The sequence below is a fragment of the Dermacentor albipictus genome, chromosome 6, assembly GCF_038994185.2.
Source record: "Dermacentor albipictus isolate Rhodes 1998 colony chromosome 6, USDA_Dalb.pri_finalv2, whole genome shotgun sequence".
In the NCBI taxonomy this organism is placed as follows: Eukaryota; Metazoa; Arthropoda; class Arachnida; order Ixodida; family Ixodidae; genus Dermacentor; species Dermacentor albipictus.
The window spans coordinates 125,663,450-125,807,628 of record NC_091826.1 but is presented as its reverse complement, the minus strand read 5'-3'; the positions used below and the strand labels follow the sequence as shown (position 1 = coordinate 125,807,628).

General features: G+C 46.2%; 2 protein-coding genes and 1 long non-coding RNA gene across 5 annotated transcripts; all 3 read right to left on the bottom strand.

The window, feature by feature from the left end:
• Positions 1–1,670: 1,670 nt before the first annotated feature.
• LOC135899496 (uncharacterized) lies at positions 1,671–3,757 on the bottom strand. The gene is made up of 3 exons (XM_065428775.2): positions 3,430–3,757; positions 2,431–2,989; positions 1,671–2,075 (listed from the first exon to the last, which is right to left on the bottom strand). The coding sequence occupies exons 1-3, from the start codon at positions 3,755–3,757 to the stop codon at positions 1,718–1,720; spliced, it is 1,245 nt and encodes a 414-aa protein (XP_065284847.2). The 3' UTR covers positions 1,671–1,717.
• A 29,170-nt stretch (positions 3,758–32,927) lies between these two features.
• Positions 32,928–129,829, bottom strand: LOC135899462 (uncharacterized). Of its 3 annotated transcripts, none has more exons than XM_065428721.2 (6): positions 129,596–129,829; positions 129,104–129,406; positions 73,289–73,473; positions 47,898–48,057; positions 42,129–42,449; positions 32,995–35,025 (listed from the first exon to the last, which is right to left on the bottom strand). In XM_065428721.2, the coding sequence occupies exons 2-6, from the start codon at positions 129,342–129,344 to the stop codon at positions 33,317–33,319; spliced, it is 2,616 nt and encodes an 871-aa protein (XP_065284793.1). In that variant the 5' UTR covers positions 129,345–129,406; positions 129,596–129,829; the 3' UTR covers positions 32,995–33,316. The 3 variants fall into 3 exon arrangements, with proteins under 3 accessions (XP_065284796.1, XP_065284793.1, XP_065284794.1); XM_065428722.2 differs by having other exon boundaries at positions 129,605–129,829; XM_065428724.2 differs by lacking the exons at positions 73,289–73,473; positions 129,596–129,829 and having other exon boundaries at positions 32,928–35,025; positions 129,104–129,236.
• On the bottom strand, positions 104,634–123,817 carry LOC135899461 (uncharacterized). Its single transcript, XR_010563620.2, has 4 exons — positions 123,570–123,817; positions 121,972–122,013; positions 118,667–118,871; positions 104,634–110,198 (listed from the first exon to the last, which is right to left on the bottom strand). It is a non-coding gene; the product is annotated as an uncharacterized lncRNA (long non-coding RNA).
• Positions 129,830–144,179: the final 14,350 nt, after the last annotated feature.

Below are 144,179 nucleotides of genomic sequence, written 5' to 3'. Positions count from 1 at the left end.
AACCCGTTTTTCACATCCAGATTCTGGCGGGGTAAAGCTGCAGCTTTAACGGGCCAGGAGAAAAGTGTCTGGCAACCAGTACACTTCTCTCCTGCTCGAGGACAGCCGCATTGCAGTAAACAGTCCGTTTGCTGGCGCCTGGTTTGAGTGGTTCGTTGCTCCTGGTGTCGTTCAAGAATGAACTTGTGCGATGACGCCGCCTTTTATTTCATCCACATGGTGCAAGAGTTTCCCATTTTGTGGGACCTCAGTCGTGCAGATTATGCGGACACGGTAAAAAAACAATCAATCTGGGAGCACATCGTGGAACAGATGAAGGAGAATTGGCCAACCTACGGTCCGTACAGTGTCGGTAAGTGCTTTGACGTATTCCAGCGCCTGAAAAAGCGATGCGATATTACATGAGACAGTAGGTTGCATCTTGCGTGACTGACATTGTAAACAATGCAGGTGCCTTATTTTGCAGTGGTGCTATTGGTCTATTATAGGCCGTTCTAAGGGAGAGGTACGTCGGACAGACGTTATCGCCTGTGGCGCTCGTATTTAGTCATGCCGGATTGTACCTTTCTCGGGCTTTTCGGCCCTCTACCTCTAATATAACATCATTGATTTTCTCAGGGGAGCAGTAGGGGTCGCTGTAGAGACCAGGTCTGCTCTCGAACGGTATCTTCACTAGTGTCAGGCTTTTCGAATACTGCTCTCCGTGACTTATGCATGCTGCTACGTGAGTGTTACTGATTACCCGAATTTCTCGCAGAGGCGCTGAAGAGGTTCTTGGACAATAAGAGAAGAACATACCGGTTGGAGCGAAAAAAAATGGAGAACACTAAGAGCGGCCAACCCGCCAGCGACGTTTACGCAGGCCGATGGAAATTTTTCAAGGCATTGAAATTTCTCGATGCGGTGAAAGTTAAAGTACGCCGCTCAGTAATGGGCCAAGCTCTGCAAGAGGTGGCTGAGCCAGAAATGGTATGTTTGAAAAGGCAACCGGTTACTAATCTCTTGAAATATTAAATTTTATTTCAAGATGCATCTTGTACCCAGAAGGGACATTCAGTTGTGTTCAATAATGTTCTGCACGTTTTGTAGCCGTATTCGGATGCCTCCAATATAACGCGTTATCAGAGCGAATTTGGTCCTCCCAAGCGTTAATGTAATTGAAGTAAAACGTTGTTATTTTGTTTCTGCTGCAGGCAAGAAATTTCGTTCTTTTACGATTTATTTGATTCAGAACCCCTTTGTTGCAGCCTCCTGTGTCACAGGACACTGATAAGACACCAGACGCGGCCGCAGTGGACGAGGCTGCCTCGGTGGATGAGGCTGCCACAGCTGATGACGCTGTCCTCGGTGAAGGCTGCACCACGGAGAGAGAGATTGAACCGCACACCGACCTCTCCGCAGCACCAAGTACATCCTTAAGTGAAGCACCGACCAGAAAAAGACGGCGGAATTGTAATCCGCGCGAAGACATGTGGTCGCAGCGGCAAAAGGTCCTCGAAAAAATAGCCGTAAACATGCAGCCAACACAACCTGCGATCACTAACGATGCGTGTGAGCATTTCGGGAAGCTTGTCGCTGCGACTATGCGGGCGATACCCAAAACAAGGCAGCTGTCGTGCCAAGTGGAAATGCTGCAGGTGACGGAAAGGCACATGGAAGCTTAATAACACACAGAAAAAATAAAATTTTCATTCCATTTCAGTGTTGACATCTGTATTCAATTTCGAGGTTTTCTGTAGATGCTCACATCCAAGTGGGCAAACTGCCGCTGCCATGGCACGGCGCCCGTGTCATTGAAGAACGAACACAGCTTATCACGCACTGCAGCACCAACAGCACCAATTCTACCACGCGACGCTGCTTGGCCGGACAGGAGTGACCCAGCAGGGTTTGGTTCGACTTTTAAGTCTGGCACGCTGATGACATCGTTTCTTAAAAAATTGTGCAGCACACATGCCGCATTCACGATGGCAGTCACCCTCTCTGGAGATGCATTGATGACTGTGTGGAAACACCCGAAGCGGTTTGCCAGTATCCCAAAAGCGTTTTTGACGACACGGCGAGCCCTTGACAGCCTGAAAAGTAAAGGAGATGTTAATCCAGATCATGGATTGCATGGCAGAGGAATAGTAAATATGCTACACCACCTGCCTAACACAAAGCCCAACTAACGACTCTAGAAATTAAGCCTTCACTGAATATTAGTAGTCACTAATTTAGACAATAAGTTGCTTACATCGTAAGCGCTTGCATGCAATGAAATGAAACAGTGGAGTTGCTTTATGCCAACATTGGCACATCCCAATGCAGAATGTAGCATGCGCAGTATGAACTAATCAACTTTGGAGACCTTAGTAGATGCGAAAATGCATTGTTAAAGTTCAAGCTTTCATCTGATATCTGCTGCCTTATGTGCAATATGCATCTTACCTGTAATTAAAGATCTTCTTATCTTCTGTCAGATTTGTGCCCCCAAAAGGTTTCATTAAATTCCGTCCCATAGGAAATGCGTCGTCTGCAACGAACACAGGTGGAAAGAGCACATCAGGTGAGCTGGACACCTTCACAAGTTCTGGCAGGCCTGCACTTCTGTTTCCTACGTCTCTCTGTAGGGGTGTCGTTTGCCAGACCGCAGCGTCTCCTTCTGAGCCTGGTGCACCGACATCAGTGTACAAAAACCGGTAATTTGCGTCGACGACAGCGAAGAGAATTATACTGAAGCTTTTCTTGTAGTTCCTGTAAATAGTTCCCGAATTTGGTGGCTTCTTTATGAGTACGTGCTTGCCATCCATGGCCCCAATGCAGTTCGGGAAGTTCCACTTGTTATGAAAGCCTTCCATCACGTATTTCCATTCCTCCTCTGTGCGGGGTGTTCTTATAAAGTTGCTTCCCAGTTCCTCGTAAATGGCAGTACATGTTTCATGTATAATGTCATTCACACTTGAATGACCGAGCCTAAACTGTCGGCTCAGGGAATAGTGACTCTCTCCTGTAATTAAAAAAAAAGAAATCTCAGTGAACCGCTCGCGAGCACACAACAAAAAAAGTAGGAAGTGTACAACAAATACATCTGATATCTGGCTGTTTCAGAGCAGTAAATGAATACAGTATCAGCGAAAATCAATCGCGCTCGCTGGTGTAGTTGAGTGTAAACAGATCAATATTATCTCATGCATGTTTATGCAAAAAGTTGGTGCGGACAGCACGGCCGTACAAAACTTGTGTTTACTCGTGATACCCCTTCCACGCGAACCCTCTGGATCTGCATTGGATATTACGGGTGCGATTGAGCTCGTACGCTACCACATGAGCGCGCTTGAACACACTTGTGTAGCGAAGCGGCCTTCGATCAGCACCAAGCTCACTTTTCAACCGGTATACATTTACCACGGCGCTCTCCGTAATAACTTGGAAATGTGTGACACTTACCTGAAGCAAGGTACCGCAGTGTCACCTGCAGCCGTGTTTCCGCCGATATAGAACGGCGCATAACGGTATCCTCCCTTCGTATGCGGGGCCCCACGCGTGACAGCAGTTGCAGAAACTGCTCTCTGCTAACACGAAGTAGCCTCCGGTATTCGTCGAGGTCAGTCTTCAGGAGCTCTTCGTAGAGCAGGTTCTGGATCCCCAATTCTTTCCTTCCTATCCAGTCTTTCCGCCAACAACGCCGTTTTCGTGGAAGCAAATCAAAGTCCTCGTCAATCTCTGACAGAACAACAGCCATCGCGGCCAAACGTCGCTTTTTGCCGGCCTCCATTTTGTCGAATACTCTCACAATACGCGGAAGAAACTCTCAGACCAGACTGCTGCTAGCCAGCGCAGAGGCTGCGGTCGAGAGTAATCCGGCTCTGTGGCGCTGTCGTCTGAGAGGGCCTCGTCCGCCGTGTGGATGCGCTTGCATCCGGACGGTCCGTGGCATAGTCGTTCGCGTCCGCTTAAAATCCGGATTCGGTCCTTCGTCTGGATGCACCATTAGTGAGCGATCTACTGCACACAATCGCACGAGCTAGGGGACTGGCGCCGCGTACGCGCCACCTAGCAGATACCGCGCACAAAGAAGCGCCGCCGGTTCTCGCTCAAACGATCGCTGTACAAACACTCACACACGCGCACCGCAGTAAACCCTCAACGAGCCGCCACATTTTCAGGGCGCGGTTAGGCGGCGAAGCTTAGCTCACCTCGCACTGCACGTAACTATTAGGGTAGTGGCTTGCGCTTCGGGGAACATGTCGAATGCTCACATCCACCCTATTAAAGACGCGGCACAGTCCCTCATCATGTAAAATTCTAATGTTTAAGTACACTCGCTTGACCCTGAACACTCAAGTCACCTAGATTACGACAAAGCTCGAAGAAACACAGTGATCGTGCAAAATGGTTCTAGACGGCCAACTGTCGCGCCATGTTGTACTGAGACCTTCAATAAGTCATATCAGCGCGTCTCCTCACTTAGAACATATGCACACTCATAGAACGTGTAATAATCGTTCATAGTCACTTACCGTGGAGTCTTGAGGGTTGAAAGCAGTGTGAAACATCAACCACGGTAGCAGAATGTGCAGCCGCTGACAAATGGCTGCTCGTTCGCAGCTTTCGACGCGCGCGCGCGAGCGCTCCGAAGGCTTGTGTTTTTCCGCGCGTAGTTCCGACTTTCGGCGACCTCTGCAGCACCAAGGCGCGGCCACTCCGAACAGAAAAACAGCGCCGACACACATTGCGCGGGATATTTCGAATCTGACTGCAGAAATAATCCTACTGAAATTGTCGCTGCGGCTGCCTGCCTTGTTGGTCACGGCTGAGTTATTCTTTTCTCTATTTGGCTCGTCTCAGATATGGGTGTATTTCAACACTCCCACTTTCCCGTACGCCACCGTTATTCCTTGAAAACCCCCATTTTACAACCGCAATGGCCCTTCAAATGGGGCCGGGGGTATAATAATGGTTCTAGCTTATTTAACTTCTTCTCGTGGCAGTACTCATTTTAGGCTAGAGGGGAAAAATGGCATATCAACTGTTAAAACGCCCATATGGGCTCATTTGTGTTTACAGTGTACGTGGTCGTGTCGAGAAGCCGTCCAAATTATCGGGCATCCGGAAAGTCGGTCGTTGGCTATACACTGGCAACTCCTCCAGCAACGACAGGGCGTCAAAGACGATCCATTCCGATTCCTGTCTGTTACTCGAGCCAGCATTACCGCGACTTTCGACCTTTTCAATGCAATCACAGCTACTTTTCCCTGGTAGAAGCACAAATTGCCTGAGTTTTCCCTGAGTTTTTCCAAACTACCCAAAATCCCTGAAAATTCCCGGTTTTCCCGGTTTTCCCGGTTTTCCCGTTTGGTGGACACATTGAGCAGACTTCCCGGGAGCTTTCACCCGTAGTCTATGACTGCTACCCCAGTGCCGTATCCCTGTACTGTACGCGCTTTTGTACATAACAGAGAATAAACCCCCATTCGTTGGTGCCACGGCTGGAGTCGTCTCTACGCCTTGCCAGTGAGTCAGAGAACCCGCCGCGGCGCCCCTTTGCGTGCGCTGCGGTGTGGGGACGAGCTACGTGTCTCCTTAGACCTTAGCTAGCCAGGTCCGGACACGTTAGCCCGAAGCCCCACATATCTGGCGCCCAACTAGGTTTCGGCATGGCATCGGAGCAGGCCCCTTTGCAGCCCCCGTCGCAGCCTGAGTCCTTGGTTGCGGACCTTCTGTCGTTTGAGGCAGCGGACAATGCTGTAAGCTTCAGGGATGCCCGTCGTGGCAGCCCCATGCTATCAGATGCCAAGTGCGACCCCATAGGGACGCCCATTGGTCAGTCCGTTCGCCTAGCGGCACCCTAAGTTCCAAGCAGCGAGAGCCCTTTAACTGCTCAGCTACTTCGCGTTCTGCCGAGATGGAGCCACCCTGCTCCGGCGGCGTTTGCGATCCGCTCTCCGACCCCAGTTGGCCTGGAGGGCAACCTTTTCGCAGCACCGTCGGCCGGCCTTCCATAGGCCCGCACATTTCTCCGTCGTTCGCCGCTCCCTTAGGGCCACGAGTGGGCACATCCCGGCAGGCACCCTGTGAGCCTCGCCCGGGCCAATCGCCGCTGCACAACGCAGCCGCGCAGTTGCTATCATCGCTGATGGGAATGGCGCAATCTCAGGCTAGTGTCAGGCCTCCCGTGGTGGACCCTAGGCCCCCTAGGCCTGCCCTGCCGAGCAACTTCAAGGTACGTATTTCGACGTACAGCGGTTACTCAGACCGCATGAGCGCAACGGAATATTTGGAGTCTCTGCCAATACCAGAAAGCGATGAGGCTGGAAGACAGCGTGATTATAGGCACCATACTGCCTGTCTCGCTGACCGCCCAAGCTGCGCGGTGGTACCGCGTAGTCGGATAGCGTGCTCGAAGCATGGAGGAGTTTAGGACGCTGTTCAGCCATGAGTTCCTGCCTACTGACTATGAGCGACGCATGCGGCGCGTGATGGAGCTTCGAACCAAACACAGGGGCGAATCTCTGCTCGCGTACGTGAGAGCCATGCAGGAGCTTTATCTCCTAGCATAGCACTCAGCGTCGAACTCTGAGAAGGTGGAGCGGGTGATTCGGCAAGCCCAATCAACCTTCGCCGCTTACCTTCGAAACGGCCGGTTCCACGACCTAGACGATTTCGCCGCTGAAGCGAAGCGTATTCAGGGTGACATTCTCGCCGCGCGGGCCTACCGCCCGCCGCCGTCAGCGTCGTTGTCCCTTGAACCCCGGTGCGCTTGGAACGGCGGCAACGTGCTTACGCCCGCCCCTTTCCCGCAAACCGACGCAACGGCAGCCCTCTTTGCCGAAACGGAGCGAGGCGCGTGGGAGCTTTCTGACCGCGCTTGCGACCAATACTGGTACGCCAGGCGGGCGTGCACAGTCGCCCAGCCCGACCGAGCACGAAACTGGGACAGCCGAAGCGGCCCGGCGGTGGAAACTGATATCAATGCCCACGCGGCGCAACAGAAACCACCGCAGGCGCGCAGCGCGCCGCCTGCAGCTCCGCCTGCACGCAGCGTCGTCTGCTACAAGTGCAATGAGACGGGTCACATTGCGAGGGACTGCACAAACCGCCGCGCTACAGAAGGGCAGAATCGTCCGACGGGAAACGGCGTGTGCCGTCGGTGACTCTGCCTTCGCCGACGGTGCCTGAAACAAGGGGCTCCTTAGCCCCGATGGCGCGTAGGGTCGCAATCGATGACTCGTCGCCAGCCCCCTTCCTTGCGCTCACAATCGTTGGTCGAAGGTTTGCAGCGCTACTGGAAAGCGGCGCCACAGCCTCACTGTTCGGGGAGGAAGTTTTGGCTCACTTACGCCGGCACTCTGTCCGGCTGCGAGCCTGCAGCACCGCCTTCCATCTCGCGAGCGGTGCCGCTGGGAGGAGCGTGTACGCCGGAGCGTGTACGCCGTCACAGATTCGTGTACCTCCCTGGTCTGTCCGTGTGATAGTAGGCCGAGAATTTCTGGCCCGCACTGGGATCGTGATAGACGTTGCGAAGAAACGATGCAGGCAGGGCCCTTGTGCGCCCCTGAAATTTTTTGCGCATTTCCCTGTCGCTTCGGTGGCACCTAGAGCCCCAGGCGCGACACCACGGCCGGAGGAGGGGCGAATCCCATTGACCCCCCAGACTCCGGCTGTCACAAAACCTACTGTACGCGGCCCCTCGTCGGCCAGCGAAGCGGGCAGAGCTCGTTGAGAGACTGATTCTCCCGAGGCGAGCGCAAAGCTAGCGGACAGGATTTCATGTAATCCTACGATCGCAAGCGCGCGCGGCGAAACGAACCGCTCGCTGCCGCCTTTGCCTGGCAGTTTGTCGGAACGTGAGAAGGCGCGGCTGTCATCGCTGCTGAACCAATTTCACGCGATGTTTACAGATCGCCTGGGACGCAGCTCTCTTGTGCGACACCGGATCGACACAGGCGACACGCTACCGTGGAAATGCAATCCTAGGCCCGTGAGTGTGGCCAAAAGGAAAGTTATCGACCTCGCAATCGGCGAAATGATCGAGACTGGCGTAATCCGCCAATCGAATAGTCCTTGGGGTTCTCCGGTACTGCTGGTCCCGAAAAAAGACGGCTCCTCTCGTCTTTGCGTGGAATACCGCCGACTCAATGAAGTCACTCGGAAGGATGCTTACCCTGTGCCGAGCATTGACGCAATCGTGGCGAGCCTACGTGGTGCACATTATTTTACCACTCTAGATACTAGCCGCGGTTACCTGCAAGTGCAGATGGAGCCAAGGGAGCGGAGAAAACCACTTTCACCCCACATAGAGGCTTGTACGAGTTCACTCGCATACCCTTTGGTTGCTCGGGTGCTGCAGCGTCTTTCCAGAGATTGATGGACAGAGTACTGGGAAGGGCAAAATGGCAATACGCCCTAGCCTACCTAGACGATATTGTCCTCTTCCCTCTCACCTTTGAGGAACACCTCCGCCAGTTGGAGGACATCCTCGGAAGGCTGCACGCCGCCGGGATCCCTCTGAACCCGAAGAAAGCTCAGATCGCAGAGACCCGTGTCTCACTGCTGGGTTTTACAATAGAGTGAGACCGTGTTTTGCCGAGCGAGGACAAGGTCCGAGCTATCCTCGAGTATCCAACGCCGGCGAACATACAGGCCCCCAGACGCTTTTTGGGCATGGTGAATTACTACCGCCAGTTTGTGCCCAAATGTGCCGCTCTACAGGCTCCCCTGACCTCGTTGTTGAGGAAGTCTGCAAGCTGGAGCTGGGGTCCGGAGCAAGATGTTGCCTTCAGAGCTCTCTCTAAAGCTCTTGTGGACACAGCTGAGCTGAAGCCGCCCGATCTGAACAGGGAGTTCGTAGTCCAAGCTGACGCGAGTGACCTGGGAATAGGTGCGGTGCTGCTCCAAGAACATGAGGACGTTCTTCGGCCAGTGGCCTTTGCCAGCCGGTCGTTGACGCCCGCAGAGCGTAACTATTCCGTGACCGAACGTGAGTGTCTAGCGATAGTGTTCGCTCTGCGTAAGTTCGATCACTTCGTCGACTGAATGCCTCTTGTTGTAACGGATCACTTGGCGTGCCCTGGCTGAAGCGCTTGCGCGAGCCCTCAGGCCACCTCGCGCGCTGGGTATTGACGTTACAGCGCTACAACTTTGTTGTTCGCTATCGGAAGAGGAGTGCAAACGTGGTGGCCGACGCCTTGTCGCGCTCCCCAGTTTTCGACCCGGACACTTTTTACCGGGACCCCTCCGCGACAAAGCTTCCGAACAAAGCCGGAGCCCTTGTCTCCAATGGCACGGAAGGAGCGAGTTCAGGCGGCTGTGCGGCCTATAAGCCACCATCATCGGACGAAAGCGCGTATCTGCTGGACCCTGTAGCGTCCATCGGTATCGCATTCAGCAGACAGGAGCTGCTGGAAGCTCAGCGGAACGACCCATTTTGTCAGCAAATCGCTGACGAGCTCGAAAAAGAGCACAGCTCCGAAAGGGAGGGAGGCGGCAACGCCGATGGACGCAAATTGACAGCTGGTATTGCTGTTGGCGCCGGGTGCGCCGCAGCTGATACTGCTGCAGGCACGTTGGATTCGTATCTCCTGGATGCTGATGGAGTGCTCCTGTGCTATCTCCCACCTGAAGAGGCTCCCCATGAGTCCAGTGGCGTAGCCAGAAATTTCGTTCGGGGGGGGCTACGCCACTGGCCCAATATATATATATATATATATATATATATATATATATATATATATATATGTAGCTGCACGTTTTTCCCTGCAGCAAATTTGAGGTTTGTGGCATTTAAAAGAAAACGTTTAATTCTATTCACTACTGGCTTCGAATTTTTAATTTAGGAGGTCAATTATTTATTAAAAATTGGCCAAAATTGAAAATTTTCGGCAAACGAAACTATCAAGTTTAAAACTCCGTGACTCAACAATGAAAAATGATATCACAATGCTGTGAATTGCATGTAATAGTACATCTACAGCGGACAAAATAAATATGTTACACATGAATCTCAAAAAAATTTAGTATTGTGGAAATACGGCTTTTGCAGAACCCTTGTACACAACGTAACCAATTAACGTAAGATACAAATTGACACTGCAAACTTGTCCGCTTTGACTGTTATAATAAATGCCGTTTACAGAAGCACAGTATCTGTTCTTCATGCATAGCTATTAGTTTGTAAACGCCGTGCTTCTATTTTTTCAAACTTTCGAATTTTCCAAAATATTTTAAACAAAATTCAGGCCCTAAATCGAAGTTCTGTTTCCAACAGACACTAGGATTTAACTTTCTCTCTCAAATGCAACCAATTTCAATAAAAGCGATTAGCAGGATTATATCAGAAAAGCGTTTCTGCGTTTTACAAGTATTCGAATAGGCCGCGTCGGATTGGGCCCGAGCTAAATCTTCCTCTTAAACAATTTATCGAGGGATCAAATACATGAATAATAACTGCATTGTCATTGCCAAAGATGCTGCAAACGAATTCTTGAAAGCTACGCTCTGTAAATACAAGTAAAATATGTATTTTTTTTCATAAAATATTATACTCGTATGTGCCAAAAATTGTGCCCAACATAACTGACGTCAATGCTTCCATGTTTTTTGTCTATTTATTAAGTAAAGAAAATATCACACGAACTTTAGAACTATATCAGTTCGAGACCAGGAAAGCAGTGCATGCCGCTGATATGAAAAATTAAAAGGCAATGAACTGAACAAGTTGAGGACAAATATCTTAATGAAACTTTGTCATTCAAGAACCGTGCTTACATTCTTGTATATATGCAATGGCCAGTGAAAAATCTCAATGACGCTGTCGTTTGTTCCATTGTATTACGCAGGAGTAGCTGTCCCTTGTCGTGTATCGTGAGTAATTGAACCGAAGTTATAGCCGCGACAGAGAGCACGTATAAAAAGCAGGAGTTCTGCAAGATGTATGAAGGCAAGTCAAATGAATGAGCCAACAATGGGGTACTTTATTTAAAAGTAGTCTTCATGAGAATTTAGACATTTGTCCTATTGACTGACGAGTTTCGTGATTCCCGTCTTACAAAACTCCTTGGGTTGCTGCTTCAAAAAGTCTGTATCTGGTTCCCTTGAGCTGTTTTTTCGGTTGCCCCAAAATGTAGAAGTCGCAAGGTGACAGGTCTGAGCTGTATGGCGGATGTTGCAGCGTTTCCCACTTGAACTTTGCCAGTTTTGTATTAACCACATAAGCGACGTGGGGACAGGCATTGTCGTGGAGCAAGATGACCCCATTCGTCAATTTTCCACGTTGTTCGTTCTTGATTGCAACACGCTGCCGTTTTGGCGTTTCCCAATTACGGAAACAATTGATAGCCTCTCAAGATTTAGCAAATTCTATCAGTAATGGACCCTGTCGATCGAAAAAAAAAAGTCAACAACACCTTTCCAGCGGAACTGATGGCCTTTACGTTCTTTGGGCGTGGTAAATTCGAATGTTTCCGCTGTAAGCTTTGCCGTCGTGTTTCAGGCTCGTAGTAGTGGCACCAAGGTTCGTACCCGATCACAGTTGCAAACAAGAAGTCACCATGCTCATTGTGATACCCGATCAGATGAGTCAAGGCAGCGCGAAACTTCTTCGTCTTCTCGCGATGGATAAAAATCTTGGGGATCCATTGCGCACCAAAGAGCCGATAGCCGAGAAGCTCATGAATTATGGCGTGAACCGAACCGTGACTGATGTTCGGATGGTCTGCCAGTTCATCGATGCTTATCCTCCGTTCTTGTTTCAGCAGCTCATGAACCTTTGAAATTGTGTGGGGGGTGATTGCACGATGGTTTTGGCCCGGTCTTGGAATGTCTTTGCAACGTCCTTTGAACCGTTTGCTCCAACGGTTCACAGTGGTCAATGAAATGCAGTGTTCAACGTACACGGCGGTCATATGGTGATTAATTTCTGTTTTGGAAACACCTTCAGCTGTCAAAAACTTCGCGACACCGAGTTGTTCAACTTTTGAAGTGTCCATTATGTGACGCAACCATATTCAACCCAGTGTATGAGAGCATTAAAGAACATTTATCTTCACACCTGCGTGTCACTTTTGTAAATGAGACATGCCGGTCTCCTACGCGCATGCCTCGCAGATAATGAACCGAACCATTATTGCGCGGTTAGGGTAGGCTCACTTTCATTTGACTCGCCCTCGTACATTAGAAATGCAAAGATACAATGGGATATGCAAATGCGAAAATACTGCTTGATAAAGGACAAAAAAGTGTCACTGGAAACAAAGTTCACTGTATGTATACACAAAACCTCGCAACAAGATATTTAAGTATACGTATAAGTCTCCAATGAGTCTATGTATGTAACTGTATAAGTTAACTGTATATAATGCGTCTAATAACTGTATAACTGTAATAACTGTATAATGCGTACATAATACTGTAATAAAGAAGTAACTGTATATAATGTGTCAAACAAGGCAAATAAACATGTTGCACAATCATAGATTCACAGAATCCTAGATTCCGCCCCCATTCCATCCACTTCCCCCGATGTATTGCGCGCGACGGAAGGCGGCGCGCTTGCTCCCCGCTTTTCTCCTTTGCGCACACAAGACTGAGCCACCATCGTCGGCTGACCCATTCCACCTCCCCTCCTACGCTTTCACTCGCACATACAGCATGCAGCGCGTGGTCACGATGTTATCACGCTTGGACTTTATACGAAACATGAGGGAGATGGCAGGAATGCGCCTGGAGTGTCCATGTAATTGCTTTCGCAATAATATAATAAACGTATCCGGCAACTGAAGCGTCCCGTCGCCCATTACTTTCTGCAAAAGAAGTATCAAAATCGAACTTTCACCATGCGACAATTCGCTGCGCCGCAACAATGTATTTTTTTTTTGTGAGGCGGAGGCCCCGAAAGGAAAAAGAAACGCATAGGAAAGTATCTTGGCCAGAATCTAATGCCTACTTCGGGCACCTATTGGGGCAACGGAAGGAATACCGAAGAAAACATGAGACGCTTGGTCCACTGAGAACCATACGCATACTGCTCAGTATCCTACAGGGGCGAAAGAAGACTTTCCGGAAAGGTTCCGCTCAAGGAATGCGGTGCAATCCTTCGACTCCCCACAGTGACGGCGGCGAGCGACCATTGTTTTTTTTTCTCGTCTGCTAGCCAGAAAACGTCCAAAACTTTGTCCGGTGAAAATCCACTCGGCCAGAGCAAACCGAACGCGCACCAAAGTGTACCGCACGGTGGTCGGGGCCATACGAGAAAAACGTATGCGCTCTGGTTGGCTCTGGCAGCCCGCGGTTAGGGTAGTGAGAACAAAAAAAAATTGAAGAGGCTCATTGTGTCCTCGCGAATAAAAGTCAAAGTAGAAAAAATAAATAAGAACGTATTTACTTTGGCTGGCTTGAGTGTCTTGACATGGATGTTCTGGCGTAGGTTAAAAAAAATGTTTATATTTTTTTATGTGACATGACGGCACAAATGAACCACCCCAGCGCTTCGTCTCATTGGACCTCGCTGCCTGTTTGTCAACTCGTCTGCTAGTGTGTTGATTTGGCTTGTCTCGTTGTATGTTATGATGTAAGACTTTAGAAAAGTCAATAGACATTTGGCGTCCAATGTTTATAACAACATTAAACCCACAAAGTTCCGCAATTGAAAATCTAAAGCACAACTTTGGAAATGTCAGTGCACCTTTCACATCGAGAGCTTATGAGATTTATACCCATAAAGTTTCGCAATTGATATCCATGCGCTCCACAGATTCCGTGGCCTCAGTGAGATGCCACGGCGAGCCCGCTCACCATCAAAGCGCCCTCGAAACTTTGTGCTCAGATGGGACTGCTTGGCGTTATGTGACTTCCGGTGTATGGGCGTTGCCACGAAATTCAGCCCGAGTTTGCAATCTTCGCGGTTAAATGTCTTTTCGAGCGTCAAAAAGACATTCTAGACAAAATCCAGAGTTATTTCCGGCGCCGGAGGTCACTTTGGTCGGCGGTTCATGGACAGCACGAAAAAATTTCGGGGGGGGCTGAAGCCCCATAAGCCCCCCCCCTGGCTACGCCCCTGCATGAGTCCTTTAAGGGGGTGATTACCCGCAGTCTACGGAGGGCCACTTCGAGCTATTTCCATGACTCGCGGTTGGCCGGACACGCGAGTGGCCGTAAGACTTTTCTTAAGTTGTACCGCTCCGCAACCTGGCCAGGCATGAAACGTGATGTACTTCATTATTCTCGCCCATGCCGCGTGTGTCAGAGTGTGAAGGCCCGTGGTGGCAAACCCCCCGGCATCATGCAGCCGATAGACAGCCAGCTACCCCGGCAAATCGCGGCCTGTGACGTTATGGGACCTTTCCCAAGAAGCCGGCAAGGTCACACATTCCTGCTGGCCGTCACAGATCATTTCACGAAGTGGGTGGAACTTTTTCCCCTTCGAAAGCTAACGGCACGCGCCATATTGAGTGGGCACGGTGGAGCGGCAGCCATGCAGTCGCTCAAAATCCCGATCTTGCTTTTTGTGCAGTTTATCACTCGGTCTGGCTCGTGGCTACAACCTTCGGGTCCAGCGATCACCGGCTGTCCATCACCAGCGTTGCTGACGGTCCCGATCTTCAATAATGCGTCCTCATGTCATCAGTTCTACTTTACCGGGCACATCCCTTCCATGGTCAGCGGGTGGACAACACTGCTGGCGACTGCAGCGACGCAGGAGGATATAAGAGCACTGGAAATCCTACGCCCCTTCAGTGGGCACGGTGGAGCGGCAGCCATGCAGTCGCTCAAAATCCCGATCTTGCTTTTTGTGCAGTTTATCGCTCGGTCTGGCTCGTGGCTACAACCTTCGGGTCCAGCGATCACCGGCTGTCCATCACCAGCGTTGCTGACGGTCCCGATCTTCAATAATGCGTCCTCATGTCATCAGTTCTACTTTACCGGGCACATACCTTCCATGGTCAGCGGGTGGACAACACTGCTGGCGACTGCAGCGACGCAGGAGGATATAAGAGCACTGGAAATCCTACGCCCCTTAAGTGGGCACGGTGGAGCGGCAGCCATGCAGTCGCTCAAAATCCCGATCTTGCTTTTTGTGCAGGTTAGTAAACCCCCCTCTCTCTATTGTAAGCGGACTAGCAACGTCTGCCTGCTGCTCCTACCGTGCCCAAGTGTGCTCTTTCAGTGCTTGTGCGAATGCGTATTTGTTACGAAGCTCTTAATGTGTTGCGGTGACGTTGAACTCAACCCTGGTCCTACTAACAAAGAAATACTTGATGCTATCACTAAACTTTCTGAAAACGTTGACCACCGTCACGTTGAGCTCAAGGCAGCTCTCGACGACTTAAAGACAAAGCAGGAGGTCTTAGTACAGACCGTCGCTAACCTATCAGTAAGATTATGCGCGGTTGAATCCTTTGTCGAATCATTCGACGGTTCGGCAGCTCTTAATGACGCACCACGTCTAATCACCGAAGCTGTCAGAATGGAAGGCCAGGCACTCAATTCTCGACTGGACGAGCTTGAAGATAGGTCCAGACGAGATAACCTATTGTTCTTCGGAATACCGGACTGCCCGACTGAGACATGGGCTCAGTCAGAAGGCCTTGTTCAAGACGTTTTGTCTCGTCACCTTAAAATACAAATTTCTGACTCGGAAGTTTCCCGAGCACACAGATTGGGATCCTACACAGATAAAAAGACTCGGCCAATTATCATCAAGTTTTCGTCGTCTAAAGTCAGGGATGCAGTCTGGGCGCAGAAATATAAGCTCAAGGGGACTGGTGTATCAGCCAGCGAAGATTATTGCAGAGCTACGCGAAACTCAAGGAGGAAGCTAACAGAATTTGCAAAGGTAGCCGGGAAGACGTACTCTCTTCGCATGAATAAACTGATCATGGACAAAAAAACGTACGTGTACTGCTCAGTAAGTGACAGCGTACGCGAAATTGCTTCAGCACGATCAGTGGATACGCAAGATAGCGCTAGTACTGTAACTGCACGTGCTGGCACTTCCAGTGCATCATAGCTATGCCCGCCCAGATCCTGCGCAAAAGACGCCTCTATTTTTCTTTCCAATATACGGAGTATTCTGAATAAACGCGTGGAATTGTCTTCCGCTATTGATTCCTGCTCTGCTGATATTGTTGGTCTAACGGAGACTTGGCTTTCTGCAAAAGTTAAAGATGAAGAAATTTTGGACTGTGAAAAGTGCTACAAATTTTACCGATGTGATCGTGATTACCGGTCTGGTGGTGGTGTTCTGCTGGCGGTTACTGATAGTCTTGCTTCCCATGTTATTCCAATTGTATCCTCGCTTGAGCTTGTGTGTGCGCGCGTGCTCATTGATTCTCGCGAAATAAATTTTTGTGTCTGTTATCGGCCACCAACTGCATCATTATCATTCTGTAATGAACTGCACGATGTTGTCAATCAGCTGTTCGTCAGATACCCAAAATCGCCCCTCTTCTTACTTGGCGACTTCAATTTTCCTGACATCAGATGGGAACGAGACTTGGTTTCCTTAAAACACAACTCAGCTGAAAGCAAATAATTTTTAACTTTTTGTCACGACTTCAACTTAACTCAGCTCGTTCACTTTCCCACTCGCATAACTTCCACTTCCGCTAATATTCTAGACTTAATACTTACCACTATACCCGACCTAGCTACCGGCTTAACTCATTCACCGGGAATTAGCGATCACTCGATAATTCACTTCACTCTACAGACAAAGATTTCTAAGAAAAAAAAAACTAGGGTCATCCAAGACTACGGCAAAGCAGACGTAACCGGAATGAATGCGGAATTTCAGGTCTTTGCTGATCAGTTTTTCGCCGGTTTTGAGCAGCGGTCGGTTGAGGACAACTGGTTGCTTTATAAAAACAAACTCTTGTCTCTTATTGATCGTTTTGTACCTAAAAGAAAAGTTTCATCATGTACTCGCTCACCATGGTTCAATAACATGTTAAAGCGCATGCGCAACAAAAAGAAGCGGATATTTCGACGCGCAAAATTCACAGCCAGAATAGACCACTGGTCCTGCTATCAAAAATTTAACAGAGAATACTGTACTGCGCTCTCAAAAGCCAAGAAGGATTTCTTTGATAAAACTCTTCCTTTGCTACTTCGTTCTAATCCCCGTAAATTTTGGAGCATTATTAGCGGTACTAAAAGGACACACATTCAGTTAATCCAATCTGATGTCCCAGTAATTCAAAGCGAGTGCTGCAATGTTCTGAACAATGTGTTTGCTACTCATTTTCATAAGAGCACTCCCACAGTATTACCGCATCTACCAAAAACCAACTTCTTCCCAATGGATTATATCGCTATTGATGCAGTTGGTGTCGAAAGGCTGATTGTCAACTTAAAAGTGTCTTCGTCGGCCGGTCCAGATTGTATTTCATCAAAAATGCTGAAGTGTACACAAGTTTATTCTGCACTGATATTGTCAAAGCTTTTTCAACATTCATTACAGATGTCTACACTACCCTCTGATTGGAAGATAGGGAAGGTGGTCCCAGTGCATAAATCTGGTGATGTACATTCTCCCAATAATTACCGCCCCATATCATTAACATCCATTCCAGTAAAAATCTTAGAGCATATAATATACTCGCACCTCATTGAATTCCTTGAGTCTAATTCCTTCTTCAGCATTTATCAGCATGGATTCCGTAAAGCAGTTTCGTGTGAAACGCAATTGTTATGTTTTACTAACGACTTGTTTATTAACGCGGATCATGACTTTGATACCGATTGCATATATTTAGACTTTGCTAGGGCATTTGACTCCGTTTCACACGATCTACTTATCTTCAAGCTTAATCAACTTAACATAGACCCCAATGTACTTGCATGGATTAAGGAATTTCTCTCTAACCGTAGTCAGTATGTGACGGCTAACGACTTCTCTTCACGTAATTCTGCCGTAACATCTGGTGTCCCGCAAGGGTCCGTTTTGGGCCCTCTGCTCTTCTTGATTTATATTAATGATCTTCCTACTTGCCTTTCTTCCTCAACTGTCCGACTGTTTGCAGATGACTGCGTGGTTTACCAGAAAATTACTAACCATGACGATTATCTCAATCTGCAAAGTGATCTAGATAGGGTATTTGAATGGTGCAGTCAATGGCTCATGACACTTAATACAACTAAATGTAAAAGTATGCAGGTTTCTCGCCACAGCACTAATCATTGTCCGCGTACTTACCACCTCAATAATATGTTATTACCATCTGTTGACAGCTATAAATACCTTGGTGTTCACATTTCTTCTAATCTATCGTGGAATACGCATGTAGAATATGTAACTAACAACGCCAATCGCATGCTTGGCTATCTGCGTCGAAACTTTTTTGATGCCCCATCGTCCCTGAAGTTAACACTTTACAAAACCTTGGTACGTTCTAAATTAGAGTACGCATGCGCCATATGGGATCCTACTCAGACTACACTCATTCAAACTCTTGAAGCCATTCAGAATCGCGGCGCACGTTTTATATTGTCGAATTATTCACGTCATTCCAGTGTCACATCCATGAAGAAAACCCTTAACTTGCCTGACCTTTCGTTGCGTCGAAAGTCATCTCGCCTCAGCCTTTTTCATAAAATATATTATTATAACAACGAGATGAAGGACGTTTTGTTTCATCCACCTCATTACATTTCTTCAAGGACCGATCATCGCTTCAAGGTGGGGCTACCTTCTTGTCGCACAAAATTGTGTAATGACTCTTTTGTTCCTAGAACAAGTGTCGCATGGAACCACCTTCCCTCCACAATCGCCAGCATTGCTGATGACCACCAGTTCAAGATCGCTTTACAAGACGCCTTGTAATACTTCTGTTTTTTTTGTTTGCTGCACGTCTTGCCATTTCTTTCCCACTCCTTTCTGTAGTGCCTTTGGGCCCTGAAAGTATTTTAAATAAATAAATAAATAAATAAATAAATAAATAAATAAATATGGGACAAGTTGCTCGAGGTATTCATCCGCTTTGACTTTCCGGCGGAGCTGATCATGGACGACGCGTCCTTTTTCACGGCCAAGGAGTTCGTCGATGTCTGTGCAGCCGTTGGCATAAAACACCGCAGAACAATGACTTATCACCCTCAGGGTAATCCCACCGAGCGGATGAACCGAAATGTGAAGCCCTTGCTCGCGGCCTTTGCCCGGCAACACAGGGACTGGGACGCCTGTCTCCGCGAGATACGTTTCTCTTTGCGCAGATCGGTGAACCGTTCGACTAGGTACACGCCCGCTTTCCTCAGCTTCGGGAGAGCTTCCAATCCCTATGGATCGCGTTCTGCGAACCGGGGGCGGGGCGAGCGCCGCTGCGTCAGGTCTCTCCGATTACGCGGTGCAAGTGCGCACTAGGATGAGCGAGGCCCTATCTCATGCCTCACCAACCTGGCGAAAGCACGCGCTGGACAAAAGGCACAATACGACCGGTCGCATGGAGGGGTACATTATCAACTAGGTGACCTCGTCTTCAGGCGCAATCATGTGCTGAGTGACGCAACAAAGGGCATCTCAGCTTCTCTGTCGGCCAAGTGGTCGGGCCCATACCGAGTGGAGACCAAATGTAACCTCTTGTGTATAAGCTGGTGGACTCAAACGGTAGACCATCCGGCGGTCCAGTGAACGTTTCCGACCTCAATCCTTTCGTTGCCAAAAGCAGCAACTGGGAAGAGGAAGAGACACAGCAAGCGCAACCGAGCAAGACGGCGGATCTCAGTGCGCGAACTCACCGGTATAACTTGCGAAAAGGCTCTTAGTCGCCGCTTCTCGCTGGTAGGCAGAGGGACCTTATTCCCCGCCGAGCTCGAAGGCGGAGATGTATGACTATAGCGTGAACGCACGCGTTGAAGCGGAAAAAAGGCCCTCATTAGCCGAATAAGACGCTTTTTCGTAGTGCGCAGCTTCTGCTGAGGGCTGTGGTAAACCAAAGTGATCCGCGAGTCCACCGGTGGGAGCTGTGAAAGCGGACCTAGCCGTTGCCTTACTGCTCGCACCCAGGGAACTTTATCCTCCAGTGGGGCTCGAGTGACATGAAAGGCATGGTTAGCGTTTGAGCGCTGGCCAGAGTTACGCATGAGGCTACCATAAGCCCAATATGCCCCTTTCCGTGAGCCTGCTCCTTCGCTCTGGCAGCCGCCTGCAAAGGTGAATGCGCCAGAACGATGCGTGATTGGCAAGCTGACGGACGCAGTGTGAGCTTGGTGTTATGTGTATTAACATTGTCGTCGGACTGTGAGATTTGCTGTTGTGTTGTTATTATCATAGGCGTGCGGATTAGTTGTGTGAAGTGTTAACTGTCAGGCTTGTGCTACACAGACGCTTACAATGGACCCGTTCCAACATGCCTCGAGGACGTCGACCGACTCGTCCAGGTCTCACGGGAGCCGTCGCCGCCGCCGCAGGCACCTCCAGTCGCAAGCCGTTCGGGAAGCCACTACGGTCGCACTCGCTCCTGAGACCACAGCATGACCCGTGGTCCAATCTAGCGCTTCTACCAGCTCCGCATCCTTCCAGGTGCGGTCGTTGCCTGTGTCTCCACAGCCAGGTTCCCGTTTGCCTTCACGCCGCCTTGTAGCTACTTGGGCCTTTCAATCCGGCTCTGAAGCGCCACTTTGCTTCGTGTCCACGAAACGGTGGAAGGAACAAGTAAGGTGGAGAACGACATGAACGGGCGAGAGATCCCACGCATCTTCCGCGGCCGCACGGTATCAGCCATGGTCGAGACCTCGGGCGGAGCAGTCATGGCCCCTGACCCTGCGGCAGTGTACTGCGGCGTGTGCGGTGTGCTGCGGCTGTGCCGGTCCCATGACTCCTGCGGGGTGCACAAGCTTCACGTGAGGGGGACAGAGGCAGCTGCCGGGGAGCCCGCGACGGATCCAGCCACACAGGTGCTGCAGAACACGGACCCGGGCGTCAACCCTGCCCTGCTGCGTTCCGTTGTCGGTGCTCTCGCCTGGGACCCTGTGTTCGTGGCGACCATCGCTGCAGCTGTCCAGCAGGTGACAGCGCTGGCGCCCCTCCTTAGCTCTGTCCTTTCGCCGGAAGCCTGAGGCACCGACCCTGCGGGTGAGAGCTACGACTTCGATATTTTCGCTTGAGAAAATAAAACAGGTCAGACGTCAGCTTCGCCATTTATTCTGGTCGGCATCCTCATTGGCCGGTCCGAGTCTTCCGGAGGGGGGGGGGGATGTGGGGACCCCTTTTGGACCCCTGTCTCCTGTTCACGCACGACTTGGGCCACTCGCCCATGCGATCACTGGGGACACACAGTTCCAAGCCTTATTTTGGATAGCGTACATGCCCCGCGGCCGCTGGCGCCAGCGCGACGCGGAGCCTGCTGCTAGCGCGCGCGCCTCACGCCACGCCGTGCGCCGCGCGTAAGAACAGTGCCTGAGGAGCGGGCCCCTCTCGCCCTTTCTTAGGCTTCTCTCTCCATCAGCATCGGAGGTGCGCGGGCGCTTTCGCCCGGACAGATTGACTTTCGGTGCTCTTGGCCGTCGGACGTGCGGACCCACTTGGTCCCGCACCCCTCTGAGCTTCTGTGTGGCGAACCTGCTCGGAAGGGCCAGCGTGGCGACGCAGACTTCCAGGGGGCTTTCACCCGTAGTCTGCGACTGCTACCCCAGTGCCGTATTCCTGTACTGCACGTACTTTTGTACATAACAGGGAATAAGCCCCCATTCGTTGGGGGCAGTGCTGGAGTTGTCTCTACGCCTTGCCGGTGAGTCAGCGAACCCGCCGCACCGCCCCTTTGCGAGCGCAGCAGAGTAGGGACGAGCTACGTGTCTCCTTAGACCTTAGCTAGCCGTGTCCGGGCACGTTAGCCTGAAGTCCCACAACGTTCATAAGGAAGTTATACAATGAAGCAGCGAAGAAAATACGTTTTAACAGATTTCTTGAACCTCGAGCTTGATATCGAGGTTTGCAATTGTTCCAGGATTGTAGGATTATCGTTTACTAACGTCGATATTTAAAAGTCTAATGCCTGTTTCCCATAGTTTGTTCGAGTAAGTGGTATAGAGATTGTGTCATGTCTGAAATTATACGGAGTTTGTTTGGTAGGGTTCGAAGGTCTGACTATACTGTATATGATCAGCTTGACGTAGACGGAACGCCTCGAGCGATAGTTCATGCAAAAACAGGTGGTCTATATGGAGTATGGTAAGCTTATCGGAAAACGGTCAAGTATGTGCAAGAACAGGTAGGTTACAAACTGCCCTTACGTCTCTTTTCTGCAGCCTATATAGTGACATAAGGTTAGTTTTGGTAGTGGTTCCCCAAACGAGAAGGGAATAGTGTAGACGAGAGTGTATTAGTGTGTGATATAGCTGTTTCTTTAAATTCATTGGAATAAGATGCTTTAACATGTTCATCATTCCAGTCGCTCTACGAATGTCGGCTCTAACGGTCTCTACATGAATGGACTAATACAGGTTTTCGTTATACCACAGGCCTAAAAATTTTACGCACTTCGTATTATCTATAATACAGCCCCCAAACTTAGACTCGTAGTGGCCCATCAGCTGCTTTCCTTTAGGTCTAAATATGACATACTTAGTTTTTTTCGCAGTTCAGTTCTATTCTATTTGAATATAGCCAACAGTTGAGGTACCCCATCCATCTATTGGCAGCGTTAAAGGCTTGTTGAATGTTATGATCAGAGAAGAAAACGCTGGTGTCATCTGCATACAAAGTTATGCACGGTGTGTTTGGGATGTTAAGAATATCATTATATAGGGAAGAAACAAAGTTGGGCCTAGGATCGAGCCCGGAGGAACACCGCAGTTTAAATCAAGAATTTGGGACTTAGAATCCTTTACGCAAACAAACTGCTTACGGGAGCTGAGATAGTTCTTAATTAAAGCATATGCTACACCTCTTATGCCATACCAGGGTGACTTTCGGAGCAAAATATCGTGATTAACAAAATCAAAAGCCTTTCGGAAATCCAAAAACACTCCAATAGTGTAAGTCTGCTTTTCAAAGTTCTTAATTAAGTGGTCTTTCGCATGCAAAAGTGCTTGCTCAGTAGACTTTTGTTTCTCAAACCCGAATTGTGCTGGTACTATTGCTTCGTTTTATGTCAAGTGCCCAAGTATGGTTTTACTTAAAATACGTTCAGGAATTTTAAAAAAAGATAGGAAGGACTGAGATGGGTCTGAAATTATTGAGGTTATCTAACGTACCCCCCTTATGCAGTGCCACTATTCTCGCAATTTTCATGAGCACGGGAAATTGACCAGTCGATAAGACGAGGTTGCAGATATGCGAAAGCGGGTGACATATTACTTGCACTGCACTCTTTATAGGCTTTGTGCTTATTTCGTGCGCTCCGCATGCGGAGTTATTTTTAGTGTGGATATGACGTCTGCTATCTCGGCTGGGCTTGTTGTGTGCAGGGATATAGTGGGCATATCAGAATATCTATTGTATGCTTCACATCGGCCTACAGGAGCATCGCTACACTGCGCAGCAGAAACCTGGAAATGCGAGTTAAATTTGTTGGCTAGGCGTTCCCCTGATGATGTTATCCGGTCGATAACTATTGACTGAGGACTGTTCGCTATGTTGCCCGTCATTAATTCTCGAAATGTTCTCCAAATCAGTGAAGAATTGTTTGCAGCCGCAGGAAACTTATTCTGATAGTATTCGCGTTTAACCTTCTTCATTTTAGAGTTTGTTTTATTCCAAAGCTGCCTGTAGGCTTGCAGAACGTGTGGATCTTTCAATGAATGTTTGAAATGACTTTTTACGGCATTCAACTTATTTATATAGTTCATAGGAGACCCAAGGCTTTCTAATTTTTCGGTGCGTTTTCCGCGTTTCTAGTGTGAAACAAGTGTCGTAAATTTCTTTAAAGACTGCTAAAACCTTGCTGTAAGCCTCGTCAACATTTTGTTCTCTCTCTATTACACTCCAATCGGTGTTAGCTACAAAATCCTGGAACATCATGATGTTATTGTCACTTATTTTTCTACTCGCTCTAGCTTCTTTCCCATTCTGCGAAACACTACGATGGTTAGAGCGCGGTATAACGCAAGAGATTGGTAAGTGGTCACTGATGCTGCTAGATAATATGCCTGAGACCATTTCAGCACTTAAATGGTTCGTTAATCACAAGTATAATAGTGTACTTGTTTCGACATTAATTCTTGTTGGCGCCTCGAATAAACTCCGACAGCCATAGAGTGAATAACATCTAGTAGATCATTTTTATGAGAGTTTTCAAGAAGGAGGTCAATATTAATGTGACCAATGAGTAACACCGGCACTTTCAACAACAAGCTGTGCTCCAGGATCTTTTCAGTAATTTGGAAAAAAAAAATATTCGCACTACCTGCAGGTGGACGGTACAGGACAGCAAGAAGCAGGCGGCCGTCATTTCATGGCTCCATGATCATGCCGCCGCCGTTTCCTTTTCGATGTGGAGCATGTCCACGTTCCACATGAATGATTTTTCAGCGTCGTTGAAAACGGAGCGACGCGGCTTTCGGCAGCGAGGAATGACGTTGTCCAAGGCTTGCACACAAACCTCGCGCAACGTTGCACATGTGTTTCTTGAAGCTTTTCAAGTTACTTCACGTGCCTCGGACACACCACAAAGCAAGTGATGCCTACTCCTTATCATCAAATGGGCGTCAGTGCCCACTGCTGCATCGCATTCACCGCGGCAGCAGCCCAGTGTCGGAGCGTAAACAAACACGAATCTCGGAGGCATCGTCGGAGGCCGTGACACTGGGTGCCGCCATGCTAGCGGAAGTGGCCTGTGGCGAGAGTCAATAGGCGCGCAGCTTTGATTTCCCGGCGTCCAGGGGGCATGTTTACATTTGCATGTAGGTACTGCGGGGCGTAGCGTTTCCCGCGGCGCTCGACGTTTCTGCGCAGGCGCCAGTAAGAGTGAGTGCCAAAGAGAAAATCTGGGGGCCTTTGCTCCTCGAATACATGACTCGGCCTAGGCACTACGGAGGAGGTTTCTTAGCACGTGTTGTAGGCATCCGTTTGTCCCGTAGACATGCCGGCATTGCGGAGGGCAGTCGAGTTTTTTTTTTTTACGCTCGACCGCTCGCTGCCCGCGCGGTGAGGTAGTGGGCACGGACTCCCTATTTGGTGGTCGCTGTCTCTGAAGGGGCAAGGTTCTGACTGATGTTGCATAAGTTATGGTCGCCTTTTTCGTCGCGACGATAGATTGCATTTTTTGCAAGCACTGCTCCAGGACAGCACATGCAACCGACAAACGGAGGCCTCAGGAGAGCACCTGAGGTCTTATTAATAAAGCAGGTGGCGCAGGATCTCCCGGGCACCGAAGGGGTAGCGGGGAATCAAAGCTGGAAGAAAGGCGACCCGTGAGTTCGGGCCGCGGAGGCCGAAGCATGCCAGGGAGCTTTAGCATAAAAAATTGGCTGTCCGCGATAGCGGGTAGCCGGTATACACCCTTGGCACGCGCAGGCCTCGGCGAGCCCCAACCCACGGACCAGTACAGGTTGCACTTGCGGAGACGACGGACATTTGCGCGCATGCCCGATTGAGAGTGGGTGCGAGAGAGGAAATGTGGGGACTTTTGCTCCTTGGAAATACGACCCTGCCTAGGAACTACGGAGGAGTTGCTTAGCGTGTGTTGTATGCGCTTATCCCTAGGCGTACCGGCAGAAGTCGCGGGGCTCGGTAGTGCTGAACTTAGCGTCGCAGTTTGGCGGCTCCACGCAAATATATTTATTCAACCGTGTTTTTTACTAAGTAAACCAACGTGTCATTATTTCGCGTTATTAGCGGCGCCTCCAGGACACCAAAGCGGAAACGGGAAAATCAAGGCTAGAACCCGTACTGGTCCGTGTGTTGGGGCTCGCAAAGGTCTACGCGTGCCAGGGGAGTATAAAATCGGCTGCGCGCTATCACACACAAACAATTTTTTATACGAATGCCCCCTGGCACGCTTCGGCCCCCTCGGGCCCAACTCATAGGCCGCCCCGCTTCTAGCTTTGATCCCCCCGCTACCGCTTGGGTGCCCTGAAGATCCTGAGCCGCCTGCTTTAATATAACCTCATGCACTCTCCTGAGGCCCCTGTTTCCCGGTTACATGTGCCCTCCTGGAGCAGTGCTTGTAAAAAATGCAATCTATTGTCGCGACTAAAAAAGCGACCCGCGACTTACACGACACCAGTCAGAACCTTGCCCCTTCAGAGACAGCGACCACCAAATAGGGAGTCCGTGCCCACTGCCTCACCGCGCAGGCAACCAGGGACGGAACGTAATCAAACGGGACCACGCTCCGCAACGCTGGCATGCCAAGGGGACAAACGCATACAACATGCGTTAAGAAACCTTCTCCGTTGTGCCTAGGAGGACTCACATATTCAAGAAGCAAAGGCCCCCAGATTTTCCCTCTCGCACGGGCTCTTACTTGCGCCTGCGCAGAAACGTCGAGCGCCGTCAAAAGCGCCACGACCCGCAGTACCTACTAGCTATTGGAAATACGCGCCCGGGCACGGCGGATTGTGCGCGCCGCTCTCCCACCATTTCCTCGGTGACCACGCGCCCGTATGAACCTGGCGCGCTTTTACCTCACTTTCCTACGGTGCGTGCGTGAGATTGAGCGGCGATCCACGGCTAAGCCTCGCACACTTTCACTCGCACATACAGCATACGGCTCGTGGCGACGACTTTATCGCCTTTTGAGCTTATAAGGAACCTCATGGTGACGGCGACGACATAAATGTCCCCGGAGTGGTAATATAATTGATATCGCAATAAAAACACGGGCGAGACGGGCAGTTACAGGGTTGCCAGGTCACTCCAACCACAGGTAGCCATATTGGCCTCCGCAATAGCCCACATGTAGCCAGAACCGAAAGTTTTGGGTAGTCCAAAAGTAGCCAACGAGCTTTGTCTTTTTTGGAAGTCATTTCTCAAGCATATTGAACTAATTTTCAGCAAGAATATCGACATATTAGTCTTTCCATGCATGACCACGCACGACCTCCGTGCGCATCATCACGGAGGCCATGCGGCACGAAAACAGATGCTGCGCAAGCGCAAGAAGTGCAGAAACGCAGACATGCAGGCAAATTCATGATAAGGCAAATGCGGTCTTCATTGCAAATGCAGCTTTATTTTTGCCAGAGCACCAAAAAATCACGAAAGGAACAAAAACGCTCACCGGGCACCGCGTAATAAACACGTTAAGTAATGGTATGCATTCAGGCATTCAGTATTATTGCAACTCATGATAATTTCGCTTAACACCACACAATGCACTAAACTGAAAACTACAAAAAAATTTCAAGGCAAAGTCTAACACAACAGATGGCGGTTGGTACAATACCTAGTACGATATATAGCCATAAAAAGTATGCTATGATTAGGCCTACGAGCTTATTGAGAAGTGGAACTGCTTGGTGCGTACAAAGTGTCAGAGCTGATAGGGGGCAAAAATTTTTGGCCTGGTTTGAAATCCTTGCAGCAGCCTCCGTTCCTGGCCAGGCCAATCTTCATGTGGAGGAGCGCTACCAATGTCTCGTTCGACATTCTATTTCGAAGATCGGTTTTGATGAGCGAGACCTGGCTGAGCACTCGTTCGACGGTGGCATTTGATACATATAATCATAGCAAAGACAGGAGGGGGGTTTGGACTTCTATAGGGAACTGATGGCTGTGGTGGCTGTGGGCCAGCGGAAGAGGATATCTTCTACGTTGGCGTTGGATCTGGGGCAATTTGGGCAGGAAGGGTCCCAGTGAGTTGCCGCGTAGGCGCCATGCGGCAGACAGAAAATTCGGCAATTCTCGGTTAGGTTCAGCCCGGTGTTGTCCTTCTGTTCTGGCGCCGAGGTCACCCGCGGCACACCGTCAGCGGGAGCTAAAAGCTTCTCATGGTTAGAACGTAGAACGCCGGAAGCTCACACGTGGAGACAGCAACAGTCTATGTCGGCTGGCGCGTGTGTGCGGATAGCGTTAGTTTGCGGATGGAGACGTATTTCCTGAGGCCAACTTTTTTAGGTCAAATTATCAAAAGACCGTGATGCTTGACTTTCGACATGCATGTGTTCTCTAACATATAATTTGCGAATTTTGATCTTGTAGCAGACGCACTCAATTTCTTTAACCAGCTAGTGTCTGCACACTGATTCCAGCCTGCTTTTGATCTGTGCTTAACTATTTTTACTATTTTTTTGCACGGGAAAAATATGCAGCCCAAAAATAGCCATATAGCCAAAAGGAAAATTCTTACGCCAACTCGGACCAAAAGTAGTCCAATTTGGCTATTACCAGCCCAATCTGGCAACGTTGGCAGTTCGTCGACCTTTGCAGTACAATTGCATTGGCATCCCTAACTCGCGCTTGTATTCGCCCGTGCTTCTGGTGGCCTCGTTGTGTATGGTTCGCGTTTACAATAACTATTTCACAATGGCACTTCATCAGTCGATTTTGCATAATACCCGCCGGCAAAATCGGCTGATGAAGTGTCATTGTGAAATAGTTAATTTAAACGCGTACCATACTCAACGAGGCCACCAGAAGCGCGGGCGAATACAAGTGCGAGTTGAGGACGCCAATGCAATTCTTTCAGAAGCACGCTCGGGAGCAGTAACAGACGACAACCCTCTGCTGCAAGAATGGCTAAAGCTCGCGGCTGCTATTTTTTTCTTAGTTCACGTGCCAGACTGCTTCTTTTGTTGTTACAGCTTTAGGTAAAGCACGGGCCTCTAGGAGAGTGGTGATGTACACGATGATGTCGCAGTTTGGGACAGCCCAGTCCACATACGTGCAGGTGCTTCCAGCAAGCAAGGGTAACGATGCCCAGTTGCGAAGCGGAGGTTCTTTAAATAGCCATTTCGTTCTTGGTCACTAAGGCAATATCTCTCGCCGTTGTCAATCAGGGGAACCTGGTAGCCTCAGCCTCCATCCGCGCCACATGCAGCGCAGCAGCAGAAGCAGCAGCAATCGCTCTCGCACTTCGCGACGCTGAGAGCAAGAGAAGGTCCGCCCGTGTCCTTACTGACTCACAAGCGGCTTGTCGTTTATACCTGAATGGAACACTCCCTATACAAGCCATTCGAATCCTGGGTCGCACACTAGAATGGGCCCACGGTATCGTCTGGTGCCCCGGGCACGAAGGCCTGCGGGGCAACGAAGAGGCGGACTGCGCAGCTCGAGGTCTCACTAGCCGAGTGGCAGACCACACCGTTCTTCAGCCCCCGACAGACTGACGAGCGACCCACGAGTTATTAATGACAGGTCAACAAATACTACAGGACCAACGGCTCGGCAGAACGCAATACGCTCCCCCACACAAAGCTCTCAATAAACTCCAGGCAAGGGACTGGCGCCGCCTGCAAACTAACACATACCCACACTTGTCTCATCTACACGCAATCTACCCAGACAGTTATACGTCCCGAACATGTCCCTGGTGTAGCAACCACACAGCGACACATGCGCACATAACACACGAATGCACCGACCTTCCGGGCGATGCAATTTCGCCACGAGTCACAACACACACACTCGCTACGTGGTCTTGGGAGGCGAGACTCTCCGAACTGGACCTGGGAAGCCAACTGGCGACCCTCGACCAGGCCCGGCGAGCCGCGATCGCCAGTGGAGCCCTGTCAGAGGGAACCACCCAGGAATAAACCGCGCAACGGTTTCTGCAATAATGAAGTTCCTCCTCCTCCTCGACCGCTTATTTTTTGTTTAGTTCTTGTCGCATGACTGTTTCTGTGCGTGAATAGCCAGCAAGCATATCTCAATCGAGTCCATATGGCGCGATGCCAGGACACATTGCAGTGATCTTGCTGCCACTGAAAAACGTGTTCCCACACGCATCGGTGCGCCATGCAGTGCGGATGCCGCTCCAGGCTTCGCGGTGGTGCATGCTAGAGGACCCCTGTTCTTAGCGAGGCGTAAAAGAGAACACCCGCTTCAGTGCACGGCTCGTACGCTTTCGGCGGAAGCAATACGTTGTGTGGCTTTGTTGATTCAGTACTAACGCATTACCGTCCAAAGTCATCGTGAGGTGGTTTCTCTCGAATATTTTTTTCTGTTATCTCACATCATTTTGTTTCGGTGTTGCTACTTCAAGATTTGGTTTTTATACGACCTTCTTGTTGCAGTACTTTCTCGTACCCACTAAACCGCCGCATTTTCACAACGACCTCTAGTTGGAAATTGGCGTTCGTCCCTGCCTTCGTGGATTCGTTGTTTCCTTTTCCTGCCATACACCATTTTCAGATAACGGCCTATCATTCAGCCCAGTCCGCGACCCCTCCAAGTGATGACGCATATATATATATATATGCGAATGCCACACGCTGTGGGAATCTGTTTAAGTGATGCTATCATTGGTGTTTGCGAGGAACGCTCTCCTCGTTCTGTGATTATTTCATAAAACAGAGTAAAAGACAAAGTCGGACCAAATTTTCGTGAACGATTTAGTGTTTATGCGCATGCGTATTCTCAATATGCATTTCCCTCCTCCTACTCATCTCCAGTCCCGCTTACGCAATCGCAAGCACATGGTAGCTGATTAGGCTCTCCGGTTTTCTTCCCTCGGTTCACACTTTGATTCTATCTCTCTGTTACGTTCCAACACCATGGACACGTCCGACAGAAACACACCTAACCGAACTCGCCCTGCGCTAAGCTTATTTCCAAGAACTTCATTTCACTCGCAAATGGCACGGCATGGTTCCGCTGCAGTCTCAACACCGCCTGCATACGTCACTTAGCTACTCGTTAACAAGCACGTGTGCCTTCGCTTTTTAAGCTATTCGCTGCGTATCTACTCTTCCAGGAGAATCTTTCCAGAAAAATCGAAAGTAATGTGCAGTACAAGCAATACCATGTACAGGGGTCGGAAGAAGGCATTCCAAGAAAGTGAAGTGGATGGACATTTCTCGTGAATCACTGAGGATCATTACTTTGAAGAGCAGGAAACTAGCGCAACCACTATATTTATACATATATATATCACAGTGATAAAGCCGAGGGCTGCTCTGTGACCGTTTAGGCAGCTTCGAAGACGAGCAGGTGATGTAGGCGCGTTCGTGGGTGCGGAATTCAACTTATGTAGAGAACGACGGCGTATCAATTGGAGCAATTTTTTATGCGAAGCATATTACGAGAGCTCAACTCAGCTCCTCAGGCGCGGCGGTGTCGCCTTGAATACCACGTGACACCGTGACGTCACGACAGAGGAGAAGTGGCTTTGGCTCAACTCTTGCAAGATGGGCTGGGTGGGAATCGAACCAGGGTCTCCGGAGTGTGAGACGGAGACGCTACCACTGAGCCACGAGTACGATGCTTCAAAGCGGTACAAAAGCGCCTCTAGTGAATGCGGTGTTGCCTTAGAAACGAGCTGTTTCTAACGCTCAGGCGTGCGTCGCTTGCTCAGGCGCACATTTCGTTGCCGCGCCGAACGCTGCGTTGCTCGACGCTCACCGCGTCCAATGCGGGGCGCGTAGTCGCTGCGCCGTAGCCCATTGTAATGGCGGGTCGACGGGAACGCTGTCGCGTTCCATTCTTGAAGGCGAAGCAGAGTAACGCATGAGTTGTTTCTTCGTCTAGCCGAACCAAATATAGCCAAGCAACAGCAGTTCACCAGGCTAAACAGTGGTTCAACAACTAAAATAAAGGCTAGTATGCTTCGCATCCTGGGCTTAACCTTACCTAAGCCACAGTCATATTTTTTTTACTTACCCATGTGTCAGTTGCTACACTGCACGAAGCGACGAACAAAAGCGCGACGCACGTGCAATACATAGATGGCAAGATATACCAGACGCAACACCTGATAAAAGCTACAGAAATTCTGAGAATCGTCTACTAATGCGTAAGCCTTGTTTGCCTCGGCTGTGACTTCGTTGTTGCTTAGTTTTGCTTGCTTGCTTTTCCTAGATTATGCGCGTCTACCCGTGGTCTTTCTTGTCGCAAACAATGCTTACATAAGCTTTAGTAGACAGTTGTCAGATTTTCTCGCCGCATCCGACCCCTTCACTGTAATCGCATCAATTGAGCCGGAATGCCAGCCACGAGCGCCTCGGCAAACGAGAGCGAACGAAAGGGAAAGCCAGTGCCACAGCAGCGTGTGAGGCCTTGCGTGAGGGGACAGCGTATCGCCCGCGATGCCATATCACACTCGCTGTCGCTCTCGCAAGCTTGTAACATTATATGCGCCTTCTTTGTCAATGAAAGCTCTCGCCCGCGTCCTGACGGCGCCTCGGTAAGGCCAAATAAACGCACAGCAAGCGTCTCGATGGCCTCGCGTGCCCACGAAGTGTTCGTAACTCGAAGGACGCACAGCATCGTTCAGTTGGACATTTGACCACCCCAAAACCCCAAAATCTCAAGTTGGCACACATACAAATTTCAAGTAGGACCACCCCAAAATTTAGGTTGCCCCGCATGCAAACTTCAAGTTGGCCCACCCTCAAATTGAGGTTGGCCCACAGTCAGATTTCAACTTGGCGCATCCCCAAATTTAGGTTGGCCCACCCACAAATTTCAACTTGGCCGCCGCAGAAGTTGAGTGGGCCCACTCACAAATTCATGCTGGGCTACCCTCAAACTTCATGTTGACCCACCCCCAAATGTTAAGTTTACCCAATCTCAGATTTGAGGTTGACTCACCCCCAAATTTCAGTTGCACACATCTATTATGCTTCACCATGCCTTTTTTAAGGGTCCTTACATGTTTATATGCGTATTGGCTGTTTATTTTATTTTCACTTTAAATTTTTGTATTGCTTAAAAGCTACCGATCATTGCATTCTTACTATCATAAGGAATTAATGTTTTAACTGCAAATTACGTACTTCTGTAAAGATACAAAGCATTACACTTCTTGCGTGACAGAGCTGGGGAGCTCGCCAATGGATGCTTACGCATTAAAAATTGCTGATATCTTCGTAACATCATGCACGTGTAAACGGTGCTGCTTATTGAAGCCACATACTGTGACATTACGACATTGGGTACGCGTAAAACAATAATAAAGTAGTTTGCGCGTCCTCTCGGGACGGAAAGTCGTTTTAGTTCCTACTAGGATCACAGACCAAATATTTCTTATAAGTCTTAGTTGCACATCATCTAGTGATCCACAAAAACAGGGTCGTTCACAGGAAATAACGTCCTTCGCATGTGAAAATGAATTATTATTGAAAACAACATTTTGAAAAACGAACATGTCTAAATTAAGAAGGGGCGTCACCATGCGCACTAATTTCATTTCACAACACGTGCGACGCAGAACATTTTCGGCACGAATTGAGAGCTCTCGAAAACATCTGAGACTGCAGTAATAGCCTTGAAGCACAGGTAAGAAGTGTAAACCCACGCGAATTAAATGATGTCGCATGGCTGTTGCCTCATACTTGAATTCACTGGACACTCGAACGCCTTGGAAAACTCCGGGATATTCGCCAGTGGCAGGAGGCACCGTGCTTCGGGTGACAGTCCACCAGGCCCGGTCTTCGAGTTGCACGCAAGGAGGCAGAAGCGCCTGAAGAACGTTCTCTGGGCTGTCCGCCACTCTGCAAAGCTCATGACACCAGCACGGAAGACGTTGTCCTTGAGGATCTCGAATGCCAGCGTAGCACCACGCACCCACAAGAAGACTTCTCTGGCGACAGATTGCGACGTGTAGTTCAGAGGAGACGTCAGCACGGTGTCGGCGATCGGCTTGATGCACTCGGAAAACTTGTTCAGCTGCATGTGCTTTCCCAGGCCATAGGATCCCTCGAAAAAGTGTAGGAACTGAGCCCGCGACAGTTCAATGGCGACGAGAGCGCCCAGCATGCTCAGATCGAATTCACTGGGCACTTGCATGGAGGAGTAGCAGAACGGCACTCTCGACACAGCAGCAGGCACAACGACGGCTACGAGTGCTCTCGAGTAGGCAACTCTGCCAGCGAAGAGCAGAGAGTCCTGCAGGTCAGTAAACAAGGGTCTGGGATTGCGCAGCAATCGCTTCTGCGCCTGCTGTTTCTCTCGCATGAAATCTTCGGGAAAGCTTGCCGCTACGCCGCTCCATGTGTGCCCACCGTAGGAAGAAGCTGTTGCATTCTTGTTGTACATAAGAAGTTCTACCTTACTGAGCACACCGAGGTAACTCGTCCTCGAAGCCTCGTCTATCCACCTCAGCGCCCGGTTGTGCGATGCCCGTCGGACCATCTGGCGAAAGGTGACCTTGGTACGTTCGCACGTCTGTGCTGCGGAAGTGACTTCAAGGAACATGCGTGCCCACGAGTGACCAAACACTTCTGCGCCGGCAAAGAAGCACGTCGTAGCCCTCTCGACAGCAAGTCCCTGGTGTCTGGGGAACTGGAAGCGTGCTAGCTCTGCCAGGACCTGAAGGTAGGCGTAGACACGCCCGTCATAGCCAAAGGAATGAACGGTAGCGATGACGCTCTCGATTCTGCCAAATTGGCTGGTCATTATTGCAGATTGCGTGCCAACACGATAGCGAGGTAGCAGAAAATAATTGATGCACCTCAACCACCTCTCCGTGTCGAGAAAGTTGCTAAGAGTGCTCAGTCTTGTGACCGGAAGCATGACGGCAGGCTCACTCTCGTCCCCGGGTGTCAAAGCCCCGCTCAGCTTGAGCATTTTGAACACGGAAGTACGGTAGGGTGTACCAGCCAAAGCAATATCAAGCAGAAACCGCAACTGCTCGCTAACGCGTCGCAGGTCACCTCCTGGATGAAGTTTCTGCTGGAGACTTTGAGCTGCGGAGAGTACCAGGCGTATCTTGTCTGCGCTTTTGACGAGGCCAAGCTTGAAGAGCACGTGCACGCCCCAGCCGAGAGAAAGCTGGATCGTGCGTTCCAAGAGCTGCGAGAAATTTTTCATGTCCAAGATAGCTGTGTGTTCTTTCAAGGGTTCCAAGATAGCAGAAGGAGACGGCGCCGATTGTGACCCGAGGAAATGATAACAGGCGCTGTAGAACTGCCGAAACGCTTCGGGAATGGCTACCACCGACTTCCCACCGCTGTGCAAAAGCATGTCTCTGGTGATGTTTAGGGACCTCCTTGTGGCACTGGTGACCATGTCTGAAAGGGCGTCATCGTGAACTTAGCTACATATCAGTGAGATGCTACTTATATGCTGCAATTATGTGGTACAAAATGCCACTAGCGACAGTGGACAGCGGTGGTGTCCAAGAATGTGCAACAAAGCTTGCATGTACTGAGGTATATTTCTGCTTTTCCTTTTGCACATATAAAATCAGATTTAATTGTTCTGGTAAATCGGTCAGCAACAGTTAAAAGCAAAATGATGGGTTGGGCAATGGATGAGGTAAAGTACCCGTTGAAGTCAAACCGTGCCTGCAGTGATTACCCACTCGATTATATTATTGTGGCAAACACGTGCTTCAAACTGGCCTCATCATGCCTGTAATGTGATTCACAGTACCAAAAAAGACGCCAACAATACTGAAGGAACATTTTCCGTTATGAGACTGTCATCTACAACAACCTGGCACTAGTCGATTCCGGCGTTCCTAATAGCATAGTCTAGTGCATGAATATTGATCGCAATAAGCAATGTGAATTTTTATCATATAGCATAAAGTACGATAAAAATTCAAACAGCGCATAAACGACGGGACCAGAATGAGGAGGAGACAAACACGGCGCCGTGTTTGTCTCCTCCTCATTCTGGTCCCGTCGTTTATGCGCTGTTTGAATTTTTATTGTTACCATGCAACACCAACTCGCCCAATCCGCTGCCCTTCTATAAAGTACGATCTCTCAGAGTTCAAATTATGCCGCATCAGCTGTAGCACGAAGCAGACTACCACGAAGTTCCGACCAATCAGTACTTACTATGATAAGGCACATCAAGTGTTCAGGAAGGAAGGCTTATTTTATAGAGCACATGCGCTAGCGTTTCCAGAGAGATATTATATATCTATGGCGCGGATGTGAGTAAAAACCGCACCATTTAAAAAAAAAGCATTATAACTTCACATGCTGCCTTTTGAAATACTATATAGTTCCTTCAGGTATTCTGCTACACATCACACCTGTTACATCGAGTCATATTCCGCATGAGAATGCTACCTTCGGCGCTATAACGTAAAACTATTCCAAACTTTTCTATTCCAATTCTGCTATCAGCCCACCGCGACTGGTCAAAAACGTTTTTGGACCACCCCCGCTTCACCTGTCTGTCATGCGACGTCACGAAAACCGAGACAGCTCCCCATCTGATATGACGTGTACACACTGTTTATGGATAACTTGACCGAACAAAACAAAAATGGTTATTTCTGATTCGACGCCTTTTTGCCATTAGCCCTCGGCTATTGGTCATAGGTTTTCGGGCTGCACCCACTTCACCTGCCTCTCACGCGACGTCACAAAACCGCAAAAACTTACTGCGTCAAAGTGACGCGTACGCGATAAAGAGGCATTATTATGCCGAGCAAAACTGAATTTTCTTCTGAAGGACCGCAGGCTGCCCCATTCCGAAAGGAATAAAAGATGGCTGCAGCCGATCCCTCAGGTACTGGCTACTCGCCCCTGCCGGAGAGCATGGGTTTATTTCCGTGTAATAAAACTTTTTGCGTGGCCATGGAACATTTCCGAGAACTTTCGGCACGTTTACGACCTCGTTCTGCTAGCTCTTCTTTGCTGAGGATGTGTTTTAGCGTCATTCTTAAGCTTCCGTTGCATGCCACCGCGATTGTCGACGAACCACCGCAAGCTGAGTAAGAGAAAGCGGACGAATCGCAGATGCTGGCAGCACCTTCTCCATCCGGTTACCGATATTCAGTGCAGTGGCTTGGCCCCATCAAATCCCTCTACACTTGAGCATGCTCCTCTCCTCTTGTGAGCCAATTACGTAAGGCAAGCCGCTCAGTGCAGGCAATGTTATTCGTTTTTCAAGCAAACAAAAGTGGCCTGCTATGAACTAGTTGTGCATTTGATTGAATTGTTCAGACAACCCTGCGGGTGACCGCCCGATGCGTACGGCGGCGGTTACGCAAATTTGACGTCAGGAGATTGAAATAGAAACCTATTGGAATAGTTTTACGTTACACGGCCCCTTATTTAAACTACAAAATTTCTGAAGTCACCTGGGCGCCTGCCTTTTCTAGAAATATACAAAATGACAGCAAGGTAAAAGCGGGAGCCAACGTTTGACAGGTGGACTTGTCTTTTTCAAGGTGACATGTGCTTACCTCGGCACAGGGTATATAGGTAGGGTGCTTTTTAAGTGGTGAGGGGTTAAGGCTGGTGGCTGAGGCAATGACCGAAGGTGTGTTAGCGGCGAGGGTGTAGAATTGAGAATAAACGCGTGCTGTGCACATGGCTAGTGCCACCGCCGCGTGTCAGACGGCGTGTCAACGGCCATGTGCATAGCACTCCTCTATTATCTGCTTCGTTGGAGGTCAATGGCCTATCGCCTCTCTGAAAGAGATAAAAGAAGGAGTGGCAGAAAACAATGCTCGTGAAAAAAAAAGATACTGAAATGGAACAAATATGTAAATCAAAAAAGAAAAGAAAGGAAGGAAAAAAGCGCTTAGTAACCAAAGGAAAGTAACTAAGTGCTGTTGTCCGTAGCTTGAAATTCAGCATAGCGAATAGATTCTAAAGTTGCCTTTTGTTTATGCCTATTGGCTGCAATATCTTGAACTTATGAATGAGGCATGATTCTCTGTACCATTTTTCTCTTTCCGAACAAAATTTTGGCTAAGATGTAGAGTTTAAGTTCATCAAACTGATTACCTGGTTGGTTAAAATGCTCGGCGACGGCTCTGCGAAGCTCTTTCACTGTATTAGCGCGTTGTCCGTTTAACCTGATGTTCACTGATTGTCCCGTTTGACCGATATATTTTCTTACGGAAGGAACATTCAAGCATATATATATTACATTTTAACTGTTAAGAGTAAAGCTAGTTCTCACTTCGTGTGTATGGCTATTTGCGGTGATGTTTATTTTATTGCCAATTTCAAGGTGTCTGCAGGTTTCACATCATTTATTAGAGGGGAATTATGTTGGCTGGCTTTTGCGTGCACTAACATGTCTTTAAAGTTTCTGGTGCGACAATAGGCATAACTATTGCCGCAGCTATTGTATAACGGAACTTTGGTAAAAAGGACTAATCATGAAATCTGAATATCGCTTCACGATGCCCAAGAACCAAAAAGCGGGCCGCTCTTGTTACTTATTACATAAGGTTCCCGTTGAACAAATATTTACAGCAGAAACGTCAGGTCGGCCTATAGCGTCTAATAACAACACACCGACCGATACACTATCGAAATTCTTAAATCACCACGTGTCAAACATCCCCACTACCCTCCTATCGTTTCCTCAAGACACGCCGCACATCCTTCGAATTATCTACGGCATCAACGCCAGCGAAATCCTTTCCGGCCGCGCTACTCTAGCGAATTTGGATGTTTTTGCACTTTACACTAAGATACCTATGAGTGAACGAACTGAAGCCGTGTCCAAATCTCTGGCAGTCAATCCCCAAGCGCACGCTTCTGAAGTTTCCCAGTCACTCCTTATATACTTCTCACGTTGGACTATATCGAATTTGATTCTATTCACTACCTACAAACTGTAGGCACTAGCATGGGAGCACCAGTCACTCCCACGTATGCGAACATTTTCATTGGGCAGCTTGAAGCAGGCTTCTTGAAGTCCTACACTTTAATACCCGACACGTATCTGCGTTACGTTGACAGCATATTTATCATAGTGGAACAACGCACAAGTGCGTTAACCAACCTCATTAGCCATTTAAATCGCTTTCACCCGAATAATAAATGTAGTGCTCACCACCCTCCTAGTCAATCCAATTTCTTGGAGAAGACGGTCTACATGGAAAACGGAAAACTGAGAACGACACTTTACCGGGAGCTTACGGATAGCCAGCAATTCAGACTACAACAGTCATCACCCACGACAATGCAAAGCAAGAATTTTTTGTCGGACAAATAAAACGAACAAGCAGAAGCTGAAGCGAAGGTGACGATTATATCCACTACCTAAATGACCTTAAAGCAACGCTAACAGAAACTATTCACAAGTTCCTCTCGACAGAGCTCATAACGTCGCGTCAATATTGGAGAGGCTGTCAGGTTTAGCTTAAAAAACAGCCTACACGAGAATCTGACAGACCGCGAGCCTTTATAACGATATATTCTAATGCCCTCCCTAACATAAACATCCTACAAAAATACCACCTAATGTTATCAAGTAACGAGCTCTTGAGAAAAGCGTTCCCGTGTGTACTCAGGACTATCTATCGCCTCAACGGAAACAACAAAGACATGTTAGTGCACGCAAAAGTCAGCCAACATCATTTCCCTTAGTAAATGAATGTTGTCGCCCCAGGTGCAAAACCTGCAGGCAGCTTCAAAGTTACATTAAAATTAAAAGCACCACAAATAGTTATACACACGAAGTGAAAGCTAGCTTTACTTGTACAAGTTGGGATGCAATTCATATGCTTGAACATTCCTTCGGTAAGAAGAAATATACCGGTGAAATGGTACAATCAATGAACGTCAGGTTAAACAGACCTCGCACTGACTGACGCACTGAAAGAGCTTCGCAGAGCTGTCGCCGAGCATTTCAACCAACCAGGTCATAATTTTTATGAACATAAACTCTGCATATTAGTCAGAATTCCGTTCTGAAGGAGAAAAAAATGTACAGAGAATCAAGCCTCCTCAATAAGTTAAAACGTTGCAACCAATAGGCATAACCGTTTCAAAGGGAGCTTTAGAATCTCAAGTAGAACTCTTGCTTGGCCTAGTTGGTTCATGCTGAATTAGTAAAGGCAAGGCGCAGAAGACCAGGACCAAAGAGGAACACAAACGACAGGAGCGGCGCCACTGCCGGTCTTGGTGTTTTTGTTTTTCTTTAGTCCTGGACTTCTGCGATTTGCCTTTACTAATGTAACATTAGAATCTGTTCGCTATGCTAAATTTGAAGCTGCAGGCAACAGCAGTTATTTTTATTGGTTGCTTAGTGCTTTTTTTCCTTCATTTGTTTTCTTTTCTTATTTATATATTTGTTCAATTTCACTATTATTTTTTTTTCAGGAGCATCGTTTTCTGCAGCTCCTCCTATCTCTTTCAGAGAAGCGATAGGCCACTGACCTCGTACGAATCAGATAATAGAGGGGTGCTATGCACACGGCCATTGACACGCCGACTGACAACAGCTGTGTCACCGGCAGTGTGCATATCACCCGTTTATTCTCAATTCTACAACCTTGCCGCTAACGCGCGTTCAGTCGTTGCCCAACCCACACGCATTGCATGCCCCCTCTCCCCTTTAGATGGACCCTACCTGTATATCCTGTGCCGAGGTAAGCAGACGTCGCCTTGAATACGACAAGTCCAGCGGTCGAAACGTTGGCTCCCACTTTTACCTTGCTGTCATTTTGTTCATAATCTTAAATTAACATCTACTGCCTTGATTTTCTAGAAACGACACTTATTCCGTGCTCTACAATGGTCTCATGTAGGCAAATACAGTTTCCAGATTTTGAGCTGTGGGAAGTATTGTGTTTAGCCCGTCGTCAGCGCCCTTGTCTTGTCGTCTTTCTTGTGTCTGCCGTTTTGCGCTAAACAAAGTGTTCATGAGGTATTGTGCCCAAGAAGGAAAAGTGAACCCTTGAAGCGTAACCTGGGGACAGTTATGTCACCAGAAATACAGTCTCAAACAGAGTACCAGGCGTATCTGATTCTGTCACGTACGCTGATATAAATCGCATTTGTTTTAAGCTGCCACACAATTGTCTGTGCTGTAAGTTAGTCAAGTTTGCTTGTAGTTTCCAGCATTTCTTTTAGCGTCGTGGCGATTCCGAGAGAGCTACGTGCAAGGCTCATTGCGTGAGCCCAAGGGAATGTCAGTGTTCGGAATAATCTTTGCGGCAAGGTACCACAAGCAGCAACAAAGCTGACCGCAGCCTGGTCGCTCTGATTTCTAGAACATGGACAAGAATGTCTCCTTCAAGACTTAGGCATGTCGGATTGACTTGAATTCAGCTTGTTTGAGATAGAAGTAATTATGGACAGTTCACTGTTCGGGATCCCCAAAAAGTTACAGTTCCGGTTCAAAGGAAGCATCGATTGCGCTGGCAAATTATTAGACAGCTATACAATGTAAGGATTCTAGGTTTATCGGCCCTATAAACTTTCGAAGTATTCGCTTACTAACTAAATAAAAAGCATGATGTCATGCGCCAACAACAGCAAAATATCTCGCTTAAAGACAGCGGAAACTCGCTGCCAGAACGCTAGAGTGAGGAAGCGTGGGAGTACCAGCAAGCGGATTAATGCTCCTGCTGCCTCTCGCTTGAACGCGAACTAAGCCACGAAAACACAGCGCACACGATGCTATCAGCACTAGGCACATGCGCTCTGCCCCCATCGCAGATCGCTTTCAAGATAGGGCCCGCGCGGTGGCGCCATAGGCAGCAGCCATCGGCATAGAAAAGTTTCCCAGTGCGATGTTACTGAAAAAAAAAACATCTTTTTACGTAGGACACCTGACTTTTTTCGACAATATGGGAAGTTTGCCACGTTTGGCAACCATGTCCTGCGGAGCTGCTTTCTCCGCCCCTCTTGCAGTCCCTCTTAGTTACATTAAGTCATGGCGTTTAGAACAGCGCAAATGAAGAAGACAAGGAAAAGCGAAACACACGGCAAACTTGTAATTGGAAATTAATGTTGCCTGTCTCAAAATACGGGCACGGAAAGGATGCAATAGACGGCTGGGTAGGCTAATACCCAAACATAGAATAAGGCGGAACAGGACAATGCGGCACATCGGCACGGCGGAAACCGTCCTTGAAAGAGGAATTCAGACTTCGTGTCATTGTTTACATTGGGCTGTAACTTTCCTAACTCTGTGTTTTGCCGCACAAAAAAACAAACTAATTAGAGTTATCTCGCCGCTATATCACCCACGAAATAAGAACGAAGGCTTTCTTTTCGACTTGTACAATTTGGGGGAAAAAATAAAGGCTGCCTCGGTTTTCGGGCATGTAGGTTGTCTGGTAATATTGCTAAAGGATCTCGTTAAGGCAGATCAAACAGTCTGGATATGAGAGAGCCGCGCGCCTTGTGCCGCTGGGACTGGCACGATCCAGCTTGGAGTTAGGCGCATTGCTCGCCACCTGAGTCGTGCTCGAGCATCCACTTCTTGCAGACGTGTCGGTGGAAATCGGCGCACGGCTCGGTCGCCTGGTCCATCAGGGCTTCGAGGCTCTCCCTCGCGCTCCTGCACTGCTGCGAGAAGTCGCAGGAAGGCGCAGGCCTTGCCGCGTAGTGCACGCTGCGCCTGCTCAGGGCCAGGTACACGAGCGTGGTGAACCACAGCATGGCGAACACACCCGCCACGCCCAGCAGCTGGTAGAGGTGGTCTCCGCCGCTGCGTGCCGCCCGCGTAAAATGAGACAGCGTGAGCGCCGTGATCTCATGCACAGTGGCGGAGCCGACTGCGAGGGTGCGGGGCAAATACACAGTGCAGTTAAATTTTATAGCTTGCTTTGGTCTCTAACGCAAAGTTTAGTGGCACTCTATCTAAGCGAGTAGTAGCGCAACGTGAGAGGCGCAAGGGAGCTACGGGATGGGGGAGAGAGTGAAATCGCCACGAGGGCGAAAGCGCAGATGCGACTGCGCATCTGGGATGGGGCTAGGTTATCACGTCATGCAATCAGAAAATGAGATAAAAACGTAGTGCTGGTACAATAAATAGCGTTACTGGGTTCGATGGCCGTACAGATCTATAAGTTGCACAGATATCCATTATTACGACTCGAACGCGCGGTGTGACGTTCAATATCATGAATAATTTGTCCATTCACTTTCTCATAATGGTGGCTGGTACAGAGCGCGTGGACATTGCTAAAGAGCAACAAGGGTAAAACGAACAAGAAGCATCCTTTCTCTCCTTATCTATGTATGTGTGTGTGTGCGTGTGACTGTGTGTATGTGCGCATATATATATATATATATATATATATATATATATATATATATATATATATATATACATATATATATATATATATATATATATATGTTGCGCAGGCTCGACTGCGCAACATTTGGACGACACACACAGAAGAGAAACACACACCACAGAGCGTTACTTGCAACTATCGTTTTATTCCCTTGTCAATGGAATAAATACTGAAAGATACTCGGCGGGAGGGGGGGGGGTACCTGCAAAAACAACAAGATTTTTACAAACATGGCCATCCACCAATGCCAAGCCAGCTTTGTCATGTGATCATTTTTGACATCGCAAGAAAGAAACCGCGATACAAAATTACAGATTAGCGTGTGAGGAAATATATTTCCTTTGGACTAAAGGAGAGTGATGGCATGCTCATGTACATACTTCCCACACGTGCTATCTCAGCTGCTTCGATTATTTCTCGTGCCATTTGGCTGCCATCTTTGCTCACAATCTTGCATTTCTTCCAAGTTGTCCGGCGACTGCTTTTGAAACGTTGTAGTCATGCTCCTTTTATCTGTGATTCAAACATCGTCCAGTCTATCCGATATAGTTTCGGCCTCACTGAAGTGAAATTGAATATACCACTCCCTTAGTGCAGTCGACGAACTTTTTTCGATGTTGTGTTTCACGGCCTCGTTTCTGTAGCGCTCTGTTGTGTGTGTTTCTCTTGTGTGTGTGTCGTCCAAATGTTGCGCATTCGAGCCGCTAATATGCTATACCAACACGCCAAGTCCTAAACCTTGGCAATGCACAAGCGTATATACAGCATTTTACATGTGAAAGGTTATAGTGGCAAACACGCAGACTGGTACACAAGTAACAGCTCCAGGAGGCAGTCTACCACTTCGTCTTGCTCTCGCCTATATGGTCCTGTTCAAATGTACCATAATATAACCCCCGGGATCTAGAGCGCTGTCCCGAGGCATGTTAGAATGATAACTAAATGAACAGCATGGATTTTTACGGAACATGTCCACGATGTCAGTTCATAGGTGGGATGTGGACTGGGTGTGTTAAACCACGGCTATTTTCTCATTTAAGTCAATTAACCTTCGCAATACCCGGTAAGACCTGGTACAATGTGACAGCAGATTTTGGAATAGGGCGACTTGGCGACTTGAAGACTACAGACGAACGAGATATCCAGTAGGGAGCTGAAGGTTTCAGTGTCGACTGTCGTAGCGAGCTTTCGTGAGGCGTGAGCCGCCTAAAGTTGATCATACAACCGTTGCTCGTATTCTGTGGAGTGTCGCGACACCCAAGGTACTAGAGTTTCAAAAGGCAAAGTGAGATGGCGACGAAACAAAAAGGTAGAAAGGTGAAAAACCGTCGGTATCATGACGTGACGAACTGTACGCAAATGTCACGTAGGGCAAAGTGCTGTCCCAGTCGCGATGATCTGCTGAAGCGTACATAGACAAGCTATCTGTAGGGGTGCGATTCACTTATTTACTCAGTTCGTTCGCTTGTGGGTGATATGCGGTTGTGAGCTTGTGTTCGGTGGAGCAGGAACGAAGTATGTCTTCGACAACTTGTGACATTAAATAGCGGCCATGATCTCTCAGCAGTGGCTTTGGCACGTCGTTGTGAAGAATCACGACCGGAAGTAAGAAGTCTGCTAAATACGTAGCAGAGCTGCTATACGCAGGGCCCGCGTAATAACATAATGTGTCACATAGCCTGTTGCAATGGCTATCCATTTGTTCTCCTTCATAGATGTGGCGAAGCGGCCAAGAAGGTCCACGCCGATATGGGAGGAAGGCTCCATGAAAACATTGCCTGGACTAAGGTGGTGAGCAGGTTTCCCACATGGTTCTTTCGCCGCTGGTAGAGGTCACAAGAGGGAATGTAGCGTCACACAAAGCGGTGTAGGCCTGGCCAGAAGATGCAACGTCGCACAATTTTGCAGGGGCGGGAGGTGCCGAGGTGTCCGGCAGTGGGTGCTTTGTCAATCTCGGCCAGAACAGTAGACCGGAGGCGACGAGGGACAATGAGTAGTAAATCTGGTTTATCAGAGTTTATGTTGCGTCGATATTGAATGCCATCGTGAAGCACGTACATTCTCATTGAGCGATCTGATTGGCCAGAAGTCAAACTCTCGATGATAGACCATATAGAATCGTCCTTTTGGCGCTCAGTTAATGATGTCGCAAAATTCAGAAATGCCAGAAAGGAATTGCCAGCAACCTGTTCATCGTTCTCAGGAGGATCGGCAGGGTGACGAGACAAGCAGTCGGCGCCATGATCTAAGCGGCTGAACTTGTACATCGCAACGAAAGCATACTTCTGGGGCCTGAGCGCCTAGCGAGCAAGGCGGCCAGTCGGGTCTTCAGTGACGACAGCCAGTGAAGACATGGCGGTCCGTGATGATAGAAGATGCCCGGTCAAACAAGTGCAAAATTTAGCCACTGGCCACAACAGAGTGAGGCATTCGCGTTCGGTGTTAGACAAATTGCGCTCTGAAGGTGACAAGAGGCGGCTGGTGTAGGCAATGACATGATCGTCTTCGTTTTGCTGTTGGCGATGACGGCAGCAATGTCATGGACACTGGCATCTGTACGAGCTTGTGCTTGTGCATATGGATCGAAGTGGCCTAGCATTAATGATGTTATCAATACGCGGATGAAGGTGTAGAAGGCATGAGCTTGTGAACTGCCCCAAAGGAACGCATTGTCCTTCTTGAGAAGGTCCTTCAGTGGCCGGGCCATACCCGCAATATTTTAAAGAAACCAATAATATAGGAGTATAAGCCCATAAGGCTGCATAGTTGTTTCCCTGGGGTGGGTACAGGAAAGTTCTCGACAGCGTGAATCTAACGAGGATCAGGATGTAAACCACCAGCACTGAAAGGTGACCAAGAACTTTGACTTCGCGGTGTCCAAATGGCACTTAGAAAGTTAAGTTGAGGGCCAGCATCCCTAATGGCACCGAGAACAGCAGACAAGCGATTCAGCTGGCTGTGAAAGGCAGGAGAATATACTATGGCATTGCCCAGATAACTCAGGCAAGTGGATCATTCATAGCCCCAGAGGAGAGACTCCATCACTCTTTCGAAACTTGCTGGGGCATTACATAGTTCGAAAGCAATAACCATCAAAATGGTAAAAGTCATCCGGCGTAACGAAAGCGATCTTCTATTGGTCTAATTTGTCAACCGAAATCTACCAATAACCAGATGGGAAGTCGGTCGAAGAGAACTACAGTTAAAACTCGATCTAACGAAACCCGATTTTACGAAGTTCCCAATCTAACGAAGAAATTGACATTCCGCAGCAAGTACTCATAGGGGTCAATGCTATCAACTCGAATTAACGAGAGAAACTGGGCCGAACTCGATTTAAGAAAGTTTTTCCTGAAATAAATGAGTAAAAAATCGGTGACCCGTAATTTTTACATTTTGACACAGACGGGTTCTTGTTCGAGCATGCGCTCTAAAGCTATCGCGTTAAAATATCTAGGCGCCATGGTCACATTCCTAGCTTTATTTTGACGAGGCTGCAGGCCACGCCCATGCACGGAGCAGCCGACTCAACACCGCCTCCGTAGGGGCAGCGGTAGTTGCTTTTGTTATTTCATGGTTTATGCGACAGATGGCTGGATTAGCTGCAAATACAATGGCGCGGTAGCCTTTGCGTGCCGCAAAGTTACAATTTTAAATCTAGAAGGACCTAAAAATTATTTTCTCGGTTTTGCTAACTTCTTGATTTCACGAATCAATTCGAGCGTGGTCATCACTTCGTTAAATCGAGCTTGAACTGTATTTCGATGTGTGAAAGCACTCCCAACAAATGTTCTGATCTGGAAGGTCAATGCAGAAACGCATATACCACAATTTACAGGTGGAAGAGTAGTGGCGAACGCGAAGCCGGATACACAGATCACAGCTTCAGTAGACAGTCTACAATTTCTGTCTACAATGGCTGTCTACAATATATATATTTATACATATAATATGCATGTGCGGAGGTATTATTTTCGAATATGAATATTTCGAAATCAAATGACGTACTTTGCAGATGTATTTGTTAGAATTGATACTTCAACATGTAACAGCGGAAATATGTTGCCGATAACAAAACAATGTGTAACCGTTTCAAAAATCTATAGTGTTATGAATAATTCGCTGACTAAGAATATAAAACGTCCCCTTACTAATTTAGCGTTTGGGTACAGAGCTATGGCAAGAAACAGGTCACTGAGAGGTGTAACAAGAACAAGGGTTGATTGCGATACGTGGAATGCATACGAGACATCGTTTACAGAATTCGGCTTTCAGTCGGTGCGTGTTATTATACCTCAAACGAGCAGATGTCTGGATGAGGATCTTCGCAAACACTGCAATAACAAACAGTGTGCAGCTAACAATAAGGCTTCGCCGAACTTTGTTGTCGGCCTTGCGGCCACTCTGCTTAGTATGAGCACATATCGGTCAGAGGCAAACGCACTGATGACCACACTGTCCTAATTATTGAATCTGGGAATGCACGATTCGCCCATTTCGCCTATTAGAGCAAACATCTCATGCTGCTGAAACTTCTGTCTGATGTGTGAGGAATGAGATTTCGGGTAGGGTGCAGGTACATAGTTACGTTCAGTGCCCATTGGTTGACTTCTTTTGAGTGCTGTCCTACTACCGCCGTACATAGGTCGATGCCAGTGGCCTACTACTTCTGGACACGTGGTGTCTCGCTAGACTGCCAGCAGCTCATGGTGCTCTAATGTGGCAGAGGGATGTAGAAAGGTCTGTGTACACAAATATTTCAATGCACGTCCAGGAACCCTCCCTATTGCGCTACCCTTCTCTAAAGCGTCCTTTTTAGTATAGGCTAGCTTGATACGCTCAAATGAATCATTGTGTATTATTTATTTATTTGTTTAATGTAAAGAATCCATAAAGAGGAATGAAATGTATTGCGCTCACAGCGGACCACTGGCTTGCGGATCGGGCTGCTCACGATGCCCTTCTTCCGGCTTTCGCTGGCGTCGGGGTCCTCAACCGACGGTCCCGAGGTCAGCTTCGACATCTGGGTTGCTGAAGGCGGATCCACAGCCGAATCCGCTGCAGGACGTGGTCCTTCCGTCTTGTGATTGCGAAGGAACACACAGCGAAAGGTCATGCACATTTCTTTGGGCCGTTTGGTCAAATGTGCGGAATTAATTGGTAGTGTGTGATGCCATCGAGTGGCATAGTAATGTTAGAGTGGGCTATTTCTTAACGTTACAATACTATTCTTAACACCGTTCGGGTTTTATTATTATTTACCGAGCATTTCTGTAAACACATTTATCTGACCCATGTGCGGCTTAACTATTCACACAAATACAGTAGAACTACACTACGCCAAGAAAAATTGCGGCAGCTCCAAAGCACGTTTGTAGTTTAAATACATGAAGAGTGTGGAATCCTGCGTTACTTTCTATGTTATTGTAATGAATTAATTCTTTTTCACATCATCTCGGATGCCACCGCACGTGCTCATCTCAAAGAGCTAGCTGTCGTTGGCACGATATCGATTCGACTGTCGCCTAAATCTTCTGACTGCCTTGCTGAAGGAGCGAGGCTGTTCATCACATTTGGGCATGTAATAAATGTTCTTTTATGGCTGAGATATCTGGCAAGGCACCAGCAGCGACCAGGAGCCGCGGCCAGGAAAATCCGCGAGGATTCACGGAATAAGCTTTGCTTTAAAGGCAACCGTGTTGTCGAACGTTGGCGCGAATAAATATTTACAGTCGTGCGTTAGTAACTTTCGCTTTAAATTTAAGCAAGGAACATTATATCTTATCAAATAAAGCAAAGAGCATAACTGTAAGAGGACAGATGAGGCAGCAATATTGCTCAAATACTATAGATTTCAACTGATGATCAAACATTTAAAAAGCCCATGCAATGCGGCATCAAAATCGTACTCAGAAAGGCGAAAACACAGACTGTAACAACCTTTCTTTACAGGTACCCATTCTTTGTGCGACTGAATGAGTGCCAATAATGGCGCGCTTACACATTTGTCGCTTCCAATAAGAACATCAAGAGCTTTCAATGTTTTAACTAAATATGTCTTCAGAGTTGCCTGCGCAGCAAGATAACTATCAGAAGGTGGAGAGCCCTCACGAAAATAAGCAGCCAGATAGCAGGCTGTCGTTACTGTATATGTTTCTTATTTTTGAAATGTTTTTAACTGAGCTAGGAGTTTCCAAGCTTACTGACTGGTGTGGGCTTATTCTATTTCAGTTTATCGGATATGTATCGTACATTTTATGGGGTATGACAACGTGAAGTACCGACATTCCTGCTAATAAAGGTCATTATCGCCTATAATTCTTAGCACGGCAAGCGGTAAAGCAAACCAGGAACTTAATTAACATACCACCGCATTATAATCAGGATACTACTTCGCAAAATGGGGATCTAAGCAAGATAATTTGGCACAAATACAACTTGACGACCATAAAAACTTACATAGGCAATTACCTCATTTCGGAGGAAGAATATATATTATTAACAAGAAAAATCCACAGGAATACAGGCAGCACAGATTTGTAAGAGTAAATAAATATGCGAAATTTCAGGTACGGATAAATACTGCACACTAAATCTCTGTAGTCGATAAGGAACTATTGGGTACTTTCTAATATTAAAGGGCCCCTGAAACGGTTCGGACAAATTTTGTAGACGCGTAGGGTACAGCTTAAGTCGAACATTCGCACCACAATTTAAGTGAAGCGTTACGTATTAATGGAGCTACAAGCGATTATAAGTTACCCTCCTCCCCAGCCATGCTTTTCCTCCTCAACTCGTCCGCCGAGCGAGCGGGGCTAAGCTCCGCCTTCACTGGTCCTGCGTCACGATGCGACGTCGCATCGTGCACTTCCGGTGGTTTTGGAACCCGCCCCCGCCCGCGCGAAACCTCTCCGCTAGCCGCTTGGCTGTCGACCCCAAGCGAGAGCTATCGAAGCAGCGTGCGTTGCGAGCATTCTGTCGTAGCGCCGAACGTGTCTGGAACGTGTCTGGCAAGCTAGTCATTTCGGCAAATGACTGGAGGCATAAACTCAAGCTGATGACGGAACTTTGGCGTCGACGTACGTGAGCGGCCTGATCGGTCTGCATGGTCCAGACACTTGTTGGCGCAGCGCTTAACCAGTCAAACAAAGCGCTAATATTGCTCTAACGAAGTGTAAAACATTTTAAACATTTATAAAAACAACGTGTAGATGATTACACTCCTGCGAAAAGTACGCACCAGCAGCAAAGAAGGAAACGCTTCGTTGTTGCTACTGTGTATGGTTGAGCTCTATGCCACCAGGTGGCTGCACAGTGCAGACCATTCACATTTGCCCTTCTGCTCATTTCGGCTCATCCCGTTACGGCACAGTCAATCGGCCAGATCCTGTCCCCTTGCGCTTACGTTTGCCCTAATACGGGACTCGCGAAACGCTATTGCGTTAGTAATCTTCCGGTGTAAAGTGACGGCCACAAACGCGCAAATCCTGCGCAGCAGCCAGTTCGCTCGTACGCTGCCTTGCAGAGGGACACGATGTCGCAGCTTGACATATTGCCAGTCGCTACGTTTGCAGCCCACAAGGCAACAAAGTCGAATCATAGTGCTCGCGAAAAGACTGACACCAACTCTGACCGCGGAGCTCTCGTCAAAATGGAGTACGTTGTAACACAAGCAGACGACACTTGCTGTGTGCCGGAAGTGCTTAAGTGTACTGAAAAATTGTTCTTCTGCATTCTCTTTATGCTACTTTCTTTTTATAAAAAGAAATTAACTAACATTCCAACTATTACGAAGATCATTTGTTTATTATAAAGTTAGAAAAATTATCGATCACGCGCCCTGGTCAGCCAATCGGATAGCTCGCCCCACTGACGTCATATGGGTTATTTCGGTCATAAGGGTAGGGACGGCTTAAAATTTCGCCGAGCAGTGCGCTGCGATCGGCAGCGATGTGCATTTTTAAAACCTTATAATAAATTACACGCTTTACGCAGAGCAGTTAGACGTGTCAATTAATGATCAGAAGGACCTACTCTAACGACTCAGTACGTTTGTAGAAAATCGTCAAAAGCGTTTCAGGGTCCCTTTAAGAACTATGAATGTGTTTTGCAATAGCCGCGGCAATGCAATATCTGGTTATGTTCTACGTCTGTTAAACAAAGTATCGTAAATTTGAAGTGAGGCATACACAAAGGTTTCGAAGCAAGCTACAAGCAAAATGCGTAATTCAACATTTGTCTTCAATTATAGAGGGAAAGCCTGCAGGAAAATTAGTTATTTTTGCTTGTAATCTGTCATTTATTGTTCTTATACTTTATGCTACAAGCTGTGATGTATTCTTGAAATGGATTGTTTTACATGTGTCTACGGCCTAAAAGTACTTCAGCAGCTTTTGTTATTATTTATTGGCAACTGATACCACTTTTCGGCTACCATTTAACTTGCGTTTTTGGGGTAGTCAAACAGCTGCCATGCTTTTTTTTTGAAAGCTGCTTTGTAACCAGGGGCGCTATAACGTAAAACTATTACAAATTTTTCTATTTCAATTTTGAAATCAGCCTTCCGCGATTGGTCAACAACTTTTTATACCACCCCCCTTTCACCTGTCTGTCACTCGACGCCACGAAAACCGCCATAGCTCCCCATCTGATATAAAGTGTACACATGGATTATGCATGATTTGACCGAAAAAAAATAGATATTTCTGATTCGACGCCTCTTCGCCGTTAGCCCTCGGCCATTGGTAAAAAGTTTTCGGGCGTCGCCCACTTCACCTGCCTCTCACGCGACGTCACAAAACCGCAAAAGCTCACCTCGTCAAAGTGACGTGTACGCGATAAAGGTGCATTAATATGCCGAACAAAACTGAATTTTCTTCTGAATAGCCGCAAGCTGCCCCGTTCCGAAAAGAATAAAAGATGGCTGCCGCCGATTGCTCTGGCAATGGCTACTCGCACCTGTCGAAGAGCCTGGGTTTACTTGCGTGTAATAAAACTTTCTACGTGGCCGTGTAACATTTTCGAGACCTTGCGGTCCGTTTACGACCTCGTTCTGCCAACTATCCTTTGCTGAGGATCCGTTTTAGCGTCATCCTTATGCTTCCTTTGCATGCCGCCGTGATTGTTGACGAGCCACCGCAAGCTAAGTAAGGGAAAGCGGACCAATCGCAGACGCCGGCACCACCCTCATCATACGGTTATCGATTTTCAGTGCAGTGGCTCGGCCCTATCGAATCCCTCTCCACGTGAGTGTGCTCCTTGCCTCTTGTCAGCCAATTCGATAAGACAAGCCGCTCAGTGTAGGCAATGTTATTCGTTTTTCAAGCAAACAAAAGTGACCTCCTATGAACGAGGAGCGTTTGATTGGTCTGTTCAGAGAACCCGGCGGGCGACCGCCCGATGCTTGCGTCAGCGGTTACGCAAATGTGACGTCAGGAGATTGGAATAAAAACCTAATGAAATAGTTTTACGTTATAGGGCCACAGGCTGTCAAGCTGTGAATACTCTATTCGTGTAGCATTTTTATATGACAATTAATAATTGTGTGCCTAAAACAGGTTTTTGTCCCCCATAGTTAGCTGTGTTTTTTAGAATATAGTCAGTAAAGGCGTGGCATCTAAATATACGAAAATAACTATTCCCGCTGTAAAAATATGGATTTGTATTCTACTATTCGACATATGATTTGATATATGATAGAAACGTTTCAGTCGCCCAACTCTGATTAGGACAGTCAAGAGGATAATATGTTTATTACTAAAAATGACATAGGTCGAGCGTTGTGCTCCGCGTCCTGCCAATTTTACTACCTGTGACAAAAGCGCATTAGATTTTCATTGCACTCAAAAGTGCATGATGTCGGCTAATTTAAACTTGAAGTGGCAGTTTCTTGTTCCATGTATGTTATCGCCTGAGCAGAAGGAAAATCAAACAGCATGACGGCAACTTGGCGCTACTACTCCTCCTGCACCCCCCCTCCCCCTTTATGACACGGCGGTACCATAAAGGCTACATTCGGCCGCCTTAATCAGGGCATACATATACCCGTATACCTTTACTACGTTTTATAAGTCAATGTGTACAAGTGAAGTTCCATTTATTATGCATAGATTGTAAATCCTATTAGTCAACAAAGCATGCTAATAACACGTTTCTCACTTAATTTCTCTATAATTACTTATCAAACAAAATAAAACAATGATATAATTATACAATTCATCAATAATCATATGGGCATGAAAGCCAACAAGTAAAACAACATATATCTAAAGGGTTTATAAGAAATACAAAATCTTAGATTTTCATGCCTATAAAACCTATGAGAACGGTAACAGAAATAATAATAACAACTGGAGACGTTGCGTGTACGTGGTACGCGGCAGCTATTCAAAGTTTCCTGATGTGCAGATAAAAAAAATCGCTTGCAATTTGGCGGTGCCTACTAAAACAGTCATAGTTTCTTTCCAACTATATTGTGGCGTAAACAAAAGTAAGAATGCCCTATTCATAAACACAGGTCCCGTTAGTGATACGAGGAATCGGAAACAATGATATATAAGGTGCCTGAAAAGGTTCATTACCATTAGCGCTCAGTGTTATCTTTTGTAATAATAAATGCATACAAATACACTCTAAAAACTAGGAAGGGTATCGCAGGAGTGAAGCGGCCGGTTCACTCTTCAAAGCGTCGTTTTACTCTCGCAAAATGTCGAGGAGAGTGAAATGCATTGTTCACTCTCTCACCAAGGAGAGAGTGAAATGTGCTTTTCACTCTCCCCCTTCAGAGAGAGAGAGTAGTTCTACTCTTGCGGCAATAGAGAACAAAACGTAGCGTGATCTTCTGCTTCAACTGTAGGTGGCTGGCCCCGAACATGGCAATGTATCATTCATGCACGCTGAGCAAAGAACACATCGTTTTGCTTCTAAGAGAACAGGCCGCCGCAGTTCAAAGGAACGCGTAGCGAGCGCTCTACTTTTTCACTCAGAGTTCTCCACCGCGCGCGCGCGCGCTCAAGATCGCGGAACAACACAGCACCGGAGAAAGGTGATCTTTTATTGTGTCTGTAGCTCTCAATTTACTCATCACGGCTTTTCTTTGAATGCCTCAACCGTTGAGCTTCCTGCTTCTGCTCCTCCAAGTACATTTGTCGCCGGTTCCATGTGCCTAAAACTGGTATCTGCAGCTCCTTTGTAATTTGAACTTTAAGGATGTCGCTTTCCTTCTATTACCTCCACAGACAATTCTCTGTGACATGCGAAGAATGTCACAGAAGGGAAAAAAAAACACTTGGCAATGTCTGCTATGTCTAGCCAAGTGTACAAATTTAAGGACTTTCCAGTACTTCTAAAAATTCCAGGCTTTTCAATGCCTTGAAAATGGCATTTTAGAAATAAAGGGTTTTCAAGGATCGCTACAAACCCTAAATAATTTTACAAGCTTATTTTGGCATGGAGTTCGGAAATTCATGCTTTTTAGCTAACGCTGCATCATCTCTGTACATTGAAACCACGAGAGCGCAACCATTTTGGAGTAAAGAAAAATACTGAAAGCTTTTAATACCACTCTTTTTCTATGGAGCTTCGTATTGCCTAGTTAGGTTTACGAATGTGCCTGGTTTTGGTGGGCGTTTCTTCGACATTTTCTGTGAGAAGTAGATGACTAACCCCCGTATTCAGAAATGTATATTAATACAAAGCCCATGCTTGACTTTATATAAACGACGCCTGGTGCGAACGTCCCCCAGACGCTCACTGCCTTTCTTTTGGTGCGTTCACGACTTGCGTCATTTAGATCAAGTCAAGCATGGGCTTCAAGTTATGATGCATTTCTGAATATGGGGGTAAGCGTGCGCTATTTCGGGCAACGCATTGTGCCATTGACACTGAGAGGAAACGGGGAAAACAAAGTTAACGCCCTATACTCCTAAACTTTCGCGTACCTGTGGTGTGCGTGTATCGTGGAAGAAGAAACAGCGCTAACACCAGGACGAAAAAAAAGCATCGACCACACCAGCGCTTCGTGGTGTTGTCCATGTTTTTGCGTCGTCCTTGTGTTGCGCTGTTTCTTCTAAAATGCTCAACCAACTAGCCGGCAAGTCTATCCTGTGCATATATATTGAACACACGTATGAATGTAGATGGTCTTCGAAGCTTTTAGAACGAGCACTGCCACAGGATACGAGCAGTGCACGCGTAACAAGTGGACACATTACTCATTTAAACATGCGTGCCAATGCATGTGACGCGGCTATCGGCATAAGCAGTCTCCAAATGCTGGAATGCGTGCTCTTCAAAACGCTAACGATCCGCTGCTAATGCAGGACAACAGCTCACAGCGGACTGAACCAAACTCTAAACTAATGCACCTGAAAAGAACGCCTACAGGGCAGCGTGAGGCACGTCGAAATGCCTGGTACTGGCATCGCAGTTGACCACATACGAATGGAACTGGCGGAAAAAATAAACAGAAATGCTCACCAGTATACGCGCGACTTAAATTCACATACGTGGATGGTTGGCACGATACTTTGTATCCGCGTAATTTCGGAGAACATATAATGCATGGACTGGAAAAGCACTCGATCGTGAGCTGAACGGCACATTTGTTATTTTCCTGGGGTGACGACAAGCCGTGAATAGTTCTCACGTCGTCGTCTACGTTGTATTCCTCCGTTAGTCGTAGCAAGGAATGGAAATGATGCAAACGCAAACGTATTCCAGTACACAACAGCACAGCACACTGCAGAGAAACTCCAACCACCGCAGCCGATTCCTCAAATACATTTGTTATGTATATAAGCTCTAAAACAACACGACTGAGCGTGGTGGCTTTGTGGTATAATGGTTAGGATGTGTGCTTTGAATTGTATAGATGTGAGTGTACGTGGGTTCGAATCCACGTGATGTATAGAGCAATGTGGTTCTCCATAAGTGTGTGATTCCGTCGACTATTGTGTTCTAATTAGATTATGTGTCTCCTGATTGTGAAATATGCGAAAATATTTGCGGATTAAATGTGATTTAGCTTTTTTTTCTCCGCAGTGGCGTTCGGGACACATACGCATAGGCCGATTACGAGCCGTCACGACTCATGGTAGGCAGCAAATAGCCAGGAAAAATGACTTTAAAATCCTGCATAACATTGCTCACGCCTATTCTGAAGGCCGCTTGGAATTGGGCCACTGAGTCTGAGGAGCCGCCTAGAGAACGTTGTATCAGCGACCCTAATTTGATCTGATTTCCTGCCTGCATGCGTGGCCAGGTCTTCGCTAAGAGGGTATTGGGAAGAGTAGTTGCACTCTGTTTGGGGGAGTAGAAGTACTCGGTCTGGTGGAGTGCCATTACCCCTACGGTGAGAGTATTACCACTCTGCGGAAGAGTACTAGCACTCCCTGTGGGAAGAGTATTATCACTCTGCAGAAGAGTACTAGCAATCCCTTGCGGCGGAGTAACAAAACTCCGTCAACAGGAGTTGACCTACTCTCTCTCAAAGAGGGTCGATCTACTCTCGAAAAGAGAGTGAAATATGGGACAAGCCGCTACTCCCTCAAAGGGAGTGCCCGGCACTCTCTTAGTTTTTAGAGTGTAGGGTATCCCACGTAACTTGAGCGAAACTTCGAATACAAGTGAATGCCACGTACCTAGACAGAACCAAGGTAATAGTGTTTGCCGTCGCTTGTAAAAATTCAGATATTTTTCATTCAGCCTCATTGCATAATTAGTACTAATTAATTAATCAACGTTTCAAATATCATATTTAGATGAAAAGGGCCAATGAGAAAATTGTAGAGCAACATGAAAAGCTCCCCATACAGCTTTATGTTGCTCAATACGTGCTACATAAAATTGTTTTTATAAGCATGAAAGCAGCTAGCGAATATACCCAATGTGCCTCAAGCGGTCAGTCGCGCGACAATTTTGACAGCATTCACGGGCTTCTGTGAGGTTTGGAAAAACAAATGTATGTAGCACGTATTTAGCAACAGAAAGACGTATGGGCAGTTTTTCATGTTGCTCTGCAATTTTCACATGACACTTGTCATGTAATTATAACATTTGAGAAGTTGAAAAATTAAATTATACTATGTAATTACAGGGAATGCAAGAAATAAAACATCTCCAAGTGACCGAAAACAACATTGCCTTGGTTCTATGAAGTTACGTGGCATTCGCATAATTTTGAAGTTTTACTCATGTTACGTCAGACAACCGGCATATTTGCTAGCGTTGCCTTTTTCTGTTCATAATGGTCATAGTTGCGTTGATAAGTGCGGTAAGTGCAAAGCCACTTGAATGACGAAGTGGGGATGCCTAAGTGGGGACGGGACAGTATAAATAAATGAATAAATAAATAAATAAATGGGAAAAGAACGTCTCCACTGGGGAATCGTCATATCGGACATATAAATGTTTAGAATCATTACCTATGAAGCTAATATTCAACGCTTGAAACCAAGACTGCCGTATTCTAAGAGATAAGCAACGCGAAAGGATACGACGCGGCATTTAAAGATCTCCCCAGCAAAGTATTTTTTCCCACCAATCTTGTGCTTCAAAAATAAATGTGTTGGTGCTTTTTCTCGTATAATTCACCCGCTGACGCGTTCGCCTAGGTGCCAACACGTCCTCTACAGAAGCTTTGTTGCTGATGCAATTCTCTCATTTTCGCTTTCCGCGCGTACCTTGCAAGTGCAAGCTCTGGCCAGCGTTTTAGCTGCGCCCCCGTAATGGCTGCGCTTCTTGCATGTTTCCTCGCCGCATTCTGACTTCTCCGTTCCTCGTTACTGAGCAGTACCGTAGGGCGCGGCATAGTCATACAATCTTATGTTCAATATAAAGAAGCAATGACCTTAGCGAGAAACTGCTATTTTCTGACCTGTGATGTCACGCAGGTTCCCCGATGGCAAGTGCATCGGTCGCATGTCGCGAGAATTATAACAAAGATTTGCGCCATACAGTTGCCTAGAATGCTTACAAGAGGGAACTTCGGTGCTGCGAAAGATCAGCCACCATGGTCATTACATGCATTTTTCTGGTCTTCGTGCTTGTGGTTTCATTTATTACTCTTTATATGCCTTCATTGTCCCGAATTTCCAAGCGATCTATACTGCTATAAATACAGAAGATCCTCTTATAACACATAACCACTACTAATTACAGCGATGTAGCCTGTCGAAGTGGCCGGGGCACTGGGTGGCTAAATCAAAATGCGCCAAGCGTTTCAATGCGCTCGCTTGACCCCAAGAAATTCATCAGGGTGTTTTATGCCGCTTGTCGATGCGTGCGTCCGTGATGCAATGTTTTCACTATATGGCTCTTTTACTACTAAACGCCCTGTGTTAGAATCCTTCCGTCGGGCAATATTATTCGTGTTCTTTATTATTTATAACGCAGTACATTGTTTAAGATTACGAGCTCGCAAAGTCAAGAACCCATTTGAAGCCTGCAGGACGAGGTTTATGGAAATGCATGCGCTAACCGTCATTGCAAGTTGGCTGAATCACGCCGCATGCAGCTCCTGTATACACTTGCGCCATAGTTCCCTCTACTAATTACTGTATAAAAATCTATCGTTTGGGATTTGGGCGGATATATGTCGGCACATGGCGGCTCTTTGACAACATTTCGCATCAGTGGTTTGTGTGCCCACAAATAGGTGGTGGTCGGCGTACAGAACTTTGTGTATTCACTTATACGAGTATAGATGGCGCTGCAGGTATTTTGGCAATAAAGTCCCTTGCCAAGGTTGACGACTGGGAGTGTTGGTATAGCATATTGGAGGTTGGAATGCGCAACAGTTTGACGATACACACAGAAGAGACACACACCACAGAGCGCTACTTGCAACTAACGTTTTATTCCCTTGTCAGTGGAATAAATACAGGAAGATACAATGAATGTCACGAGAAGGGTAGGGTGAACAGAAAGACAATTAAAAGGGCCCATTGAAGTGGAGATGAAACTTGCCAAGGTTGACGACTGGGCGTGTTGGTATAGCATATTGGAGGTTGGAATGCGCAACAGTTTGACGATACACACAGAAGAGACACACACCACAGAGCGCTACTTGCAACTAACGTTTTATTCACTTGTCAGTGGAATAAATACAGGAATTTTCCTGTATACAGGAATACAGGAATCTTCCTGTATTTATTCCACTGACAAGGGAATAAAACGTTAGTTGCAAGTAGCGCTCTGTGGTGTGTGTCTCTTCTGTGTGTATCGTCAAACTGTTGCGCATTCCAACCTCCAAAGTCCCTCGATAATTTGAAGGTAACGCCCCTATTTGAACTCTGCCGCCGCCACGCGACCTCCTCGCCCTTTGCGCGTCCTCTTGCGGGAACCACTTTTGTCCCCGCTTTTCTGCACGGCGATGGTTTCCTTTCCGTTGCCCTTGGAAACGCCTGGTTCTTGCGTTTTGCTTGTTTTTTTATTTTTCGTTGGCGCCATTTTTTTCCTTAGCCCGCGGCTGGCTCAGCGTAGTGGAAGGTGTACGCTGTGTTTTGCTATGTTGTGTCGGCGCTTCGCCGTGCTGTAGCGCATATAACTGCAGCAAAAAGCCTGAATACTCTGTCTGTCTGTCTGAAAAACATTTATTTAGATAGGTTTTATACGGCGATTCAGTTTTTATGATATCGCAAGGAAAACGTGACGGCTGACATTACATTGAAAACAGTGGCTGACATTAGGCGAAAGAACTATGTTCCGACAACGAACATTATTTGCGAGGAAAGGTGCCTTATTGCTCGTATCAAAGCATCCCCGAATGCCTCATATTTCTTTAATTGCTCCGGCCGGCTGACCAGCGTTTTCGCTGCGGCAATATGTACATTGCATAGAAATCTACATTCTATGCAATGTATGCTAGTATTCTAGCATGCTGAACATTCTCCTGGAACTCATCATCTCAGAAGTCGTCAACTTTTATTTAGTCGGAAATGGAACACTATAGGTTCTGCTTTCCGCTGTCAAAAATTATGTGCGAAGATACAGCCTCTCGATTGCACTTTTCGTGATTGCGAAGATCCGTTGCCTGTTTTACTAAATATTAAAATAGCGGCTTGAGGAGGAACTTTCTTCCTAGCTTATTTCGATGTGTGCGTCAGCGACTCAAATCCAACGTAGGTCTTAAAAGAATTAATTACAAGTATACCTGTGACATTGCGGGTGATGAGCGCTAGCTAGTCAGCTAGCTAGCCAGCCGCAGTTGCTTAGCGACTACGGTGTCGTGCTGCCAATAGCGAGGTCGCTAAACCTAATCCCGGCCGCGGCGGCCGGATTTCGATGAGTCCGAAATGCGAAAACAACCATGTACTTACATTTAGGTGTGTATTAAAAAACCCCAGGTGGTCAAAATTTCCGGCATGGCTCATAGTCAGATGGTGGATTTGGCACGTGAAACTCCATATTTAATGTTTAGTTGCATTTTTAATGCTTAAAAGGGCCCCTGAAACGGTTCGGTCAAATTTTGTAGGCGCGTAGGGTACAGCTTAAGTAGAACATTCGCACCACAATTTAAGTGAAGCGTTACGTATTAATGGAGCTGCAAGCGACTAGAAGTTACCCTCCTCCCTAGCTATGCTTTTCCTCCTCAACTCGCTCGCCGAGCGAGCGGCGCTAAGCTCCGCCTTCACTGGTTCAGCGTCACGATGCTACGTCACATCGTTCACTTCCGGTTGTTTTGGAGCACGCCCCCTCCCGCGCGAGGCCTCTCCGCTAGCCGCTTGGCCGTCGACCCCAAGCGAGAGCTATCGAAGCAGCATGCGTTTCGAGCATTCTGTCGTAGCGCCGAACGTGTCCGGTATTCCGGTAACCACAGGCAAGCTGGTCATTTCGGCAAATGACTGGAGGCATAAACTCAAGCTGATGAAGGAACTTTAGCGTAGACGTACGTGAGCAGCCTGATCGGTCTGCACGGTCCAGACACTTGCTGGCGCAGCGCTTAACCAGTCAAACAAAGCGCTAATATTGCTCTAACCAAGTGTAAAACATTTTAAACATTTATAAAAACAACGTGTTGATGATTTCACTCCTGCGAAAAATACACACCAGCAGCAAAGAAGAATACACTTCGTTGCTGCTACTGTGTATGGTTGAGCTCTGTGCCACCCGGTGGCTGCACCGTGCAGACCATTCACATTTGCCCTTCTGCTCATATCGTGGCTCATCCCGGCACAGTCAAGCGACCAGACCCTGTACCGTTGCGCTTGCGTTTGCGTTTGCCCCAATACCGGACTCGCGAAAAGCTATTGCGTTAGTAATCTTCCGGTGTAAAGTGACGGCCAAAAACGCGCAAATCCTGGCGCCGATCGGATACCGGCAGTCCGATGCGCAGCAGCCACTTCGCTTGTATACTGCCTTGCAGAGGGACACGATGTCGCAGCTTGACATATTGCCAGTCGCTAGGTTTGCAGTCCACAAGTCAACAAAGTCGAAACATAGTGCTCGCGAAAAGACTTAGACCGACTCTGACCGCGGAGCTCTCGTCAAAATGGAGTGCGTTGTAACACAAGCAGACGACACTTGCTGTGTGCCAGAAGTGCTGAAGTGTACTGAAAAATTGCTCTTGTGCATTCTCATTATGTTACTTTCTTTTTATAAAAGTAAATGAACTAACATTCCAACTATTACGAAGATTATTTGTTCACCATGAAGTTGGAACAATCACGCGGCCTGGTCAGCCAATCGGATAGCTCACCCCACTGACGTCATATGGGTGATTTCCATCAAGTGGGTAGGGGCGGCTTAAAATTCGGCCGAGCAGCGTGCTGCGATCGGCAGCGATGTGCATATTTAAAACCTTATAATAAACTACACGCTTTAAGCATAGCACTTAGATGTGTCAATTAATGATCTGAAGGACCTACTCTAACGACTCAGCACGTTTGTAGAAAACCTTCAAAATCGTTTCAGGGTCCCTTTAAGCATTCTTTGGTGAGTACCCCAGCCCCATCAAGCGAAAAGTGTAATAATGCCTTGCATCTGCATAAAAATTCCTAATTTGTAAACTTAGCATATTTAATCATAATAACGGTGTAAATGTAGATTATTGGCAGCTTTATAAGCGACAAGCAACAATTTTAACTCCTTAAATATAAATCAAAAGAGAATACCCATACAGACACATAAGGGCTCCTTAGAACTTGCATGGGGAAGCTTAGAGTAGAGACGGGATAATTTGAAATTTGGGGTTGAGTCGACTTGAAATTTGGGAGTCAGCCAAGTGAAGTTCAGAGGTGGGCCATCTTAAACTTGGTCATAAGCCAAGTTGAAATCTGGGTGTGGGCCGACTTGAAATTTGTGGATGGGCCAACGCAAAATTTCGGGTGGGCCAATTCTTATGTGCGGATAGGCGAACTTGAAATCTCGGGCTGGGCCAACTTGGAATTTGGATGTGGTCCAACTTAAGTTTTGGTGTCGGGCCACCTAAAACTTGGGGGATGGGCCACTTCGAAATTTCGGGGTGGGCCAACTGAAATGTGTGAGTATGCTTACGCGTACCTAGACAACTCCAGTGGAGTTTCTGCATTATTTTTCAGTTCTTGAACTTGCTTTGCATTGGGGCTACTACGAACGCATGAGTGGCTGACGATTATTATTTGGCTTTATCATGTGTTCAGGCAATGTGCAGGGGGTGTTTGCATGCTGGTGCACGCTTACTCGCACTGAAATTGCACAACAGTCCTCCTCAGTTTAACATTCACCTACATAGCTACTTTTACACGGATAATACGAAGACATGGACGGAGAATGCACTCGCGGCTCATGTATTGTATTGTATAACACATGCGGGGCACACGCGCGCACGGGCAATAAAGAAAAGGCAAACACATAGGGATGCGCCACAAGTAATTCTAGATCAGATGCACAAAGTTAAGCATCTTTTTATGTGACAGAAAAAAAAGAATGTCTGGAATATAGAACTCGCCTCAAATCTCCTTTCACACCAGTTTGCCCCATTCATACACTTTTAAGAAACTAACCTCTTCACAAACGTTACCTTCAGCATTCTCCCTTCTGGGACCACATTTAAAAAAATTTTATACACCACTGTGGCGTGCAACTGGTGCAAAATGACGTGCTTCCGCCGAATACTGCGGCCCGTCCGCGGGAGCCAAGGACGTGGGGCGTGCCGTGCGCAGCTGGCGCGCTATGGAAACTAAGGAGGAAAGCGCCGCGGGGAGGAGCGTCGCTACTTTCAAATTATCAAGGGGATTTATTTGGCATTACTGCCCGCACGTCTTTTCATAATAAAAATATTCACAATAAACAACAACAACAACAACACCAACAATCGATAATGTTCGAGAAAATAACGATACACGCAGGTGCGTCCTGCGTTGAACGATAAAGTTTAACATTTGTTAGCCAGTGAAAAAGCTCAGTGCCCTTCCATTCTGCGAAGGAGAATGACAAACGAAGCTGTGTATGTGGGCCACTTATTGACAAACTGCATCTCAGCAGCGGCTCGGCACGGCACTGCAGTATCTTCGAGATTGGCCCACGTATGCGGAGTGCTTAACGCCTGCTTCACCTCCGCCGCTGATCGCCCGGCATCGCACTATCGTCGGGATCGGCTCACGTATGCGGGGTGCTTTACTCCTACGTCACCTCCGCCGCGGGTCGGCCCGGCATTGCACTACACTCTAAAAACTAGAGAGGGTATCGCACGAGTGAAGCGGCCTATTTACTCTTCAAAGCGTTCTTTTACTCTCTAAAAATGTCCAGTGGAGTGAAATGCATTGTTCACTCCGTCACTAAGGAGAGAATAAAATATGCTTTTCCCTATCCCCTTCAGAGTGAGAGTACAAATGCCCGTTCTACTCTTGCGGCAGTAGAGAACAAAACGCAGCGTAATCTTCTTCTTCAACTTTAGGAGGCCGGCCCTGAACATGGCGATGTATCGGTCTCGCGCGCTGAGCAAAGAACACACCGTTTTGCTTCTAAGAGAACAGGCAGCCACAGTTCAAAAGAACGCGCAGCGAGCGCTCTACTTTTTTCAATCGGAGTTGCTCCAGCGTGCGCGCGCTCAACGTCGCGGAAGAACGCATCAACGGAGAAAGGTGATCCGTCCAGCAAGCAGCAACGAAGGCCATCCAAGGGAGATCGTGTGTCAGCCATATCGCGTCGCCTCGAAAACACGACAGTCGTTCGTCATTCGTTGGATATAACTACAAATCCTCCACGGTAAGTGAATTCTAACTTAGGTGCACATTCTGCGTATATGATGCATATCGCCAGGAAGTCGTCGCGGCGTTTAGCCGACGCGATTGAACACGGACTAGGCATCGCGCGCTGTGTCTCTCGAAGTCAAACGAAAAAGCCAATCGTCGCGATAACTGCATGTGATTTTATCACTTGCCGCTATCCGTAAGAGCTTTGAAAACTGCAAACGCTGCCAGAACCATGGTATGGTCAATAAGACGCGAGACGTGAGGACGCTTAAAATCGTTTGTTCACCAGCGCATGATTTCGCACCTATGCAAAGCGTGCTTAGCGCGCATAACGTGTATTTGAATTTATTCAGTTTGGCAGTCTGCTGTGTACGGAACGCTGTTGAAATAAGGAGTCACGTAACAGAAAGCGTCATTTTGCTGGCGGTATGCTTTCGTTATAAATAAGCCGCGCGCTTCACGGTGTCTCGCCCATCGGTAATCTGCGACCACTGAAGTTACGTGCAGCACCAGTGCTAGGTATAAACATTGCTGCAGGCATTTAGCTGCATGGTGCAAGAGGTCAGTTGCGCGCGTTATCTTGAACTCACTGAAAACGCATCAGGAATCTATGTTTTAGGCTGAATAATGTATAAACCCCATATCAGCGAGCATGTGCGCGACAGCTACAAGCGATGCGATGGCTGTCGCGTTTGCTCGTCGCCTACAAGTCCTACTCCGTCCGAGCGACGATTATGAGCGACGCCTTCCCGGTGTTGCCGGTATGAGGGCTGCAAACACGCATCGAAACTAGTGTGACGCGTGCTTTAGTAATTTAAATTTATGTATTTTAGTGTAACAAGTAGCACAAAATATTTCGGAAGGTCTTGCAGTAGGCTCTTATCCTTGCACGTGTAAAAATTCTATCGTTTTCTCGTTTCGCGCGACAATCGGTAGTATTTGAGCGATGTACATCCAGTTCCCGCTTTGCGCTATTGGCTAGTCGCTCATAGCACTTCCGGGAGACGAGCAACGATTTCTAGATTTCCAGAACTGAGAAATCTGATCAAGCGACTGCCCGTTTTGTCGATCGAAGCAGTCGCTCATCACCGTCGCGCACTAAATTGCTCTCATGGTGCTTAGCCCTAAGAGTGAAGTATTTTTGCTCATGTATTGAAATGGTGTGATTATATGTCTGATTTTATGTCTCCTGTTGCTGTTTTCGAGCACGGTGCGACACTGAAAGGGTGCCTATGTCTACGAACGCGGTGAATTTTCAAGCAGTGAGTTAGGCATCGGCATCGAATATAGCGGCTGCTGTGTGTAACTACAATTGCAGGGGCGCTTTGCATAGGCTCATTGTTTTGGACATGCATGTGCATTTGCTAATATGATTTGGCGTTTCAGAGTTCTGTCATATGAACAGCTAAATCACCCTTCCGCTGGGGATTACAAGCGTAATGTGTGAATCTTGTACTGCATGGCAGAATAAAATGTGTTTATCGCTTTAATATTTTAGTAGAGAAATAAAGTATCAAAATAAAACGTTGCTTTAATTCTGTGTTACCAGTCGTCTGCCGTACACAAAAAAAGAGTTGGTCTAATAAACTAATAACTACGGTCTATAACAGCAATTTCTACATGCCTTAAAGAATGTAGAATGCTAGATTTCAAACTGCAGCAGTAGTCGAGTCTGTCAAAATGAACTCCATTGTGCACCTCATAAACGAAAATATGATCATGCCTTTTAGTAAGCGTAGACGCAGGGCGCAGTGAACTTTGTTATTATCATTACAATGTGGGTAAGCTTGGCATAACAAACCTTGTTGCCCTTTATTATAGGCATGTCCAGTCATATCCATTGAATTGAAGGACCATATTTTCATCCCTACTGAGCATCATGTTTGCAGATAAGATCCTGAAATTATGGGTTCAGCAGAGATGGTGTGGGGGGCACACTGGGCACGTGCTTAGGATATGTCACAAGTGGTGTTTGCGACACACACTAATGCAGACCTATGACATCTGACAATGACCTATATTCTATTGATTAGCAGGGGTATCTTGACATTGGTGGCGAATGAGGCTGAGCTGTCCGTTATTTCTTATTTTTCTATATCTAAGAATTGAAGTTAGTTTAGCAGTTAACTATTGCAGTCATTTAGATGTTTCGCATGCATTTCAGTAGGAAGACTAAGAGCTAAGGCTTTATTTAGAGCCATGAACTTGACTGTATTGATGTTTACTGCATGTGCTCCTGTTGACTTTTGCACACGATATTTTTCAGGAAACCGCTTTATATAACTTAAGAAGGCAGCTGCAACGATGCCAAAGCGCCAGTCCAGCACGACTTCACGAAGTGCAGAGGAGCGCACGCCAAAGAATCAAAATATATTGCCATGCAATTTGGAGAAGAAAACTAGAATATGGGTATATTGGGTGTACCATTTGACTAAATGTCAACAAAATCAAAATACAGTATGTCACACCAAGATGAAAAGTCTCACATGCTCTAGGCAGTCATCTTAACATGGTATATTTATGTAATGTCTCTGATGGGACAGTCAAAATCAAGTATGCTCTCTGGAGACAAACGCATAGAAGTGCCATTGAAGAGTTAGAAATGTGTTTAAAAAAGCTTATTAGTTGTGAGAAGTGACAGCCTTTTGTCTTGCCTCACAACAGATATATCCACGTGATAAAAATAGTGGTACAATATAATTGCATATTTGCTTAGTGACATGATACATACTTGCAATGAGCACGGTACCTGTTTACACTAAAAAGCAAGAGCTCATGCTTGGTTAGGTGATTGGATATATTTAACAGCTTTAATAGCTTACATTTACCAGCATGTGAATGCAAGTGTGCAAATAGAAACCACTTTGATTCTGTATTGCAACTGCTGACATGAAGCAGGCAGGTTTTCATGTCTTCCTTTTTATCTATTTGTTACACCTAATTTTAGAATTATGCCTTTTAGGTTCCAGAAAAGGGAAGCATTGGGGGAAGAGAATCAATCGCTTAGGAAGTCATTATCGTTTACGTTCATGCTCATGAAACCAGTTCATTAGAACTACTTGTGCCTCCCAAAGCGAACGCAAGGAGCAATTAGGGATATAACTGTGTGCACTGTGGTGCACACCTTACGTCTTAGAAGCCAGGGAGTCTCTTGGAATTGAAAATTACTTTAAAAATGTAAAATTATGATTTCTTCAATCTTCTTAGTAATGAAGTATGCTAGTAGAGGTACGGATACGTTCAATGCAAAGAACTGAGAGCATCTGAGTAGAGCACTTGTTCATCAATTGGCGGATGTGAACATATAGTGTTAAGCAAAAGCTCCTTGATTTCATGGCTTCTATAGACATAATTCTTCTGGACTTAAGATAGAGTCCACAGTGAGGTGCTGTATTAATCTTCCTAGACATATATGTACTTGTTTTGAGACGAAGATTCTGTAAGTTCCATAATTTTGTTTAATTTAGCGCATCTTAACAACTTCAGTAGGAAAAAAACCTTGGTTTCAGGTATTGGTTTATTGTGAATATGCATAGTCGCATGCAAAATCCACGTGCTTGGAAGGGATATATGAACCAGGATAGTGCCATTCTCAGTTTGTTTTGCCTCTTTGTTTGTCTTTTTCGTGCACTTCCCTGCCTGATGATGCTTATGTCACCTTCGATGCATCATATTCATCCCATCTGATTTTTGGTTCATATCTGAAGCCATGCTATATTTCAGTTAGATTGCATATTCATCGACTGACAATAATTTATCATGTATTTATGCAAGCTGCTACTCAGAATTATAGCATTCTTACCCTAATGGGAATGAAAAGCTACCATATAAAACAAGAAATTTGTTGCGCAAGATTTTAATGCCAATGCTCCTTGCAGTTGTTACTCATTTGGTACACACTAGCTAATATTGTAAATTTAATTTTATTTATTTGTGAGAAAGTGTAACGGAATCAATACGACAGCACCAGGAAACTACTTTCGTGAGGAGGCCAACCGAATAGGTAATAAAACACCTCTGTACGGGTTTGAGACCGGGAAGGGTATTGCTGCAGAACTACAAGAAACACTTAGAAAACATGGGGTGCAGCCTCTACATGAATAAACTTATGTAAAATATATTCAAAGCGAGCTAGACCTGCTGCTTTACATGAAAATATACAACACATTTCTAAATGCACTTTACTCTGTCGGGAACATCCATATGCTGTCCAGGATGTTATCAGATGAGCTGCCGTCATGGAATATCGCACACAAAAAAGTTCCTCGGACAATTTATCTACATTACCAGCCCCATGCATAGCAGCTCATCTGGTAACCTCTGCCATGCAAGTGCACGCGTTCTGTGCCAGAAATGCGTTTGCTGGCCACTAATGTGGCGTATATTTCTCTTCAGTCACAGTGTTGATGTTTTGTGAGTTTGCACGTTTGTTCAATGTTTAACATTCAATTGTATACCTTATTTTTCAAAAGAAGGAACCAATTGAAATTAAAATATATTTAGACACTGTAATACTGATGAAACTACAGAATATACTTCTATTTTATTGCAAGATGTGTTCTCAATTTCATGGGCATCATTGTAATCTGATTTTATGTGTTTGTCAGTATGTTTCTCAATTTAGTCAGTTTGCCTTGTGACTGATCAACAAAGATTTTATCCTTTTAAGAGAAAATTTTTCATGTGAATAACTCAGCGACTACAGATTACATGCCAATCACCAGGCAGAAGTGCAGAAGCTGCTTATGAAGGAATAAAATATTCCCCACATGTAAGTATTGCGAATCCCTTCAAACGTGACCATAGATCTACATCGTGTTTTGACAATATTGGGAAGAGTACTAGCAGTTTGTTTTGAAGGAGTAGAAGCATTCTGTTTGGGGGAGTAGAAACACTCGACTTCGAGGAGTAGAAGTACCCGGTTTTTACGAGCAGAATCACTCAATCCGCGGGAGTACTATTGCCCCTGTGGGGAGAGTATTGGCACTCTGTGGAAGAGTACAAGCACTTCCTGTCGGGAAAATATTAGCACTCTGCGGAAGAGTATTGGCACTCTCTTGCGGTGGAGTAACAAAACTCTGTCAGGAGGAGTTGCCCTACTCTCTCTCAAGGAGAGTCGATCTACTCTCGAAAAGAGAGTGAAATATGAGACAAGCAGTTACTCCCTGAAAGATAGTGCCCGGAACTCTCTTCGTTTTTAGAGTGTATCTTCGGTATCGGCCCACGTATGCGGAGTGCTTAACGCCTGCTTCATCTCCGCCACTGATCGGCCCGGCATTGCACTATCTTCGGTATCGGCCCACGTATGCGGAGTGCTAAACGCCTGCAGACAGAAGTGCAGTGGTGGCGTAGAGGTAGAACACCCGCCTCGCTTGCAAGAGGTCCGTGGTTCGAATCCCGGCGCCGGCAATTTTCCACCGGAATAAAGAAAAAAAATCCGTGTGTTGATAAAATTGCACAAAGAGGCCTGGAGTGTGGCCTGATCCCGGTGACCAGAACCGGTAACGCACTCCCTCACAAGAGCAGGATTGGCCACCCTTGTGCAGTACTTGGCCACAACCTCCTATATGAACACAACAATCAAACCCCGCCCCTCAGTCCCCAGCAGCTGCGAAGCAACTGACCATGGCGGCGGTCAGACCTGCAACGCAGCAGAGGGTGCTAAGAATCACTGGCTCCGGACAGGCCGCCAATGGAATATGAACCTGGCAACGTTTAACGCTAGAACGTTATCTAGTGAGGCGAGTCTAGCAGTGCTATTGCAGGAATTATAGGGCACTAAATGGGATATAATAGGGCTCAGTGAAGTTAGCAGGCCAAAAGAAGCATATACGGTGCTAAAAAGCGGGCACGTCCTGTGCTACAGGGGCCTAGCGGAGAGAAGAGAACTAGGTGTCGGATTCCTGATTAATAAGAATATAGCTGATAACATACAGGAATTCTATAGCATTAACGAGAGGGTGGCAGGTCTTGTTGTGAAACTTAATAAGAGGTACAAAATGAAGGTTGTACAAGTCTACGCCCCTACATCCAGTCATGATGACCAGGAAGTCGAAAGCTTCTATGAAGACGTGGAATCGGCGATGGGTAGAGTGAAAACTAAATACACTAAACTAATGGGCGACTTTAATGCCAAGGTAGGCAAGAAGCAGGCGGGAGACAAGGCAGTGGGGGAATATGGCATAGGCGCTAGGAATAGCAGGGGAGAGTTATTAGTAGAGTTTGCGGAACAGAATATTATGACGATAATGAATACCTTCTTCCGCAAGCGGGATAGCCGAAAGTGGACGTGGAGGAGCCCGAACGGCGAGACTAGAAATGAAATAGACTTCATACTCTGCGCTAACCCTGGCATCACACAAGATGTGGACGTGCTCGGAAAAGTGCGCTGCAGTGACCACAGGATGGTAAGAACTCGAATTAGCCTAGACCTGAGGAGGGAACGGAAAAAACTAGTACATAAGAAGCCGATTATTGAGTTGGCAGTAAGAGGGAAAATAGAAGAATTCCTGATCAAGCTACAGAACAGGTCCTCAGCTTTAACTCAGGAAAAGGACCTTCGTGTTGAAACAGTGAAGGACAATCTTGTGGGCATCATTAAGGAGTGTGCAATGGAAGTCGGTGGTAACTCCATTAGGCAGGATACCAGCAAACTATCGCAGGAGACGAAAGATCTGATCAAGAAACGCCAATGTATGAAAGCCTCTAACCCTACAGCTAGAATAGAACTGGCAGAACTTTCGAAGTTAATCAACAAGCGTAAGACAGCTGACATAAGGAAGTATAATATGGATAGAATTGAACATGCTCTCAGGAACGGAGGAAGCCTAAAAACAGTGAAGAAACTAGGAATCGGCAAGAATCAGATGTATGCATTAAGAGACAAAGCCGGCAATATCATTACTAATATGGATGAGATAGTTCAAGCGGCTGAGGAGTTCTATAGAGATTTATACAGTACCAGTGGCACCCACGACGATAATGGAAGGGAAAATAGTCTAGAGCAATTCGAAATCCCGAAGGTAACGCCGGAAGAAGTAAAGAGAGCCTTGGGAGATATGCAAAGGGGGAAGGCAGCTGGGGAGGATCAGGTAACAGCAGATTTGTTGAAGGATGGTGGACAGATTGTTCTAGAGAAACTGGCCACTCTGTATAAGCAATGCTCATGACCTCGAGCGTACCGGAATCTTGGAAGAACGCTAACATAATCCTAATTCATAAGAAAGGAGACGCCAAAGACTTGAAAAATTATAGACCGATCAGCTTACTGTCCGTAGCCTACAAACTATTTACTAAGGTAATCGCAAATATGATCAGGAACACCTTAGACTTCTGTCAAGCAAAGAACCAGGCAGGATCCCGTAAAGGCTACTTAACAATAGATCATATTCACACTATCCATCAGGTGATAGAGAAATGTGCGGAATATAACCAACCCTTATATATAGCTTTCATTGATTACGAGAAAGCGTTTGATTCTGTCGAAACCTCAGCAGTCATGGAGGCATTACGGAATCAGGGTGTAGACGAGCCGTATGTAAAAATACTGAAAGATATCTATAGCGGCTCCACAGCTACCGTAGTCCTCCATAAAGCAAGCAACAAAATCCCAATAAAGAAAGGCGTCAGGCAGGGAGATACGATCTCTGCAATGCTATTCACAGCATGTTTACAGGAGGTATTCAGAGACCTGGATTGGGAAGAATTGGGGATAAAAGTTAATGGAGAGTACCTTAGTAACTTGCGATTCGCTGATGATATTGCCTTCCTTAGTAACTCAGAGGACCAATTGCAATGCATGCTCACTGACCTGGAGAGGCAAAGCAGAAGAGTCGGTCTAAAAATTAATCTGCAGAAAACTAAAGTAATGTTTAACTGTCTCGGAAGAAAACAGCAATTTACAATAGAAAGCGAGGCACTGGAAGTCGTAAGGGAATACACCTACTTGGGGCAGGTAGTGACGGCGGATCCGGATCATGAGACGGAAATAATTAGGAGGATAAGAATGGGCTGGGGTGCGTTTGGCAGGCATTCTCAGATCATGAATAGCAGGTTGCCATTATCCCTCAAGAGAAAAGTATATAATAGCTGTGTCTTACCAGCACTCACCTACGGGGCAGAAACCTCGAGGCTTACGAAAAGAGTTTTACTCAAAATAGAAGAATGATAGGTGTAACGTTAAGGGATAAGAAAAGAGCACATTGGGTGAAAGAACAAACGTGAGTTAATTACATCTTAGTTGAAATCAAGAAAAAGAAATGGGCATGGGCAGGACATGTAATGAGTAGGGAAGATAACCGATGGTCATTAAGAGTTACGGACTGGATCCCAAGGGAAGGCAAGCGTAGCAGGGGGCGGCAGAAAGTTAGGTGGGCGGATGAGATTAAGAAGTTTGCAGGGACGGCGTGGCCACAATTAGTACGTGACCGGGGTTGTTGGAGAAATATGGGAGAGGCCTTTGCCCTGCAGTGGGCGTAACCAGGCTGCTGCTGCTGCTGCTGCTGATGATGATGATGATGAAACGCCTGCTTGACTTCCGCCGCTGATCAGCCCGGCATTGCACTATCTTTGGGATCGGTTCACGTATGGGTAGTGCTTTACGTTTGCTTCACCTCCGGCGCGCGTCGCCCCGGCATTGCACTAGCTTCGATATCGGCCCACGTTTGCGGAGTGCTTAACGCCTGCTTCATCCCCGCCGGGGATCGGTCCGGCATTGCACTATCTTCGAGATCGGCCCACGTATGGGGAGTGCTTTACGCCTGCTTAACCTGCACCGCTGATTGGTCCGGCATTGCTAACTTCGGGATCGGCCCACGTATGAGGAGTGCTTAACGTCTGCTTCACCTCCGCCGCTGATCGGCCCGGCATTGCACTATCTTCAGGATCGGCCCACGTATGGAATTTTTTTGCTTACCACGCAAACGAGATGAACATTTCCTTGGATGCTAGAGTTGTACAGCTTCTCAGTAAAAACTGTCAACCGAGAAAACGAAACAAGTACACATGGCAATATATTTAGGAAAACAACATCGGCAGGCTAGTGCGAACTAGCAGAATCACATCGTGCTATCCAAGTCTTGATCGTAGGAGTATTAGGACAGTAAGAACCACTCAAGGATCCTGATGGAATGTGCTTGCCTGAGAACATCGGGATCCCTCCAAAGCAGCTGTTTCCTGCGCCTCTCGAGCCAAGACGCTCATACCCGTGTCAACAGGTGGCGTCCACTCGACGAAGTCGGAGCTCGAAGATTGTACGTCTGCGTCCTCTTCGGCCGATTTCAGTGAGACTTCAACTACTTGGTACGGCAACAGGGAAGCTGTTCCTGCAGGCGCGGCCATTTATCGGTTATGCTGCTATCTATCTATCTATCTATCTATCTATCTATCTATCTATCTATCTATCTATCTATCTATCTATCTATCTATCTATCTATCTATCTATCTATCTATCTATCTATCTATCTATCTATCTATCTATCTATCTATCTATCTATCTATCTATCTATCTATCTATCTATTGCAATATCTTCTGTATGTATGTATGTATGTATGTATGTATGTATGTATGTATGTATGTATGTATGTATGTATGTATGTATGTATGTATGTATGTATGTATGTATGTATGTATGTATGTATGTATGTATGCCTTCCCAAAAGATTAACTTGATTTCTGGCTTCCAAAGGTCGCAGTATAGATACATGTACGAAGGGAAGCTTGCTTTAGCTACCCTCCGGGTTTGGTGTGGCTGCTCCCTGCTGCTCGGCCGTTCTATATCTCGGCCGACATATTTGTGGGTAAACATATGAAGGTGGGCATTGCGAAGGCATTGGACAGAAAAATAGGCTGATGTTGATGGATTAAGGTTTATATCAGTGCTTAACGCAAGTGCTAGCGAACTGGCCTCCGGTACCCTCATATGCTGGCCCACAATGTTGTGCAAGTCGGCCCAACTCTGTTCTGCGCTATAAATAAATAAATAAATAAATAAATAAATAAATAAATAAATAAATAAATAAATTCCTACAAGAAACTTTATCTGATATCGGCTGAGAGATATCTCTAAAGCACACATATGTGTTAATATAATGGTGCGATATATGTATCTGACGAATTTTTTTATTCAACTTTTTTTATCTTAGCCATTACGTATGGGCTACTGGGTATGTGCTAATTCTTGGCGAATCCTCCCGAGTGTCATTTGTCACATTGACCTAATATATTACGCATAATAAATGAAAATAAATAGCATGGTAATAACCTCTGCGGTGGATAAAGAAAACTTTGAATATTGTTATATGTTGAATAAGGTCAACGCAAAAAAAGTGTACGCATCACCCTTACATTTAAAGTCCATTTAGTTACCCACTTCACTAAACCTTTGCGTCACTTAGATTCAAACATCCGCAATAGATATGAAACACAGTATACGGAATACAACTAAACTTGAGGTATATATATCAACAGTGTAGAAGTCGTAATTACGCAAGCATAATTTAGTAGCCCTTTAGACATGCATGTTGTAAAAGCGTACAGGTATGTGGACTATTTGGTCTTTCAAGGGAAGCGCTAATTTTTGCTTTCACAGATTTGTTAAGCAAATGCTTCAATTTTTCAGAGAGCAAGGGGAAGCAATTCAGTTCACTAGAGAGCTGCCAAGCGATAACAACATCCAAATTTTAAAGCTTAAAGTGGTCATGACACGGTCATTTGACTTTCTCTGTAGTTGAAGTCGAGAGTATGACGGAAGCCCGTGTGGTCGGAATGATGCACACTTAAAAGAAAGAGCTCTGGACGCCGACCAAAATGTTTTTTAAACCATTTTGGTCGGTGTTCGGACCTCTTCCTTATAAGTATTCTCTGTAGTTGAGAGTAGAATGCCCAATATGGTTGTACAAAAAGAAGTGTCAGGGCCTTTGGGCCATTATTTAAGCTTCAGATTTTCCCGTTCTTAAAGTTCCATCTGAAATTGTTGCCTCTAAACTCCTCTCAGTGAAATCAACTACCATTCTGGCGTGGACTGTGTGGCGTGAAAAAATGACGCTCCCCAACTATGTCGTCGGCTTTGTAACAGTTTGTAACATCACACCGAACTTCTTTCTCCACGCACTCTGGCTCCTAATGGCCAAGCATGGACTTTCCGTTGCCATTGGTAGTAGCATGGCGGCGTGTTGGCGGTTGCCACTTTATTTGCCCCGCCATTCTTCTAGAGACCGTAGAGTAAGTGTATGGTTACTCGAGGGAGCTGTTACTAAGGGTGCCAATTCATTTCTGCACCTCTCAGTGTCGCCAGAATGCTTGGATGGGTCAAGTGCGACAGAAAAAAAAAATTAACACAGTCTTGAACCATGTTTTATCGAAGTCTAGAAATGCATTCGAAGTTCAACTAAACTATGACAGAAATACTTTAAAGCAGAAAGTACTCCAATAGGTTCAGCAGAAACGTACTTATTGGCAATCAAAGATCACCCTTGATACCTTTGATGGTGCTCCTGCTCATTCTTCAATGCTCGACACTGTAAAGGCTACGACGGAGCAGGGCACGCCAACAATGCTGCTCCAACCGGACGTCACCGTGGCGTGCAGTTCGAATTATATTTTGGATGTTCACGTAGACGCCACTGCTTCCGATTTTGGTACCTAGGACAGGCCAAAGCGAGACGAAGTGAGCTCATCAAGCTGGCTCGTCCCGGCAGCACGTGGCAGCAGCTATATCTACGCTACGTAGCAGACGCAGCTACGTGCAGCTGCATGGCGTGTGCACAACTTTTTTATTCGTGCACGACAGGTCTAGAGTACGCGCTCGCGCTCCTGTTCTTATATCTGGCCGTGCTACGTGGAGTGGACCGGCCTTGTCATGCACCAGCTTGAACGACCCATAGTCGCCACATCCAACTTGAGCATTTCGAAGCACTGTCAATAGCTCAATAGTAATCGATGTCCGCGAATTCGTATAACTAGAAGTGGTCAGGGGCAAACGTTCGTTGTCAAGCGCATGCTTGGTCTGTGGTCTGTCCTTAGGTTTCGCATGGTTCAAGGCTAGTTGGCTGTTCAAAAACTCATCGAAATTAGCGAGACCCAACGGCTACGACGCGGATAAGCAGGGTGGCTAAAATTTATTTCCTACGTGGACTGCCGCGGTCAAGCATGAACAGACGAAAGATGGTTTCCTCCAGAAGTACGTAATTATACTCAAATTCAAAAGCAGAATTTCACTTTAGTCTGGTCATTAATGAGCTTCAATAAGTGTATACACAGTGACAGTAGGAACAAGCTGACTGGTCCGGACAAGCATATGTATTTATGTCAGCTGCCAGCCAATAGCAGCCGTATAGAGTTCTTTTTTGTTGACTGCACCAAATTTTAATATTAGAAAAATATAAGCCACGGTAACGTTATGTTTACCATTTCAGTGTACTGATAGGCGGTCTCTAGAGACAGAGCGATTCCCGTAATTGCGTGCGTCATTAGCGAAGTTACGGTTATTAACATTCTAATCAATAACCCTAGGTGGTAACAGCAGATTAATACTTTGGGCCCCGTCCTCGACACTACCTATCTCAGCGATCAAATTTTTAATAGGGGAGTTCATGCGGGAGCTACGCGAACAATTAGTTCCCCTTGGCAAGCACCTTGAAACCGAAACTGGCTGGCAAAGGAGTGCTTCTGTCGCCGACGTCGCCACCCCCCTCCTTTCGTCCCCTCTCTGAGATCACCGCCGGTCCGATCCAGCGAGCAGTTTGCGTTATCTTCTTGCTGTCTGCTGCGTTGGCCGCCAAATTCATCATTCCATTGGGCGCCACGCAGCCGCTGCGGCGCCGACCCCGCTATTTGGGCGCTTAGATGCGAGTCTGTAGCCGTCAAGAATATGGCATTACTCTTCTTTTTCACCTTTCCTCGATGAGTTACGTTCCTATCTGTTTTAGTTCATGCGTTTTCATTTACACAACTCGCACGCGCGTTTGACGTGGCTTTCCCCGAGAGAGTGAATTTTCACTAAACGTCGTTCTCATCAAAAAGCCTGAAATGGCATTTCATGGGTCAAAGTGGACATTTGGCGCCCAACTGAATGACGCAGCAAATTTGGCGGCCTGCCGGCATTGAAGCGTTAGGCCAACGCCGCAGACAGCAAGGAGCTAATACAAGCTGATCGCGAGGCCGGACCGGTGGTGCCCTCGAACAGGTGACGAAAGGAAGCAGGGGGGGGGGGGGGGGGAGTTGCTAGACATCGACGACACACGCGCACTTCTGCCAGCCAGTTTCGGTTTCAGCCAGCCTGCCAAGGGACACTTCGCGTAATTCCCACATGAAATCCGCTATTCAAAATTTGATCTTTGGGATAGGTAGGCTCCAGGACGTGGCCCAAAGTACTCATTTGCTGTAGCCACCTATTATTGATAATTAGAAAGTTAATTGCCGTAACTTCGCTTATTACGCACGCAATTTCGGAAATCACTCTGTGTCTAGAGAATGCCAATTCGTACACTCGAATGCTAAACAATGTTACCGTGATTTATATTTTTCTTATGTTAAAAATTTATTGAAGCTAGAAAATTGGCTGAAGGCTTAGCTTGGTTAAGCCTGGAAGATTGCGAAAGCAATACCCTTGGCTGCGCCTTGGTTCGGCTGATGGTGTGGACATGGCTGCCCTTTGTTAAACTTATGGCTGTACATCATCCGACATAGCGCAAGGCAGCGCGCCGACCACTGCGAGGAGCCGAGCTGTAGCCCCGTTTATCCTCCTAGCGGGACGTCCCACCAGCGAGCGCCCTCTCTCGGTAGCGCCGCACCAGCGGCGCGCAAGGCTTCGCCTCCACCATCGATGCCGCGAGCTGGGGCCAGTCTCTCGGTCTGGCATGACGTCTCACCAGCGAGCGCCCTCTCTCGGTAGCGCCGCAGCAATGGCGCGCAAGGCTTCGCCTCCACCATCGATGCTCCGAGCTGGGGCCCCGTCTCTCGGTCTGGCGTGACGTCACACCGGCGAGTGCCCTCGCTTGGTAGCGCCGCAGCAGCAGCGCGCAAGGCTTCGCCTCCACCATCGATGCCGCGAGCTGGGGCCCCGTCTCTCGGTCTGGCGTGACGTCACATGGTCACGTGACGCACAGCTGTGTAAGGAGGCGCCACGACCACCGATGAGCCGAAAGTGCGAGCAGTATTGCTTTCGCAATAAAAAGTACCCTGTATAGGAATCGAACATATGAAGACGTACGCAAGCCGCCGGCACCTTTGAAGCGGGTTGGAAGGTCTCGTGTGAAATGAGGGTGTTCAAGGGAACGGTGAATTCTTAGTATAGTATTCTATAATGTTATATAATATTATATATTATACATTATTATTATTATTTTTTTATTTTATTGTATTATTATATTATAGGATATAGTATTGTAGCATTTGCAAAAAGCCGTGCAATACATGGCGAGAAAGACAGGAAAGCAAGCAGTGCGCGCGAGTCCCTCAGGGCAGATGAGGAGACGGATGAGAATGGAAAGGGCATCGAATTAACCAGCGCACAATGTGATGTCGATACTAGGCTGCAGAAAATAGAGGCTTTCCAGGAAGAGCTTCTCAAACAGGTGCCAGAGCTCAAAAATGATCTAAACAGGGGGCGTGATGCACGGAAGGTAGTTGAAAAGAGACTTGAGGCAGCCGATGAAAAGCTGAACAGGGACGCCATTGTGAACGAGAATGCGCGTGACAATGGAATGCAGAACCCCGACGCGAAAGGCGAGGTAGTGTTAGCGAAATACGTGGAATGCATGCAGCGTTATGAAGGGTTAGCTGGAAAGAGCGGCACCTACCTTGGGGCCGCCACGCGGAAAAAGCAGGAGCCCAGGGGACAATGCCCCTTGTCGAGCCCGAATCACGCGGAAAAGGACAAACGGAAGCAGGGCGAGGTAGGGGAGAGTGAAAGGGTGATTATCGCCGGCGACTAAAACCTGGCTGGGTGCTCAAAAGCAATTGTGGAGAGGGTGAAAGGCGACAAAAGAGTGGCGGTAGGGACATTTCCAGGGCAGACACTGGGTTCAGTCATGAAGCGAGCAAAAGAAAAGCTCGCGGAAAATGCCCACGTGCGCAACCTTGTCATAGTAGCAGGTGGGCAAAATGACGTCCTAAACAGGAAAGGGCCACGACTAGCCCAGCGCTTGGCGAAGAGGGTGGACGACTTGCGCGAGCTATCCTCTCAGGCGCAGGTCATGGTGTGCATGGTGCCGGAGGTGCCAGTACGTGACAGTCACGCACAAAAAGCCGTAGTGGATGCTAATGAGGCAATATGGAAAATGAGCCGAGAGAAAGGCTTCGAGTTTGTCGAAGTAAACAGGGAAGTGAGAAGTTGTGGTGGTTTTAAACGAGACGGGATCCACTTCAATTACAGGCTGCGCGAGAAGTGGGCTGGCGACTTGGGGGTCGCGCTGTTGCTTTTTTAGGGGGCCCGCGGGTGCTCAGGAGTTCAGAGTAGATAGTAATGAAGAAATTCCCCTAGGGGAACATCAGAAGAGCACCGCCGTCGAAAACAGAAATAGGAGGAAAGCAAGAAAACGAGCTCGTCATGCAAAAGGCTACATAAACATGCAGGGCGGCAGAAGAAAGGAAAAGTGGGCAGAGATTGAGGAGCAGTTATACAGATAAGAAACAGGGGTGTATGCGGTTACAGAAACGTACCTTAGAGACACAGAAGAGCCGTCAGTTATTGAGAATTATGTTCGGGAAGGGTGCAACAGAACTAATTAGGTAGGAAAGAAAGGGAGGGAGAGTCGGAATGCTCATCTATCAGGGAGCCAAATGAAAAATTGTAAATTCACAAATTAAAGAGCATCTTTGGCTATCAGGTACAATGAGTGGGAAAGAAACTTGGCTTGGCGTTACGTATTTGTGGACCGGAAAAAATTGCACTAAGAATAAAGAGTTAGTGGAATGCATAAGCGCTGATATTAAGGGTTTCGGGAATGGTGCTGAAATTGTCCTATTAGGTGACATGAATGCCTACATACAGGATTTAGATGGCTCTACCGACAATAACGGGAAGTCAATGCTAGACCTTTGTGAGCAACCTATCCTCGTTATCGTGAATACAGGGTCTAAGTGTGAAGGACAGATCACGTGGGAAGTGGGATACCAGCAATGAACCATTGATTACTGTCTGATGAAAGAAGGAATTCATGATAAGCTGAGAGAAATGGTCATCGATGAGGAAGGGTTTAGCAGCATAGGGAGTGACTATAAACGCATCATTTTGAAAATGAGATATGTAGTTGGGAAAGAGAGCAAGCAGAGCAAAATGGCCAGTCCAAATTTGAACGCTAAACAAATAGCGAATATAGTCACTAGAGGAAGAACTTGGCAAATGCCCAAGTACAGAGTGGGAATATGGCGAGCTTCTAAGTGTAACAACGACAGAAATACGGAAAGAGAAACAACATGTTCGTTGGAAAGGAAAAAAGAAACGTAAAAGCTGGTGGAACAAGGAGATACGAGAAGCGAACGCCGAACGACAGAAAGCATCTCGAGAGCACAGACAGGCAAAGAAGGCGCAGTTGGCACAGGATGAAGTAACCAGTAAAGGGGAAATATACCGGTAGAAAAAGCTTATGGTTCAAATACTGGTGCAAGCAAAATTAAAAGGTGAAAGTTGGTTGTCAGAAATACGTGAGAAAAAGAAGGCCGCACCTACAATATTTTGGAACCACATAAAATTATTAGGCAGGAAGTCAACAACTATACAACAACATATCCTAGACGAAGATGAAAACAGACTGGAAGGAGAAGCGGTAATAAATTACATCCGAAAAGCAACAGCCGAGTCTTTCCAAGGCAATGACGAGGTTGTATTTGAAGAAAAAAAAGAGCATGAAAGAGACCCAAGTGGAAAAGGAGCTGGTGGTGATAAATTTAAACTGGAAGAAAGTGGAAGAGAAAATTCCTAAGCGCACAGCCACAGGGCTAGTCGAGGTTCCCGTTAGGCTGATGAATGAACTAGGACCAAAAAGTAAGCAAGCTCTGGTGAAAGCAGTGGAAAAACGTTAAAAAATAGACAAATACCAGATAGTTGGCGACAAAGAGAATGAATTTAATTTATAAAGCTCCGGGAGAAAAAGACAGAATTCACTCGTATAGACCGTTCACATCGGTAATACACATCAGTAATACTTCGGTAATACACATGCTAGCAATGCAGGCAATCAAATTAAAACTGCAAGCATGGGCAGAGAATAATGTCATTTTGTGAGAGCGTCAGAATGGCTTCAGAATAGTGAGGCGTTTGGATGGTAACAATTTGATCTTACTCAGTGTATTGAAATATCAAAAGCAGAAAGCACACCATTGTATGTGGCCTTTTCAGACATTACAGGAGCCTACGACAACGTAGACCGCAACATCTTGTGGGATATTCTGAAAGGGGAAGGCTTAGGCAACGATTGTCTACAGCTTTTGAGAAAGACTTCCATTCTAAAAACAAAGAGAGTTCCGGGCACTCTCTTTGACGGAGTAACTGCTTGTCCCATATTTCACTCTCTCTTCAAGAGTAGATAGACCCTCTTTGAGAGAGGATAGGGCAACTCCTCCTGACAAAGTTTTGTTACTCCACCGCAAGGGAGTGCTAATACTCTCCCCCCAGGGAGTGCTAGTACTCTTCCACAGAGTGCCAATACTCTACCCACAGGGGTGAAGTACTCCCACGGGTAGAGCGCTTCTACTCCTACAAACCGAGTACCTCTACTCCTCCAAGGCGAGTGTTTCTACTTCCTCAAATGGAGTGCTTGTACTCCTTAAAAACAGAGTGCTAGTACTGTTCCCAACAGTGTGAAAGCACGATGTAGATCCGTGACCACATTTAAAGGGATTCGCAAAACTTACACGTGGGGAATATATTATTTCTTTATAAGCAGCTTCTGCACTTATGCTTGGTCAATGGGATGTAATCTGTAGTCGCTGAGTTATTTACATGAAAAATTTTCTCTTAAAAGGTCGAAATCATTATTGATCAGTCACCAGGCAAACTGAATAATTTGAGAAACATGCTGACAAACACATAAAATCAGATCACAATGATGCCCATGAAATTGAGAACACATCTTGCAATAAAACAGAAGTATATTCTGTAGTTTCATCAGTATTACAGTGTCTAAATAGGTTTTAATTTCAATTAGTTCCTTCTTTTGAAAAAGGTATACAATTGAATGTTAAACATAGAACAAACGTGCAAACTCACAAAGCATCAACACTGTGACTGAAGAGAAATATACGTCACATTACTGGCCAGCCAACGCACTTCTGGCACAAAACGCATGCACTTACATGGCAGAGGTTACCAGATGAGCTGCTATGCATGGGGTTGGTAATGTAGATAAATTGTGCAAGAAACTGTTTTGTGTGCGATATTCTAAGACGGCAGCTCATTTGATAACATCCTGTACAGCACATGGATGTTCCTGACAGAGTACAGTGCATTTAGAAATGTGTTTTATATTTTCATGTTAGGCAGCAGGTGTAGCTCGCTTTGCTTATATTTTACATAAAGTCATTCATGTATAGGCAGCACCCCATACTTTGTAAGTGTGTCTTGTAGTTCTGCAGCAATATCCTGCCCGATCTCGAAGGCATATCCTGCCCGGTACAGAGGCATATTATATTTCCTATTCGGTTGGCCTCCTCACGAAAGTAGTTTCCTGGTGCTGTTGGGATTCATCCGTTGCACTTTCTCACAAATAAATAAAATTAAATTCACAATATTATCTACTGTGTAGCAAATGAGTATAAAACTGCAAGGAGCATTGGCATTAAAATCTTGCGCATCAAATTTCTTGTTATATATGGTAGCTTTTCATTCCCATTAGGCTAAGAATGCTATACTTCTGAGTAGCAGCTTGCATAATTACACGATCAATTCTTGTAAGTTGTTGAATATGTAATCTAACTGAAGTATAGCATGGCATCAGATGTGAACCAAAAATCAGATCCGATGAATGTGATGCATCGAAGGTGACATAAGCATCAGTCAGGCAGGGAAGTGCACGAAAAATACAAACAAAGAAGCAAAACAAACTGAGAATGGCACCATCTTGTTTCATATATTCCTTCCATGCACGTGTATTTTGCATGCGACTATGCATATGCACAATGAACCAACAACTTGATACCAAGGCTTTTTTCCTACTGAAGTGGTTAAGATGCCCTAAAGTAAACAAAATTATCGCACTTACGGAATCTTCGTCTCAAAACAAGTACATATATGTCTAGGAAGATTAACACAGCACCTCACTGTGCACTCTATCTTAAGTCAAGAAGAATTATGTCTACAGAGGCCACGAAAATAAGGAGCTTTTGCTTAACACTATATGATCACTTCCGCCAATTGATGAACAAGTGTGCTACTCAGATGCTCTCAGTTCTTTGCATTGAACGTATCCCTACCTCTACTAGCATACTTCGTTAGCAAGTAGATTGAAGAAACCACAATTTTACATTTTTATAATAATTTTCAGTTCCAAGTGACTCTCTGGCTTCTAAGACGTAAGGTTTGCACCACAGTGTACACAGTTAAGGGCCTTAATTGCTCCTTGCTTTTGCTTTGGGAGGCACAAGCAGTTCTAATGAACTAGTTTCATGAGCATGCATGTCAACGATAATGACTTCTTAAACATTGCATTCTGTTCCCCAATGCTTCCCTTCTCTAGAACCTGAAAGCCATAATTCTAAAGTTAAGTGTAACAAATGGATAAAAAGGAAGACATGAAAACCTGCCTGCTTCATGTCAGCATTTACAATGCAGAATCAAAGTGGTTTCTCTTTGCACACTTGCATTCGCATGCTGGTAAATGTAAGCTAATAAAGCTGTTAAATATATCTAAGCACCTAAACAAGCATGAGATGTTGCCTTTTAATGAACACACGTACCGTGCTCATTGCATATATGTATCATTTCACTAAGCAAATATGCAATTTCATTGTACCACTATTTTTTATCCCGTGGATAGGTCTGTTTTGAGGCAAAACAAAAGGCAGTCACTTCTCACAACTAATCAGCTTCTTTTTTAAAATCCATTTCTAACTTTTCAATGGCACTACTATGTGTTGGTCTCCAGAGAGCATACTTGATTTTTACTTTCTCAACAGAAACATTACATAAATATACCATGTTAAGATGACTTCCTAGAGCATGTGAGGATTTTCATCTTGGTGTGACATACTGTATTTTTATTTCGTTGACATTTAGTCAAATGGTACACATAATATACCCACACTCTACTTCTCTTGTCCGAATTGCATGGCAGTGTATTTTGATTCTTTGGCGTGCACTCCTCTGCACTTCGTGAAGTCGTGCTGGGCTGGCGCTTTGGCATCGTTGCAGCTGCCTTCTTACGTTATCACCATCATCATCATCATCATCATCATCAGCCTGGTTACGCCCACGGCAGGGCAAGGGCCTCTCCCATACTTCTCCAACAACCCTGGTCATGTACTAATTGTGGCCATGCCGTGCCTGCAAACTTCTTAATCTCATCCGCCCACCTAACTTTCTGCCGCTCCCTGCTACGCTTCCCTTCCCTTGGGATCCAGTCCGCAACTCTTAATGACCATCGGTTATCTTCCCTCCTCATTACATGTCCTGCCCATGCACATTTCTTTTTCTTGATTTCAACTAAGATGTCATTAACTCACGTTTGTTCCCTCACCCAATGTGCTCTTTTCTTATCCCTTAACGTTACACCTATCATTCTTCTTTCCATAGCTCGTTCTTTCCATAGCCCTTTTCGTAAGCCTCCAGGTTTCTGCCCCGTAGGTGAGTACTGGTAAGACACAGTTATTCTCTTGCGGGATAATGGCAACATGCTGTTCAAGATCTGAGAATGCTTGCCAAATGCACCCCAGCACATTCTTATTCTTCTGATTATTTTCGTCTCATGATCCGGATCCGCCGTCACTACCTGCCCTAAGGAGGTGTATTCCCTTACGACTTCCAGTGGCTAGCTGCCTATTGTAAATTGCTGTTTTCTTCCGAGACTGTTAAGCATTACTTTAGTTTTCTGCAGATTAATTCTTAGACCCACTCTTCTGCTTTGCCTCTCCAGGTCAGTGAGCATGCATTGCAATTGGTCCCCTGAGTTACTAAGCAAGGCAATATCATCAGCGAATCGCAAGTTACTAGGGTATTCTCTGTTAACTTTTATCCACAATTCTTCCCAATCCAGGTCTCTGAATACCTCCTGTAAACACACTGTGAATAGCATTGGAGATATCGTATCTCCCTGCCTGACGCCTTTCTTTATTGGGATTTTGTTGCTTGCTTTATGGAGGACTACGGTGGCTGTGGAGCCGCTATATATATCTTTCAGTATTTTTACATACGGCTCGTCTACACCCTGATTCCGTAATGCCTCCATGACTGCTGAGGTTTCGACAGAATCAAACGCTTTCTCGTAATCAATGAAAGTTATATATAAGGGTTGGTTATATTCCGCACATTTCTCTATCACCTGATTGATAGTGTGAATATGATCTATTGTTGAGTAGCCTTTACGGAATCCTGCCTGGTCATTTGCTCGACAGAAGTCTAAGGTGTTCGTGATTCTATTTGCGATTACCTTAGTAAATAGTTTGTACGCAATGGACAGTAAGTTACGTTATACAAAGCGGGTTCCTGAGAAATATTGTGTGCAAAAGTCAACACGAGCACATGCAGTAAACATCAAGACAGTCAAGTTCATGCCACTAAACGAAAGTCTTAGCTCTTAGTCTTCCTACTGAAATGCATGCGAAACATCTAAATGACTGCAACAGTCAACTGCTAAGCTAACTTCAAGTTTTAGATTTGAACAAAAAAGAAATAACGTACAGTTCATCCTCGTTCGGCACCAATGTTAAGATACTCCTGCTAATCAATAGAATATTGGTCATTGTCAGATGTCATAGGTCTGTCATTAGTGTTTGTCGCAAACACCACTTGTTACACATCCTAAGCACGTTCCCACTGTGTCCCCCCGCACCATCTCTGGTTGCGCCATAATTTGAGGATCATTTCTGCAAGCATGATGCTCAGTAGGGATGAAAATATGGTCCTCCAGTTCGATGAATATGACTGAACGTGCCTATAATAAAGGGCAACAAGGATTGTTATGGCAAGGTTACCCACGTTACAATAATAATAAGAAAGTTCACTGCGGCCTGCTTCTAAGCTTTATAAAAGGCATTAACTTATTTTCATTTATGAGGTGCTCAATGGAGTTCATTTTGACAGACTCGACTACTGGTGCAGTTTGAAATCTAGCATTTTACATTCTTGAAGGCATGCAAATGTTGCTGTTATAGACCGCAGTTATTAGACCAACTCTATTTTTTGTGTACGACAGATGACTGGTAACACAGATATAAAGCAACGTTTTATTTTCATACTTTATTTCTCTACTAAACATATTAAAGAGACAAGCACATTTTGATCTGCCACTCAGTAGCAAAGTGCACACATTACGCTTGTAATCCCTAGCGGAGGGTCATTTAGCTGTTCATATGACAGAACTCTGAAACGCCAACTCATATTAGCAAATGCACAAGCACGTCCAAAACAATGAGCCTATGCAAAGCGCCCCTGCAATTGTAATTACACACAGAAGCCGTTATATTCAGTGCCGATGCATAACTCGCTGCTTGAAAATTCACCAAGTTCGTACACATAAGCACCATTTCAGATTCGCACGCTGCTCGAAAACCACTACAGGAGACAAAATCAGACATATAATCAGACCATTTCAATACATGAACAAAAACAGTTCAGTCTTAGGGCTAAACACCATGAGAGCGATTTAGTGCGCGACGGCGACGAGCGACGGTTTCGAGCGATAAAACGGGCCGTCGCTTGAACAGATCGCTCGGTTTTGGAAATCTAGAAATCGTTGCTCGTGTGCCGGAAGTGCTATGAGCGACTAGCCGATAGCGCGAAGCCGGAACTGGATGTACATCGCTCTAGTACTACCGATTGTCGCGCGAAGCGAGCAAACGACTGAATTTTTACTAGTTCAAGGATAAGAACCTACTGCAAGACCTTCGGAAATATCTTATACTACATTTACAGTAAAATACCTAAATCTAAATTACTGAAGCACGCGTCACGCTAGTTTCGGCGCGTGTTTGCAGCTCTCATACCGGCAACACCGGGGAGGCGTCGCTCATAATAGTCGCTCGGACGGAGTAGGACTTGTAGGCGACGAGCGAACGCGACAGCCATAGCATCACTTGTAGCTGTCGCGCGCAAAATCGCTTATATGGGGTTTATACTTTATTCAGCCTAAAACATGGATTCCTCGTGCGTTTTCAGTAAGTCCAAGAAAAAGTGCCGAACTGACTTCTTGCAGCATGCAGCTGAATGCCTGCGGCAACGTTTCCACCTAGCACTCGTGCTGCACGTAACCTCAGTGGTCGCAGATTACCGATGGGCGAGGCACCGTGAAGCGCGCGGCTTCTTTATAACAAAAGCATGCCGCCAGCAAAATGACGCCTTCTGTTACGTGCCTCCTTATTTCGAGAGCGTTCCGTACACAGTAGACTGCCAAATTGAATAAATTCAAGCACACAAAGCACACGCTAAGCACGCTCCGCATAGGTTCGGAATCATGGGCTGGTGAACAAACCATTTTAAGCGTCCTCCCGCCTCGCATCTTATTGAACACACCATAGTTCCAGCGGCGTTTGGGATTTTCAAAGCTCTTACGGATAGCGGCAAGTGATGAAATCACATGCAGTTATTGTGACGACTAGTTTTTCGTTTGACATCGAGAGACACAGCGCGCGATGGCTAGTCCGTTGTCAATCGCGCCGGCTAAGCGCCGCGACGACTTCCTGGCGATATGCATCATATACGCAGATTGTGCACCTAAGTTAGAATTCACTTACCGTTGAGGATTCGTAGTTATATCCAACGAATGACGAACGACTGTCGTGTTTTCGAGGTGACGTGATATGGCTGACACACGATCTTCCTTGGATGGCCTTCGTTGCTGCTCGCTCCTTGCCTAGTATGAAGTTTAGGACGCTAACACACAACATGTTCACGTTTTTCCGCGCTATATTTGATTTGCATGATGGCCGAGTTGAAAACGAGACATATAGTGTTGTTTGCGTTTCTGTCTTTTAAATTACTTTCTATTGTGGAAGTTCCAGGAGTCCTAATACGCAAGGAGTGCGAACGTAAACATAAACACCTATGTGTGTCTGAAATTTTGTTTTACCCATAATACCCTTTACGACTGATAAGTGGGCTACACGGCCTGTGTGAGTGAGCTACCATATGTTGCGACACTCTTTCGTGCGGTAAAATGATGCATGGTGCGCGTTTATTTCTGTACTGTTGTAAAAACCATTTGTTTATTCACTCAATACAAATGTACGGCTTCTTCAACGCAGTACAGATTAGTTACGCGGTGAAGCATACTAAATTTGGGAGGGGGCCGCTATCAGCCAGCATAGTATGTCCACTTAGGCGACCTGAGAGGCGGTGGGTGAGCGAGTGTATAATTAAAGAACTCTTATTATGTCCAGTGACAATGGAGATCATTAACTGTAGCACCAAAATAGTATACCAGAAAAAAGGCATGTAGTATGCCCATCTCAATTCATGTGCTTATACCAGTCTTCTTTTTTACAGGAGTAGCTGCTATGGGATAACTCCCCTGGTTGTTCTGATGTCTACTGGTGTTGTCACTGGAATTCCCAAATTTCTTGCTAGAATATTTCAAATAAAGTTCTCATTGTGGCTGCGAGGATTGAAACCTACGATCAAAAGAGTGGCAGTCGACAATTCTACATTTCAGCCACTCTGCTGAAGGTACAGTCGTGGTGAATACTTATCCTGGAGAGCGTGATCTAGCCAACAGGTGCCATGATTGGCTAACACCTGCTCAATGTCTGCGTACTGTATGTAGACCTGGCATCCACACCTTCAAGTTCTCACACATCACCTTCTCACTTGTGAAGGTTGTCCTACGGTAAATTTTCTTCTTACATCTCATGACAATGATTGGGTGCATCTGCTTCATTAATCTTCTTCTAGTGCTTGGCTTCTCAGATTTACTGTATGGAGCTGTGGGTGTCTTGTTTTTCTTAAGCAAAGCGCGAGACCTAGAAATGGGTAGCCCAAATATAGATTTGAGAAAACCAAAACGAATGCAGCAGTAAGCTAAAGGGTTGTTTTGGTGTAGATCAGTGGCCAAGTCCGGATATGAAAGAGGAGGAAGAAAAGCCGTCTTTCCACTTCAACACTGTGAGGCACAATTCCCACAAATAAATACGACTCTTACTTATTTTACTTTTTAAAGGAGATTGGCAAGTGTTCACTTCAACAAACACTGCATGAAGTAAGCTTTCTGCGCATATTTCACCAGCTACTGCATCATTGTTTCACGTTATGTGTGAAACTGCAATTTTCTTTATGTCACATCTTGCCCAATTTTGTGTTTTGCAGTAGGATGTTAGCAGTGCTATTAAGGCACTTAAATACTCATGAATAGTAGTAGAGAGAAAAAAAGTAAGAAAGCAGTGGCTTTTTGTGCGTAGACTATGCATACACCTGGTGCTCTTATGGGCCTTTTTCCGTATCCGCTAAACCATTCTAAACAAGAAAAGTTTATACACAGACCACAACTAAACCACAGGTAGTGTTGGTAAGCAAAGTATATTTATTCCATGAAATTTTCTGCAGCCCTGCTATTGGGCTTTCCTTCCTTCCCTTTCAGCTGTGCAGGTTCATTAAGAAGTGATGATACAGTTTGACAATTTTAATCGTTGGAAGACTTTGCGAAACCTTTTTCGGGTTGGTTTTTCTTGGTTTCAGAATGTTCGCATCGCATTTTAAGGCGTGTTTTCTGTATTTGTTGCTTTTTCTTTATGGGTAGGGCCATGTCAACATTTTTTACACCATTTCAAGTAGGTGGTGCCGTAGACTGTTCTTAGATGGAGTCTTGCCCTTTCATTCTGTACAATATGATGTCGGTGTTTTGTGTCCGAGGGCGTTTTACAGCGTGATTGTAGCATTTTGCTAAGTTTTGCGTCTGTCAGCCAAGCTTGAAAGATCGCTACCCACTGCTGGTGTCATGATACGTGTCATATTTCTTTTTCAATAAAAGGAAGTCTGTGTGCTTATGCTGTGCGCTGGTTGTCTTTTGTCTCTTTGAATTGCAATTTGTTGCCTATATTTGCTCTTTTGTTGCATTTCAGATCAGGAATGGCTACCATAATTGACATTTAACCATACTGCACAATATGTGGATGATATGTAATTGCAATATATGGCCACCATAAATATAATAGAAGTTAATAATTCAAGAATAGTGCCTATGCATGGGGGTGCAGCCATGAATTGTGGCTATAAGGCACCAGCGCTGCAGATAGCACTGCTTGTGCAAAATATAGTTCAACTCTACTACTTTCAAACATCATTGTTTTTATTTGCATTTGTATAGCTCCAGTTTCTGCGAACAACAAACATCTGGTGGAAGAGTGGCTTGCACCTGCAGTTGGGTCCAATGAATAGCCAAATTTCTGCCCGTTTACATGCTATTAGCATATAAGTAATGGCAGTCGTTTTTATAGTAGCCTGTTTGCCCAGTGTAGAAGCCGCTGCAGGGTGTCAGGATCTCATACTGTCACGTGGTCGTGACGTCAAAGAACACAGTAGCAATACTGTGAAAGGGAAAACTAGCTTTTATTGGGCGAATCTGTGCCCTCAAAAGAGGCTACACTTAAAGCACAACGAGAGCGGCGAACACAGTCGGCGATCGTCGAAAATCTGATCAGCGGGTCAAGCGCGTCGGCTTTTATACAGCAGTCGTCGAATGTTACAGGCTAATCGTTCGGACCTGCGTGCCTTCCACAAAGTTCTACACCATTCGCGTGACGCGATGAAATCAGACAACATAAGGTTCGGTGACAACAGACAGCCGGGTAGAAGCATCGATAACTTTCCAGAAACTTCGGATACATGCAGGAGTGTCCCGCGCTGTGCGATTACATTTGTTAGGCGGCGAAACGTGGTCGCTCGATAAAGATAAGTACACGTGTCAATACACATCTTCAGCTTTGCAGGGGACACAGCATGTGGCACATAGTTTGTCACAGGCCATGTATTCGGGGCAAGTTGAGTTCACTCACTAGCAAAGGGAGAACCAAGCTTGTTGGATATGAAGTAAACTGCCTGTATACTCAGTGGCCTTCTTCATTTTGTGTGACATATGTGGTTATAGCGACCCTTGTTTAGAGCACTTCTTGTCCAGCAGCGGTCGTTTGTTTTGAAACACTCAGGATAGCTTTCAGCAAGCTGGACAGGAATAACACTGAAAAACCAGCAGATGTTAATTCTCGCACTTATCATGCGAAACTTCATACAGTATGATGAGGGCGTAAATAAATGAGGGTGTTCCTCAAGGCATTGTAGCACATGTCTTGAGTTTGGAGCAACATGATGTATAGCACTTCTTTGATCGCATGGTATAGGTTTAGCAGGTGTGGCCATGGTTGAAGTGCAGTGCAAGGTCAAGAGAACAGATATCTATGAGCAGCACCCTGGTAAAGGAGACTCTGGGAAAACTAGTGGGAAGCCCATTGGTTGACCCACTCTGGTTGACCCACTTGCTGGCTCCATCAGGCAAAGTATGATAAAGAGAAGGACGTCATCAACACATCAGAAGGTTTTTACATATAAACACTGTGCTATGGTCATAACATGCCAACAAGCCTTAGTACGCAGGCTATGCACGACCAACTACAGATGCCTTCTGTTCGGACATTGCTCATTGTAACTCACAAGGATGGAGTGGACAAAAAAAAAACAGCAGCTCCATTAATTTGGTTTCACTGGTATTAACAGTGTTTTGTAAGTGTACATTGCCATACTCCTCAATGCCTTCTTGGGTGACATCAGCAGGGACCAGCATGAGGCAAGGGGTAATAGACGTCTTTACAAGCTAAAAATGCATGCATGCATGCATGGAGAGCACATTGCGTCCAAAAAGTAGGCACTTCTCAGGGACACTGGAGAAGGAACAGATTATTAACAGTGGGCAAAGACCCTTCAGTAATGCTGCCAGCCTCAAAAGCCCATTTTGCACATCGTGAATGCTTCCTTCTTAAGACTTTGCTGGGTGCAAGCATTCTACTGTCCAAAAGCGGTCATTGAGAGCACTGTTGGTTTGGTGGCAATAAAGTTCAGAAGCAATTGCAACAAACCTCCCTTCTTAGTTGGCCTGGATGCTCACAGTGCTTATGAAGCAGCACCATGAGGCAAGCAAGGTGAACGGATGCCTCCAAGCCCCTGTTGAAACCAACTTGAGACTTGAAACCAACAAGCTTAAGTTCGGCACTGGCATGGTTACTGCGGAGGATCCATACAAAGCACAAAAACAGAGAACTCAAGGGAAAGGATAAAGCACCATTTACCACTTAGTATTGCTACAGCCCACCCCCTTCTTTTATGTTGTCTGGTTGTGCTACATCTTTTTACTATAGACAGGCATGAACTTAGGTGATGTTCCCAATCAGTGTCCACTCTATACATACACTATGTGCTGGTTCAAAGAGGTTCGAAACACTGCAATGGAAGCTTCAAGTAGAAAAGGTGCCTGTAAGAAAAAAAAAGCAGTGCTGCAACCATCTCGGCAACATCTTGTCCCTTCAATAAAAATTGTGCTTCCATATTAAGTTGAGCCCTCCAGTTTAGAGTAAAGTACCAGTGCACTTATGAACAATGAATCAATTCTCAAAGAGCATGTGCAGTCCAGCCAAAAGTAGGGGCAAGAATCCGCATTGTGCTCCTGCATTGAAGGTCAATAACACGTACCATAATGGCGAATGTGCTTTAGTAAGCTTCCCTGCAATATGAATTTGTAATGTGCAAAGAATTGTCAATGAAGCTTAACACGAGCACAGATGCACATGCAAATTATGTCCCAATTGAAAATAATGAGCACAGTGTAAACTTATGTGCCCTTTCCACTCTTAGTATGCTTTACTGCACGAAGCTTATTTAAACCCCTGCATTGTGGTGTAGCAAGCTACAAAAGAAACGTTGCATAATCAGGCTTTTTACGATTATCTTTCTCGCAACACACTAAAATTTCGCGGTGAAGCCTAGCAATGTACTGCGGTGAAGCATGCAAAAAGTGAAAAGGTGCCACTGTCACTGGACCCCCCCCCCCCCCCCATAATAGGAGTACTTTAATTATATACTCGCACACCCGCCGCCTCTAACGTCGCCTAAGTGGACATACTATGCTGGCTGATAGCGGCCCCTTTCCACTTTTAGTATGCTTCACCGCGTAACTAAAATGTACTGCGGCAAAGCCGTAATATTGTATCGAGTGAATAAACAAATGGTTCTTACAACAGTACAGAAATAAACGCGCACCATGCATCAGTCTACCACACGGAAGAGCGTCGCAGCATACGGTAGCTGATTCACACAGGCCATGCAGCCCACTTATCAGTCGTAAAGGGTATTATGGGTAATTCAAAATTTCAGACACGCAAATGTGTTGATGTTTACATTCGCACACCTTGCGTGATAAGACTCCCGGAACTTCCACAATAGAAAGTAATTTACAACACACAAATGTAAAGAACACAGACATATGTCTCGTTTTCAACTCGGCCGTCATGCAATTGACATACGGCGCGGAAAAACGTGAACATGCTGTGTAGGCGTTGGCTTTGTGGTGGCGTCGTAAAGTTCATACTAGGCAAGGAGCTAGCACACCACAATCCCGCGACAGCCGCTAGTGAGACCAAGACGGGAGCACATATCTGTGAACGCGCAAACCCTAAAAGCCACTCTGCTCCTCCGCCACCCCCGCTGCACGGCTGCACCACTCGTTTCAAGCACAGTACATAAACACACATTCAGCGCTAAACAGTGGGCGGTCGACACAGTTGCATTTACATGACTTGCAGCGAGCAGCACATCCCTCGATGTCCGTTAAGCAATCGGACACGGCGATGCCACATCGCGGTTCGCAGAACTTCGCTGCCGAGGCGCTAGGCCACTTCGCTATTTCAATTGTCACCACCGCCGGGTTCTCAAGAAAGCAAGGGTCACACAACGCAGATTCTGTACTGCCAGAGCTCACCGAGGCCACATCCGCACTGCCGCACCGCCACTACTCACGGCTTTCCGCCAAGTAACACAGAACCTACAACCAACACACAAGCAACGCACGCACGATCACATGAGCAATGTTGAACAACGCACGGTCTAGAGAACGATCACGCCGAGGACAAACGTGCCATAACACCCCACGGCGTGGGCATCGCGCCTTCTCAAAAATCCCTAAACGATGCTGTCCCTAGGCACTTAGGATCAGGTCACGTGATCGATTTTTGTACGACAAATAGACGCACGCGGCTCGCTGAGGGCACCCACGTTTCGCGCGTCTTAGGCGCCATAGTCAACGGGCGCATCCAAAATCATAATTGAAATGCGCTCCTGGTGACGTTAAGTAGGCGGAGCGTTGTGACTACGCTCCGCTCCGCTCATAGCCTTCACAGTGGAAGGCATTGAAGAAGAAGCGGAAGCACCGCGTACGCGATGTATGATTGCTAATAACTGTGCTTCTGCTGAACCCATGTAAGTACACTTTGCGGCAAAGTATTCCTGAAATGCTCAAATTGAACTTCAAACGCATTTATCGACTTTGATAAAAACTCCGTCAGGACCCTTTAAATCCAAATTTTCGACTGTACTTAACGCACTCAAGTTCTCCAGTTTGTTCAGAGACGCGTATTGTTTAACTCGCAATGCACAATTTAGGCGCGAAAATTTGTTCTGTCGGCCTCTTTAAACCCAATTTTAATAGTGAAGACATCCGCTGAATGCATAATACTATGCGAAAAAAAAAAGTTATGTGGCTTTACTTGCCAGAACCCCGATCTGAGTAAGAGGCACGCTGTTGCTGGAAACTCCGGATTAATTTTTACCCCCTGGGGTATTTCAACGTGCTCATAAATCGAAGTACACATCGAATATAAAAAAAATCCCTTTTGTTCTTTTACAACGCACACTGCAAACTTGCGAAGCACGCTAATAACAGTCTTAATCCTATTTCGCAATTCAGAAAGCTTTCGGGGCCTAGTGGACTACTGCCATCGGCAGGGTACCATTCTGATGTAATATCATCAGTAAGTAAATCATTCTCAGAAAATTAAAAGCACGGGACTTGCAAAATGAACAAAAAAATTAAACATGTGCTAGTGATATCTTGCGTGCTCGAAGTCACACCCAGCGTCTAACTTATAGTTACAGCATTTTGTTGTCAGCTCGTGTTAATATACTAGCTGTCGCGCCAGCAAGTGAAGACGGCAAGAGAATGTGTAAAAAAGGATTGAACTAGGTATACGCAATAAATTTCACATGGTTATAAAATACCATTCAGCTGTGGCTTTTCAAACATAGGAAAACATGTTACTCTTTTAATCAAAACCAAACGTTGTGTTGCTCACTTGAATGTCCACCGCAAAAGATGTGTCTGCCATCGAGATATCGACTGCACAATATTCCTACAAGGACTAGCTAGCGGGTCGAAATATCTCGGTGTTATATAGCAAAAGCGAGGCAGAAATACGGGTATGTTTAGTATGCCATCAGTGCTTTTCTCGCAAATTGAACTTGCCTTCCCAAAAGGTCATGTCTAAATTTGATATTCGGTGGCACTTGTATGTTAGCAAGTGTGCGTGTAAACGATTATCAACAATAAAAAGAAAGGTGAAAGTTTCAGTCTATTGGGTGGATTTTAAACATGTATTTATGTATTCGCTTTCCAAAGAATCTCAGTTGGAATTTGGCGCATATGTTGCACACCTTCATGTCTTCGTTTCCCTAGTATTTCTTTCGCGCCTTTGCATCTTTTATCTTCAAGTTAGCCCGAGCCTCAGTAATATTCTTGTAGAATAACCAGAGGGGACGACTGCTCACTGCACTAACGTTTGCGTACTAAACACATCACTATCATTTAAAAAAGCACAGAACAGAGCAGCAAAGTTTGTCTTATGCCGGTACTCGAGAACGGATGAAAAAAAAAAAACACTGAGTCTGAAAATGCTTTATCAAATATTTCATGGCAAAACTGGCCCACGAAAGGAAATATACTTAAACACAGGGTGTCTACCAACCGGGAAAACCGGGAATTCTCAGTGATGTTGAGTAGTCTCGAAAAACTCAGGGAAAGCTCAGGGAATTTGCGCCTTTATCAGGGAAAATTAGCTTTAATTGTATTGAAATGGTCTAAAGTCGCGGTAATGCTGGCTCGAGTAACAGACAGGAATCGTAATGAATTGTCTTCGACGCCCTGTCGTCGGCTGGAGGAGCTGCCAATGTACAGCCAACCACTGACTTTCCGGATGCCCGATAATTTGGGTGGTTTCACGGCACCACCACTTACCCAATAGAGTAAATGTACAAGAACGTCTGAAATTTCGGACGCAAGAATCCTTCGCCGTCCGATTTTCCGGACTTTTTTCCGTGACTGCAGGTCCAAAACGGCATTAATGAAAGCCACCACCGCTACATTTTGATTACCTCGCCGCCTTGAACCGGCGCTATCACACGCAGATCCGCTGGCAGCCGTAGCCACCACTGCGGCAACACTAGGCCTAGCTGCTTCGACGTTCGCTAAGAAGCTTCTTGCCGTTGGGTGCCGTGTTTTTTAACGCGACAACGTTAAGGAGCTTGTGTCGCAGAAAAGCCGGTGTCGTCGGCGTCGGCGTCGGTGTCGTCGGCGTTGGCCGTGAGCGATAAATCCCAGCAGGCACTTCATGAATAAAAAACAACTTTTATTGAAACAATTCGCTGTTGTCAGGAATGGCAGCGACGCCGCCTTTGTGGTCCTCGCGATTGGCTTTGAAGTTTCGCTTAGAAGCTGAGAATCTCCCGATGGTAAGCTTCGCCTCTGTACACAAATGTTGGTGACGCAAACGCAAAGGTATTGCAGTGAAGCATAAGAAGCGTAGGAAGGGGCTATGACCACTGAACACAATATGTATTCCTTAATTATACACGAGGGCACCCGGTATCGCCTGACAGAAAATGAGCACCGATATGCCTAATGCGTGTACCGACAGGTCTTCATAAAGTTTTCGAATGTGCCTGTGGCGGTTTCAGCCCTTAAAGTCATGCATTTAATGACATGCATTTATTTTTTTCCGACTGGCTGATTTTTCCGACGTATTCGCGGTCCCTAGAGTGTTACAAAAATCGGACTTGCACTGTGCAACTGGCCAAGAAGATGCTTCAAATGGTCCGTGGGGCGAACGAGTGGACAAAGAACGACAAGAACGGAAACAACCTACGCACTGAGGAATGAACGGGAAAAGAAGCGTGCTGTGCCGTTTTGAAGCATCTTGAGCTCAGAAAACAAATTGTTGGCTGATGCCGAGATGCAGGTGTCCGTCATCCAAACCAAAATAAGCGCTTTAAAGCAGTGAAGCACAACACTTAGGTGTCGTGCGCGGGCTGAGAGTATGTCGAGACAGTTGGCGTTGACTTACGAGCTGTTTGTCTCCATTGTGACAAAGTTCGGGCCTCATGCCACTAAGTTCGCTATCAGTTGATGGAAATAGCTCATCTTCGAAAATATTTGTTTTGTACACATCTCCTATTTATTCGTATTTAAGAATGTCCGAATGGATTTGCATTTTTTTCGAAGACATTTTTTTTGCTGCGAATGTTACTAACCCCTGCCTTCTATTCTCTCTTTGAATAACATGAGCACTACTCCTTAGTATTCAAATTTGATGAAGTCGTTTTCTCAAATTTTGTCGTGTGCTTACAGAGAGTGACAGCATTGGGTGATATAGCTTCAGCACGTCTTGACATAAAACATAGTTCTGCCTCACTCAGGGAGTTCTGCAAAGGCACTCAGGGAAAACCCGGCAAGCTCAGGAAATTTGGAAATGTCAATTTGGTAGACACCATGAAACAGGCCTCATTCTGTCTCCGCAGGTACTGATCATCAATTCAAGATTTTAGAATACCGCACTAGAACTATAATTTATGCCAATTCATTTTTTGTTCATTCGATGAGCGAATGGAATCGCCTATGAAGTCAGCAAGTGTGCTGTATCGATGAAGATGAGTTTTTTTCGACCTAGTAACCCCTCTGCTATAGCGCTTTCGGGCTAAGCGGGGTAGTCATTGAATAAAGAATAAAGAAAGGAACCAGCGCTAGAGTTTCGAACTGACACACAGCGCTCCCCTGTGGACGTGACACGCATTGTTTAGTCATGCAAACAGAATAACATGTCTAGTGAAGGCCATCGGTATTTCTGCGTGTGTAATTGCCACAGCTATACAAGCCCTGATACAGGGTGTTTTTTTAGAAAGCATATTTAGCGCCAGCGAACAAGGACAAAAGGGAGACGACACCACAATGCGCATTGTGGTATCGTCTCCGTTCTGTCCTTGTCCGCTGGCTCTAAATATGCTTTCCAAGTCATTTGACCAACACGCCCAAGAAATAAAATTGTTTTTAAGGTGCACCAAATTTTTAAATTTAGAAAAATGTAACGTGCGGTAACTTTATGCTTAACATTTAAGTGTACGGATAGGCGGCGTCTAGATCAAGAGAGATTTCCGCGATTACGTGCCTAATTAGGGAAGTTACGGCAAGTTACTTTATAATTATCAACAATAGGAGGATACAGCATATGACTATTTTGGGGCCCGTGCGCAACGCTACCTATCCCAATGATCGAATTTTGAATAGCGGATTTATGTGGGAGCTACACGAACTATTATTTCCCCTGTGCAGGTTCGTTGAAACAGAAACTGGCTGGAAAAAGAGCGTCTATGTCATCGATGTCGCCGCACCCCTGCCTTTCGTCACGTCTCCAAAGTCACCACCGGTCCGGCCCCGCGAACGACTTGCGTTATCTCCTAGCTGTCTGTGGCGTTGGCCTAGCGCTTCAATGCCGGCAGGCCGCCAAATTTACTTCGTCATTCCCTTGGGCCCCTGAAGCGGCATTTTGCAGGTGGAAGTGGACGCGGATAAGCTGTCCATTGCCGATAAGCCAAAAAGGAAACAAATATTGCTGTGCGCTTCTGTTCCCGAGAAAAAAAAAAACGAGTTCGTGAAAAAGGTACGCAAGGCTCGCTTGACTGCTACGGCCCTTTGACTTCCTCAAATTGATCAGAACTCCTAATATGCAAGCGATCATCTCACGCAAGAAGGGCAAAGACTGTTCGCACAAGCCCTTGAACTGACAAAAGGAAGAGAGTGGAAACACCTCTGGAAAGACCACTGCGCAATGAAGGCCAGGGCAGATGTGAGCCTCGTTTACCGTACCTTTCTTGTAGATGATCCTGCTGTTTTCACCTAGCTTACTAGTATTTATGTTTGCGGCTTTGTATCTTCCATTTGCGCAAAAATGTTTTCTTGCCAGGATCTTAAAAAAAATTTGGTGATGAAAGATGCAAATTATCATTGATACATTTTCATATTCGTAGCCTGCGTAACACCTTTGACAGCCTCATTACATTTCTTTCCGTATTTAACTTTAATTTTTCTTTTATCTGTCTACCCGAAACAGGGTTGTCACCAGACGATTGAAATTCGCATTAACTGTGTGAGTACAATGGACGGTGGTGCTATATTTCCACCCAACGTGGTGATGGAACTGCAATATTTATTAAATGGTCATTGACATACAAACAGTGCAACGACCTCGCCTTTCCTAATTTGCTCTGCGGGTCTATATGGGTAGAATTTGATCAGAGTGATTTTTCGATCGATATCCGGAACACAGCGTTCGCGTGCATTTCTCGTTTACCATCAGTGTCATACTTTGAGTTTTGTCTACAGCTTGAGAAGCTCTTGCACACTGTTACGAACGAAAACAAAAATGTCATTATTTGCAGAGCTGTCAACATAAATATTACCGACCCTAATAATCTGCCACCTTGTGAGAATCTCAGGTGTTTTTTAGCAAAGGCCTTGCTTCTATAGTCACCACTCCAACAAGTCGTTACGTGGCAGGATCTACTACATTAATTGATCACATATAACCAACTTTACTGCAGATAATATTGTAGGACTCATTGAACATAGCATAACAGACCTCTGCCCTATATTCCTGACGTTGGATGCAGGAAATTCTACATCTACTGCAAACAAAGTAAAGTATATTTCGACTCGCAAATGTTTATTTATATGAAACAATCAACTGACTGGACCACCGTACTATGCGAATACTGCGCTGAAGAAGCTGATCAGTTGTTTTGTCAGAAGTTACGCAATGTATTCATAAATAAACGACTATGTTTAGCACAGCTTGTTTTTTTTTTACTTCTCCTAGAATACCTTGTATCACGAGGGGCGCTACTGCGATGTATCACGAAGAAGAATCGGCTCCACAAATCGGTAATTCTTGAGCCATTCAACCGTCACCTTAGAGCTGGTTTCAAGAAATATTCCAACACACTTGCAGCCGCCGTTAAATGTGTCCAACGAGATTAATTTCGAAATAGGATTTTCAATAATGGCAACAATATGAGGCGCGGCAGGCAGGTTATTGACGAATTTTTAAATAATAAATGTCATGAGCATGCATTAAGCAAAAATCAAAGCTTATATAAACATACTGCCATCTAACTGATATCGCGAATGTCTTGACTGAGTATTTTAGTGGTATTTGACATTCTCAAGCAGCTACTCCATTACCCACATTGCCCCGTCATCGTTATTGTTTCTGTTTGCGACCTACTAGTGCAGAGGAAGTTTTTCACGTTATATCTTCGCTTAGGTCTACTGGCCCTAGTCTAGACAGTGTTCACCCATCTCGTATCAAGTTAGCTTCTAACGTTAGTTTCTAATCTCCTATCATAGCAAACATCTTCAACGAAATGTTTAAAGCAGGTACATTTCCCAATTCTCTGAAAGTTGATAGAATAGCGCCTGTTTACGACAAATATGATCATCAACTTCTCAATGACTACAGACCTATTTGTATTTCATTTTTCAGTAAAATATTTGAACAACTTGTTCATACACGTTTAGCATCTTATCTAGCAAAGTTTAATCTACTATCATCTAAACAGTGTGTTCCGCCAGCGTATTTGAGCGACCTTGAGCTTAAAACCTTCCCTGATAAAATAAATAAGGCAATCGACCAAGGCTTGCTAGTTGGAAATGCATTTATATATTTAACAAAGCCATTAATCACCAAATTCTTTTACATAAACTTGAACCTTATGGCATAACTGGCCGGCTACTACAGTTTATCTCTATCTAGCCAGTCGTACCCAAGTTGTTCATATTGACGGCAAACTCTGATCAGTTAGGAACATAAATCAATGTGTTCCTCGGGGCTGCTGCTTTTTGTACTATTTGTTAACTACCCACCTAATGTTGTGACCACAATCGACTGTGGCTTATATACAGACGACACGACAGTTTTTACTTCCGCTAATTATGTCGAAGAGCTACACTGAGAGGTTAACGCTGATCTACATAACTTCCTCGGGTAGAAAAAAACATGTTGAGCATGAATGCACTAAAAACAGTTTTTATGGCTTTCATTCGTCCCCCACACTAGTTTCGACATCTATATCTGTGTGTCTGTACAACAACCTAATACCTATATCTCATTGCACGAAGTTTCTTGGCGCAGCTTTAGACAGGCGCTTGAAATTCAATTTTCATGCGCAATCGCTTGTCCGTAAAATTTCTCTTGGAATACACGCCATAATCTAAACTCGCTCATAGGGTCAGCCGCATATTATCCACTGCCCTTATCATGCACACATTCACAGGCATTTATCCTCAGCCTGAGGCAACACACGCTTCGCATACCTCAGCCAATCTCCACGCATGCAAAGTGACGTGCTTCTTATGATGACTTTCAGCCATTTCTTATCCAACGCGGCACCACTTTTGTGACGTTTAATGATTCATTCTCTTCATCAGCTTCAATTGTGATATATAAGTTATTTCGTAACATTACGCATATGGATGGCTTTGTCCTTGAAACGTTTGGAAATATTAACATTACTAGGTTATCTGAACTCGATGACCGACTTTTACCTGAAGTGCTCACGAACTATGGTAAGTTCACTACCTTATTAGCGGGAATTAAAGTGTAGAATTCCATTCCATATAACATAAATCATCACTCACAGAGCACGCCTTCAAGAACCAAGTTAAGAAATATGTTATCGAACAATTCTCTTCATCCTAACAACTGACTTTTCTTAATGTAAAAACAACAATTGACCTTGTAATAATATTACATATTATTTTGCTCGAAATTTATTGCAATCTTAACTAAGGTTGCTTGTTAATACCAGAAGCTTTTTTGACACCTTTATCTCAGCAAATAACTTTACATTTTCCTGTCTTTCGCCCTGTTATTTACTTCTTCAAATGTCTGTAAAGTTAACGTAACAACGGTATGATGTATATATTATCTTTTTTCATTATGTTCATATACGGGAATTCTCCTTAGTTTCTAAGTGTGGGGATCTCTATGTAGTACTAATTCTGTATTTATGTGAAACTCTTTTATGTGAAACTGACGTCATTGGTGAATGAAATTTAAACTTGCGAACTCTGCCATAATTTTGGAATGCACATTCTCGCAATCACTCAACGATGGCTCCCTTTCGGATGACTGGCTGATAGAAGAAGTTATTTCTATTCAGGTAAATGTGTTTTACCACTTTCCTTGTAATTCTTTGGCTCTGAGGGAATAATAAATAAACAAATATTAAATAAATAAATTAGAACACGTACACAGCTGCACTGAATTTTTGCATTAAGGAGTAGCGTAATCGTCCGCGAATTTTTTTTCCGGTCTTCTACGTCCTTTTCCGGGATGTTGGATGCCCGATGTATGCATATCGAGCAATCGATGTGCATACATTGACCCAATCGCACTATATTTTGTGTATTTGATTAGTTAAAGGGGCCCTGAAGTATTTGTTTAGCATAGTAAGAAAACGTTGCCGATTAGTTATAGAGGCCGCTGTGAAAATCTGAGCCAAATATTACTGCACTACGTGCAGCAGGGAATTTATAACCTCGTGTCAAAAAGAGCGAAAGTTCGCTTGCTCTTGTTAGGCATTTTCGTCACGTAGCGTTATCAAAAGCTGCTGGCTACCAATGTTATTGACTGATTTCGTGATCAGAAGTGCATTCTCAGTAACACGCACACGCTAATTTTGACGTAAAAAAGTCTCTGTTTCGCCCAAGAGGTGACGCATCGATTGCGACAACAAATTAATGGAGAGCTACACGAAGTAAGGATAGTAGTTTGATCGGCAGTAAAAACTTGTAAGCATAGGCACACTAAGTTAGCAAGCGTGATGTTGCGCGCGCACAAGCAAACATGAACACATCACAGTCGATGACCGCAGTAACTCGCTGTGGAAACGCTGGCGTGAGGAAACGTGGCCAGCAGCAGTTTCAACGAAAAGTGAGCGTCGAGAACACACAGCACGCACAAAGGTATACGAGCTCTCAACGCAGATCGCTCTCAAGATATGGCCGGGCGACCACTCGCCGCTGCCAACATGGGACACATAAGGGACACACCTGTTGGGCGTACCCTTACAAAAAAAATTGTTGAAAGGTTATTGAAATATCATTGGTCAACGTCAACAAATGACCTTGAAAGATCATTGGGGAATTGTTGAAACATCATTGAGGAAATTGTTGACAAGTGTTGATAATTGGCCCGCGACATTTTGTCGAAACATCATTGTGGCCTCTCAATTTGAAAGATCATTGGCATATCGTTGAAACGATGGTGTATTTCACTCTTGAAAGCCCATTGAAGCAGTGTTGAAGATGTGTTGTTTGTCGATGTTGAAAGCCCATTGGGGTATTGTTGAAATGTGTTCTTTGTCAATGTTGAAAGCCCATTGAAGCATTGTTGAAGCTCGAAATTGAAAGCCCATTGAGGTATTGTTGAAAATTGTTGTTTGTCAATGTTGAAAGCCCATTGAAGCATTGTTGAAGCTCAAAATTGAAAGCCCATTGGGGTATTGTTGAAATGTGCTGTTTGTCAATGTTGACAGCCCATTGAAGCATTGTTGCAGATGTGTTGAGTCTCAATTGAAAGCCCATGGAGGTATTGTTGAAATGTGTAGTTCGTCAATATTGAAACCCCATGGAAGAAATGTTGCAGATCTGTTGAACATCAACACAAATTACGTTGAAAGCCCTTTATGCCCCACTGGGTATTTAGCAGTTTAAACCTGCACTTACCTTAAAATACTGCTGAGCTATGTTGCATATAATTACCTTTGATGTCACGGTGGTATGTCTGCTGTGAGAGGATAGGGATAAAATTTAAATAGAGGCATTTTGTACCGCAGGCCTCTGTCACCTTGGGCTCAAAAGCATGCTCCTATATTGCCTGTAATAAACCATATTGTAAAACTGCTAGCAGTACTGTTATGCCACTTTTTTCAATTGTCAGAGTGAATGGTCCTCTGAAAAATCAAGAGTGCTGAACTGATGCAGACAAAAACCATTTTTCTAGGTGAACTGTTTATTTGTAACCACACATCTGTGTAAATGTACAACCATTTGTAGTTTGAGATCAGAAACTTCTTAAAAACTATCGCACAGTACAAACTTCCTGCAGCTTGACACCATAACAAAATTGAATACTGAAGATGTAGTCAGTGTGGCTCTCAAGTAAAACACATTTACCAAAAGAAATAAATTTTAAAAAATAAATGCCTAAATAAAAAAATGTACAAGCAGACTGACATGACTGTAAATAAGAACACTCAAAAAAGGTACTTGCTTTCTCTATTAGGTAGCCAGTGGTACTATAACCATGGCACAATTTGCTTGTGCCCACAGCACTCAACTGAGACCTGATATGCAGGGTGGTTATCTTTAAGTTTCATGGAACTGAAGACTGACTGTTGCAGCTAACATAATTCTAGATACAGAGTGACAAACATTACTTGCATGAGAAACAAGACACCATAGTCAGCTGATTAACAAAAACTCAGTTCCTAATAAAGTTTTTACGAATTGTAGCCGGTAATTTTACAAGGTGTATGCACTTAGAATGAATTTCCAGAATGACACTAGTAACGAGACACATGCCATCAAACTGGCTGTAGAAATGCACTGCTGTAGCACTTACTTTTTTTAACAAAACGCACTGTTATGCATCAAAGCACAAAAGTAACTGGAATGCCCATGTATTTCTCTCACATTTATGGAAAAATTTCGAAACTGGTGTCATCTTGCAAATTAATTTCAAGTGAATGTCTTGAAAACTCACTGGCTACAATTTGCAAACTGAAATATGTGTTGTGATGTTATAAGTGAATTAATAAATTTATGACAATCAGTTTAATGTTTTCATTTCTTGTGCTAGTAATGTCCACCTCTGAATAATCCAGCTCAAGAACAAGAATTATGCTACCTGGCAGACAACTTAAATATCTGTAAAACTGAAAAAGGATCACTGTACAATCCTTATATGTTGGTTGAATGGTGTGCGCCAATTTCAGTAAACCTTACATACTTTTGAAACATGGCAATCACAATAAGTGATGCTTATGGGAGCAGTTTATTATGCTGCATTGCTGTTGCATGATCCAGTTGTGTTTTCTGCCATGATAACGTTCCTGCACAGGTAATTCCAAATCAAGCAACTTATTCATATTAACCGCTTCAGATTTTCATATGAAACAAGGACAGCTATTAGAGATGTGCTGGAATACAGCAAAATTGCTCCTTGTGCGAGTTCCATTTCAATTTTATTCGCTGCCACAAAAAATAACGAAAGAATTCAGAAGATATGGTTTTATGTAAACATAAAAGGCACATCATCGCCATTACTGGAGATGTTTCGTTGCATATTAAATTTAAGCCGACTTATACCTATTAATTTTACTCATGTATTTTAGATAGCAATAAACCATTTTTACAAAGTTATGTAAAATGCCGTTTTTACTGAACTCTAAAAATGGCACAGATGCACTTGCAGGTACACGATTCCATGCCGAATTGACAAGCATTTTTTTGACACCGCACATATATCTGAAACATTGCCACATGTTTACTAGACTTCGAAGCTCGTTACCCAGTTTATTTATTTTTGCCAGATATTTTGTAGCATTTTAGGTGACAGTTTAGTTTTCCTGTTCAGCTGAGCTAGAGGACATCAAATGTCCTCTAGCTTTTCATTTTTTTTCAAATGCTTCAAATACTTTTTTTATTCAAATGCACATTGTATTGATCGAGGCCTTCAAATGGTGTGCGTGGAAATACGGTGAAGTGATGAAACTGCCAAAATAGCCAATTTTTCAAATATTTGAATACTTCAATTGCTTTTGGCACCGGCAAAAATGAGTCAAATTGCAATCCGTTAGTTTTTTTTTCGTCAGAAAAAATTCACAGGACAGAAATTAAATACAGAATAGGTGACATAGGTGACATAGGTGACCCAGGTGACATAGTATAGCAGAAAAATATATGAAGCTCTGAAGGTTCAGTTGATCGCCTGTAAAAAAAAATTCTAATCTTTTGCAAGAAGCTTCATGTTCAAGGAAAAAACAGCCTTCGTAGTTGGCGAAAAAATGTGATACATTATTGGATAGCTCTACAAGTCTGCTTTGCATGTGTGAAGTTAAAAAAGGCATTTTTAAATGCGAGAAATTCTTTTTTGAAATTTTGTCAGCACCGACTTTTCTCTGAGGTGCGCACAGCTTGCTGGCCGGGAATGCAGACGACAAAGTCGGCTTCGTATGCAACACGGATGACAAAGAAGCGGTGTTAGGGTCTGCATTTGATTGCCAAGGGACACATGCTCTAATGCAACGAGGCTTGTGTTTGGTGTGGGCCAGGCAAACCATACAGCCATTGCACATAAAATATCGATACGAGGTCTGTTAGAAGAGTATCCGACCTTTGGCTGAAGAAAAAAAACTGGCATAACTGAAGCGTTGGAAACTTAATCACCCTCAAAATAGTCTCCTTGGGAATCCAGCCATTCCTCCCAGCGGTGCTGCCATTGTTAGAAGCATTCCGAGAAGGCCTCTTTCCAAATGGACTTTAGCTCAGCTGTCGTTGCAGCCATAATGTCTTCTCTTGTCTGAAATCACGCTTGTTTCAATGGCCCCTTGATTTCGGGAAACAGCCAGAAGTTCAGGCCGCCATATCAGGAGAGCAAGGAGCCTGTCGAACTACAGGAGTCTGGTTTTTCGCCAAAAAAGTCTGAATCAAGTGCGAGAAAAGCATTGTCGTGATAGATGTGCCAATTTCCTGTTGACAACTTCGGTATCATGCTCCATACAGCATCACATAGGCCATGGAGGACATCCCTGTAGTAGTCTTTAGTGATTGTTTGACCCTGTGGTGTGTATCCTTGGTGTACCACACTGCGGGAGTCAAAGAAAGCAGTCAGCAACACTTTGACGTTGCTGCACACTTAGCGGTCTTTGGTTGGCGACGTGGAATGCTTCCACTGTAACGACTGGGATTTGGTTTCCGGGTCGTAAACATACACCCAAGACTTGTCACAAGTGATTATGGTGTGGAATGCTTCCACTGTAACGACTGGGATTTGGTTTCCGGGTCGTAAACATACACCCAAGTAAACATACACCCAAGACTTGTCACAAGTGATTATGGTGTGGAATGCTTCCACTGTAACGACTGGGATTTGGTTTCCGGGTCGTAAACATACACCCAAGACTTGTCACAAGTGATTATGGTGTTCATGAAGTTGGGGTCACTGTTTGTGGAATCCAGCATGTCTGTGAGACTTCAACACGAAGTTGCTTTTGCTCCACCATGAGCAGCTTGGGAACGAATTTCGGCGCAACTCTCTTCATGGCCAAATCTTCGGTGATAATGGAATGTGGATAAAATGTGCTGATGCCCACCTCTTCCGCAATTTCTTGGATAGTTACACTACGGTCCCGCATCACCACGGGGTTCACTTCGGCAATGACCTGGTCATTTCGGCATGTTGATGGCCGACTGGAGCGTGGCTCGCTCTCAACCGATGTGTGGCCGTCTTTATACTGGTTGTACCACTCCTTAATCTGTGTGCTGCTCATAGCATAGTCACCGAAAGCAGTCTGAATCTTCCGGATGGTTTCCACTTGGCTGTCGCCCAGTTTCTGGCAAAATTTGATGCAGTAGCACTGCTCCAGTCGCTCTGCCATTTTCCTTGCAATAAAGAACCGACGAGAGCACTGTACTACCTCATTCAAACGCTGCGTCTCAGCAATTCACGATATTGGCAGGTGGGAAAAAATTCGTGCATGCGCACAAAGGTTCAAGGGCGGCTGATGAAAACGTGCTTGTTTCATATTCATCAGGTGTTCGCAAAAAAAGGTCGAATACTTTTCTAACAGACCTTGTACGTAATAAATATGTGAGGGAATCCTGCAGTGCTAAAAGATATGTTCCATGCAGTTTAGAAAAAGAAATATCAGCTATTATGTAGACAGTAAATCCAGAAAGAGCACTGATATTGTTCATACAAAGCATCTTAAAGGGCATGTCGCATTGCAATGCAACATAGAGGGAGCAGGACATTTTGTGCCCTGCTCCCTGAAGCCCAATGATGATGCAAGTAGAAAACACCTTCATAATTCAGACTGAAAACCTACATGAGTATGAACAAATTCTTGTGGTGTTGTTTGCTACCACTGTTTCAGAACTGGAACATGCTCATCTATGAAAGTCATATGTGCCATGTTCAGTCTGATGTGGTCAGACACCATTGGCGACCACTTTTTGCGTTCATGTTAAAAAAATACGAGTTGAGACTGCAGCAGCAGCGCTTGACGTCACCTGCTTTCGTAATGATAAAAAAGGCAGTCAGTTTGTTGAGTAGTTCCTGTGGCTAATATATTAACAACCTTTCCTTGCTAGATGACATGGCTTCATATATTTATGCTGTATGTGTGATCCACAAATGAACATTATAAAAAATAATATATCGCACTTAAAGAATAACTTTTTGTTACTTGTCACATGCATAGCAGACATGTACGGCTGTGTAGTGATGGGTGACACATTTTTGTGCCAACCACCAAAGCTAATTTTTTACCTTCAACACGAAGCTTGCAAAAAATTTCAACTTTAGTTTTTTTAGCTGATCAACTGAACCTCCAAGCCTTGAAATATTTTGCAGCTATACCAAGTGAACCAGTCTGATTTTATATTCATTTTGTGCCTTCTGTATTTCCCTACGTTAGAAGAAAATTCAAACTTTGCAAATTTTGGCAGTCACCACTTCAGTCTCTTGACATGAACACCATCTGAATATCTGGATCATACAATTTCCCTTTCAGAAGAAACGTGTATCAGTGGCTTCTAGCTTAGCTGGGCAAGAACAATAAATTTTTGCCAAAATTCAAAAAAATTTTTGTGAAGGAAATTAAATGGGGAGCAAGAGTTCGAAGCTTCAACTATATCTGTGATGGCCAAAAAAACGCTGGTTGGTTGCCCTGTAATGACTTAAGAGTATGTATGAAAGCAAATTTTCTCGAACATTTTCTCGCTGTACCTACTCAAAATCAAGCAAACTTGAAATGGTTTGCCATAATGGAACAGTTCTTGAAAAAATTGTTGGGTGGTTTGGCATGAAATGACTTAAGATACTTAAAAAATATATTAATAAGGAAACACTATCCTTAATGGAACCATATCAAAAACTAACATAAAAATGTAGTGAACTATAACAAAGCACAGCACTTGTATTCTGGATTGAGCAATCCAATGTGGGCTTCTCAGGAGACTAGCATAATTAACATAAATATTAACATAAAAATGTCAAGCCATAGAAAGGCACAACATTTGTATGCTCATATGAGAAATCCAAATTGGGTCCCTCAGGAGACTAACATAAAACATAAGAATGTCGAGAGTTACAAGAGCACAACACTTGTGTTTTGGTTTGAGCTGTCCAACTTGGGCTCTTCAGAGGTGAAGGGGCAGGGGCAGTTGCTTCACGGGCAGGGTCCCATGCGAGAAGCGAGGCCAGAGTTCTTTACATAGGGCATGTTGGTACCAGGAAATTTGCGACACGTGAAGCCTGCAAAAACAAGCCAGAACAAGTTTTAAACAGCAACTTCCACATGCAAAAGAATGGCATGCAATATGCCCTCGTTATAATGAAATTGATTTATGTATTTGTGTTGCTTTATTCCAATTTTCCACGGGTACAGCTTTACAGCATGACCATTTAAATTTATTTAGTGTGGCACAGGACTCCACTAAGTGTCAAATGCAGGAAAGGTCAAAGAGGAACAAAACACTGTAGCAATATAACTTTATGAATATCTTCAATGTCAAAGATGTGAACTTTGCTTGCTGAGAAAAAAATGGTGAAAAAAATTCATGTCGTTCATAAAGAACCCTGAACTGACAACTAAAATTATTTCTTGTAACTTCATAATTAAAATGTGCAGCACTTCACTGCTTTTCCATGCTCCTAATACAATAGTGTCATGTCACTAGAATTGAGTGTAGCTTCATTTGATGTTAGGTTTCCTGAGTTCACATGCAATCGGAACGTACTTCTCGCCTTACAATGACTTAGGACTTTCTACATTAAAGAAGACACTGCTTACAGCGAAGTATGTTTTCTGCCTCAACGACTGAATTACTGTTATAATGAGGATTCCGTGTAGTTGTGCATCAGGCTGCTTAGCATGACACATGCAGAATGTGACAGATACGAAGAAATGCTGTCTTTTAAGAGCCATATGCCATAGGACTGACTTCTTTAACCCTTTTAGAGTTCACTGCCAAACATCTGTGGCTGTGACAGAACGTTCTGAAAAAATTTGTCTTTTCAGAACAAAGTGTTGCCTAGCATCCCACTGGAGGTGCTGCAACCTTCTGAGACTTCTAGAAAATATTCTTATAGTGCTGTCGCTCCTTGGGCTTCTCCCAAACTGATCTTTCACTTAGCTCCTTGGTGTCTGTCATTGCACTAATTTGGGAGTGTTGCCACAAGTTTTTGTAAGTTTCATTACACAAAAAACTATGCTGCTTTATCCTGCATAAAAAATAAAACATGTAAAACTGCAAATACTGAAATGGTATTGCCACTTTATTGTTATTTAAAAACATTATTTACCAGTTTATTTTCTCGGAAAGTCGCCCTGAAGAACTTAAATCTGCATAAAAATATTAAGGATGCGCGAAAAGTGATTTTTGAGACTGAACCGAATAATGCCAGAAGCAAATCAAATATTGGATAGCTTCTGAATAATGAACAGCTGATATCACAATTAATGTAAGATGAGGTTCACATACTACTATTCTTAAAGTTAGCAAGTTTCTGTCATTGTTATGTTATGTAGTAGTAGTAGTAGTAGAAAACTTTTAATGAGATCGTTTAAGAGATTCGCGGATTCGAAGCCTCCGTCGTCTTTCTTGGCGCCGGCGACTTGAGGCTTCTCTTCAGCAAGGTTGGGCCCCTAGTCCAGGGCTCCACTGAGTCGCGCTGCATCAGCAGCGTGCCGCACTAAGGCCCTTTGGGCCGCGAGCTCGCTGCTGGTGAGCCGGCTCTCCCATTGCTCCGCACTCGGGAATTCGTGTTGGTGGAATGCTTTATTTCGTTCGCACTCCCATGTGATGTGGTATAGTGTGGGTGTGTCGCCGCACCAGGGGCAGTTTGCTCTGTATTGTGTTGGTGACATCTTGTTATAGATGTACAAGTTGGGGAAGGAGTTTGTTTGTAGCCTACGCCAGCCGACTGCTTCCTCCCTCGTGAGGGCTTTGTGTGGTGGTGGGTACTTGAATCTAGTCCCCCTGTATAGTTGTAATGTCTCTGTGTATCCCCCCTCGCATGCTAGTAGCTGAAGCTCCAGAACATCTGACATGCCTGCTCGGTATGTAAGCCCTCGAGCTAGGCTGTCTGCTCTTTCGTTCCCCGCTACGCCTGCGTGGCCTGGGACCCAGATTATGTGTTGTATGGGTGTCTGCTCAGCAGAGGCTGCTGCCCCACTGATTATCCTGAGGGCCATGCCGCTAATTCTGCCCTTCGTATAGTTTTTACACGTGTCTTTCGAGTCTGTTAAGATGTTTAGGGATCGGCCTTTCCTATAGCCTTCTGCTACCGCCAGCGCGACGGCAATTTCCTCGGCCTCCGTTATGCCCACGACCTCCACTGAGGCGCATGTGGCCATGTCTCCTGTGCTATTAGCTACCACCGTAGCGGCTAAGCGCTTCCCTGCATGTACGTACATGGAGGCGTCCGTATAGACTGTGTTCTCTGACCGGCCTAGCCTCCTTTCTAGCTGCTCGGCCCTTGCTGTTCGTCTGTCCTCGTGTAGGTTAGGATCCATGTTTTTAGGCAGGGGTCCTACATTAAAGGCCTTTCTAAGGTCGTCCGGTACGTCCGCGTATCTGTCTACCAGTCCGCACGTGTTCCGACCCAGCCTTCTCAGGAGCGCCCTTCCCGTAGAGGAGCCTCTGAGTCTGATGAGTTGTGCCCCCAATTGAGCCTCGGCAAGCTCATCGAAGGTATTGCTGATTCCGAGTTGGAGTAGCTTCTCGTTTGATGCGTTTCTGGGCAGGTGTAGAGCAATCTTGTATGCCTTCCTGAGAATACAGTCGGCTTGCTCTCGCTCCGCCTTTGTTGTTGCGTGGTAGGGCAAGGAGTACATAACTCTGCTAACGATTAGGCTGTTGACGAGTTTGAGGGTATCTTCTTCTTTCATCCCGTACCTTCTCTGAGAGACTCTACTGATCATTCTGCCAACCTGCTCCGCGGCTCTTCTCAGCAGGCTGATGGTATGGCTGCATTTTCGGCTGCTCTGCAGCCACATGCCTAGGATTCGTACCATGTTCTGCTCTGGGATCAATTGCCCCTCTAGAACTACTTCCAGCGAGGCTTTGGTAGGATTTCTTCCGATCCTGATGATTTCCGACTTCTCCGTCGAACATCTGAGGCCTCTCTCCCTGACGTAGGTCTCTACGCAGGTCGCAGCTTCTTGTAGTCTGTCCTGCTTCTCCCCTAACGATCCTTGGGTGACCCACACCGTGATGTCGTCGGCGTACATCGCGTGTTGGATGCCCGGGATTTCCTTGAGGCGTCTTGCTAGCCCGATCATCGCCATATTGAACAGGACGGGCGATATCACGGAGCCTTGGGGTGTTCCTTTGCAAGGCGTGGTGAAGACGTCGCTTCTCAGCTCCCCTAGTCCCACGGTCGCTGTTCTGTCGCTCAGGAAGGCCCTGATGTAGTCGTGGGTTCTTCCCCCGCAGTTGGTGTTGTTGATGCCTTCCATGATGGCGGCGTGGCTCACGTTGTCGAAGGCTCCCTTTATGTCGAGGGCCATGACAACGTTTTCGCCACTTCTCGGCATTTTCTCGAGTACTTCCTCCTTGAGTTGGAGTAGTACGTCCTGCGTAGACAGGTGGGCTCTGAACCCGTACATGCTGTCTGGGTACAGTTGGTTCCTCTCTAGGTGCGACTGGATCCTTTTTGTGATTACTTTCTCGTACATCTTGCCCAGGCACGACGTGAGGGAGATCGGCCTGAGGTTCTCGACCTGGAGTTTCTTGCCTGGCTTCGGGATCATTACCACTACCGCGTGTTTCCACTCGGCCGGCACTTTTCCTTCGTGCCAGAGCTTGTTGAAGTAGGCTGTGAGCTGATCTATGGCGCCATCGCTGAGGTTTCTTATGAGCGAGTTCTTGATTCTGTCCGCCCCCGCTGCTGTGTTTTTTGTTGCCGACCTGATCGCCTCGACGACTTCCTCTCTCGTTATGGGCCGATCCATGGTGGGATTCTCTTCGCCCTGGTACTCTTCTTGGTAGCTTTCGACCTGGTCTCTGCCGTAGCATTTGACCCGGACTTCCTCGAGTAGCTGTTCGTCCGTGCCCGTGTACTGGTGCACCAGCCTCTGAATCGATTTGCCGCTTTCTGATTTGTTCTTGCTCGGGTCCATGAGGGACTTGAGGATCTGCCACGTCCTGGCCGTGCTGAGGGTGCCGTTCAGCGCGTTGCTGAATTGCTGCCATCCTTGCCTAGCCAGCTGCGTTGCATACTCCTCCGCTTGTTTAGTTATTTCGGCTATTTTAATCTTTAGCTTCCTATTGAACTTCTGTCTTTTCCAATGCTTGGTGAGGCCGCGTCTCGCCTCCCATAGCTTGAGGAGCCGCTTGTCCACCTCCGGAGTTTGTTCGGTTCTATCCACCTCTTTAGTATAGAGTTCTTGGATCTGTCTGAGTTGCTGGCTCCACTCCTCCGCAGATACAATGTCGCCCTTGATCTGCTTGCAGTGTGCTCTGAAGGCGTCCCAGTCCGTTAGGCGGACCTTGCCTATTTTCCGCTTGATATTGTTTGCGGTTGTGCTGATCCTTATTATGTGGTGGTCGCTTCCAAGGTTCTCGAGCAGGTTCTCCCATTCTGCTTGTCTGGCGCCCCTTACGAAGGTTAAGTCAGGGCACGTGTCTGAACTGACGCTGTTCCCCTGTCTAGTTGGGTGGTGTTCGTCGGTTAGCAATTCGCACTCTGCCTGTTCTGCTGCAGCGCAAATGCCACGTCCCTTCTTGTCGTCTTTATTGTAGCCCCACCTCGGGCTCTTGGCGTTGAAATCACCTGCTATTACTAGGGTGTTGTTCCCCGCGAACTTTTTCGCCTCCGTAAAGAGCCTAATAAAGTCCCCATCTTTCTGTCTGGGCGGGCTGTATAGGTTTATAATATAAGTGCTTTTAGATCGTGCTTTCTTTTTGGGGATTATCTCCGTGATCACGTGTTCGATCCGGGTGTCCTTTATTTCGTTATGTGCTATGGCTACTACTTGTTTGCTAATGAGAGTTGCCGTACGGCCATTTTCCTGACACGTGTAGCCCCTAAGCGTAGGGGTGCAGTTTGTTTCCTGTAGCATAATTACGTCTGGTGGGGTTCCTCTGGCATAGATGAATTGCTGCAGGAGGCCTTGTTTTTGCCTGTACCCCCTGCAGTTCCACTGCCACATCTCTAATTGTTGGAGGCGTTCTGCCATGATGGGTTACCATTATTTGCGTTGGGGGTTTCTGTGCCGAACCTGCGTTCGTTAAGTAATCTGTCTCTAGCATCATTGGTTATTCTCTGTGTGTTTTGGCTCTTGATGTGCGTCCTGACATTCTGTTCTAACAGGGCAAACTTTTGTTGTCCCTGCTGCATTTCGCTTTTTAACTGCTGCATCTGCTCTTGCATCTGCCTCTGCATGTTCATCATGAAGGTTTTAAGGTCATCGTTGGAGGTCCCTCCCTCGTGGTGTTGTTGCCCCGTCTCCATCGCCCTAGGTGGTGGGGTCAGAGTCCTAGGCGGGGCATAGCCTGTCCTCGATTCACGTAGTTCTCTGATAACCTCGCTTAGCTGCTTCCTAAGCTGCTCAAGTTCACGTTTAAGTGCCGTATTTTCCTCCGCTAGCTGTTTCTCGCGTGCGGTTTGTGTGTTGTTTGTGTTCGAGTGCGGAGCAAAGAGTGATTTGGGAGGGCCGTCTCCCCAGCTCACCTTAACGCCGCCGCTCTTCTTCTTTTGCTGTCTCTGCCCTTGCGTCTGCTTCTGCTGTTGCTTGTCGTTGCCGCCCAGGGGTGGGAAGGACTCGTCCTTTTCGGATCCCCGGCTCTGGCTCCGGTTCCGGCTGCCCCCGCGGCTGCTCCGGCCCGACTCCTGACTCTCGTCACGGAACCATCTTGGTGTTCTTCCCCGGCTGCGGCCCCGGCTACGGCGTTGCTGCTGCAGGGGGCCCCACCGCAGCTCGCTCGCCGACTTGAGTCGCTGTTTGCAGTCTCTCGTGCCCGCCACGTGGTCGCCGCCACACAGCACGCATTTGGGTGTGCATGGGTGGTCTGCCGCCGGGTTCTGGAGACCGCACTGTCTGCAGGCCCTAGTCTCCGGATTCGGGCAGACGTCCATTCGGTGCCCCTGTTGGCCGCAGGTGTAGCATACCTGCCTCGTGGGCCGGTACGGGTAGCACCAAAATTCTCCGCTGTGGTAGAGAACTTGCTTCGGGAGGGTGGGGCCGTCGAAGGTGATGATGGCCGTGCTGGATCTCCCGAGCATTCTGGCTGTTAGGATCTTCACGCCTTGCGTGCGAACTCTGAGGCTTGCCTTGAGTTCCTCGGGCGAAGTCTCCGGATCCACTCCGTGGATCACCCCGCGTAGCGTGCCGTCCGGCGCCGCCACGTGTGCGTTTACGGCGTAGTTCTTGCCTCCGAAGCTCAGCTGCTTGATGCGCATAATCTTCTTGGCCGCTTCTTCGTTGCTGGTGCTCACAATTATGATGTTCGATCCAATGCGCAGCCGGATGATCAGGTCTTCTTCCTTACATCCCCGCTCGGTAGCCGCGACTACCGCCCGCGCCACGTGGTGTTGGTGCAAGTCTCTGACTGCGAGTCCTCTCGGCCGGAGGACGATTTTAAAGTCGTCTCTGGGGAGCGGAGGCAGGCGTCGCCTCGGCGCTCCCTCCCTCTCCTTCTTCTCCGCCGCGGCTGGCGCGCCAGCTGCGTTCTTCGTCGCCCCTGAAAAAGGCGCGCAATCTAGGCCGTTTCCCGCCAAGACTTGCTGCTTGCCGCCGCCGTCTTGGCGTTTCCGTTGTTTCTTCGACATGGCGACTATCCAGTCGTCTTCTTTTTCTCTGTCGATTCCGCTTACTTGTGAGCGTTGGATCGTTGAGGTGCTGCTTCCCGGGGCTTGGATCCCTGCTGCAGCGAGGCCGTCTCGGTCTTGCTGCATGTGGGCCACTTCGATGGTGTCGTGGAAGTCTTCTTCCATGTTTTCCTGGGATTCAGCCGAAGATCTTGTCGGTCTTAAGGTCACGGGTTGGTCGTAGCTCGGATTGCTCGTTCGGGACATCGCTCCGATGCGTCTTCACCGCGGGCCGAAGCCGGGAAGGCCGCGGAGCCCCGTACGTAACGCCCTGCCGACCACGTGGGAACTTCAAATGCCGATAAAATCCGAAAAAAGGACCCACCGGCTTGAAATTGGTATCCTCGTGGTCCTCTTCACTTCCGACGTCGATTCCGACCAGAATTTCGGTAGTCCGATGGGATTAACCGGGTCAAAGGACCCCAAAATCACGGAGCGCATGTGAGGCACGTCCGCACTCTTCGGCGAACGCAGCGTTCCCCCCTTGTTATGTTATGAAGAGCTGTTTATTAAAAACACAAATGGAGCAGCAAAAAGTTTCTTCACATGCACAGGACTCTTCAGTAAGCATAAATGATTGCTGTACAGCCTCTAAAGTATAGCTACTTTAGTAACGTAGCCTGGTCTGCTATTCTTATAAGTTCTTACGTTTTATGTCTATACTATGTTATTGGAGGTGAAAATTTACCGTACTTTGGCTCAAATTTCATGTTTTATTGGTGTTTCAAAATATTAGAATAATACTCACATTTACAAATAGTGACCATTCAAAGACTAAATTGAATAGGACACTATTCAATTCGAAAGTTTTGAGTATGTGCACACCACAAAAGATATATAACTCCTAAATTAGAGGCATATTTCTCCCCAAAATGTGATCCTCAACGGGCTAAACAAGAGCGACAGAAAAGCCCATTCATCTTTTTGATAAATTTAAGCCCATAATCTACTTGGCAATGGTTCATAACCCTGTTATAACCCTGTTAACAGGTAGGTGAAGTAAGGAAGCAGGAAACAATTCTAATAATTTCAGAATGGGAGTAGTGGACATGTCCGATGGTCTGTAAGAAGCTTTATACATTAGGCCCCAAGAGCCTATTCTCCATTTATTGAAGTATATGGGGAAAAGCCACATAATATTTTTTTCATATCTTAGAATACAAAGTGATAAAGTGCATGTTAATAAATACGAGTCATAGGTTAGGTGCTTAGAATAAGTAAGCATCCACTAAACATAGTACTGTTGACAGTGAAGCTGGCAACTCTGTCCCTGTTGTTTCTTTGATTGAAACTACCAGAAGAAAATTGCCACACCACTCAGGTTCCCTCTGCTGAAAGGTTTCGGTGTCGGATCACATGGACCTCCTTCAAGATGGGAGCAACTTTGATTTGATGTGGTCTGTTAAAATTGGTGAAACTACTGTTTCACATCTCAGAACATGGAGAGCTGTTTTGATTTCTGCAATTTGGTGAACGTGCTCCTGCTCGAGCTGAGCAGTAACCACACTTGAGCATAGCTTCTCCACAATTCGTGTATTAGAATAACACTTTCAGGCTACTCAACCATGTCCTCCATGCCAAAAGATTTGGAGCGTGCTTCGCAGACTATTCCTTGCAATGACAGCCAAGTAGCACTGCTAATGCACAAATGCAGCTCATTTTATTTGGTGGAGATGCTAAAAACTTTCGGCAGTGAAGGCAGCTTTTAAATTTTAGAAGCATTTGAGTATGGCGGCATTAGGCACTTAAGATCATATGAACAGTCATTCCAAATGGTAGGCTATTGTAGCACACAACTGCACACACGGGCTACATGAAAGTCGTTTGTTATGCCAATGGCAAGTTCATAATTTTAGAAAAAAAATGTGAATGTAAAAATGCAACCGGAAAGGATATATGGTACTTGCCTATAACAGCACTGACCCTGATGGGGTCAAGAGCCTCTGTTGCCCCTTGGTGTTATTTCCAAAGCCCAAATGGCCCATGAGCTCCTCCTCTGTGAACACATGGTGAAGCAAGGCCCTTGCAAACTTTCCTGGTCCACCATGGCAGGCCATAGTAAGCTGGGCCAGGATAACCTTCTGAATGTGCACTCTTACAGCCTATGTGAACCTGCATGTTTAAGTAAATGTTAGCAAAACAGTTTTAAGCCTTTCAAGTACATTCACACAACAGCCCTACTGCAAATAAATTACAAAAGTACCTGTTGCAAATCTAGAACGCTAAACTTGACTTCTTACAAGCTTCTGATACTGTCTGGATGCCACATGTTTCAAAAAAACAATCCAGCACAAACAAGAATAATAAACCAAAGTATCCAAACATCTAGTACTTGAAAAAGGGGAGTACCAGCGAAACACAAATGACACGCACACAAGGAAACGGCATTAGACATGGACGGACATTGGGACGGACCAGCGTTTGTCCCTGTCTAACGCCTTTTCCATGTGTGCGCGTCCTTTGTTTTGCTGGTACCCCCCGTTTTCAAGTTCATCATGCACCAACTGGCCCAAGAGCTTGCGTTAATGCACATCTAGTACTATTTATTGTGATTACCATTCTTGGGATACTTCATATTTTCAGGTGTTTGTCTCGATTGTCCCATCCATTTGTGTGAATATGTAGCCCATGGTCTAATGGGGAGATCGGGCTGCTATGTTTAGGGAAGAGTTCAATATCAACCGTTGGAACAGCTTAGGTGACTGGGTATGCGACCCTGGGCATATGCCACTTTTCAACGAATCTCTTTCACGCTATCTTGAGCATATGCTGCTGCTTGTGTTGGCAAGCAGCATTAGGAGCTCGAAGTGGGACATGATTGTCGATCATTACTAAGATTACCACTACACATCACGTTCGCTTGCTGTGCTCCAGAAGTAATGCGAGATTCCACTCCACTGTATGAAATGTACATAAGCCGCAAGGACAGTAAATTAAATCTCAATAAAATTATTCTACACGCAACGCACAGGCTGCACAAGATCACGGAGTGAACTCAGAAGTTTGTGGACAGTCAGTTGATGTCCATGTCAGGGACCTCTAGGGAGACTCGGTCATTTCCTCGATGTGCATCATCGTGCCGTCACACATTGTATTACAATTCTGTCTCGTTGTACCACTAATAGTCATCACGTATCACAGAATTCAAAATATAAATAGACACTTATATCTACTGTTTATTTAATCTTTACGGAAAATACTTTGAGCATGAGTTTTTGCAGAGATCATGAATTCTACCGCTTAAGGGAGCACTAAAGTAAAATTACATTAATTAAATTTTGGCGTTTTAAGTGCCAAAACGACAATCTGATGTTTAAGCTTGTTTCACATGCAAGCGATTCAGCTAATGGAGCGAACTGCGACGCGGCACTGCAAAGCTTTTCGCGAAGTTTCGTTTCACATGCATTGCCGCCGCGCATTTTCCGCTGCTGCGAATAGCAATGTTGCTGGCATAAAACACAGCACTTTCAGCCAGTTTCGGTAGTTTGCGACTACCAACATAAACATTGCTTTGTCCCTGCCTCTCAAATTTTTATTTTATAAATACATATCCTGCGCTTAGCAATTTAACAATTCGTTGAAAAGCTCTCTTGGCATGTTGCCTGTACCACGCGTAGCAAGTAAATAAACATCGTCCTATGCGCAGGCTTTCCAGAACTAATCCTCCGCTGGTCAAGTGTCGAAGTGGGCCATTCGGAAGCAGTGCTGCCGCTCTGCCGCTGCGATGAAATTCCAACTTGCCCGAACCTTGCCGCTCCCGCCACCGCTTGAAACTGATTTCTGGGCGCGGCGGCAGGATTTGCAAGCATTTTCGCTTGCATGTGAAACAGGCTTTAGGCACGCCATAGTGGGGAACTCTGGATTAATTTTTACCAAATCAGGCTGCAAGGTACATGGGCAGTTTTGGATTTCACCTCCATCAAAATGCGGTTGTTTGATCCTGTGACCTCGTGCTTAGCGGCGCTGTGCCAACACCCCTAAGCAACTATGGCAAGAAAGCACTAAAGAGAAAAATTATTTTAGATGTATCTGTAAATGACCTTTCTACAATTCAAGAGATTCACTCGTACCGTGACAAGAGGCTGAGTAAATTGTAAAAGCAGCTAGAGGAAAGATTGGTGGCAGAGCTGCCTTGAAGTTACCACACCCGCTTGCTATGACGTCATGGATTTTGATGATGTCTGTTCAGGTGCAGCAATTTTTTTTTACACATAAATATGTTCTTCATCGTATTCCAAAAACTTAACAACCGTCAGGAACTTTTACTGAAACAATACAACCCAAGTTTGTAAAAATACTTGAAATCCACGATGTGACAATGAGATGTCGGCACAAAGATTTTGGGGCGATACTCAGAAAATTGAACGTTGAGCTTTATTTTCTCCAATAATCAAGCAATTACCAAGAAATTTACAGAAATAGATATTTAAAATGATGCTTTATTTTAAATTCATTTAGGGTGTCATTAGTGTCCCCTTAATACAAAACAAGGAATGCACTTGGCTGCGTAATAGGTTAACATGCATCACTGGTTCTCATTAAGGCAGGATTATCAGTATAGCAAAGGGCATGCACTGGCTGCTCCAGAGGGGAGCCCTTCCACTTCCCCTCAACCTCCCAATTTCCAATTTATGAGCAGTGATACAATTTCTGTATCTTAACAAGACATAATGCCAAGATAGAGCATGTGGTGACCGGCACTTCGCACCATCCAGCTCGGCATCAATCTTTTTGGAATTTCGCCCTTGAAATGCAGAAAGCCCCGATCATTGCTCGTTCTTCAGCCAACTTTCTCAAAGGGTGCTGCTGTTCTGGTTTGATACCTCTAGCAGTGCACTGCTGTATGACATAGGTCATTATACCTTCGTTCTGGTAAAACTATAAAGATGTTCACTCATGTAGACCACTAACGTCCACACTAAGTTTCATATCAGGCATATACACTGAAAAAGACACATTCTGCGTTTAATATGTTCACAAGTGACACTGAAATTCACTCCTAGTCCCGGTGCAGTTGTTAAGTCTTTCAGCTGAGTGCTTAAAGGCACCATGTCTCCTAATGAAGGCACTCTGCACCAATTGATCACTGGAGCAATTGCCTTGCAGTTGCATCAGCAATGTTGTTTTTTTTCCTGCTTCCTGCAATACATTTTCACAGCATCACTGTATTTGATCATGGTGACGCTACAGAATGGATGACCAAAGAATTCACCTTTAGCGTTCCGGCTGGGGCGTCTCCCAGCTCACTTTGAATCTGAAAAAAGATGTCAGTATTAAAACGTGAAGCCACGATGCAGCAAAAGCGACAATCAAAAGAGCTACATGGACCATTAGGCTGACATAAATGGACGGATACAAATGACTAGTCATCGAATACACGAAAGTGTGGCCGCTCTTGCCAATGGCAGTGTGAGCTTGTCAAATAATTTATTTCACATTCCTCTACTTATTTTAAAAATTATTTCCACGCATCTACTTAACTGTTATGGCCACATATTAAAGGCAGCTCCTTCATATAAAGCCACAGTGTTACATTCTTTTACTCCCCGTCTACCTGATGCTACTGACGTTTTGCTTACACTCAAAGAAAGAATTTCACAGACCTGCTCTTTCGACAAAGCATTATTCCAAGCTTGTGGCAAAGCGTCGTCATTTAGTTCACAACGATGCGCTCCCCTTTCAATCTGCTCACTGTGTAGTGCTCGGATTCAAAGCAAAAATGGCTTTTCGACATAACTAGCTACTTCTATGGTCACAAGAAACAATGCTAATTATTGATGTTTATGTTGCCGATAACATATACATGCCGCCTCGAAACACAGTGGGACGACAAGGCAGATATGCCAGGCATTTATCTCGTTCCTTTACTGATTTTAAAACTTTGTTACATCAATCAGTTACTAAAGTGCGAAAAGCTGAAATTTCACGCTGTTACATTTCTTTAATGTTCTATCCCAGTAAAGTAGGACCTGGAGTGCCATGAAATCTGCCTTTCCGTGAATGCAGAGCGCCTACGCGAAGCCGTTTGGGCGAAGCACTCGATGGCACCGAACGGTGAAGATAAAAAAAAGAAAGTTGAATGCGCGCTAACAGGTGGAAAACAAAACACACGCGGTTGGCAAGGCGTATAACTCGGTGATTTCGCAGCACTCTAGCATCACCCCTATTGTATGTCACGTATCGCATAGAATCGCATGTACACACTTGAAATTTTTTATTATTGCGAGACAGCCTCCTCCTCTGTGTTTTCCGGTCGCGCGAACGTCGGCCGCACGGCGTGACAGATAGTGGCGTTGAAGCACCGCGGTGTCACTCGATCATGAAGGGAACAGCAGGGAACAGCGCAACAGAATACATTTTCGCTGATCCCACCGCCCCCCCCCCCCCCCCCTTTGTTGCTACAGCTCACTCACACGCCTTGTACTAGCGTGGCGCAAACGAAATATCTTCGATTACAGTACAGATCGGATGGTTTCACGTCGCATTGTTATGCGCTCATTAATAAGGCTAACTCAATCGGTGCTCGAACACCGTATCAGAAATCATGGCGTACAACAGCCCTGTTTTAGCTGGCACCACATAGCTGCCTTACGTCACCACAAGCGGAGAGTAAAGTTAAACCAGGACAAAGCTCCACGTTATATATCACAAATCTAGTGCTGTACAACCAATTCTCGCAACGGAAGGATAGTGCTAGGAATGAAAACTAGAAAAGAGGCGCGCGGAAAACACGCACAGGCGCTAAACTCATTTCCGGGCATTACCGCGTCGCAATGGACGAACAAGGGGAATTCGAAACACTCAACTCACCGTTGATGTCGCTGAGTCGGAGGCGATAATGGCGATCTTCGAGGCAACAAGCCCATAAAAAGCGAGCAACACGCAGGAATATTCCAAAGATGTCACAGCGAAGCACACAAAGAACGCAGAAAAGCAGGAAGCTTTCAAGCGAACAGCGTACACGAACTCGCCGGAATGCTCCAAGCATCAACACCGCAAACGCGCAATCATACATGTACACTCATACAAATACACGCTTATATTATCATAAATTGTACCATTTGATAACAAATTCTGTGATGTCATGTTATTACAGAACAATTGTTGCGCTTTGCAAGTGTATGAAAATTTTTTGCTTCACTTCTTTGATGAACTACTTTCTTTAGCGCAGTAACGCGGTGCACCGGCCGGAGCTAATGGAGTGCGCGGGAAAAGGCGCCAAATTCAAACGTCGCAAACGCCGTGCTAATTTGTGCGCGCACAGTTTTCGTCGTTTGGATTAAAAAAAAAAAAGTAACGCGTGCTGCAACCATGCCGACTGAACTGTTGACCAGAAAAGTACAGAAACGTCGCTGTTTGTGCTTCTTATTTCGACGTCACAGCAAACTGTAGGCGGTCTGTCGTCCCATTCTTTTAAACATTTGTGTGTGTGCTTCTGCGCTGTGCGATTTGTCACCGAGAACGTATAGCAGCGCACATTCTGCTTGGTGGCCGAGCAGATTCCCAACACATTCGCCAGCACCCCGTCTACGTCACAGAAAAGAATTTGGCCTCCATGTGAAATATGAGCACGATGACATACATATCAGCCAAGCTTTTCGTTTCGTTCTGTATCGTGCTAACGGGTAACATCTAAGCGATACGCACTCTGTAAAAACGATGTTCACTCCTTTATCCGCCGCACCCGCCGTGGTGGCATAGTGGCCTGAGGTGTTGCGCTAATAACCCGAGTGCTTGGGATCTAATGCCGGCCGGGGCGGCTGCATTTCGATGGAGGTGAAATGCAAGAACGTGCGTGTACTGCGCGTTCGGTGCAGGTTAAAGGACCCCAGATGGTGAAAATAAATATGGAGTTTCTTACTACGGTGCGGCTCATAATCAAAGCGTGGATTTGGCACGTCAAACCCCAGACTTGAATTTTGTTAACGTTCTCCGCCGCCTTGACCATATTTAACATGGAGGCATGCAATGCCGTTTCCTAACGCACAGCCAGGGTACTGCCCCCTTATAATGGACGCCGATGGAAATGCAGGATGCGTCCAATCATCGGTTGTTTGTCACTGCTTGTAGGGACGTTTGTCTTCTCAAACTGCATATTTATATATATATATATATATATATATATATATATATATATATATATATATATATATATATATATATGTTTCTGCTAACTTTAGGCCGAGTGTAAACTCTATGCCCTCTATGACGACGCGACTAAATGCATGTTGCTCCCTTTGGTATGTAGCGTGTCGCGCTATTTCTATATATTGCTTAATTAGCCAATTAGTCAAGGATAATTAACCAACTTCTGAAGCAAGGAAGTTAGGAAAGAAATTCCAATTAGAAAGTTGCAGAGCAGTCGGCAACACGTCCGAATAAGCAGTTTCTGTCTTTCTATCTGTTAAGTATTAGTGTTTTTCAGCTTACTGCGGATGCTCGCGAAATACAAAAAGCACCACGTGACATGCCCGCCTGCGAGTCATGATTGCACTGCTCCTAAGCCTTCTGCGCACAAACGAAAACATACCATTTAACCGGTGTGAACACCCGTCTGCTTATCGCCATCATGAACCGCAGCGAGGTGGTGGTGGTAGAAACAAGCACGTCGCTGGCGATCAATACTACAGCCAACGCCTTCGTCACTGCCCTGTCGCCTTTTAAGCGGCAACACACCCTGCTCGATGGTATGCTCGTTTGGAGCGCTGCACGCACGGCGCGCAAGCGGGTATGCCAGGTGATATTTTTTGTTTTTCTCGGGCATCCGCAGTAAGCTGAAAAACACTAACACTTAATAGATAGAAAGTTAGAAATTTCCTAATCGGACGTTTTGCAAAGTGGTCTAGAACTTTCTAATTGGAATTTTTCGCCTAACTTTGTTCATTCAGAATGGCTAATTTTCTTGACTAATTAGCTACTTAGGAAAAATACAAGAATAGCGTGACACGTACAAGAGTGAGCAACATGCATTTGGTCGCATCGTCTTATGGTGCATCGGCATATTTTTAAACTCTGAGTAAAGTTAGCTGAAACACGTGTATATACGTATATGGTTCAAGTAACGTGTAACAACACCCTGTATATATGCAATGGTGATCAAGTGATCAGTAAAGCAACATATATGTGCAAAAGACGCACACATACATATGTGCGTGTGTTTTTCACATGTACTTCGAAACTCAATATTGCTCGTGACTCAGTGTTATTCAACAATAAGTTAACAGCATTTAGTCAACGACTTTATTGTTGGAAACTACTCAACAATAGTTCAATACTCAATACTTTTCAACAATATGTCAAGAGAATTTAGTCAACGACTTTATTGTTGAAAACTACTCAACATTAGCTCAATAATACTCAATACTATTCAACAATATATCAACAGAATATAGTCAACGACTTTATTGTTGGAAACTACTCAACAATGGCTCAATAATACTCAATACTATTCAACAATATATCAAGAGAATTTAGTCAACGACTTTATTGTTGAAAATTACTCAACAATGGCTCAATAATACTCAATACTATTCAACACTATACCAACAGAATTTAGTCAACGACTTTTTTGTTGTGAACTGCCCAACAACTTTACTGTTGAATTAGTGCTCTGTGGTTTCAATAATTGTTGAGGTATTGTTGAAAGGCTATTGAGTCAACAGTTCGTCAACAATATGCCAACAACATTTCAACAGTCATTTTCATAAGGGTATTTCCCACGTGCAAAGAAAGAACTTTTGCCCTATGAATCATCCCACTCAAAGACCGTGAAAAGAGCAATTGCATCGCTCTGCATGGAATCGGCGCTTCAAAAGTCGTGCCCGCACGAAATGCTTTTTAGTTTTGACTATCAGGTTCGCAGGCTATTGGCCGCAGGTTTCCCTTGCTCGGTCGTCGTAGCTGTCGCTGATACCCTCCTCAAGAAATTTGGGCACCGACGAATGAAGGCTGCACCTGAACGTGTGAAGACCAAACCTGAGGTGATGCCTTACATTCATAAGGTTTCACACAACCTCAAAAAGATGGCCAGCAGGCACAACGTGCCGCTTGTTTTTTCTGCGCCAAACAAGTTGGCGAGGCTGTGCCCCCGCATCTGCGGTGAAGGTCAACGCGGTTGCAAAAAGCAGCATGAAGATGTCTTCGTCAGGTGTGCCCTAGGAGTGGTATACCTTATTCCCCTGTCCTACGGCAAGTGCTATATCGGGCAGACGGGGCGTTGCCTCAATGACCGCTTAAGGGAACACTCTCAAAACGTAACAAAACAAGACAAACTTGCGAATTTAGTTTCGCATTTAATAATAATAATAATATATGGGGTTTTACGTGCCAAAACCACTTTCTGATTTTGAGGCACGCCGTAGTGGGGGACTCCGGAAATTTTGACCACCTGGGGTTCTTTAACGTGCACCTAAATCTAAGTACACGGGTGTTTTCGCATTTCGCCCCCATCGAAATGCGGCCGCCGTGGCCGGGATTCGATCCCGCGACCTCGTGCTCAGCAGCCTAACACCATAGCCACTGAGCAACCACGGCGGGTTAGTTTCGCATGTGATGGTTTGCGAGTGCGTGCCACGGTTTAAAGAAGCAAAGGTTCTGGGCAGAAGTGCAAGTGCAAAAGCTAGAGTTTTGCTAGAAGCTTTCCACATACAAAAAAAGGCGGGTCTGTGCATCAGCGATGCTTCAATAAATTTGTACTCGGCTGAGCGCACACTTCTGGGGAAATTTGAAAAACCATAACGGTATGGCTTTTCTTCAATTGGTCATGTGTTCACTTCTTGCTGCTCGGGAGTTTTATCATCTCGCTTCGCGTGCATGACATTGTTTTTGATATGGCGATAAAGAAGGCTGGTGTAGTTCGGTTGTGCGCATGTGTTGTGATTCTTTTAAATATAGAATTTTTGCGAAAAATAAACCAGTTGTCAGTAGCGTTTCTTCGTCGTCGTGTCGTCTTCGTGTGTCCGTTCCTTTTTAGCGCTACAATCAGTTTTAAAGAACATGGGGAATTGCAGGTGGAGCAGAACACAGCCCTTCCCCTCCCCCTGGTACTTCACAGCGTTGGGTGCCTCGCGTTGGGTGCCTGCCGTTGAGTGACTTCAGTGCGAAGGCCACCGTTGCCATTGATTCAGTTTTTAAACGTGATGACAGTGTTTCCCTTGCTAACGTGAAATTGAAAGCAAAAAAACTATGCAAATCCCTTAGCCTTGACAAGCTAGCAAAAGTGATAGAAAAAACTAAAAAGCTAAGCCTAGACATTTTCTTCTCAGCTAAGACGCATGAGAATGACTGCCCTCTGCGGGTTATCGTAACTGAAGCAGCGACTTGGCAGAAATATGTTGGCTTGTTTTTGCAAGATAAACTAAACCTTCTAACCATTGACGATCCTTTTCTCATTAGACATTCTGGTGAAGTTATTAGTCAGCGCTGTGTATGTCGTCTGTCACTGTCCTTGTCCTTTGCGCTGTACGTTATTTTTGGGAGAGGACGCGCTTGCTGCCCGTGTTCGTCTCCATCGCGGGGAGGGGGGATTGAGCCGCGGTCTTGGGCTCCCCTCACACGCCTTCACAAGCACACACAGCGTAGGGCGTGCGGCGATGGTTTCCTAGCTGCCTGAACATTATGCGCAACCTCGTGGCAATGGCGACGGCGGAAATGCGCTTAGAGTGTGCATATAATTTATATACCAATAAAAAGGAAATACATATTAGTACAATCTCTAAACGACTGGAAAATCACTTCAAATTTGCAGTGCCGGCTGCGTCTGCTGCGCGTGGCTTCTGATGTGTCAGTGGCATGCTGCACTGCATACTTTTCCGCTGCTGCCACGGCGCGCCGCGACGAGCCGTTTCGCTTATATTTCACCGTTGTGCCAGAGTGCTCTCCTCCTCGCCCCACTCAATGCTTGAGCGGGAGAGAGGACGAACCATCTTGACTTCTCCCCTGTGTAGCTTCCGGCGGGATAGCGGAGGCGAGAGAGAGAAAGCCACGTATCGGTGCGAACACTACTCTAATAATTGAAGCACACGAAAACGTGTATTGGCATGAAATTCCTGCGACGACATCCTTTAATAGTGAGGCCATTTTATGAACAGGTAGAGACGTGTTTCAGGGCCCTTTTAACATATTGTACAATGTTATCATTTTGAGTTTTCTTTACGGCAGTCAATAAACTTTTTCTTTGGGTTTGTAATAAAGTACCCGTAGGTATTTGTTTTGGGAAGTACAATGGAACGATTGCAAGAGCGCGGCCATGGTCATCATCTCAAGCGAAAAAAAAAAGAACAGTTGGGTGTGGTTCAGATGCGTGGGTTTTGCTCCTGCGCTATGACCGTAAACGATTCACTCACCGCTGTCCTCCGGAGCCATTTCGACGCTTAGTTCGGCCGACTGAGGCTTCCCGTGCGCTGTCCCTTGACCGGCTGCCTTTGACTTGCACTTGCTTAAGTCGTGCTTACTATTTTGCTGGTGTGGTTTGGAGCTGGCGCTGCCTTCCGGAGGCACACGGGTACCATTGTGCTCCACGAACTTGTCCAGAGTTCGGCGTTCGGCCGAAGAGTCTTTTGGGGATGGACCAATGCTGTGCTCCATGTCTGCTTCTTCTTTCTTCTCCAATCGATGTTGGTGTTGATTCCTTCGAACGGGGCGCTCACCTACGAACAAGACCAATCACACAAGGACAAACAAAGGGATTAGTTATAATTTACCCGAATTTAGCAAAAAAAAGAAACAAATAATGGTATTTATTCGCCGTTACAGATAGGGTAAAAGGGTGGCGGTTTGGGCGAGTTGGTATGTCACTAATTTTTTTAGGCTTGTAGCGCAGGAATAATAGTACCGACATCTCTCACATGGGCTCCCGCTTCTCGTGCTTCTCACCCCGGAACAAGGCCAGTGACGAACCAAATTTTTGCCCCGGTGCGACCGGCAAGACGAGAGAAACCGGCGGACACTAGCCGCTTTCGGGTGAGTGCACCTTATCACAAGATATCAAGTGTTATTCCCGACGACCGCCCGCCCACCCGGTTAAGCCTAACGCCAGAACCAGCTCCGCGCGCCGCGCGCCGCGTGAGCACGAGCACACGAGCGCTCGCCCACGCCGCGGCCACGGAGTAAGACATATAGGAGGTGAAACTCCCGTCAGCGCGAGCGAGCGCGGGCGACCAGATAAAGTCACAATTGTTGCATGCGCCGACGCTACCCTATGCAGTGGCGGCACCATGCGGCGCGTCGTAGAAGCCGCAGCGGAAAAAAAAAAAGCAGCGCCCGGCAGGCGGCTTGGCGGCTCCGGCAGCTCCGGCGCTCACTCCGGCGGCGCCCGCTCAAAGCAGACGACAAGCAGACGACACGGGTGTTTGCTTCAGCGGGCACGCCGTAACCGAACTGCGTAGGTGCGCGCACTCAAGAAAACTGTTTTGTTGTGTGCCCATCAAAAAAAGCAACACGTGTGGCAAACTTCCGCTAATCTTCTTCTCATCGCCAAGCAGCTAGGGCAACTAGTTTTCGCGAGTCTTATAAAAAAGAAAAGGAACGGAAACACATGCACGGCGGCATCCTTCCTAAGCGCACCCCTGTGAGCACTAGAGCGAGAAACAAGCGGTCGCCCTTTGAGCGATTAGGAACGATATAGCCATCAGTTTCGCAAGCGCAAAAAGCCGAAAACCGCCCGCCACGGAGCAAGATAGCCCTGACTACAACCAGAAGCTACGTATCATCTTATAGCTGTCATGGAAAACGCATTTTATTTTTTACTGTGCTCATATGGCTGAAGCGTAGCAGCAGTTGCTTTTCGGGCTACAAGCGGTAAAGACGCGCGCGAGAGTGCCCTCAGTAGAAGTCAGACGCGCGCGGCCGAACGGGAGCAACACTCGACCGGTTGCCCTGACAACCGAAACAGCGGTAATTTCTTCCCATGCCGCCAGGTGGCGCCAGCATGAAAATATATCCGCGGGCTTGTGACCTTTTCTGGTCGCCGCAAACAGCGGAGTTTCCACTCCTATATTTCTTGCTCCGTGGCCGCGGCGAAGAGCCCCTACGATGAGCCGAGAGGCAGCTGCTGCAAGCGAAATGGCAAACCAGAAAGAAGATGAAGCGAATGCAATGCAAACAGACAGGACGGAAGAAAACACCGGGGAAGGTACCTGGAACTATGATGCAGAAAGCGGCCGAACAATCGAAGCGGAAAGCGCCTGGATCACAAGAAACAAGAAAGCCAAGAAGGACACCTCGAATTCAAGGACGCCGGCAAAAAAACCAACCGATGAGCAAACGCCCAATGCAGCACCTTCACAGCGACAACGCAGACCCAGGATGCCGCCCCTGCCACTTGACGACATTAAGATCGTCTACCGCCCGCAAGCAGGTCTCGACCTCGCCAAATGGAATACCGTCGCAGTCGTGCACGCCATCGGTAGAGCGAGTGGACTATCACAGCAGGATTTCAATGACAAAGTACGCGTACAAGTACAGAGAATCGAAAATTTAATCATCGCAAGCACGGCCGACAAGGAAGACGCAAAGATGCTGGTCAGCATCAAGAGAATACAGCTCGGAGGCACTTACCACAACGTCAAAGGCAACATACGAACTCCTGACGACGTCTCCCGAGGCGTCATCAATGGCCTCATACCAGGAACAAGCACCGCAGAACTTATGGCAGGAATCCGAGCACCGGCACGATACACCGTTCTTCACGCCCGAATGATGGGTCAGTCGACCGCGGCAGTCGTATTCTTCGAAGGACCGCACGCTCCCTACTACATCATCTTCCAGAGCGTAGACTTCCGCTGCAGACCATATCGCAAGTCAGTGCAGTACTGCCGCACCTGTGGCAACATGGGACACCGCCAAGACGTCTGTCCGAAACCGATCCCAGATTTTTGCTACAAATGCGGCAAGACTGGACAAGCACAAGACCATGACTGCACACCGACCTGCAAACTCTGCGGAGAAGCGCATGAAACTGCAAGTACAGAGTGCAAGAAGAGACTGAAGCCGGGTCCTCCACCCTACAATATACGGCAACAGCGGCTTAACAGACTACAAGAAAGAGACAACCGCTGGAGCTCCAGCAGTGAAGAGTTCCCGGAGCTGGGCACCTCGGCCACCGGCGCGAGCAGCTCCCCAAGACGCAGCAGCTCCAAGCCAATACTGCGAAGTGCTTCGCGCTCACATTCCCGCTCTCGCTCGCGCTCAGTCAAGCGCGCGAGCTGCGCCGACGCGGTAAGCGGCTCGAGCGGCTCGGGTGGTACGAGCAGCTTGGATGCATCGGCCCAAGCCGCAGTCATACGGGTCCTAGAAAACAAAAAGCAGAACCAGCAGAGCAAACTGGAGAATCAGCACAGCCAATTGCAAAGCCATCAAAACCTCATAGACAAGCTACTCCGCAGTCAACAGAAACAGCAAGAGCTCACCGATAAACTGCTTCAAAAATGCAAAGAACAACAAGAACTCACAGACAAGCTGCATCAAAAATGCCAGGAGCTCGAAAACATAAACAGAGCGTCGGGAATGACGTTGACCAAGGCCGACGTTGAAGCCATAGTAGATGCAAGGTGCCTGATATTTCAAGAAGCCTTTATGAAGAACATTCACGCCACAATGGAAAAAGTTGTACAGTCAGCAGTCGAAAAAAAAGCCGCTACCTTCGAGAACAAGATCACCACGTTAAACGCCAAAATAGATGGTATCGCACCACAGCTCAACAATTTTATCGCGCATGTGAAGAACAACTACATCACCAAGGCACAGCTCGAAAATTCGCGCCCCACGAGTCGGAAGAAGGCACGGGCGAACAGCCACAGCGATTCCTGCTCGGTCTCGCCCATTCGCGATCGCCGACGCGAATTCGAATCCATCGACGATGGCGATCCCTAACCACAAGGCAAAGAACCAGCAGTCAACTATACGCATATGGCAATGGAACTGTCGATCATACCACCCTCGACACGCCAATCTACAAGAATTCGTCAAGCTGAACCAGCCGGATGTCATAGCACTACAGGAAACCAACACGCAGAACGTCCGACTGCAAGGATACGCCACATATGCACAAACCCGACGAACTGCCATATTGGTGAAGAAAACTCTGACAGCCCAAAAACATGACATAGAGAACACCCAGACCGAACACACCTTAATCGAGGTTTTACCGGAACGAAAGACGCAGAAAAGCCTATTCGTGGCCAGCGTATACAGCCCGCCTCGCGACCAGCTACCGGCCTTCGATCACTTTGTACGAGAAATGAGGAAATCCACGAATGGACACCAACTCGACATAGTGGGAAACTTTAACGCCTCGCACACGGCATGGGGCTATCATACCACCACAAAGAAGGGTGCTAGAGTGCACGATGCCGCACAGCAACACAGACTCACCCTCTGGAATGATCCCCTCCAGACCACGAGAATTGGAAACAGCGTCTCCAGGGACACAAACCCCGATCTTACCTTTACTGCGGACGTCCCCTGGGCAGAGTGGAGTCGACTCCAGGAAACCTTAGGTAGCGATCACCATATTCTCCAATTAGATGTAGCACACATCCGTAAACAGACCAAGACGGGAATTGCACGGCTAACCAATTGGAAATCCTTCAGGGACAAGCTAGATTCCGGAGCAAGCATAACTGACATTGACGAATGGCTCAAAAATGTATTAGACACAGCAGAACGTCACGCCAAGATCATACAACTCGATGCCGATACACCCGCGGTCGACGCGCACCTCCTACATCTCTGGGAGGCAAGAAGTGGCCTCCTGAAGAGATGGAAGCGACAAAAGCTTAACAGAAAGCTAAAAACACGTATCGCTCTCCTTACCAAGCAGGCTCAAGACTATGCGGACCACCTCGTCAGGCAAAACTGGCACGCTTTCTGTGACAAGCTACAGGGGACTCTGAGCACGAAGAGGACCTGGCACCTCCTACGCGCACTCCTGGCCACTGAACCCACCAAAACGAAACAGAAGCAACATCTTCACAGTCTTATCCACAACCACGCCGGATCAGAAGAACACCTCCTGCGAGAACTACAAAAGAAACTATGCGGAGACGCACCCTCTACCACGTCAACTCGCAGCAAAGAATACTCTGGAAAACCGAACCCAGAACTCGATCGACCCTTCACGCAGGCCGAAATCCACGTAGCCCTATCCAAGCGGACTAGAAATACCAGCCCAGGTAAAGACAGGATCGTTAACAAACACCTACGCAACCTACCGCAGCAGGCCACCGAGGCTCTCCTCTGTTACTACAATGAGTGCTGGTAGAAAGGAGAACTGCCTGCTGTGTGGAAACACTCGGACATCACCATGATCCCCAAGGCCAACAAACCTCTCAGCTTGGAGAACCTACGCCCGATCTCCCTCACCTCGTGCGCGGGAAAGCTCTACGAACATATGGTGCACGACCGCATTACCCAGTACCTAGAAGACAACGACCACCTACCAGACACCATGTTCCGTTTCAGGCAGCACCTCTCAACGCAGGATGTACTCTTACAACTAAAGGAAGGCCTTCTAGATCACCTAAACAATCGAAGCAAATACTCCATAGTGGCAATAGACGTCAAGGGAGCCTTCGATAACGTTAGCCACGACGCGATCCTCAACAATCTCGAAGGAACCGGCTGCGGCACTAGGACCTACGCATACGTCAGAAACTTTCTGATGGACCGCACGGCAACAGTCGGAATCTGCAACATCCGCAGTGAAAGCTTCCTACTTCCAAACAGAGGCACCCCGCAAGGGTCGGTCATTTCCCCGCTACTCTTCAACGTAGCTATGATCAAGCTACCCCCACTTCTCGAGACCATACCAGATCTGCGTCACGCGATGTATGCTGATGACATCACGCTCTGGACCAGAGCTACGAACGTTGGAAGGCAAGAAAGTAGCTTGCAAGAAGCCGTCGACACCATCGAAAGCTATCTCCGAAACTGCGGCCTCCGCTGCGCCCCAGAGAAGTCTGAACACCTCATCCTGAAAGCAAGAACGAGAGGCCGACCACCCAACTACGAAGAGCCTGACCCCAGCATCACACTCAACGGGACAACAATCCCGAAAGTCGACACTATGCGAATACTTGGACTCCACATCCACAAACACGGATCGGGAGCTGCCAGCCTACCGAGACTAGAACGCACCCTTTCGCAACTAATGCACCTCGTCAAACGGATCTCAAGCCAAAGAAGCGGGCTCAAGGAGCAAGACACTCTAAGAATATTACAAGCGCTCCTCACCAGCCGCATCACATACGGAACGCCGTACCTGGCTTTAAAGAACGCTGAAATAGAAAAGCTGAACATCATGATAAGGAAGGCAATCAAAGTCGCCCTGGGACTACCCGCCATGGCCTCTACATCACGTCTCCTTAAGATGGGCGTCCACAACACGTGGCAAGAGCTCGCCGAAGCGCACAAGAACAGCCAGCTGGAACGACTCAAGCTCACGCCCACAGGGAGATCAGTACTCCGACACCTAAACTACAGCGAGACGTATGTCGCAGACACGGACAAGAAAGAACGAATACCACCGGACGTTCGAGAGTGCATTTGCATCGCACGTGTCCCGCGCAACATGCATCCCATATATCACAAGAGCAGAAGACAGGCTAGAGCCAACGCCATCAAACGAAGTTTCAGGCATGACCCGAATGCCCGCTACACCGACGCGGCCAAGTATCCGCATCGAAACGCGTACGCTCTGAGCGTCGTAGACTCCCAAGGCTCCGAGCTAGCATCGGCAACCATCAAGGCACGCAACCCGGAAACGGCTGAAGAAGCGGCAATCGCTCTCGCCACCACCACATGCACAGACGCAGCGGTTATATTCACCGACTCTCAGGCCGCCTGCAGAAACTTCTTGGGGGGCCGCATCTCGGCCGATGCACTCAAGATACTAAAAAGACGAAGCACTCCGCTCCCGTACACCTGCGTAACGTGGGTACCCGGACACGAGGGACTAGAGGGGAACGAAGCGGCCCACGCCGCTGCCCGCGAGCACGTCAGCCGGGCTCCCCTCTCCCCACGCGCTCTCGGACCCGTGACAGAAGAGGCGGAGGCCGTATCCACCAACTATTCGGCCTTATTGCAACATTACAGGCTCGAGCGTCGAGTGTACCCTCCACCACACCCTAAACTCGACAGAGAAGAAAGCCTAATCCTTAGACGCCTGCAAAGTAATACCTACACGCATGGAACGATAATGCATCGCCTCTACCCGACGCTCCACGGCTACCTCTGCCCACTTTGCAACGTACCCGACACTCTGGCACACTTGCTCCTGGAATGCCCGTGGCAGGAAGGCAGCGAAATGCAACCAGAAACGCACGCAAAACGAGCAATAGAAGCAAACGACCTATTCGAAACGTGGGAGGCCAAGCTAACCCTCGGGGACCTGGAAGACCAGCGACAACTCGTCGCCAGGGCCAAGAGGGCAGTCGAAGCCAGAGGGTTCCTGGACTAAGGAGCCCTCCCACCTTAGGGTGATACCCGGCCTCGCCCGGGACACTGTTTCGTTTCATAAACGTTTCTCTCTCTCTCTCTTGTAGCGCAGCTCAGGACGAGCAAAAAAGGAAAGTGGAAGGGGTAATGAAAAGGAACGGAGAACAGGGTGAGCGCTCGCCCTGTTCTCTGTTCCTTTTCATTAACCCTTCCACTTCCCTTTTTTTTGTGAGGTGCACTATAAGCCTACGTAAAAAAGTCACAGATGGGGTGCTTTCGGCTGATGAAGAAAATAAGGGAAGTACGCCGAATATTTTTTCCCAATTTGTTCTACTCAATTTCGGTGCGTAAAAAAACCTTTAAGATATTCTATTGCTGACATAGAATTTCTCACCATGGTTGCTGATATATACATGCAGTGGCTAAAATATGTACAAATTATGGATAAATGAGCATTGCCCTTTTCGTCGATTTCATTATGGAATGCACTTACATCTAAACTGAAGGAATTAATGCCTATCCATGTATATAAGCGAAAGCTAAAAATGGTATTATTTATTTAATTGTTATGTTTCGTTAATTTGCTTGCTGTCTGTGCTTCACCATGATTTTAAAGTAGAGCGCTGAACTTCTTGATGCTGATTTAATTTTTCCGTCATACTGACGGTGTATTTTTTTTCATGTTCACCATATTATTTCTTGAATGTATAAACATAGCAGGTCTCGCCTGTAATTTGCAGCAAGTGGACCTTCTTCTGCCTATTTCCCTATGCATCACTTCTCTTCTATGGCTGATAAAGATCGATTGAATAAATGAAAACTGATTGAGCGGTCGATCGATTGATTGAATGAATTAATCGGAAAGGGTTATCAGACAGTTGTGATAATGATCGGGGCCGAAATTGAGAGCACATACCTCTGTTCCGATGCAAAAAGCCTGGCGAGGTCAAAATTCGGCGTCGGCCTGCCGCGCAAGCAATCTTGTTTCTTATTGGTGCCCATTTGGCCTGCCACTCCTACGTAGAGAATTAGCAATCGGGGGGAGGAGGGAAGGGAGTACGATAAAGGTACATCGAGGATCTTTGGCCCGGGTACTTACAGTTTTGCATTGCGGCCTCTAGGGTGGGCCTAATGGTTAAGGTCGCGACGGTAATGTGGTGCCGTATACACAGCCTAAGAGGCGCGCCCTTAATAATGTTTAGGCGTAAGCTGCTTGTCTTCGTAGGGAGTCCAATGGTCAGTGTCGCCGCGGCCGGTCACAAGTGGGATGAGCTCCGATATTTTCTTCATCCATCTAAATGATAACAATGTGGAATTTAGATAGGATATTAAGAGGTTTTACAAAAAGTAATAAATAACATTGAGGTGCCAAAGATTTGAACTTTCGTTCATTAGAACAAACGTTATTACATGATAATTCTCTATGTGTAGAGAAAGACTTGAATCAATAAGCAGAAAGGTAGATGCTACGCTATCTTTGTTGGATGGATCTCACGCAGAAATAATAAGTCTAATTGAATTGTTATTTTCCATATAACAGCCAGAGCTTTACACATATTTATTTAAGTGATGGTGAGCAAAAACAACTACTTAAGTACCTTGACCATTGTGCTAAACATAATGCAAGTCTATATGCAAGTCCGTCTGGTTAAACTAAAGAACAATACAAACTAAAATGTATTGCAAATCATTTTTATATATCTAACTAATAATCTTAAAAATTAGTTTCTAGTATTTTCTTTTAATATTCAAGTAATCGTCATTTTTGTCGAGGTCTTCATCCTCATATGATAGCAGTAATTGTGTGGTCGTAGACAATCACTAAACGTACATACACGAAGGCAGCCATACCTTGAAGGTTGCACCCCTGATCTGATGCCCTGCATAGATCCACTTATGGTAAGGAAACCAGTCCAAGTGGGCAAATGATCAAGGTTGAGTATGAAGTCACCCAAGAGCGCAGTTACATTCTCTAGAAGAGCAGCTTGGGCTTGTTGGTTTTCCATCCTGGTGTTAACTGCGGAAAATATAGACGAGAGACGAGAGGAGAAGACGACACCAGAAGTGCTGTGGTGTCGCCTTAACAGTACTTGTGGTGTCCTCTTCTCGTCTCTCGTCTACATTTTGCGCTGTTAACACCAGGCGTTATTCTGACTCAGGCAGAGCAGTGAAGCTAGCTTCGAAGGGGCATTAAAACTATGCAGTAAAACAAATATCAAAAGCAAACACGAAAACGAAGCTAATTCTAAGGGTACTCATCGGCAAACCTTTGCTTTTATTCAACATCTTGAATACATTAAGCAAAAAGTGAACGAATCTTACAATTACTTTAAATAAGTTTAGTAGGAAAAACTGAAATATAAAAGGCAAACAGTTACGAGATATATACAGAAGGGATGTAGAATGGATAATAACAGATGTTGCCCAAGCGAGGTACAGAAATACAATGCTAATTATCAAATAGTTTGAACCAGTTCAAGGAAAACGTGTATTAGCAATAAGAAAATCGCGTAAGACTGCAATAAATAAATAAATAAATAAATAAATAAATAAATAAATAAATAAATAAATAGTGCTTTGAAGGCTTTTAGCAAATACCCCTCCAGTAAATGTCTGAATAGAGAACGAAAAAGAAATGTTTAGGGTATCGCATAGAGGTAGCCCATTCACTTGTGCAATGAGATTTAATTACAGAGGTGATAGTAAGTCTAGAGGACGCTGCTATCGGCGAGGTAAGCGGACGTGTTTCCATCGGCTCCGTGTTCGAAAAATAATATCGCAGCGATTTTAACTGCATTTCACCGCCAATCTTTCACGAACGGATCCGTGAAGTCGAGAGGCATCACTGGATACTCAAGTTTGATGTGGCCCACCATCCTTCGCAGAGATATTGAATTTTCTGTGCTGCAACCCCGCCGTATACCCTCGCAAGGTCTAGGCCTGTACGCCAAATGCTAGGCCTAGCTAGTGCAACAGCTGCGCGCCGCCAACGGACGTGGTGCCACGTATACCAGCCCGAAGCTTTTTCCAACAACGTGGCACAAGCCGATGAACATTACTCAAGAATTAACGTGCAAGTAATGGGGGAGGGCATTTCCACCGGCGAAATTACCGAAGAAGCCGGATGGAAGGCCGCCGAAGCATGGCGTTCGAGACCCCAAAACCGCGGTGCGGATTCGACGCACGACATCGATGCGAATACTAACCTTGCGGGCACTGGTCCGCAAGGTATGAAGCCCAAGCATGTCAAAGGAAAGGAGGAGCAGATTTTAATGAAGAGAAAGGAGGAGAGCTCGGCCTGGAGAGCGTGTCTCTAGCCTGCTACACCTCACCTGGGAAAGGGTAAGTGGGAAAAACAGGGAAAGGTAGGTAGCTGGTGATTATGTTATGGTACAATGAGTTACTACATACACGTTGTGCAATACACGGATGCGCGCTGTAGGCACAATACACGCAAGAGTAATCTTCTCCACACAAAAAATTATCGTCAAAAGAAATTTTCCACTGTTTGCATGTCTCACAGTTTCTAGAGGTGATCGTCTAAACCAGTCCCACATAGAAAGTTCAAAGGTGACATTATGGCACGTTGGGCACTCTTACGCACCACCTAAAATCTCCTAAGAAGGCGTGGGAGTCAAGGCAGTCAACACTAGACTTAAGGTTTCTTCGCTGGGCCGCATATTGAGGGCGCACCAAAGTACGTGAGCTATTGTCTCGGCAGTGTGACAGACGCAACAGTCAGGGTCCCGGGCTTGTCCAATCTTGTGGAGGTATCGCTGAGCGTACGCTATACCGAGCCGTATTCGATGGATCAGTATTTTCTGGCCTTTCCGCAACCGAGTTTGAAGCCGGAATCGCAAACCAGCGTCAAGTCTATGAAGGCGTTCTTGTTGTCACATTGTCGCGCGATAGAGCTTTTGATGCAGTTATGGAGCACAGCGTTGATGTCATACCGGGAAAATGAATTTTATAATGTTCGCGTCAGTGTGCGCCTTTTTTCCTTCCGCGTCATTTTTCCATTTCCAGCTCTTCTACAATGGCTAGGAATCCACTGCAACACGATGATATGCCCGGACTCAGACGCCTCAGCAAGCAGAGACATGATATCATAGACTAGTTGACTATATGAGGTTCTGTGATGCATATAATTTCTGATGAGTTGCAGTGCTGGTTTCGAGTCACAGAACACTGTCCATTTCTTGAGGCTTTGTTGCAGCATGCAGTGGATTGCTTCTCGAACTCCGGTCAACTCAGTTGCTGTAGACGACGTTTCGTGTCCTTTCTTGAACCCTTGTGATGTCAATGGAAAGGTTATCAAGGCAGGACGCATGCCCAGACTACTCAAGAAATAAACCAAAATCGTGGTTCGACCGCAGGGAGGCTTCGACATCATTAAGGTGGGTGCCCCGACGGTCACCGCCGCCATCTTCGAGGCCACCGGCATAACGGGATAAGAAAGCGCGGAAGACACGGTCTGCCCAAACCCACACCAGAACATTGTCGCGAAAGAAACGAACGCGGACCGCTATGTCAAAATGAGGCAAATTAACACCTAAGGGAAACCGCACGAAGACAACGCGTACGAAACGGCACCCGATAATACAGCCAAGGGAGTGATTCGAGGCATCTCCATTGAGGACGGACCCCGAGTGCTGGATGAGAACATCGTAAAGCCGAGAAACCCACTGGCACTGGCGGCCAAACGCATAGGCACTTTATGACCACGGTAGTCATTGCGTTGGAAGGACTAAAGGGGCCCCACCTCGTTTGGTATGGCACAACACTCGTTCCTTGCACGTTGTATCGCCAATTCCCATCTGTTACTAGTGCGGACGCCTCGGCCACTGAATGGGCGTTTGCCCAAATCCCGCCAACCACATCAGCCGCGGATGCGACCTCCTCAACCGCTACCAAGGACACCAATGCTCGCCCAAGTGTAAGCTGTGCAGCGGCGCTCACATGACCGCTGACAAGGCCTGAAAATCAAGGCACAAGACTCCGTACGGGATTCGCAGACGACGATGGGAACCCCAAAAACGCAAATAACCAACTGACACAGCAAGATTTCCCACTAATGCAGCAGTCCGCACCGAGGTGCACGTCGCGACTGTGTGGCTGGTCCCGGTACCGCAGCAGGCAAAGACACAGCCACGTTCCGACGAGATCCATATCCAGGACACCAGCTCCCGGAGACAAGGTGAGCTGAGTGGACATGGTCCGGGGCACCACGCAGGAGGGGTCGCAAAGGCACGTGAAGTCGCAGAGAAATATCAAAAGGCCGATAACGGCCTTTTGACCTGTGATCTGCGACCAGACCTGCGACGCGGATAATCTGAAAGTCTGAAGGTCTGAATCTGAAGGTCGCAGGTCTGAAGGCCGATAATGGTCTTCAGACCTGCGACGCAGCAGCGGGTGCTAAGAATCCCTGGCTCCGGACAGGCCGCCGTTGGAATATGAACCTCGCAATGTTTAACGCTAGAACGTTATCTAGTGACGCGAGTCTAGCAGTGCTATTGGAGGGCAGTAAATGGGATATAATAGAGCTCAGTGAAGTTAGGAGGCCAAAAGAAGCATATACAGTGCTAAAAAGCGGGCACGTCCTGTGCTACCGGGGTTTAGCGGAGAGACGAGAACTAGGAGTCGGATTACTGATTAATAAGAATATAGCTGGTAACATACAGCAATTCTATAGCATTAACGAGAGGGTGGCAGGTCTTGCTGTGAAACATAATAAGAGGTACAAAATGAAGGTTGTACAGGTCTACGCCCCTACATCCAGTTCTGACGACCAGGAAGTCGAAAGCTTCTATGAAGACGTGGAATCGACGATGGGTAAAGCCAAGACAAAATACACTATACTGATGGGCGACTTCAATGCCAAGGTAGGCAAGAAGCAGGCTGGAGATAAGGCAGTGGGGGAATATGACATAGGCACTAGGAATAGCAGGGGAAAGCTAGTAGTAGAGTTTGCGGAACAGAATAATATGTGGATAATGAATACCTTCTTCTGCAAGCGGGATAGCCGAAAGTGGACGTGGAGGAGCCCGAACGGCGAGACTAGAAATGAAATAGACTTCATACTCTGCGCTAACCCTGGTATCATACAAGATGTGGACGTGCTCAGCAAGGTGCGCTGCAGTGACCATAGGTTGGTAAGAACTCGAATTAGGCGAGACCTGAGGAGGGAACGGATGAAACTGGTACATAAGAAGCCGATAAATGAGTTAGTGGTAAGAGGGAAAATAGAGGAATTCCAGATCAAGCTACAGAATAGGTATTCGGCTTTAACTCAGGAAGAGGACCTTAGTGTTGAAGCAATGAATGACAATCTTGTGGGCAGCATTAAGGAGTGTGCAATAGAAGTCGGTTGTAGGTCCGCTAGACCGGATACCAGTAAGCTATCGCAGGAGACGAAAGTTCTAATCAGGGTCGCCAATGTATGAAAGCCTCTAACACTACAGCTAGAATAGAACTGGCAGAAGTTTCTAAGTTAATCAACAAGCGTTCGACAGCTGACATAAGGAAGTATAATATGAATAGAATCGAACATGCTCTCAGGAACGGAGGAAGCTTAAAAGCAGTGAAGAAGAAACTAGGAATTCGCAAGAATCAGATGCATGCGTTAAGAGACAAAGCCGGCAATGTCATTACTAATATGGATGAGATAGTCCAAGTGGCTGATACTGGAGAGATTTATACAGTACCGGTGGTACCCACGACGATAATGGAAGAGAGAATAGTCTAGAGGAATTCGAAATCCCACAGGTAACGCCGGGCGAAGTAAAGAAAGCCGCTAGCGTGTCCGTAACGCAGCGCAACTAATTGCGGCCCACAGCGGTATACTTGCATCTGAGGAGAATCTGCGCTGCTTGCAGGAGCCGGGAGATACAGCAGGAGTGAGGTGAGTAAATATTGCTTGTGTAGTGCTTACGTTGTCGTGTGGTTGTCGGTGCATCATGTCTGGCGTGTGATAATTTCTTCTTTACGAAGGGCCAACAAGAATTATCCGTAACCAGTGGTGAAGTCAACGAGCTGTTGGTGGGACCACTGGGCCAAAATGGCTCATAAGGCCAAAAAAGAAGCGGCCAGGGCCGCGAGTGAGATTAGGCGAGCTTTCTAATGATGCTGACAGTAACGTCGTTTCACGTAGTTGCTGTTGTTGTGTTTGCAGGGCCACTGGAGGCGGCAGAGTTGGTGGGGTGGACCTCCGCGTCCTCGACATTCTTGGGAGGACAGGCAGTCTCCTTGTTTCACCCCCCCCCCCCCATTTCTTCGCCGATAGCGAGGTGCGTACATTGGGTTTAAAAGGTGTTGGTTGTGCTGCTGTGGGCTCATAAATTTTCAGCATTACATTCTAATACAATATTGCAAAATCTCTTCAGCCATATTTTTTTCGTTTTTTGTACATGTTACAATATAGGTTATGTACTCTGAGGAGCAACTTGTGTAAATGATGCGCATTGCACACACTGCTCGCAATCTCTGAACACTACTCTGACTGCAGCACACTAGTTCGGATGATGCTGCAGGGCCCAGAGGTTCCCGCAGTGCACCAGCAACAGCTGCGTTTGTGGTGTCGGGCCCTGCAGTTGTTGCTGGACCAAGTGGCGTGACACGTAAGTCAGAGACCCAGCTTTTGTAGTAGCATTGTTTGCAGTTGCTGTATGACCTTACTATGGAGTAGCCCACTGTGCTTCTATTACCTTTGTGTCTAGCGTTCAGCTCTTATTCATGGAGCAGAAATGCAAGCCTACAAATGATATGATGTTGTAATAAATATTCCTTGTGCTTCTTATATGGTACTGTAACCAGTAACTTTCTGTGGCATCTTTTGCTCTAACTATGCGACTGCCTTGTGTATCATAATTGTAGCTATGCAGCTACAACGACATTTCGAAGTGACTGGTTAGGACAATCAAGCTGTGTGGGTCGGATAACAGTGAATGAGCAGTGTTTGTTTTTGTCTTGGATGAAGAGCAACCGCCT

Coding starts and splice junctions, on each gene's coding strand:
- LOC135899496 (XM_065428775.2), bottom strand. CDS start 3,757: ATGGAGGCCGGCAAAAAGCGACGTTTGGCCGCGATGGCTGTTGTTCTG. Junction 2,990..3,429: donor ACTGCGGTACCTTGCTTCAG/GTAAGTGTCACA, acceptor TTTTAATTACAG/GAGAGAGTCACTATTCCCTG. Junction 2,076..2,430: donor AAGAAGATCTTTAATTACAG/GTAAGATGCATA, acceptor TTTACTTTTCAG/GCTGTCAAGGGCTCGCCGTG.
- LOC135899462 (XM_065428721.2), bottom strand. CDS start 129,344: ATGGAGCACAGCATTGGTCCATCCCCAAAAGACTCTTCGGCCGAACGC. Junction 48,058..73,288: donor AGGGATCCCGATGTTCTCAG/GCAAGCACATTC, acceptor CGCAATCACAAG/ACGGAAGGACCACGTCCTGC. Junction 35,026..42,128: donor GATGCTCGAGCACGACTCAG/GTGGCGAGCAAT, acceptor ACGCCCTTTCAG/ACATGGTCACCAGTGCCACA.